The sequence below is a fragment of the Myxocyprinus asiaticus genome, chromosome 13 (assembly GCF_019703515.2).
Source record: "Myxocyprinus asiaticus isolate MX2 ecotype Aquarium Trade chromosome 13, UBuf_Myxa_2, whole genome shotgun sequence".
NCBI classification, from domain to species: Eukaryota; Metazoa; Chordata; class Actinopteri; order Cypriniformes; family Catostomidae; genus Myxocyprinus; species Myxocyprinus asiaticus.
The window spans coordinates 14,820,849-14,955,898 of NC_059356.1; the positions used below are offsets into that span (position 1 = coordinate 14,820,849).

The 135,050-nt window shown below is 39.4% G+C and overlaps 1 protein-coding gene across 1 annotated transcript; it reads left to right on the top strand.

Annotated features, from left to right (window-relative positions):
* The first annotated feature begins 19,012 nt into the window (after positions 1–19,012).
* On the top strand, positions 19,013–121,354 carry LOC127450561 (collagen alpha-1(XI) chain-like). The gene is made up of 67 exons (XM_051714789.1): positions 19,013–19,252; positions 36,668–36,835; positions 39,761–39,974; positions 40,709–40,871; positions 54,328–54,450; positions 57,826–58,305; positions 60,096–60,215; positions 60,320–60,445; positions 60,778–60,828; positions 60,920–60,961; positions 65,287–65,349; positions 66,831–66,905; positions 67,212–67,295; positions 70,704–70,760; positions 70,872–70,925; positions 71,041–71,094; positions 72,549–72,602; positions 73,592–73,645; positions 73,825–73,878; positions 77,891–77,935; positions 79,052–79,105; positions 79,236–79,280; positions 80,645–80,698; positions 80,840–80,884; positions 81,313–81,366; positions 84,456–84,500; positions 85,319–85,372; positions 87,074–87,118; positions 87,356–87,409; positions 88,411–88,518; positions 89,310–89,363; positions 89,646–89,699; positions 89,795–89,839; positions 93,087–93,140; positions 93,520–93,564; positions 93,700–93,753; positions 93,848–93,901; positions 94,363–94,416; positions 94,553–94,660; positions 94,887–94,976; positions 95,182–95,235; positions 99,702–99,809; positions 99,904–100,011; positions 100,102–100,155; positions 100,253–100,306; positions 100,392–100,499; positions 100,840–100,893; positions 103,422–103,475; positions 105,032–105,085; positions 105,273–105,326; positions 105,415–105,522; positions 105,600–105,653; positions 105,769–105,822; positions 105,911–105,964; positions 106,044–106,097; positions 106,179–106,286; positions 106,425–106,478; positions 106,633–106,686; positions 106,974–107,081; positions 107,699–107,752; positions 107,931–107,966; positions 108,260–108,313; positions 108,394–108,703; positions 111,553–111,665; positions 111,785–111,853; positions 118,308–118,541; positions 119,815–121,354. The coding sequence occupies exons 1-67, from the start codon at positions 19,171–19,173 to the stop codon at positions 119,959–119,961; spliced, it is 5,700 nt and encodes a 1,899-aa protein (XP_051570749.1). The 5' UTR covers positions 19,013–19,170; the 3' UTR covers positions 119,962–121,354.
* Positions 121,355–135,050: the final 13,696 nt, after the last annotated feature.

The following is a 135,050-nucleotide window of genomic DNA, read 5'->3' on the forward strand; positions in this document are numbered from 1 at the left end:
TCTGATTTAAGAGGAATTAAGTGTTTTTATGAGGTCAATGCAATTACAGTGAGAAGCTGTGTAACAGTTTTTCCCTCTATGGAACGGTTTATGATTACACTTTCACACTATGAGCCTTGGGTGCTTGAACCATTGGAAAATAAAGCTAATGAAATGAAAGATGTTTAATGGAGCAGTTTCAGCTGTTTTGGGTCTGCAACACATTTAGTATTCTGTCTACTGTGTAGATTTTCCTTTGAGGAATCCTGACCACCTCCTTGTATACACACACACACACACACACACACACACACACATACACACACACCCATCATCCTGAAGATGACCCCTCAATTGCTGTGACATCTTTCTCCACAAACACTTGACAAATGATCGTGAGAAAATCAGTGTGGGAACTTACCCAGAATTTAAGAAGGCCCTTGATTGCTCTCCTAAAGCTGACTACTTCATTATAGATTCGATTTTTCAAATAAGTAAAGGATAATGTACACTCAGCAGGTCTTTATTGCAAAGTAAACTCAGACAGGGTCAGGGGCCCAACACTAAGCAAAGGCTACTTTCTAAATTAAGAAATAAATGGACATGCATATTAATAAATATTGATTTGATTTGAAATTATTTTATTATGTGATAATAAAGAGACAGAAGAGTGATATTAGAAAGATGAAACTAGCACAGCTACACTACTAGTCATATACAGGACTTATTCTTTAATGTAACTATTTTTCACACTTAACAATAATTGGAAAGTCAAACTGTTTCATAACACTAATAATATATGGGAATTATATAGTGTCCAAAAATGTTCAAAGTAGCCAGTTTTGCCTAGGTTACAGCTCTGCTTCTGGACATACTCTCATCCAACTTCATGATTTTTTTAAACATAAATGAATTACCCTGAAATCGACCCGTTCTCCTGAATCACAGACAAGAGCCATTCACATCAAATTTTTTTGCATAAATTCAAACATGTTCACCTTTCCCTGTGAAACTATTGATAGCGTGTGGCATGAATAATCGAGACATGGGTTCTGGTCCCACAGAAACCAGGAAGTAATTGCATTCAAATAAACAATGGTGAGCACGATTCTCATGTTGTATTTTCCCTCTAAAATTACCAGCCTGGTCTCATGAACATTACGAGACTGTGGCAACATTTTTGAAAAACTAAATCACGTGCCTTATTACACATTTCTCTGCAGTTTCCAAGTGAAATATCCAGCAGGGGGTACCAAAAGTGAATGAAATGGTGTCATAATCAGACAAGGCTTCAAAGGTGAATATTAGATTGAGCTTTAATGAGTAAAACGTACCTCCCAAAACCTATAAATTTAACCTAAACCTAACCAAAAGTGATGTGAAATACAAGCGTTAAAATCGTTTTTATATAATATAATAATTATATAATTATATATAATAATATTTGATATAATAATAAAGCAGTGTGTAAGTAATAGTGCAAAAAGAAGTGTTTATTAAGTAATTATCAGCCATTGTGCTCATGATTTGTGTGAAAGTGAATAAAACACAGTTGTTGTAGCCCCAAAACTGCAACAAAACATAGAATTTGCTACGTAAATGTCAGTTTGCAAAAAATTTTGTTATAGTAAAGTGATATAGAGACTAGGTTGAAAATTAAATTTTTACTTGACTAATGGTTAGTTTAGGTTGGGGTTTAGGTTAGGGGGCATGGACATTTCAACTCAACAACACTTACAGCTTTGACCACTTGGGGGTGTGGTTGTAATTTCTGAAAGCACAGACAGAATTCAGCAGTAGAACTTTCGACCTCCTGTTGCCGAATTCACAGTGTGGTCAGTCTAAAAGATCATGAGAAACACAGTACATTCATTCAAGTGTGCCTAAACTTTTGACTGGTTGTGTTTGTAGGAAATTAGATGCCTGGGATAATAGTAATTTATGCTGCGAATGGCATTGTTCATTTGTGACATATGGAGCTTATTGTGGGCATACATCCTTAATCAGGTCTGTTAAATAAATGTCCCACTCTTTGCTCTAACAAGGCACATTAAGAGCAGTTCTGTAAGAGTGGGAGTTCACAGAACATCTGTCATACATCTACACAGTGCTTAATTTGTAAATCAGAAGGTGCCAGAATGCAAAGTGCATATGAGAGTGGAGGGGTGACGAGGCGGGCACAGGTCCCAGAACGCGTACAGAACACGGTGCTGAAAACAACATGTTATGTACTCAAATGCTCACTTACTAAGCTGTGGGACTTACAGGCCTCAATTTCAAATAATTTGCATGATATAATGGCAATAATTTACAATTATTTTAGGCTACTCTACACAACACATGCAAATGCCCACATCACCACATGCTTAATTGTGGGGCTTACAGCACTTGCAGTCAGCAATTTATTTTGCAACAGGTCTAACATATACACAATAATACTTCACATTTCACAATAAAGAATCACACAAAGCTTTCTAAAATATTACTAGACAAATGTATGCTTACCTTATCTAGTTGTCCAAATACCCCACACCACAGCCATGTCCCAATTCTCCTCCTCCCTGTTTCGGGCTTTACTGCGTTTGTTTGTGGCAATTCTATGTCCTTTGGCCACCAAAAGGGGGGTCTCCAACAAGATTCAGAAAGAGTAAACATGATATGGTGGATGTGCGCAGAGAGGCACGGTTCGGGGTGCAAATCAAGTTAATTTGGGAATATCCACGCTCACACTCAGCACTTGATATAGGAATGCTATTGACAGCAGCAGTTTCAAGTTTCAAGTTTTATTGGTCACATACATGTCCATACATAGGACGACATGTAGTGAAATTCTTGTTACGACTTTTCACCCCACAGTTTACAATAAAATTATATATATATAGATAAGAAGCAGAAATAGAAGTAAAAAACACAATTAAAAAACACAATAAAATACACAATAAAATAGGAGAATGAAGAAATATACTGTATGTACAAAGTATGCATATGAATATGAATAGTACATAATGACAGATGTAGAGGTGGTAGCAGCAACAGTTGACTGGCAATATGCACATGTGCAAGGTAAAGTGCAGTTGTGCAGTAATGATGACCTGCAACAGGCTGATGTTATAGAGAACAAATAGCTCCTTCAGTTTATCAGGGATGTCTTTTCCATCGAGTCTCTGTACTCTCTGTAGGCCCGAATGACTGCGCGTGGGCTGTCAGTGTCAAAGCACTGACACAGTGATTCAGCTTCAGTCTCTCCATACATCGCACTAGTGTTCTCGGGCCAGTACTGTGCGTAAAGCACCTTCAGCTCCTCAATAAACATGCTATATCCAGTTTTTTTTTCACTTTTGGTTAAGTGTTTTGTCGCTGGGTTTTCCTCCGTTCAGTGTGACGCCCTGGAAAGAGTTATATTCAGTTCCCCTCTGGGTGAGTTCCCTGGCCGCTCTGACATGGCCTCAAGTACCCTGATTTCCCTACAAATTGCCTTGAATGCCGAAATGATGGTACTTTCTCTTTTTTGAAGCTCGAGTGACATTTTGGATAATTCTTGCAGTGCATCGCACATGATGCCTAGGTTGTTTAAAAATGCATGGGAAGATATGCGCATAGCAAGTCCACTGTATGTTTGCTTCATAATGCCATTGTGGGAGGGATCCTCTGTTTTAAAATGCTTGTAAAATGCTTGGTTGTTATTCCACACTGCTTCTACTGTTCTAAAACTTGATGCCACCCACCTAGTATCTAATATCCAACCGATTTTGCATAGCTGGACATCTAAACTCTCTGCAGACTCTCTCAGCTCCATTCAGTTTTTGTTAGATGTGCTATAAATTGAATATATCTTGTCCATCAGTATTTTAAAATAATTGATAGTGCCCATCTCTTTCACTACGTCGCCTACTGCGAGCTCAAGCCTATGGGCCGAGCAGTGCCAAACAGTAATATTAGGGAAAATAGCCTTGAGTCTACTTACTACTCCGCTTTTGCGCCCTAACATGACAGAAGCGCCATCAAACGTTACTCCAATGAGGGTTTTAGAGAGAAATTCCTGAGTCAAATGTAGGTGCTCCAGAGCAGATAATAGATGACGGACAATTCCTTCAGCAGTTAGATCATCTAGCTCTACGAGTTGAGTGAAATTGTTTGCAGGCTTGTCCGTATCAGGCAACTGAAACTTAAGGTATATTATCAAGGAACTCTTTTTGTTTAAACTGGTAGACTCTAGCATTAAACTGAGTTTGGGTGCACACTACACTATTCTTTCAAACAGTTTTCTTTTAATTTCTGCTGAAATATTTTTCTGTATATTTGCACATGCAACATTGAAATGTAGCATTCTACCCATATCAACTCCATTTAACTCTTGGCAATCAATCTCATGTTCAAAGCCATTTGTGGGCCTGTGGCATTTAGCCTCCTTGTACACTGTGCGAAAAACTCAAAAACAGACAAATCTGTTCAGACTGACTATTAACTATAGCCTGTACTAAGGTGTCTCCTTTCGCCTTATCAAGAATGTTTGCTGCTGCTGCTAAATGAGCCTTGGTCCGGGCATGTTCAAATACTTTTTTTCTGAGTGCACGTTGCTGTTTTTTAATATCCGAAGCAGACAAGGTTACTGTACACATGACCCATTCCTTTGCTAGTTTCATCCCCCATGTCTTTTCTGGCCCCAAAGACCCCACCGCCTTACATGCTGTGCAGCCCAAACTTGATTTTTCCATTACAAGCCAGGGGTAGTAGGTCTGCTTAACCTTGAACTGAGCAAATAGTTGTGAATCCCATCACTGATCTGTCGCTGTCCCAAACTCTTCTTCTCCGCTGAAAGCACTCTCCTCTCCCTCCAAATCCGCTGCTGTGGCAGCCTCCTGTGCCAGTCAGTGAACCTGGTTAGCTACTGCTGCGGTAGCCTCCTGCAGCTGCTCCTGCTCGCTACCACTGCAACCACCCTTGTGTGTCGTTATCGCCATCCAGACTCGTTTAGAAGCATCACGTGACTCTTCTTTTCAAAAAGGATAGCAAATTATCAAAGAATGACATTTTTACTTTGCACACTTCTGATCCTCTCTGCTTCAGGTTTTGACAGGTTTGGCCTTTTTTTTTGTCTGTGTACGTGACGTAGGCCTAATTATCTAGCAAGCTTTTCGCTCCCGACTTAAGATTAAATCTAAACTAATAAAGAACTTGAAATTGCTTGAAAATTGGTCTGTAAATTTATATATATATATATATATATATATATATATATATATATATATATATATATATATATTATTAAAAAAAAATGTATACCACAAGAAGTACCGGATCCACGCAAATAGGTACCGGAACACACGGAGCGCAACTAGAATATTTTCCATTAAATTCGACCCAAATGGACATATATTATTTATTCTAGCCTTGTTTATTCTTTAAGAAGGGAAAAACCTTGGAAACTTTTGTGTGTACCATCTGCCATGTGAAACGCATCGACGTGCCCTGTGTTTGATACCTGTGCCGTATCCTAGCCCCGATGCGGTGTGGTGCTTCTCGTCCAGTGTGTGACTGCCTTAAGGGTCACAGGAGTGTTCTGACAGGGTTGAAACACATCAGATGAAAAGAAAAGCTAAATGTACTGACTGATCTCACAGTGAAATCAGAAACAGTTGGTTGAATTTTCTTTAGCTAAAATCGGTCCATATTAACCAAAAATCGCAACACTGCCCCCAGTGGCCAAAACAGTAAGTGTTTTTGGGGTTATGAGCACGTGTGTGCTCAATTTCTGGGTGTAATGTCCATGGAGGGGCACCAAAAGCAAATTGTGAAGCAAGCTGTTTTCAGCTGTACAGCAGTAATACAGTGAAGAGGAATGCATGTTTAATAAACTGTACTCCCAACCCAAACCTCAACCTAACCATCATTGGAAGAAAATTGTAATGTCAGAGGGAAAAATTCACCCTCTGCATCATGGTCATTACGGATAATGTGGACACAAATACCTCCTGGTTTCAACACGGGATCAAAACCCAGATCTCCTATGCTGCTGAAACAATGCGCTTCCAGTTGTGCCACAGGGAATGGTAAACATGCTGGAGCCAATACAGAAATGTCTGATAGGAGATGACATTTGTCAGTGAGTTGGCATAATGGGTACTGGAACTCTTGGAAACAACTTGCTGACTTGCCAGGTGATCATGTTGAAAAATAAAATATTAAGAAGCATCTAACCATATGATCATTCATAGTTAGGATAGCTAAATACTGTAAATAGGCTCATCAACTTTTAAAATGGAGGAGAAAATGCTTCCCAAATCATTTGTTGTTGATGTCATATGGCATGCATCCAATCAAACTTATTGCTGTAATTTGCCACAAATTCACCTGTCACTTTATAAAATGGCTAATACTACTAAAAATACAATATTTGGTCAGAATGATCTCATGAAAAACTGGTGACAAGCAGTCTAATGTTTTATCTAATTTTAAATCTGTGTATGTTTTCCTAATGTCCTAACTGCCCCAAAGATGGAACTTCAGTTGTGAAACTCTGCACAAATGCAAGAAATGACTTGGAATGGATGTGGCAGGAAAGGCAAAGTGTGTCAGATTTACAGAAACATTTGAGTAGTGATAACATTAATATCGTCCTTACTCTAACCCAAACCCTGACCATAACAGTACTAAGACCAAAACGTCTTTCACTTACATTTTTGCCAATGTAATATACTGGAATGTGACATCAACAGCACAGTGGGGGTGATTTCCAGGGCATGAACATTCGCCTCACTGTGGCACTTGTCTCGCATTCGGGACATTGGGTTTGAATTTCGGTGGTAAAACATTTGGAACTAACACGCCAATTTCCCATGTGATCATATTGGCGTGTTCCATGTGTTAGGGTGTTAAAATCACACTTCTGTTGTTGTCTATGTGTGGTTGGTTTACATATAATGATGGCACCGCGGATGGCCGCCTCGGTGTGGAGCGCTTCTATTGTTTTGTTGTTTTTGTTTGTTTGTCCTGTGTTTAGTAATCTTTTTCCTGTCAGTTTTACCAGAGATGAACTGCTGAACATTTGACAGCATATACCAGTCAATCTTTTCGTGGATTTTGAATATTCAGACATTTTGTCTGGCGCGGCTGTGTTGTTAAACGTGCTATGAGACGCAGGCGAGGGAGACGAACAGACACGCTGGTCAAGCTCCGACGGCGTGGCTTTCGAACAGCCCTGCAGAGCATTCATCTAGCGAATCTCTGCTTTCTCCCTAACAAAACGGACAAACTGCATCTCCTCACCTGCACAAACAAGAACTTTTCAACCTCTGCTGCCTTGTGCTTCACAGAAACCTGGCTGAGTAAAGCTATTCTGGACAGCACGTTACATCTGCCAGGCTTTCAGCTGTTCAGAGCGGATCGCATCGCGGAGTTAACAGGGAAATCGAGAGGCGGTGGAACATGCTTTTACATCAGTGAAAGTTGGTGTACAGATGTAACAGCGTTAAAGAGGATGTGCTGTCCTAATTTGGAAGCGCTCTTTATTAACTGTAAGCCTTTCTACTCGCCACGGGTTTATTCTGGTGAGTGTGTATATCGCACCAAACGCGTGTTTGAATGCCGCGCTGCAACAGCTGGCTGATCAAATCACAGACACGGAACAACAATACCTGGACTCAGTTATTATTATTCTTGGGGATTTTAACAAAGCAAACCTCACACGTGAACTGCCTAAATACAAACAGCACATTACATGCCCAACCAGAGACAGAAATATACTGGATCACTGCTACACAACAATAAAGGATGCTTATCGCTCTGTTCCTAGAGCAGCTTTGGGACTATCTGATCACTGTCTGGTTCATCTTCTTCCAACCTACAGACAAAAATTAAAATCTGCTAAGCCTGTAGTAAGGACTGTAGAGAGATGGACCAACAAAGCAGAGCTGGAACTACAAGCATACTTTGACTACACTGATTAGAGTGTTTTTGAGGCTGCAGCCACAGACCTGGACGAGCTCACAGATACTGTTACATCATACAGTGGTGTGAAAAAGTGTTTGCCCCCTTCCTGATTTCTTATTTTTTTGCATGTTTGTCACACTTAAATGTTTCAGATCATCAAACAAGTTTAAATATTAGTCAAAGATAACACAAGTAAACACAAAATGCAGTTTTTAAATGAAGGTTGTTATTATTAAGGGAAAACAAAATCCAAGCCTACATGGCCCTGTGTGAAAAAGTGTTTGCCCCACCTGTTAAAACATAAATTAACTGTGGTTTATCACACCTGAGTTCAATTTCTCTAGCCACACCCAGGCCTGATTACTGCCACACCTGTTCTCAATCAAGAAATCACTTAAATAGGACCTGCCTGACAAAGTGAATTAGACCAAAAGATCTTCAAAAGCTAGACATCATGCCGAGATCCAAAGAAATTCAGGAACAAATGAGAAAGAAAGTAATTGAGATCTATCAGTCTGGAAAAGGTTATAAAGCCATTTCTAAAGCTTTGGGACTCCAGAGAACCACAGTGAGAGCCATTATCCACAAATGGCGAAAACATGGAACAGTAGTGAACCTTCCCAGGAGTGGCCGGCCGACCAAAATTACCCCAAGAGCGCAGCGACGACTCATCCAAGAGGTCACAAAAGACCCCACAACAACATCCAAAGAACTGCAGGCCTCACTTGCCTCAGTTAAGGTCAGTGTTCATGACTCCACCATAAGAAAGAGACTGGGCAAAAATGGCCTGCATGGCAGAGTTCCAAGACGAAAACCACTGCTGAGCAAAAAGAACATTAAGGCTCATCTCATTTTTGCCAGAAAACATCTTGATGATCCCCAAGACTTTTGGGAAAATACTCTGTGGACTGACAAGACAAAAGCTGAACTTTTTGGAAGGTGTGTGTCCCATTACATCTGGCGTAAAAGTAACACCACATTTCAGAAAAAGAACATCATACCAACAGTAAAATATGGTGGTGGTAGTGTGATGGTCTGGGGCTGTTTTGCTGCTTCAGGACCTGGAAGAATTGCTGTGATAAATGGAACCATGAATTCTGCTGTCTACCAAAAACTCCTGAAGGAGAATGTCCGGCCATCAGTTCGTTTCCTCAAGCTGAAGCGAACTTGGGTTCTGCAGCAGGACAATGATCCAAAACGCACCAGCAAGTCCACCTCTGAATGGCTGAAGAAAAACAAAATGAAGACTTTGGAGTGGCCTAGTCAAAGTCCTGACCTGAATCCTATTGAGATGCTGTGGCATGACCTTAAAAAGGCAGTTCATGCTCGAAAAACCCTCCAATGTGGCTGAATTACAACAATTCTGCAAAGATGAGTGGGCCAAAATTCCTCCACAGCGCTGTAAAAGACTCATTGCAAGTTATCGCAAACGCTTGATTGCAGTTGTTGCTGCTAAAGGTGGCCCAACCAGTTATTAGGTTTAGGGGGCAATCACTTTTTCACACAGGGCCATGTAGGTTTGGATTTTGTTTTCCCTTAATAATAACAACCTTCATTTAAAAACTGCATTTTGTGTTTACTTGTGTTATCTTTGACTAATATTTAAACTTGTTTGATGATCTGAAACATTTAAGTGTGACAAACATGCAAAAAAATAAGAAATCAGGAAGGGGGCAAACACTTTTTCACACCACTGTATATCAGTTTCTGTGAGGATATGTGCGTTCCTACTAGGACTTATTTAACATTTAACAACGACAAACCATGGTTTACAGTAGAACTCAGGCAGCTTCATCTGGCCAAAGAGGATGCTTACAGAGTTGGGAATAAAGTATTGTACAATCAGGCCAGGAACACACTGAATAAGGGAATCAGAGTGGCTAAAAGAAGATACTCTGAGAAGCTGAAAAACAAGTTTTCAGCTAACGACCCTGCATCAGTGTGGAGTGGCATGAAACAACTTACGAATTACAGGACTCCTACCCCCAACCCTGTGGTGGACCAACAACTGGCTGAAGACCTGAATGTGTTCTACTGTAGATTTGAAAGGCCCAATCTCACACCCCACACCCACTCTGACCTTCACTTCACACAAACACCAACAGCTCCTGCAACCCCCCTCCTACCCCCTCCTGCTACTCAACCTGCACTTAAAATCTGTGAAGAAGGGCCACGTCTTTCAAAAACAAAGGATAAGGAAAGCACAGGGCCCAGACTGCGTTTCACCTGCATGTCTTAGATCCTGTGCTAACCAGCTGGCCCCCATCTTCACACAGATCTTCAATAGATCACTGGAGCAGTGTGAAGTCCCATGCTGCTTCAAACATTCCACTATCATCCCCATCCCAAAGAAACCAAAAATCACAGGACTTAATGACTACAGACCTGTTGCCCTGACGTCTGTGGTCATGAAGTCATTTGAGAGACTGGTGTTGGCCCACCTGAAGGACATCACTGTTCCCACTGTCTATCTGTCAGTGGATTACCAGCTTTCTGACAGACAGGCAGCAGCTTGTGAGACAGGGGAAATTCACTTCCAGCACCTGTACAATCACCACTGGTGCTCCCCAGGTATGTGTGCTCTCCCCACTACTCTTCTCCCTCTACACCAACGACTGCATCGGCAAGGACCCCTCTGTCAAGCTCCTGAAGTTTGCAGACGACACCACTGTCATCGGCCTCATCCGAGATGACGATGAGTCTGCATACAGAAGGGAGTTTAAACAGCTGGCTGTCTGGTGCAGTCAAAACAACCTTGAGCTGAACATGCTCAAAACGGTGGAAATGATTGTGGACTTTAGGAGGAACCCCTCCAACACTGTCCCCCCTCACCATTCTAAACAGCACTATGGTAGCAGTGGAGTCATTCAAGTTCCTGGGCACTACCATCTGACAGGACCTGAAGTGGGAGACCCACATTGACTCCATTGCGAAAAAGGCCCAGCAGAGGTTGTACTTTCTTTGCCAGTTGAGGAAGTTCAACCTGCCATAGGCGCTGCTGATACAGTTCTACTCAGTGGTCATTGAGTCTGTCCTCTGCACTTCAATAACTATCTGGTTTGGTTCAGCTAAGAAATCAGACATCAGAAAACTACAAAGGACAGTTCGGACTGCTGAGAAGATTATTGTTTGCGTCCTGCGCCCCTTCAAGAACTATACACTTCCAGAGTGAGGAAAAGTCTGGAAAAATCAATCTGGACCCCACTCATCCTGCCCACTACCTTTTTGAACTCTTGCCTTCCGGCCGACGCTACAGAGCTCTGAGCACCAGAACCGTCAGGCACAGGAACAGTTTTTTCCCCCAGGCTATCCATCTTATGAACAGTTAAAACTGCCCCTTTGAGCAATAATTAATGTGCAATACACAGCTTAATCTTTTTATATTATCCAACACATCCTACCTCTTCTGCCATTACATTCACTTGCACTGTACATAACCGATTTGTATTTAGATTTGCACTACGTATGTATATGTGTGTGTGTATGTGTGTGTGTGTATGTATGTGTGTGTGTATATGTATATATATATATATATATATATATATATGTATGTTTATATGAATGTATATGTGTATGTGTATGTATATATATATATATATATATATTGTCTATTGTGTATTCTATATATACTTTTTTCTTTTCAATATTTATCTATTTTTATTCAATTTTAATTATTTTTTAAAAGTCTTGTTGCTGTTTTGTATTGTTGTGTACTAGAAGCTCCTGTCACCAAGACCAAATTCCTTGTATGTGTAAGCATACTTGGCAATAAAGCTGATTCTGATTCTGATTCTGATTTACAAAATGGTCAGTACTTTTGTATAATATACAGTTCTGTCACTGAGTTGGGTCACCACTTGATGTCCAAACAATAGGTCTTGAAGTAAAACCAATACCAAATATGAAAATTATGCACATCAAATAAACATCAGTAACGTTTAATTGCAAAAAATATTGCCAAGCTGCGATTCATTGATGACGTCTTTGCGAGTGCACCAGTGCATTATTCAAGCGCACCAGTGCAGTAATAAAATTTGCCATGACACTGCATGACATCATGGGCATGTCTATGACGGTTTACACCTGAGTGGAGTGAATTATATAAATAGATTGTGTTCTGTAAGGGATGAAATACTTCCATTGAGAGAAAATTAATATCAAATACTTTTTTTTTTTTTTTCGTCAAAACCCCTCAAATTATGTTTTTGGCAGGAGAGAAGACTCAGTGGCTTCATTACTCTGAAACATCAGATGCATATTTCCCTCTTTTGGACAGATTGCTGTCCTGTCCTGGCATGTTCCATTTTTGTGAAGCTTAAAAGAAAGTAATAGTTTTCCCCCCAAATGTTTGGATTGCCCTGTTGCTCTGTCTGTGATTAATGGTAATTTTAGGTCTTATATTACCATTTCCCATTATGATGCCAGCAGTATCTCACCCCTGTGCCATTCTAAAAGCTCTTATCTGAAGTTCTCTTAAATGACAGTCTCCAATCTGTTCCATCACTAACTCATGGAGACTTTGCAGGAAGAGATGGGTGTAGATGAATGCTGCTGATACGCACAAGCACTTTACTCAAGTGCCCATTAGACCTATGTCACTGATATGACCTCAAAATTAAAAAAACGTGAAGCAGTCAGATTCAAAATGTAATGAAACCAGAATGTAAGATTCTGCACTCTTAGAAATAAAGGTTCATAAAAGCTCTATATACTCCAGAGAATCCTTTATGCCTAAAGGCACAAAAGGCAATAAAATAGGCTTCTTTTGGCTAAAAATAATAATAGAAGAAAAAAGCTATGGTTATTTCTATATGGTAATTTTTTTCTAATGGTTAAAGGTGCAATATGTAACAATTTTCATGTAATATTCGCCTTTTTTTTTTTGACAATGTGTGAACGGCTTGTATCGCAACTTAAAAAATGAGCCCTTAGCGGACTTCCTAGGTTGCCTTTTAAAGCCTGTAGACTGATTTTCATGCAAAGGGAGCGGGTCGGTTTTGCCGGGAAAATCCAAAGGATGTGACGTTTATGCGTGCTCCCGAGAGCCTTGCCTCAGTAATAGCTTCTCTTCCGCATCAACAGACAGTCTGCAACACTAGGTTACGTTATCTTAGAGACGGAATCCAGCAAACGTCTGGCTCCCAGCACAACACCGACTCCTACACAAACTCAAAGTAAGCAAAAAAAAACCCAAAACAAAACAAAACAAAACACATTTATCTACTGAATCCCATCTGGCTAAGCGGGAACGTGATTCTGGTCAAGTGAAAACTAGAGTGAACATCGGCAGGGCATTTGATTCCTGGAGGGACCTTCGTTCGGTTTTGGGGATCAAAACCGACCCTGAATTGGCGTTCTTCTTATTGGACAGGTAAGCTTACATAACTACAAAGCATGTGAAATATAGTGCCATAAGGATTTATCTGTGTAATTTTAGCTAACTTGATCTTGCCTGCTAACTCTGACAAATTGCAAGCTACCTTGCTTCATAACTTTCAAGTAATTTCAACGATCTTCTCTTCATACTAAAAGTCAGGTATACAGGATAAATTTAAGCAAATATGCTGGTTTCTTGATCGTAGTACAACATATGACACACAAAACATACAATAGTGCAACAAAACAGTGCAGTGCAACAGTAAATTGTCTGGTATAGTTTGGTAGTATGTAGCTGTATGTGTGTATCAGTATGCTATGTTAGCTGATAAGTAGTTTTAGTTAAGTCTCAAAGTTTGTAGTAAAACAATCATAACTGTGTAATTTTAAGTATGCATCTGTCAGTATGATGCTGGTGAATCACGTTCAGTCTCTTTGTACATTACGTCATTGTTTTGGATGCTCGCTCGCTCATGTCCCTATGGAGTGTGTGCACGAGCGGGAGCACAAGCAACAGATAGCTGGCTGCAGTTCACTTAATGGTCACAGGTGTCATTAATAACAAGGGTTTCTGAATCTTACATACTGCACCTTTAAGTATCAATTAGTACTTATACATGAAATGTAAAGGCAATTAATCAATCACTAAATTCATAAAATGCTAATATACCATGATTGGAACCCCTATAAGGTTCTACACAGAATCACCTGGTTACAAAAAAACCCTTAAGCGTGCTTTCAATTTAATGTTCAAAAGGGCTCTTTATGGCACATTTTAGCGATTCTGTATACAAAGCAAGTAATAGAACCCTGAAGGTTCTATATAGAACCATTTTGTGTGTGATTCTGTATCACACTCTTTGGGCGGCTGTTGTTCCTCTTCAGTTAAATCTGAAACGGTTTCATTCCCTGCCAGCTCCTATATCTGCTGTACATTTATGTACTGTTACACCAGACTAATTTGTGCCAAATCACAGATGTGCTTTAATGTAATGGTGCAGTGTGCAATATGTTCTGTGAAAGTGCCGGGAAGATAAAGGAGGTCATCATGTCTCAATGATTTATGCAAACAGAGAAAGTGCCAAATGCAACATTAAGGCTAAAAACTAAATATAAATACAGAGCTCTTTATTTGAAATGAGACTAGGACAGGCTTTTTACTGCATGAATTATGTGATGATCGGCACCCTTAAAAACTCTCAGCAAGGTCTTTTCACAATCTAATCTTTAACATATGGCTTCAAGATAAACTGGATTTGATGACATTCAGCTTCCAAACAATTCCTCAAATAATCCTAGAAAACAGACACTTTGGAGCTGAAAGTGTAGACTTTCTCAAAGCAGAAGAAATGTTCATTTGGACAGTGATAGGGATTGATTTGTTAAAGTGATGCTTGTCTAGTGTAACGACTTTAATGTGTGAGCAATTACTGTCAGAATCAAATTCAAGGACCTTTAGGCAGTTTTGTGGATAATATCAATCACTGCTATTGGAGTGAGCCTCATACAGTCAAGAGTGATGCTCATTCCATTGAGTTTTTCAAACCACAAAGAAGAATGACTACAAAATAATATAAATCGGATTCAGTGTTTGGTCTGCTGCTGGTCAAAAGAACATGATATAGAAAGAGAATAAGGGGTGGAGCATTTGAGACAAAAAAGAGTATAAATCTCTGAGAGAATTAGCGAAGTGCATCTCGTTGGTCTGTCTTGAACAGAATAAGTCAGAATACTGTGGATGACTTCTGAAAAAAGTAGTTTCTGACTCACTGAGAGATTTTGGAATTTCTCACTTTCTGCTTAAATAGCCATCTTCATTCTTGGTAACTATCTGCGAAAACCACAAGGAATGCGAATGTAATTTATGAGAGCGAAGACTGAATTGGGGTGCGTGCGTGTGTGTAAGGGTATAGAGTTTTCTCAAAGGATAAGTTAAGATCTGTGAAGATATCTGAATATCTCTGTGGCTCTTATTCCTTCTGTTCTCTTTGTGGATCACTTCAACTAGCCTGTCTGAAAAAGGACTGACTGAATAAACAGTAGCTTTTTCCTTCATATTGCTTGGAGACTTTTCAGTCTGACTGCCACGTAAATTTGTAATAGCTGACAGGTAGATTAGATCCCCTGATTAAAAACAACAGGTTCACAAGGCAACTCGTTATGTTGCCACCAAATGATCTGGTATCCTGGCATCGACCTCATTCTTCCAAGTTACTGAAAACTGCCATGTCCCAACAGACATCTCTGCATCAATTCAAACTTTTCCATGAGTAGCCTCACAGTAGAAACACAAGTTCTAGTCTCATGGGAACTACGAAGTAATAGCGTTCACATAATCAATGATTAGTTTGATTTAGAGGTTGCATTTTTGCTCTAATTACATTTTTACTCTTGGCTAGGTTTAGGATTGGGGTTTTCATTAGGGGGCAGATTTAATAAAATATGCAGTCTTGTTGACTGTGTTACATCATGCGCAATTAAAATCAACTCTCTTTTGGCGCTCCTCTGTGGACATTTCACTTGGAAACTGCAACTCACACTCTTCAAGCTTCAGAGACAGTGGGGGCAGTGGTTCACACACAAGCCACACATCTGTGGATTCATGTTATTTGAAGGGATATTTTCACCCAAAAAATTTAAATTCTGTAATCATTCACTCATTTCAAAATGTTACAAACCCGTATGTCTTTCTTTCTCTTGTGGAACACAAAAGTAGATGTTAGACAGAATGTTAGTCTCAGTCACCATTCATTTTCATTGCATTTTTTTTTTAATACAATGAAAGGAAATGGTGACTGAGTCTGTCATTCTGCCTAACATTTCCTGTTGTCTTCCTCTGAACAAGTCTTGCAGGCTTGGAACAAGAAGAGGGTGAGTGAATCATGACAGATGTTTCATTTTTGGGTGAACTATCCTTTTAACTTTATTAACCTGTATTAATATAAATGTATATTACACTTGAAAGGTGGCCTGACAGTAACAAGCATTTCCTGTGAAAAGACAGATATGTACAGGGCCACACGGTGAGGGCGAAGCAGGAGACACTGGGGAGCAAATTAAGAAATGAAGGATTGTTAGATTTGATTGACTGTCCCACGCTTCCCCCTGTGTTGTTTTCTGTGTTCTTGCTTTTCCCCCAGGGAGGAGACTGTCAGAGGAAGGGCTCGGCATCACTTTTCATGCTTGCTTTTCTTTCTCTTTAAACATTAGAGTGCAAAGACTGCTGCCTCATCCACAAAGGCCTGTCATAGCTTGGGTTATGGTGATGTCAACTCTATCAATTTTTGTCAATTAAAGGAATCTATCTCGCAAAAGCTTGTCATTCTGCGTGTCCAAACCAAAGCTACCCCACAATTTTGACCTAACTTCAGTGGGCCTGCAAACTCTGCGGGACAAGAAGTATTAGCACAATGTCTGTAAAACACACATGCACACCAAAGCAGTGTTTGTAAGGTGCTGATTCCAAAACCATAGCCTCAAATACAAGAAAAAAGGCTAGCATGTTTACTTTCTGCTCCAAAAAATATATTTTTAATAAGAAACGATATTCTTGATAAGTAACTAGGCTGTGTAGTCTCCTGGTTCACACAGGAGCACCTTCGGAGTAATGCTCTGAAGAAGACTCTTGTGTGGGTTGAAACGTTAATCACATGGTTACTTATTAAAAACATTTTTTGAAACAGCAAGAAAGAGTGCAACCCTTTTTTCCTCATAGTCAAAGTATAAGGCCTCAGAGGGCTTTCCGTTTTTTACTATGCAAAGCGTCTCGGCCTTGACATAAAAAAAAAAAAAAAAAAGAAAAAAGAAAAAGAAAAAACACCTCATAAAATGAGTGGATTCCCTTTTTGAACATGTGGTCTGCTGTGAAATTTTGATGTGGCCAAAAAGAAAAAGAGGAATAGATAGATAATCAAAGACGACCAGTCAATATATTCTAATTACACGCCAAATAGTGTAATGTGCATAGACAGGCCTAATTTAGTCCAGCAAGTCCTGGGGCTGCTGTCCACCTTGTGAATGATAATGGTGTCATGCTGCAAGAATTGCAAGAATTGCTGGAGGTACATTGTTAGTCTCAGTAGCGAGAGATCAGGAGATAACCTTTTTCTCATTCTTTTATTACTATGAAGTTCAAGTCTTTGACACCTCCTGAGAGTCTCTTTAAAATGCATTAAAGTAATACAACTTTTTTATTTTACAATTCTTTATAAATGCATAATTAATATAATAACTATGCATATTATGCATTATTATTTATATCATGTGCAGTTGGTTTTAACTGTTTTTAAAAGACATTTTGGTCGATTAATGTGGATATAAAAGATGGATATGTAATGATAGACCGATGTAGTGGTCAGACCGATTAATCGGACGATTATTGCCATCAGCCGATAACCATACTTACTTAGCTGACTAACAGATATCACTCAAAAAAACCTAATGACAGCTTTTTCAATGGACATTAATCAATATCTGCACAATATATGTTCAAATTTTTTAACATTTCTCATTTGACGTCATTATTGCATTATAGGCGAAAACTGGTATTCCACTTCGGGAAAACTGGTATTCCACTTTTAGGACCGACTTAGAGACAGTAAAATCTCATTAAATAATTTCTCTCTTTCTATTTTTTATTTTTTTTGTCTGCTAACAATTTTTTACAGTGTATGTACATGCATCACAGGAGATTCATTTAAAAAAAAAAATCTTAGTTATTTCTGAAAGTTCCCACCACAGTGTAATTTTCACAACATCTCAAATAAGATATTGTATTTAATAGAATTCAGTGGTGGAAATAATGGTGATGTAAATTAAATTTTTAATGTTTTTATAAAAAAAAAAAAAAAAAAAAAAAAAAACAATGGCTGACTGCTTTGTTTAGCTAAGGCTCATTTAACAGTTAACATTTTATGTAACCAAAATGCACAATTAAATAAGATTTCCACATATTTTGCATAATTTGGCAAAATTACAGCTTGATTGGAAATGATGGCCAGAACAAATATTCTCCTCACAAGGGATATTTACCTTGATTTTTCTTTGTTTACTTTAATTTCAAAAGTCTCATAGTTCTCATATTTCAAGCATGCTCTTTCCTGACACTTTTGTCGACTTAACAAGTATACTAACTTTTGAAGGAACATTATTAGGGGCAATGTTTTTTTGGTGTGATGGAAATGACCCCGTAATTAAAAGAAAAAAGAAAGAAACTATTTTCACGTAATAAATATTGAAATGGTTTAAGTTTATTTCACTCTTCATTTTGATTAACATAGTCTTAAACATGTAATAATGTACAGTAATATTTTTATGTAATGTTTATGTAATTATTGGGGCAAGGCTAAAACAATAATATTTATACATAAAAGTAATTTGAAAAGTAACTATATACAGTATATATATATATATATGAGAGCACAAGCACTAATATAATTTAGGCCTATTGGTGCTTGTGCTCTCTCGAAATGTGCAATCAGGCGGAGATATCCATACTGGCCTCGACCATGGCTTAGTGATATTAAACTATTATAATTTAATAAAGGCCATCACATCAATGTCACATCAACCTATTTAGAGCGTCCCGCAATTTGCAACACGTATCCTGTGGAGGCACCGTTATGTGACTCTCGACATAAGCGCATCATGGGAGGGGAGAGGAGTGGACGGGGAGAACGTTTGGAGAGGAAGAAACTAAATGAGAGGGACACAGCTGAGTGGTCTTGGATGATAGGATTCTTAAAGAAATAACCCTCCCCATCTTTGCAAGTGTAGACCGTGACCGGACCATTTTCTGTTATGCTTATGGCTTCTGAGTTTCACCCATCATAACTAATCTTTTGGCTGTAAGATAAAGCACTCAAGCGGAGGTAACGGGTCTTAAACATGAACCGGGTGAAGAGGACTGCGTTGAGCGCGATACTGCCGCTGCTTCTTTTTATTTTGTGCACTACAAAGACGAAAGCAGGTAAAGTACATTAGCTCAAAAATCATTTTTTTTATTTGTTGTTCTTAGTTGAGTAGCGCGTTCATAATCGTTTAATGTCTTAATGTCATGTTTATCGGCTGTGCACTTGTTGCAGACACGTTATTAAGGAATGTGTTGCACAAGTTGGATAAATGGGTCTAGATGAGGATATCTCATAATATTTTACTGTTGTGGGCCCTGTAAAGACTAATTTTACCACCCTTTTCTCTTCAGTGTGCTGTTTTAGGGTACTATTATTGATAAGGTGTATTAAAGGGATAGTTCACCCAAAAATGAAAATTCTCTCATAATTTATTCACCCTCATGCCATCCCAGATGTGTATTACTTGTACCTTAATATGCAGAACACAAACAAATATTTTTAGAAGAATATTTCAGCTCTGTAGGTCCACACAGTGCAAGTGAATAGTGACCAAAATGTTGAAGCTCCAAAAAGGACATAAAGGCAGCAAGAATGTAATCCATACGACTCCAGAGGTTTAATCCATGTCTTCACAAGTAATGTGATAGAGTGGGTGAGAAAAAGATCAATACTTAAGTCCCTGCCCAGTAGGTGAAGATATGCATGAAGAATGCGTATCGCCAAAAACAAAAGAAGAATGTAGAAGTGAAAGTGGAGATTGAAAGGAAAAAATGACTTAAATATTGATCTGTTTCTCCTTCACATCTATCATATCACTTCTGAAGACATAGATTTAACCACTGGAGTCTTATGGATTACTTTTATGCTGCCTTTATTTGCTTTTTGGAGCTTCAAAATTCTGGTACCCATTCACTTACATTGAATGGACCTACAGAGCTGAGATTTTCTTTAAAAATCATAATTTGTGTTCTGTAGAAGAAAGAAAGTCATACACATCTGGGATGGCATGAGGGTGAGCAAATGATGAATTTTAATTTTTGGGCAAATTATTCCTTTAACACAGTTACCAGGCTCATATAGATATAATAATCAGGGGAGGGGAAATTCTCCAGCAGACTGTAATGTCATGATTGAGTTTGCTCGTGACCCATACCGCTTTGCTGTGAAACAGTTTAACATTGGCCTGAGACATAGGTCAATGGGTGCTTACTGACCTACTCCCTTAGATTAAAATTCCTGTTCGGCACTTGGCCAACTGTGCTGCTAAGGTACAATGTAGTATACATGTCAAAGCCATAACCCCAAACCATGCTTGGTAGATTTTGCTTTGCTGTTGTGGCCAAAGCTATTTCAACTGAAACCTCACTGTGAGGGAGGTCAGGATTATTAGTTAGTACAATAAACAAAAAATGGCAATGCTTGTTATATTATAACCTTTGTGTATTGATAATGCAAAACATTGGGGCCTGGGTAGCTCAGCGAGTAAAGAATGAGTAAAGACGCTGACTACCACACTTGGAGTCACAAGTTCGAATCCAGGGCATGCTGAATGACTCCAGTCAGGCTTCCTAAGCAACCAATTGGCCCGGTTGCTAGGGTGGGTAGAGTCACATGGGGTAACCTCCTCATGGTCGCTATAATGTGGTACTCGCTATCGGTGGGGTGCGTGGTGAGTTGTGCCTGGATGCTACGGAGAATAGCATGAAGCCTCCACATGTGCTACATCTCCGCGGTAACGCGCTCAACAAGCCACGTGATAAGATGTGCGGATTGACGGTCTCAGACATGGAGGCAACTGAGATTCGTCCTCCGCCACCTGGATTGAGGCGAGTCACTACGCCACCATGAGGATTTAGAGCGCATTGGGAATTGAGCATTCCAAACTGGGGAGAAAAGGGGAGAAATAAATAAACAAATAAATAAATAATGCAAAACATTTGTGGTGCTTATGAATTGGTATTAATGAGTATGACAATTGTTTTCATGTTTCATAATAAAGGTGGCATGTTTATAGTGAAATGATACACACACATAATAATAATAATAATAATAATAATATTAATAATAATAATAATAATAAATTAGGCTTAATTACTAATATATATAACTTTTATTAATAATTTATGGGGATACTGTCTGTTATATATATTTTAAGAAGCAGGTGGTCTCCTTACAGATCTGTAGATCTGAATCCAACATGTAACTGAGCTAACAGTTAGTTTTTTTTTAATTTTATGTCTGGTGCTGCAATGGATATGTGACAAGGCAGGATGTTGTTAACTGAGTCAGCTGTTGGATATTTGCACTATCGCTCTAAGAACGTCTGGCATGAATTTCATGTGTATAACTGTAGGACTTTGGAATTGCGCTTTGTTGTCATGTTTGACGTAGAGAACAAAGGCATTTTTTTCAGTTTGTGATTCTTCTGTCCCTCTTCATCCCCATATTTATTTCCAATCTATCCATCCCCTCTTCTTCAAAGGCCTTGAGTCTCTTCAAGGCTGTGGAAGGACTAAGTTTGATATTGCATCTCCTCTTTATGGTTATCATGTGTACTTGGTCCATGCCTGCATGCGCCTCCAACTTTGCCTCTGAGGTTCTGAAACTTTACATGGCCTGATGTGGACTCCCACAGAAGAGCCGCCATGCATGTTCCTTTTGATCCCACTTCATGTCAGAGACAAATAAGCAAATGAAAGAGTATGTATGAGAACAGTATGTATGGGAAAAACGACAGGCCAGTGAGGATGGAAGCTTCCACTCAGAGCCTTTTCCCTCTGTAAACAGACGTGCCTCCCTGCTGCTGAGGAACTTTGGCCATCAGTGCTGCTGTGCTCCCCTCTGAAAACTGTCATCCATCCAGCAACAATACAGACATCTGTCTCACAGAAGCAGAGCTTTATCCTCTTTCCAGTATGGCCATATACTGTATTTTAGCATCAGAGGTGTTTTGTTCCTTTAAAAGCAGTGAAGTCCCTATTTACATCATGATACCCATGTAAACTCTCTTTTTTCTACTCTAGTTTTTGTATTTTTACATTCTGAAAATGTATTATTTTGTAACACTTTACAATAAGGTTCCATTTGTTAAAATTAGTTAACAACACTAGTTAACATGAACTAACACTGAAAATTCTTATTAAGCATTTTTAAAATCTTAGTTAATGTTAATTTCAACAGATAATAATACATTTTTTTAAACCAAAAAGTGTATCAAGAAAAGTTGTATAACTAAACATTAGTTAATGCACTATGAATGAACTAGAACTAACAATGAACAGTTGTATTTTTATTAACTAACATTAGCAAAGATTCTGTAAAAACAATATATTGTTAATTGTTTGCTCATAATACCTAAAGCATTAACTAATGTTAATGAATGGAACCTTATTGTAAAGTGTTACCAGTTATTTTAATTAGACGAGCAATGGTAAGAGAACTTATACTTTTATTTTACCATTTTAAATGTTTTATGTAGTTATGATTTAATGGTGTGGTGGCACAAATTTTATGTGGCACCAGCGGTTCCAAACAGAGTAACAAAAATAACAGTTCCAAAAAAGGAGTTATTGGTTGTGCCAATGTTGCTATGTCGGGCTGCTCAAACAAACAGAGCATTGTTGAAACAACATTACCACAAGGGAAGTCGGCATGTTGTTTCTGAGAGTTCCGGTACCTGAGGATTGACCACATTATGCCGACTCACCAACAAGCATCTCATTTCAGACATTTTTGCATCAGCTTTAGTGCTTTTATCTTCACCTGTGGTGTGACCGGAGGCGAGTTTTGCCAGCTGCATGGGTGACCCGGGTTCAGATCCAATTTTGAAACCAGGAAGTAATTGCGTTGGCATAATCAGTTACGAGCATGATTTGGAGGGTGTATTTTTCCCTCTAACGTTATATTTTTACTCCACTGATGGCTAGGTTAGGTTTGGTGTTGGGGGGCTCAGTAAACAAAATATGCATTCTTCAGTGTATTACATCCTGTACAGCTGAAAGCAACTCACTACACAACTCGCTTTTGGCGCCCCTCTGTGGACATTTCACCCAGGAAAATGGCGCTCACACTTGCCTGTACGCCCAACTTCACTTACCACTTTGGCCACTGGGGGCAGTGTTTCAATTTCGGTAAGCACAGACCGATTTCAGCTGAAGAAAAGTCAACATACTGTTTCCGATTTCACTATTAGATCAGTCTGGTTGAAAGCACTACAAAACCATATTAATGACACTTCAGAAATCATCCTATGAAATTATAGTTGTTTCTGTACATTTAGCTGAGATAGGAGAAAGTACATCTAAGTACATTGAAAAAATTACTCAGTTCCTTTAAGGTTTAATGCAGAGTAATGATGATAAATCATAAATAAGTCAGGTCAAGTTGAGAGACCAACTACAGTTACAATACTTGTGTGTTTCTCTGGACTGCAGAATACTACGCTTTTTTTGGTGTGTGGTTGGAAGGGGCAACAGTGTTCAGAGAGGGATGGAGAGATGCAGGTGTTTCCTTAGTGGACAGCTATAGTCGGTCAAACTGTGTGTCTCACAGTGAGCAAATATCAGCAGAACAAACCTTAGAGACACAGGAATGCGAGAGTGCTGTGTAATGATGCTCAGCTCCCTAGCACAATATTGCCGGCCACTCAGCAGTTCCCAGACTGTAAATACACTGGATACAGTTTCCCACATCTGAAAGCCCACATACTGCTCTCAATGCCATAACAAATTTAACAGACTTCCAAATATTTGAGATGGCTTGAAAAAGATCCAGTCTCAAAACTTATTCAAGGATGTGCTCCAAGCTAAAAATGTTGGTTGAACATTTTGTCTGTCAGTTTCATTTACCGTTAACTTAAAGGACGTTCATTTGAGAGATTTCAGTTGATGACTTCCATGTTTAAACAAAACATACAAGAATTTGATGAAAGATTAAATATTTTAAATAGGATCCAACACAAAACCGAGGGATAAGTACATTTTGAGAGTTGATCTGTATTAAACAAACTTTTAATGTAAAATATACTGTAGTGTTAAAGGGATAGTTCAGCCAAAAATGAAAATTCAATCATCATTTGCATTTGTTTCAAACCTTGAATGATAGCCCGAGTCCCCATTCACTTTCATTGTATGGAAAAAAGATGCAATGAAAGTGAATAGTGCAACTAAGACAAATATGCCTGACATTTTCTTTTGTATTCCATAGAAGAAATATAGTCATACGTGTTTAGAATAACTTGATGACTAAATGATGAGACAATTTTTATTTCTTGGTGAACTATCCCTTTAAACAGGATCCAACACAAAACAGAAGGAAATACAACATTTTTAAATCTGATCTGTGTTAAAGTGTTTGTAACTAGAGATTGACCATGGCTGAGGAGTAGTAGGCTGGAAGATCGCTTTTGTGCCTTTGGGTGTGTCTGAGATGTATTGTCCTCTCTATCCTCGCTTCATTGCTTCTGCTGTCTACAAGGTTGGGCTCCAGGCCCCTTGAGGTCAGAGGTTATGGCCAGTGAATTTGATTATATCCAGCCTCAGAAGGGTGTTAAATGTTTGTTTTTTCCCACACAGATTTAGACTCCTACAGATATCTGTCTCCAATAGTACATAAAATTACACAAATGTTAAATTATATTTAAAGGGATAGTTCACCCAAAAAATTAAAATTCTCTCATCATTTACTCACCCTCATGCCATTTCAGATGTGTATGACTTTCTTTCATCTGCTGAACACAAACAAAGATTTTTAGAAGAATATTTCAGCTCTGTAGGCCCATTCAGTGTAAGTGAATAGGTGCCAAAAAATTTACACTCCAAAAAGCACATAAAGGCAGCATAAAAGTAATCTGTACGACTCCAGTGTTTTAATCTATATCTTCAGAAGTGATATGATATGTGTGGGTGAGAAACAGATCAATATTTAACTCAGTTTTCGCCTCCCTGCCAAGTAGAGAATGTGAATCACCAAAAACACAAGAAGAAGAATGTGAAAGTGAAAGTTCAAGTGGAGATTGACTGAGCAGGGAGGAGAATTTATAGTAACAAATGGACTTAAAAATGTATCTGTTTCTTACCCACACCTATCATATCACTTCTGAAGATATGGATTAAAACATTGGAGTCTTATGGATTGCATGGTCCAAAACAGCTTAGAAATTCTTCTAAAAAATTTCATTTGAGTTTAGCAGATAAAGGAAAATCACACACATTTGGGCTGGCATAAGGGTGAGTAAATAATGAGAGAATTTTCATTTTTGGGTGAACTATTCCTTTAAGTTAATTGTTTAGAATAGATTCTGGCTCTGTACATAAGGTTGTGGTATTAAGTTTTCACATGAGTCATTCTCACAGTGGGGTAGTTTTACACTGTGAAAGGATACACACTGATGATGAATACCAAAGGGAGTTCCCTCAAATTATGGTTTATTTGCAGCTAATAATTTAGCAAAGACTCCCGTCCCCAGTGACTCAAGTTCAGTGATACATACATGAGACAATATGAGTACTGTGGACATGTTAGCAAAACATTTGTTGATACTCTAAGGATGTGCGATGAGTGTAGCCAACGTAAACCAAAATGTATCATTTTACATATTTTTGCACTTATTGTAAACACATTAAAACTGTAACATGATGTTGTGCAGAATTTAGCCAAAGCACTTTACTAGTCAATTTAGAGTTTGATTGGATAGAGTGGAATGTTAATCTTATATTGCACTATAAATATTCTTTTTTTTATTTTTGTTTGTTTTATCACTTTTTTCAGAAAATTGGAGAATAAGTTAATGATTCACAGTCTGGAAAGCTGGCAGCATTGCTGACAGGGTTTTGTAATGCATATAGACATTTCTGTCAACATGATTGGGACCTTAACAAGTTTGCTATCGAATGTTCCAGTACCCTGACATTGATCCCATTCTGCAGAGGTAATAACAAGTGCCATCTCCAATCAGACATTTTTGCATCAATTGAAATGTGTTTACCTTTTTTCTGTGATGCTAATGATAGTGTGTTGCACAAGCAGACTCTGAGACTCAGGTTCTGGTCCCATGGAAACCAGGAAGTAATTGTGTTCACCTTATCAATAATGAGGGCACTTAGGGGCCTGGGTAGCTCAGCGATTAAAGACGCTGACTACCACACCTGGAGTCACAAGTTCAAATCCAGGGTGTGCTGAGTGACTCCAGCCAGGTCTCCTAAGCAACCAAATTGTCCCGGTTGCTAGGGAGGGTAGAGTCACATGGGGTAACTTCCTCGTGGTCACTATAATGTGGTTCGGTCTCGGTGGGGCATGTGGTGAGTTGTGCGTGGTTGCCACGGAGAATAGCGTGAAGCCTCCACACACGCTATGTCTCCGCGGTAACGCGCTCAACAAGCCACGTGATAAGATGCATGGATTGATGGTCTCAGATGCGGAGGCAACTGAGATTTGTCCTCCACCACCCAGAATCACTATGTCACCACAAGGACTTAGATCGCATTGGGAATTGGGCATTCCAAATTGGGGAGAAAAAGGGGAGAGTAAATAAATAAATACAAAAATGAGTGGTGGTTGCATTTTCCCTCTGAGATAAAATGTTTACTCCACTGATGCTGAGGTTTAGAATAGAGGTTTGGGTTATAGAGTTAATAAAATATGCATTCCTGTTGACTGTATTACATCATTTACATGACATTTCACTCGGAAATTGGAGCTCACATGTGCTAAGACGTTCAACAGCACTTCCAGCTTCGGCCACTAGGGGCAGTTCAGCGAATTTCAGTAAGCACAGACCAATTTCAGCTGAAAAACCTTCAACCTACTGTTGCCGAATTCACTGTGAGATCAGTCTGTTCCTGTAGTGCAACTGGTAAAGCATGGTACCAAAAATGTGTTTAGGAGTTGAGCAGTTTCACTCATTTTTACACATTCATAGTAATTTGTAATTGCTACAGTTCAATGCAAGAAGAGGAGCAGCAGAATGCTTTGTGTTCAAGTTATATAAATCTTTGATTCGTTTAGTGGTTATTTGAGGTTGGAAAGCAGCCTCTACTGTATAAACCCCACAGATGTGCCAGACAGCCACACCCAGACAGGTATAGGTGACATAGCTACAGGTAGAACTGCGAGAGCAGCACATGGCTGAAGCGTACAGGTGAATAAAACACACAGGTAGCTCTGCCTTGGGTCACACAGTTCCAGATGAATGTGATTTGTAAACTTGGCTCAGATTTGACAGATGGCTGCAGTACAGAGTAAACAGCGCATCAGTATGTTGCTTCTGGACTGGCTCCGGATCTCCAACATGGCGTCCAGCCACCTGCCCCAGGCTCCTTTATGATGCTTGTGGAGGAACATTCCCTAGAGCTGAGAAAAGAGCTCAGTGCAGAGGGACATGTTTTGTAAAGGATTTGTTAACTGGGGAAACAGGGTTTATTTTGGGCATGTGTCACCATTTTTTTACTCTCCTATCCCTGTGCTGATGAAACCCTTGTAATCGCATAGATTTTTTGACCATTTTAGGTTATTTTGGTGGCGTAATTGTCTGTTTTCCCATGCAATATTTCAAACATTGGTATTGTTTCTTCACAGCCGATTGCAGTTAGTTTGGGATGTTATTGGTTTAATGTCACAAATGTTCCTAAGAGGTACCATCGCGGTCTATGTCTTGGATGCTTTGTTTTGAGAGCATTCAAGAAAGTGTTCACACTGAAGTGGTGAGTATCTTGGGAATTTTCTGATAGAATTCTCATTCACTGGAGGCATTTCAGCTCCTGTTCTCAAGCCATCAGGCCACTATTATTACCATCATGTGAACTTCTCTGAGGTCAGAGGGCAGATATTTAACAGTGCAGTGTTTGAGCTATTCCCTCTAGAATTTCATTCTATGTGTTTGGTCAACAAGGTCTATTTTCTCTTATGGATTTCAGCTCAATGTGTGAACTGTAAGTGGGTAGTTGACATGACATGTCAAGCAGTGAAAACAGTGTGCAGTGCTATACTTTATCTAAAACTATTTGAAAAAGCAATTTTCTGATTTTTGTATATTAAACATGCACATTTTGTACTTAATATTAATGACATAGAGAGACTACATTAAGTATTTGTACTTTAAAAAAAATAATTTTTCACACCACAGGACTATTAAATGAGCTGCAAAAGGCTCAAAGGTGATAAAGTGAAAAACTTAAAAGAAATGTGACTAGTTCCAGCTCCTAAGATAAACATGTTCCCATTAATATATACATTCTAACCTAAAATCCTGATACCAATGTTTATACTGTTCTATTCAACTTAGTCTCAAACATTCACTTTAGTCTACCTACATTTTTGCAAAATTATTTTTATGTGTCTTGTTGTACATCCTGTGACAGTTTCCTGGTGAAATGAACACTAGAGTCGCTACAACAATAATGACTTGTATTCCCTTTCACACAAATCACGAGTAAAATGGCTGATTATCTGTTCATAAACACTTACTTTTCACCCTGTTCCTCACACAATGCTTTCTTATGACATTGAAAAGCTCTTATTATCGCGCATTATAATTACATTACATCCATATGCATACGTTACCAACTCCACTTACTAGCTTGTTCGAATGCGATCAAATTGTGTGGTAGCTCAACTGATAGAGTGTTGCACTTGTGACACAAAGGATCAGGATACGAGTCCTAAAGAGCACACGAGTCAACATGTGAGTCAGACTCAGAAGGGTTATAGAAGCACCACAAAATTATGTTGCTTCTTCAGTAATTGCATTTTTCACCTCACATTCTGACATTATTGTTAGGTTTCAGTTAAGTGTAGGGTAGGGAGGTCGGTTTTGTTGATTTAAAACTCGATAGAGCATTAACAGGAAAAACCTCATCTGTTTTTTTCATCTCACATTTGCTTTTTATGATACAATCAGCAAGGAGCAGCAGAATGCTTTGTGTTCAAGTTATATAAATCTTTGATTCGTTTAGTGGTTATTTGAGGTTGGAAAGCAGCCTCTACTGTATAAACCCCACAGATGTGCCAGACAGCCACACCCAGACATGTATAGGTGACATAGCTACAGGTAGAACTGTGAGAGCAGCACTTGGCTGTAGCGTACAGGTGAATAAAACACACAGGTAGCTCTGCCTTGGGTCACACAGTTCCAGATGAATGTGATTTGTAAACTTGGCTCAGATTTGACAGATGGCTGCAGTACAGAGTAAACAGCGCATCAGTATGTTGCTTCTGGACTGGCTCCGGATCTCCAACATGGCGTCCAGCCACCTGCCCCAGGCTCCTTTATGATGCTTGGGGAGGAACATTCCCTAGAGCTGAGAAAAGAGCACACGAGTCAGACTCAGAAGGGTTATAGAAGCACCACAAAAATTTTGTTGCTTCAGCAATTGTGTTTTTAACCTTACATTCTGACACTATTTGTTTGGTTTTCACTTAAGTGTAGGGTAGGGAGGTCAGTTTTGTTGATTTAAAACTTGATAGAGCTTTAACATGAAAAACCTCATCTGTTTTTCATCTCACATTTGCTTTTTATGATACTATCAGCTAGGTTTGGGTTTAGGATTTAGGCTAGGAAGTCAATTTTGTTGATTTAAAACTCAATACAGCATTAAATGTGCACTCAGTAATTTATTTCCCCATTAAAAAAGTTTTACTCCTAAAGAAATTCATTGTAATTTTGAAACATGTATAAAATCATGAGCACTAACATGAGATGAGGACTCTGTTCATATCAGTTACCTTATAAAAGCTGTTTTATTCTCCATGAGGCATGGGTGCCCTCATGGGTGCTTCCATTTTAATATCACATGACCAACTGAATACTACCCTCTTAAAGGGATAGTTCACCCCAAAATGGAAATTATCTCATGATTTACTTACCTTTAAGCCATCCTAGATGTGTATGGCTTTCCCTCTTCAGCAGAAACAAAATGAAGAATTTTACAAGCCCATTTCTGCTGTGTTTGTCCATACAATGCATGTAAATGGCATCAGGCTGCTGGCTGTTTGACATTCCAAAACATCAATCCATTAATGTCTTCTGAAGCAAATCGATAGGTTTGTGTAAGAAACAAATTGATAATTAAAATGTTTTAACTTTAAATTGTTGCTTCTGGCCAGCACTGGATTGCTGTTTGAAATGACCAACTATCCTCTGTGAACGTGCCATTGCGCTTACGTCACGCGATGGTAACGCGATGCGCCAAATGTTGACAGGAATCGATTTTTAAAAGTTAATATAATTTTTATTATCGATTTTGTTTTTTACACAAACATATCGATTCGGTTCAGAAAACATTAATTGATCAACTGGAGTTGTGTGGATTACTTTTATGCTGCCTAAATATGCCTTATGGACCATCAAACAGCCAGCAGCCTAATGGCTCCCGTTGACTTGCATTGTATGAACAAACAGAGCAGATATCTGCTTATAAAATCTTCATTTCGGCTCTGCTGATGAAAGAAAGTCATACACGTCTGGGATGGCTTAAAGGTAAGTATATCATTAGAGAATTTTAATTTTTGGGTGAACTAACCCTTTAATCTCAGTAACCGACTTGTTATTGGACACTTTCACTCTTGGATTAAATTAATCATGGCTGATTGTGAATAGTGAATCTCTACATTGGCATCTGTAACAGAAAACTATTGATTTTGAATGATGCTGCATCCACATAACTATCCTACTGTGTCACTTTCCAAGTTGACATGAACAAAAAGTTACTAAGTGCACTTTTAACCTTAAAAACCTCATCTGTTTGGGATTTTTTTTTTTTTAACTCCACTCAGTGGACATTTCACCGCAATATATGTAAGCAGCCATGTAATATAATTTAGAAATTTTTTTGCCACAGTCATGTCATTTTCATGAAACCAGCTGGTTAAAGTTGTGGTGCACACACTGTAAAAAGTGATAACCTTCTAGGATATTTTTCTGCCTGGTCTAAATCTTAAACATTAGTTTTAATGGCGTAACAGAATGTTTTCAGGTTTATTCAGTGATGTTATATAATATTTTATAAGGTTCCATTTGTTAACATTAGTTAACTACTTTAATTACCATGAACTAACAATGAACAATACTTTTACAGCATTTAATAATCTTAGTTAATGTTAATTTCAACATATACTAACACATTTTTTAAATAAAAATTTGTATAAGTTAACATTAGTTAATTAATTATGTACTAATATGAACTAACAATGAACAATTGCATTCTGATTAACTAACAGAAGTACATATTAATTCATTTCATTCAGTTCATTGTTAGGTCATGATACCTAACTGATTAACTAATGTTAACAACAGAGCCAGTCCTAGCCTTTTGGGGGCCCTAAGCAAAAACTCGTGTGGGGGCCCCCGTCAATATATTCATAACACTACTTATAATGTCTTTGACAGTGTGGGGGCCCCTGGCAGATCAGGGGCTCTAAGCAACTTGCTTAGTTTGCCGATAAGGAGGATCGGCACTGGTTAACAAATGGAACCTTATTGTCAATTGTCACCCACATTTTATATGTGCATGTTATTTGTCAGCTACCCAACCACACACCTTGTATAACAGTCCGTTAGACTGTCATTCTGTGTAACTTCTTGTTTAGATCATATCCTTTCTGATCAAACTACTGCATTTTTCATTGGCTTTGTCAGGGACAAATGCTTGTTTAGTTAGACTTGATGATTGACTAGTTCTGGATTAGAGAGCAGTCTTAAAATATTGTTTTTGGTCACTGAGATATTTTCAGTTTCATAATGTCTGATGTTTGCTGAGTCCTACCAGATTCTTGTGATAATAAGGCCAATTCTGTCACAGATTATTTGGATGCTCAGACATCTAAACACCACTGCCTTACTGACCTGTTTCTGCATGTGCAGTGTGTATGTAAATGCACATTATGTGTTATTTAAAAGAGAGCATAAGAACAGTGTATTTAAAGGGAATTAAACAGACATAGACACACTCGATTTGCTGTATTCTCCCAAACATCCATATGACAGTTACTTTCAGTGATGTATTTGCTTACATAGACACATTTACTGAACTGTCAAATACATTTCACGTCAGATTGATGTGCCTTAAACCAGTGAGCATTAACAGATGTGGCAGCATTTATAGATGTTTGTGTAACAGTGGGCATTGAGCTGAAAACATTATTTATTTACAAGGTCTGTGTAATGTAATATATGGGATTTGAATTGACACAGCCCTGTTTGAGGAATCTTTAAACGAGTACCTGTTGTTTTCAATTGTGTTTGAGTCTCACCGTATTTTAGCAGTGCCTTTTTACAAGTCTGTTACCATGCTTTGAGTCAGCTCAGAATAAAGGCATCTGCTAAACAAATAAATAATGCCATAAAATTCTGTGCTCTTTTTCAACAGGCAGTTGCTTGGCACAGACAAACTCTTCCCACATGTTTAATTAACAAAGGAGAGAAAGGAGGGCCATGGAAACAAGAGGGCAATTGAAATTTAGTATCCTCGTTACATTCGCAAACTGCCACACATGCCAGGGTTGTGGTTAAGCAACCCTCACTGAAAAGACACCCCTCAGGTTGCTACAGCCTCATCAGATAAAACCCTCATTTCCATTCTATGGTATTATAGATTCATTAAACCAGTAATTCAGTGAAACATTAAAACTGCAGTTATTTATAGAACGATTGTCTAAGACTCTTTTTTCATAAAGTGTACTTTCCTGTGAATAAATTTCATGTGATCATAAACATCAGATCAAGGAATGGCACTATAGGAGCCTTTTTTTTTTTTTTTTTTTGGAAGAGGCATTGGCAGGTGTCAGCTGTCAGCTGCGTGTTTAACTGTCTCTGGCTAGACTGTGTTTAACTCAATCCCATAATGACACCCCATCGATAACCACCTGTGGGCTTCATTCTAATACGGCTGCATCTTGGAGCTTCCAAGGAGATAATACTTTGAGCTGGCTTCAAATCAGCTAACTATTGGCAGCCAAACTCTCAGCACTGTGTTCATTCCTGCTCAAACCCGTAGGGGATTGGCTTACAGAATAATACAGCTGCAAGACTATCAGGCTTTAGTCCTTTGGTTTGCATTTATCCCTTCTAGTGTTCCTAACTACTGGTCTTTTAGAAAAGACTCTTAGGGTGAGAATTTCTATATTGCTTCTGGAAAATAGACCCAATGTTATTTGATTCAGCTTTCTGGAAGCAGCAGCATACTTTCTGCCAAGTAATAAGGCTCATTAGTCTAATTGAAAGCTTTTTATGGTTGCCAAACGATGCAACTTGGCGCATTAATACAAATTTAAAATGTACGGTCATAGGTGTGTATTTATTGGCTATTTTATAATGGCTTTAAATGTGGATCATCCAATCAGAGCACATTTTAGCTGAAACTGTCACTTTTATTTAACATGATCAAACAGGAAATTGATATATTGCTGTTCATGTACCCTGAAATCGACCCCATTCTGCTGAATTACTGACAAGTGCACTCCTACCGGAATTCTCCCATCAGACAATTTTTGCTTCAACTTGAATGTGTTTCCCTTTCCCTGTGGTGCTACTGATAGCATGTTGCACATGCAACTCTGAGATATGGGTTCTGGTCCCATGGAAACCAGGAAGTAATTGTGTTCACATAATGAATGAATGAATGAATGTTACATTTATATAGCGCTTTTCTGATACTACACTCTAAGCAATGGATGATGCGACAGCAGCCATAGTCAGGAATCCAGACTAAAAAAATGACTTAGGAGTCATTGGCTCTTAAACTGAAACATTAAGGTTGTTTTTAGTTGCCAAATCACAGAATTGCTCAATTTAGATTGCTGTTCAGAAACAAGATAGAAAGCAGAAGAAAAGGAAGACAGCTGATAACCCATTAATCTGAGGTTTAATAAGCAGTATATACAGTACTGTGCAAATGTTTTAGGCACTTGGGAAACATTTTGCATAGTGAGGATATCTTCAAAGATAATGCTATAAATTGTTTTCATTAATCAATTAACATCATACAAAGTCCAGTAAACATAAAAAAGCTAAATCAATAGATGGTGTAACCACCTTTGCCTTCAAAACAGCAACAATTCTCCTAGGTACACCTGGACAGTTTTTCTTGGTTGTTGGCAGATAGGATGTTCCAAGCTTAATGGAGAATTCACCACAGTTCTTCTATCTATTTCGGCTGTCTCAACTTGTAATCCCAGACTGACTCAATATTCAGTGGGGGGCTCTGTGGGGACCATGCCACATGTTGCAGGGCTCCCTCTTCCTCTATTCTATTCTATTCTATTTGCAAAATAAATGTTTGGGAGTCTAAAATTTATATTTCCTATTGACACACTAAAGCTGAAAATATAAATAACCATCTTAAGACAAATGTTTTTGTGAAGCATCTTATGTGCTTAAGACTTTTGCACAGTACTATATAGTTGAGAAGATAAGTTTGCATTCCCTTTTCTCATAAACATTCACACCCCTTTCATAATTTATATAAATATAAGAGTGTGGCAGCGGGGGTGTGGTCAAGCGTCCGTCCGGAGAGAGAGAAAGTGGTAAGGGCACTTGCACCTGAGCTAGATTATGTTTAACACCTGTTTCTAATTCCAGTGAGCATGGGGAGAGCGGCATATAAGCAGCCACGCCACCAGCAGAGAGAGAGAGAGTCTGGCACAAGGAAGGCCACGGTGCTCCTGAAACTGTTGCGTTCATTCTGTTGTATTTGTTAAGCTGATATGTTTAAGTAACTATGTGCCTGTAAAAGCTAATGTGTTTAAGTGACTACATGCCTGTGAAGCTGATGAGTTTATGAAGTTGGAAAGCACTGAAGTGGCTGATTAAAAGTCTTACCTGTGCCTGGAACAACCCACTTCTCTGTGTTCTCCTTCCCTTCTGCTGTGAAGTTTGGTACAAAGAGATAAAAAAACAAAACAATTTAGTATTGCTCTTCAGAATCTACATTACAGATATTTACATAAAGTATAGTATGCATATAGTAGTGTGTTATCAATGAATGTTTGCACCTTATGTAATAGTCCCTCAATAGACCTTTTTACACTCTGGGTTTTGGAATGCGGAAGTAAAAATTTGCAGGGTAAACTTCGACAGCATATATATATATATATATATACAGTCTATATAAAGGCACACTGATATATTGCTGCACTGATTTAAAAATGTACTCTTAAAAATGTATGTCATGAGCCCAGTTACAGAATCACCCTGAAAATGACCATCATATTACACAGAAAAGCTTGTGTTAGCATTAGAGCCACAACTTACCTCAGCGTGCTGCCTTAAATTGGAGTTGTGATTTTAATCTTGAAATATCCGCTTTCTTGGTGTTAAATGAAGGCATTGCATGACAAAACTATTCTTTTTTCACCATGTGGAGCGAAGAAAGTGTTTCATTTTGAAGAGCATGATGCTGCAGCAGCAGTGATGGAATTGACTTGAGTGACAGTCTGTGGCAGCGTGTGCAGCTGTGAATGTCATAAATGTCCCATTCAGTAATCTCTCAATAAATTACACATTAACTAAAATTAAACCCAGTAATGTAATGACAAGAACGCCACCCATTGTTACGAAGTAAAAGTAAATGTTTTTCATTCGAAATTTACTTGAGTGAGAGTAAAAAGTACCCACTTTTAAACCTACTCTAAAAGTAAATTTTTCAAGTAAATGTAACGGAGTAAATGTAGCACACTACTACCCACCTCTGGACATCACAATGTGGAGGAAGTAGAGAACAAGTCGTTTTGGCAGCTTGGTGTCAACAAATGCCCTTTTTGCAGTGAGGAGGAAGTTTTGAGTTCTGAAATTTAGAGTATGTTTTTATAGTACAATGAACCCTTAAAGGTGCACTCAGTAATTCTAATCCAATGCACTTTTTGTCAAATTCTGCAAATATCTCCTCACAGTCTGCTAGCTGTCTGTTCTGTGGGTGTGCTGAAAAAAAAAATCTAGTATTTGTACACAGCCCTGGCTCTGTAAATGGGACAATAACTAAGTGGATCAGACTAATCTACTCCAGCCAGTCAGCAACAGGGGGTGGTTCTTGCATGTGCACAGAATGGGGTGTGGGGGCAGAGCGAGAGGGAAACTCATTAGAAGAGCGACGGCAAATCTGGCTGATGTAAACTTTCTAAACTCCAAGGAGGACAAATGGCTGAGAAACAGACCAAGAGAAAAAGGTGAGATGAATATAAACTAAAAAAGAAGGATTATGATAAGTCGAGGGCTATGAGCTGCGTCAACATCGGCGAGGCTTTTCAGCGGTGGATAGACCTCAGAGAGGTAAAATAAATGAATTTGCATGCATGAATTTGGGGGGCGGAGCTTCCAAAGGAGGGTGTGTTTGTTTTGGCAGTTGAGTTCGAATATCAACAGTGTTTCTTAGGAATCGCTGAGTGCACCTTTAAATGTGAAAAGATCAAGGGAAATTTGATTCCTTATGCCATGACCCCTTTAATGAACATGCCTGATGATTATATTTGGGCAAAAATAGTGAGTGCGAAGTATTTAGACTTGTGAGTGCCTAAAATGTCTACCATCTCTTTGCTTTGTGCAGCCAATCTGATTGATGTATTACGGGTACTGGAGCTGTCAGAAGACATGGAGGGAGTGTCGATAGAGGCCGGTCTGTGCACTGAGAGAAAGGACATGGCCAAAATCGACAAGGCGTTCAGGATAGACAAAAAGATTCAACTCAGTGCCTCAACTAAACAGCTCTATTCAGGTATGGACACTTTGAAATGTACTTGCACAACTGTTCAAGCAACAATCCTACAAGTTATGTGTTATATGAGTAAATGGCATGACCAGGGCTGCCAACTCTCACGCATTGAGCAATATGTGGGCCCCACAGCTTTTACAAGGGCCCCTCAACAGGGCCCTGTGACTTTGAAGGCCCCCAGCCCTCATATAGGACCCTTTTACCTTCCTGTTTCTAATTAAATTTTTTGAGCCACTCTTTAATCTTATAACACCGCCTGGTGAAAGTTTCCATGCTCTTCTGGAAGTAGAAGATCATGTAAAATAATTTTCAAAATAGCTACCTTCATGTTTTGATGAACTCATCTTTTTTATGTGAAATCTTTGGTGATTTGGATAAAGTAAAATTAACAATAATGTTTATCTTGTTACTGATATTTCAAAATGAGTATTTATTGAATTCAAGCAACATATGCTTAAAAGTTTATTATTTTATAGAAAAATAGGTTTAAACAGGTTTAAAAATATAATTTTCTGACTATTATTTTACATGTTAGGCTTTATATGGTTAAGCTTTTTTGTTTGTATAAAAGGCCTGTCGAACAAAAACGTTTATTATACTATTCATTGCTATAACTGCATGTTTGCCCTACATTACAAAAAATATCTTGGCTTAGATGGTTGGGGAAAAGAAAATATTGATATTTTAATTTATGTGGTTCAAAAGCATTGATTAAACTAGATACATAAAGTTTGTTGAGACACACTATAATGTTGGTCAAAACAAATATTGATTACATATGGAATAAGTTTCCTACATTGAAGTTTTGCACCTAAAGCACCCAATAGAGTCAATGATGCACAAACGCAGATATGTGTGTCTAAAGCATATAAAGAGAATAATAATATAATATAAGAGTAATCCACTGCAAACTTCGACAGTCAGTGTGACCGGCACATTCAATTCTTTTTGAGTCGGACAGTTTGACATGCTGCGTAGCCAGTACAAGTACTTCAGCTGTGCATCTTACGTCATCAACTAAATTTCGATTCATTTCGATTTTGTGAACCGGCTCGACCGGTTACTTGTTGAGAATCGGCTTAAAAGAACGATTTGTTCAAGAGTTGGACATCACTAACAAGTAAATGATATTGCTGCATCACTGCCTTGTATTCCCTTTAAAAAACGCTCTGATCTTATTTGGATTGTCTTCATAGTCTATTCCATATTACTGTATTTATTTGCCTTTGCATTTCATCTTATGTGAGTTCTCTTTTACACCTGATATAATATGTACTGTATATCGTGGCATCTTTGCCTTTGTATCACCTTTTTTAGAAAACATATTTGATCTTAAATGTTTTTCTTCACCATATATTAATAATATGAATACTATTAATACTATTGCTGTGACTGTCAGTGCACTCTATATATGTCTTTGTATTAAAATGCCTTTGTAAACCAAAAATGTGGTGGTGTCTCCACAAAATAATGTTATCATTACTACTGTGCTATCATTTACCTTACATTCATTAACAGATATGTTGTCGTTAAGTTTTAAAGTATCTAATAATGGGTCAGACTGAATATGGGTTTTGTTGGTTAGGAATTTTGTTTTATTGTGTGCTATAGACTCTTAGAGCATTTAAATGTCATCACGTTTAAGGGTTTTGAACAAATGTATAACACAAGTGGATGTACATGGCAATAAGATACAATTCAACATTTGTTTTTAACATCTGTCATTATGAGTGTGCATTACGCAGTGATTTTAAACAAATGTACTTAACACAAGTATACACTGAATGGGTGGCAGTAGCATATATTCAGTATTGTTCCATTTGATAACATATTTTAACCTTTAATATTATTTTTAACACTCAATTCTTTCTAATCACCCCTCAGACTGTGTACACATGATAATACTGCCAGTGAATTTGTCCAGCGGGAGAACTGAAATAGTTTCTGAAGAGTCTCATATGTTTTCTTTCTCATTGAGCAAATCAACAACAAACCCGCATCGCTACTGCAATATATAGAAATCTGTTTTCTTTTTTTCAATGTTCTTTGTAGAGAACTCGTTTTTGGAAACTTGTCGTTCTTCTTCTCATACGTGATGGGCAGAGGGCAGACCAGCTGATATCGTACAGGGTAAAATTGCTTGTCAATAAGCGCCACCTTTTGTAAAGGCGTGAATGTGCTAACAGCAATCATTCGCGTCGCTTCCTTTGTGAAAGGGCCATTCGTCGGTGATTCGCCTCTCATAATCACGTTGCATTTGGTGTGCAAAGGCCTTTAGTCTGGTGAGAGTCTCATTTGCTGCTACTAAGGTTAGATTTAGGGTTATATTTATTGGTAGGGTAAAGGTTAGGGTTAGGTTTAGGTGAACAGGTGGGTGTAGGGTTTCTTAGGACTCCTAATAAACACAGTGTGTAAATGCTGTCACGGGACTTTAGGTAACCTTTTCTTCTTTTGGATTTTCTCCCCTTTTCTCCCCAATTTGGCATACCCAATTCCCAATGCGCTCTAAGTCCTCGTGGTGGCATAGTGATTCGCCTCAATCTGGGTGGCGGAGGACGAATCTCTGTTGCCTCCGCGTCTAAGACCATCAATCCGCGCATCTTATCATGTGGCTTGTTGAGCGCGATACCGCGGAGACCTAGCACATGTGGAGGCTCACGCTATTCCCTGCGGCATCCACGCACAACTCACCACGCGCCCCACCGAAAGCGAGAGCCACATTATAGCAACCACGAGGAGGTTAACCCAATGTGACTCTACCCACCCTAGCAACCGGGCCAATTGGTTGCTTAGGAAGCCTGACTGGAGTCACTCAGCACGCCCTGGATTCAAACTTGCGACTCCAGGTGTGGTAGTCAGCATCTTTACTTGCTGAGCTACCCAGGCCCCGACTTTAGGTAACCTTAATCTTTGCTGTTTTCCTCACAGGCTCTGTGTTTCCTGAGAACTTCTCTCTGATGACCACAGTGAAGGCTAAGAAGAACTCTCAGTTCTTCCTGCTGTCTCTGTATGATGAGCAGGGAGTTCAGCAGCTGGGGCTCGAGGTGGGCCGGTCACCTGTATTCCTCTATGAAGACCACCAAGGCCATCCCTCCCCAGATCTCTACCCCATTTTTAAGAAAATCAACATGGCTGATGGGAAGTGAGTGCTGTCAAGCTGTCCTAGTACTGTAGCTTCAGTACTATGCTTAAATTTAAGCTGGAAGCTACGGTCCCTAGTTTCATTCTAACAAGCATCTATTTTAGAGTCTTTAATTAAGAGTACAGTTATTTGTGTTAATGAGTAATTAATCTCCAATCTGTCTCATCATCATAAAGAATGTTGTGTGACCCCTTCAGAAACACACTAAAACTTAAAGATATGTTTGTTGTTTCTTATGATCATTTGGCTGTGTTGAAACTCAAGAGTTTTAGCTAGAAACTAAAGTAGCTTAACTAGCTAGCTTAGGCAAAATTGTGTTAACACTCAAGTGAGTACCAAACATTTAAAGAGGGGGGAGTTTTTCCATCTCTAATGGTGTGGAAAAATGCATTAATAATTACAGATGATGCACAATGAATTATGCCTTCCATTTCTTATTATTACTTGTAAACACATTGCAAAATGCACAATGGTTTTATGTAGGAAGAGGGTGGTTCTGATATATTGCTCTTGTGAACATACTGTAAAACATTTTGTTGAGTACCAAAACAAGGTTGAGTTCCACAGCCGTGGTGTGTCAAATCATAAAATGTTCCTTCATACCCATAATCCACCTATTTCAACCCATGGCCCTGGATGATGAGTAAATATAATTTTTACCCCTGGGTTTCTAGCTCTGTTAGGAAGCTTTCCCATTGTTGATGCTGGTTAAACCTGCTGTCATCTCTTCTCAGATGGCATCGGATAGCCTACAGTGTGGAGGGCAAGTCTGTTACACTGTACCTGGACTGTAAGAAGGTACAGACACTGGAACTGATGCGTGGAGACAGTCCTGTGGTCAGCACGGAGGGAGTCGTTGTGTTCGGCACTCGATTGCTAGATGAGGAGGTGTTTGAGGTACGAAACCTCAGAAGCTTTCCATAATATCAGGACATTTTCAGATGCATCCATCCAACTAAGAATCAAGTTAGGGTACCTGTTTTATAGTTCATTCAAAGTGTATACTGTATGTACAGTATATTGTCATTCATCTAGCAGAACTCCTGAAATTCTTCTCAGCATAAAGACATGTACTTCGGAGGTCATATTTACACACAGATTTTTACAGGTAAATCTCACAAAGAAATGTCACAAAGAAACAAAAGAAAAAAGAAAGAAAATAAAACCTATTTTAGGAATATTATAATTTTTTTTTCATTGCAATATGACAACAAAGCACCTTAAGTAGCTTTTATCGCCATAAAGTGCCCAGATGTTATCTCTCAATCTCTCTTATAAATAAACCCTATAATTCTCAATAATAATACTTATTACACTCTCATTACTGTAATTCAGTAATTAAAATCATCCTGTCAGGACATGAGGATTTGTTTTTATTAAAATCCATAAAAATTTAAGGCAGTACAACAAATGCTACCATGACGTACTTTACAATTGAAAAAGTATGTTATTATTATTATTATTATTATTATGATTATTATTTGCATTACAAAAGGGGAGTATGGGGGAAGAAGGACTTAATTCTAATGAAATAATCACAACTCCAAAAATCTTAATGGTGAAATAAGACCTGGACATGTTCTGGCGCAGACTTTGTGAAATTGATGACCTAAACACAGTAACAGGTTTTTTATTTTTCTTGTACTGATCCACTTTCTATTTCTCTCACTCTTTAACTTTTTACTCTCTCTCATACCCTTCAAACCATCCATTCTTGAACTTTTGTTATAAATGCAATATTTGCTGGTTTCCACATGCATCCTAATGCTTATACTCCCCTGTGACTTTCAAACATACAGCAAACAAGAAATATCTCTTGAGAGGTCACAGTGGCATATTTTAATGTCATACACAGTTCATATAATGTTTATGCAGCAGCTTCATTTGGATTAAGCTGCCGCAGCTTGTTTAATTGAATAGTTTGAGGCAGAGTGAGTTGGGGTCTTGGCTCCTCAGAGAGGAATAAACAACTGCTGCCCAGGCTTGTTTCCAGAGTATACCTAGAAGTACCACCCTCCTCACCTGTGACTGTTTGGATTAGTGCTGTCTGACTGAACATGCTTCATGAGTATTTGATTTTAAAATGACTCCATTTGTGGATATTGCTGACATAAAATTTACTGTGTTAAAAAGTTGCACGGAAGACAAGGTTTATCCTAGCGTCAACACACCTGAAGACTTCTGTCTCCTTTATCTTTATATCACCGGGTCAAAAGGCAGATATTTGACAATTTCTTGACGTGATATTTGACAGGAGTTTTTGTTAACTCTTGTTTGATACTGTAAAACTTGGGTATTTGTCTCCATTGTGCCTTGAGTTTTGGGTTGTATGTGTATCTGGGGATCTACTGTATGTTACATTCTGATGAAGACGATGATCAGTTTGAACATGCACTGCAACCAGGGATTAGAAACTAAATGTTTCTTATTTTATTTTGTTATGTTCTGACCAGAAACTGCATTTTTACGTTCCTGCTCTGGCATTCCACTGCCTCCTTTTTAAATGATAACCAGTCAGGACGAAATAAAAAAAACAGTTGATGATTTTATTAAAGTGAGAGTAGGTCTACACCATAATGAAATAACAATGAATTCAGAAACAGGTGCAGTTGCAACCTAAACATTGTATTTGTGTATTTTACTTTTTTATTTTTTATTTATCTACAGTACATTTGAATAATAAAGAAAAATTAAGCAACATACTATCAAGTTACTAACATTTAAAAATAAAGTTTTCACTCTAGAACAATTGTATTGGTAACAATTTATAATACGGTTGTATTTGTTAACGTTAGTAAACTACATTAGTTAACATGAACTAAAAAAAATTAAAAATAACTTCAGCATTTATTTATGTTGGTTGATGTTAAATTCTTCATACTAATGCATTTCTTCCATTAAAAGTTGTTTAACATTTGTTAATGCTTTATGAACTATCATGAATAAACAATGAGCCATAGTTTTATGATAAATGAACATTAATTAAGTTTAATAAATGCTGTGAAATGTCATTTGTTCATTTTTAGTGATTTTTTATGATAGCACTTTACATACTGTACCTTTAGGTTCCATTTGTTAACATTAGTTAGCAACATTAGTTAACATGAACTAACAATGAACCATACTTATTAAGCATTAATTAATATTAGTTTGTTAATTTCAATATATACTAATACATTATAAAATCAAACTTGCATTTGTTAACTTTAGTTAATGCACTATGAACTAACATGAACTAACAATGAACAATTATATTTTTATTAACTAACATTAACAATGATTAATAAATGCTGTAAAATGCTGTATTGTTCATTGTTTGTTCATGATACCTAAAGCATTAACTAATGTTAACAAATGGAACCTTTAATATTAAAGTGTTACCGCATTTACTACTGTTAACGAATAGAACCTTATTGTAAAGTGTTACCATTGAATTTTATTCCAGTTTTCTATCACATTCTGCAAAAAAATCGTTCATTTTCAGTTTAAATTTTTCGCTCCCTGAACTGTTTCTAATCCCTAACTGCAACTCCATGTCTAATCTGTTGTTATTGCTTCTGCTATTCTTGTGCTGAAGAAATGGTTCTAGCTAAAAGACAGAAGTGCATTAGATTTGAAGTCCAGTCACTGCTCTCAGCCGTGTCCTCAGGCATATGTCTGCTGGACTTCAGCAGAAAGCACGGGGAGGGGCTGCAGTCCTAAGTACCATAGGACAACCTTCTAGACAGTGATGTTTTACATATTTAAATCAGAAACTCACATAGGGAAGTCTATTGTCAGTTTAATGGACTTTTAAGCCTCCTCTATCCACTTTAACCTTAGAAACCAGATGTTTCTTCAAGTCCAATGTAGTACATGCAACATTTCCTCCAGCGGCCCTCTGCAATAACTTAATAACCCTCCCCGACTCCTCCCATCCAATAATGTGGTCTCCCAAACCTATCCCACCCACAACTGTTATTGTCTAAACCCCACCTTCAGAAACGTTATACCTTAAGTGCCCCATTTCATACTTCCATACTACCCCCAAATCCAACCCATCACAACATGCCATTGTTCACCAAATCCTGTTAAGTGCAAAACAATTTCTCCAGACCTTCCTTCACTATGCATTTCTCACAACCAAGAAGGTCTATAAGGTGTATATACCTGGGTAGGATTATCTCGTTGCATTCCCATTCATCTCAGTGACCGTTGCTCAACTGGTGCGTACGCCCTCATGGAAGTTCGCAACCTGTTTACTACCATCTTTTCTCATGAACAATCAGTTCTGGCCCAATTTTTTTAACCAATCACCTGAGGCATGAATGCCATGTGTCTAATTAATCTGGAGCCAGTCAACCCTAAATGGCTGGTGGCACCACAATGTGCACAGTCCCCTGCCCTTCACTATTGACTATCCTGCAGCTATACAAGCTGTGATATCAAAGACAGCAGACAGGGAAAAATACAAATCTATTTTATGCTTTGAAGAGCCCTTCAAAAAATTATTCTTAAAGGAATACTCCGGAATCAATACAAGTTAAGCTCAATTGAAAGCATTATTGTGGCATAATGTTGATTACCACAAAAAAATATTTTTGACTACTTTTCTTAAAATACCAATAATAATAATAATAATAATAATAATAATAATAATAAACAACTATTGAGGTTCCAGTGAGGTACTTAAAATGGAAGTGAATGGGGCCAATTTTTGGAGGGTTTAAAGGCAGAAATGTGAAGCTTATAATTTTATAAAAGCACTTTAATTAATTATTCTGTAAAAACTCATATATTATTTGAGCTGTAAAGTTGTTTAAATCATCATTTTTGATTTCCGGTCCGGTCTTGTGATGGCAGCACGGTAACAGGGCTCCTTACTTAGCAAGTTAAAACTTGCCCCAGTCATCGATTCAGAATAAAATAAATGGGTTGTTAATATATGCAAATTTGTTTTTGTAACTAAACAGTGAGTTTAAAATGCAAAGTCGAAGAAACCACGAGGAAATCAGTAAAATAACCGATGCCTTCAAGCCTAGTCAAGCAGTTAGCGCAAATGCTAACCAGGATGCTTTCAGTGACTCGCCGACCTCTGAAATACTCAACGAAATGCGAGGCATGAGGAAGAAAATAAATGAGAAGTTTGGGAAATTGGAAGAATCAATTAAGCTAGTAAATGAAGGCATAAAAGGACTCGAAATATGAATGGACGAATCCGAAGAAAGAATTGGCACTACAGAGGACAGATGCGAGCGATCGGACAGGTTGCTGACATATATGCTGAAAAAACAGCTTCAGATGGAGGAGAAGTTAGAGGACTTGGAAAATCGCTCAAGGCATTCAAATGTGAGAATATATGGACTGGAAGAAGGTGCAGAAGGGAACAGAAACATGATTGAATTTGTATCGACAATACTGAAGCAGATTCTTGATCTGCCCGAAGACAAAGACTTGGGTATAGAGCGCCCACACAGATCACTGGGGATGAAACCGACAAATCCAAATGCGGCCCCGCGATCAGTTATGGTGAAGTTTTTGCACTTCCAGACGAAACAACGGATTCTAAAAAAGCCTGGGCAACTAAGGATTTGCAGTTCAATGGGAGTCGCGTAGTGCTGGATCATAACTACTCCAGTACAGTACAATGCAAACGAAGAGAGTATAAAGACATCAAAAAGCAGCTGAAAAAACGCAAGATCAAGTTCAAGTCACCTTACCCAGCGATTCTGAAAGTTCAGCTTGAAGATGGAGAAGTGAGCTACAATTCTGCTTGGGAGGTGGCGGAAGGTCTTCAACATCTGGGGATTCGAGTAAAACTTTCAGAAGCTGAGATGCGAGAAAAAGACTTGTTCAAGCTGGGCTGGTTGTCACGGAAACGTGAGGAGACACAATTTTCAACAGCTCTGGTTGTAGATATTGAATCTCTCTCAAAGTGACTGATAAAATAAACTCAGGCAGGTAAGTTGAATAGACTTTTACACTTAGAAATGCTCTAGAGACTGTCTGGGGTAAACACTGTTTTCTGTACTACACAATTTTCTATATGGATTTATGTTAAAATGTTTGGCTTTGTGTTATATGACAGAATTATGGTAAAATGTTTAGCTACAATTAGGGATAACGGAATAAGCCCAATATGATGCTGACTAAAGGGGTAGGTTGAATGCAAAAGGGCAGACTTTGAAGGGAAATTCGAAGTAGGTAACTGGTAGTTCCAAATAGGCTAATAGAGTACCTGCTTTACTGCCTTTTACATCAGGCAGTGAAGGCCCAAGCACCAATAGGGCTGCTTGGACAAACCTTAAATTTATCATCTCAGTTGGAAATGGCAAAAGGAACCCCATGGTTCTGGGGTGAATGTTGTTGTGGATGTGGTTATGTTCTTTCAGATTCCACTAGGTATTGTTCTTTGTTTTTTTTCTTGTCAATATAGTCTTAATTTATGTTTGGTTTTATGTTTTTTTTAATTTATTGTCAGAGTATTAAAAGAGTGGGGCTTACAACAGTACATCTACTGGTAATACTAATAAGTCATGTTTTAAGAGACAGGTGCAAGAATATTAGGGTGTTAAGTGAGTCAAAACAGGAGTGTAAAGGGCAATCCAATAGGACAAGGTAAATGAAGGGGTTTAAAGTAGTATCTTATAATGTGAAAGGTTTATATAACCCAATTAAATGGCAGAAAATTATGGATCAGCTTAAGCATATGCACTCATTGATATTGTATACCTTCAAGAAACACATTTATCAGATGATGAGCACAAGAAATTAAGTAAGTCTTGGGCTTCACAGGTTTATTATTCTTCTTACAGTTCGGGCCATAAGAGAGGGGTAGCCATTTTATTACACCGATCAGTTCAGTTTTGTTTGGATTCAATATTTAAAGACAAAGAAGGGAGATATATCATAGTGAATGGAACAATAGATGGGCTATGTGTAATGTATATGCACCGAATGACAATAAACCACAATTTATAAAAAACATCTTTAGTGTAGTAGCAGAAAGAACAAAGGGCCTTTTGTTGGTTGGGGGAGATTTTAATTGTTCAGTCTCTTTGTTATTAGATAAATATCCACCTTCATCCTCACCTCAGACATCAATGGCCAAAGCCCTTAAGAATGTTTGTGAGGAGCTAGAGTTTTTAGATATCTGGAGATTTTTACATCCTGAAACAAAGAGATTACACCTTTTACTCGCATCCTCACAGTACATACTCTAGGATAGATTACTTCTTTATGCCAAAAATTGAAGTTTATTGAGCAAGAGAGTGTGAAATTTATAATATCTCTTTATCTGACCATGCTCCTGTGTCGCTGAAATGGGAAGTTGGCCAAAGACCAACATGCAGTAGATGGAAGTTAAATATGTCTTTATTAGGAAAACCAGAGATTAAAACATATATAAGACAAGAATTTGAACAGTACCTAGAAATTAACAATAAACCGTATATTTCACCCATAACATTATGGGAGGCGGCAAAAGTTGTGCTAAGAGGGAAGATTATTTCATGCGCTTCCACATTAAAAAAAGGAGGATAGAAAAGCAAAACAAACTTAATAATTTTGGAAACACAGCATAAACAAAACTTAACAACAGAGAATTTAAAACAGCTCAAGGAGATTACAAGGCAACTAGATGATTTACTTACAGAGAAAGTAGAGAGGAATCTAAGTTTTTCTAAAAAGCAAAAATTTTCTGAAATGGGAGTAGAGCTAACTGTTTGTTAGCCTCTCAGTTGAGGAAAAAAATTTGGTTTAAACATTGTGCAAAAAATTAAGACCAACTCTGCTGATAAACCTTTTTTATATAAACCTACAGAAATGTCGGAGACCTTTGCTGTTTTTTTTTTTATAAAAATCTTTACTCAGATACAGACATATGCTCAGAGGCAGAACAAATAAAATCATATTTAGATAAAACTAACCTCCCCAAGATGGATTTTTTAGCTTCAGAGGTAATTGATAACCCCATAACAAAGGAAGAAATAGCGAAAGCCATTAAAAAAAAAAAATAATAATAAGAGCCCCGGGACAGATGGGTATACAAATTAGTTTTATAAAGCATTTAGTGATGTTGTAATACCTTTATTAGAAAGAACATATGCCCATATTATGGAAACAGGTGAAATGCCCTATTCATGGAAGGAGGTAATAACTTCAGTCATTTATAAAGAGGGGAAGGACCCTACAGACTGTGCCTCATACAGGCCAGTTGCCCTTCTTAACACTGATTGCAAATTGTTAACATCTATACTGGCTAAGCGTATAGAGAGAATAGTTGTGCATCTGATAAATCCAGATCAAACTGGATTTGTGATCGGGCGGCATTTACAGGATAATATCTGCAGGCTACTCAATATTATGACATATAGCTCCTCTTAACAACTCCCCTGTATGGCACAAGCATTAGATGCAGAGAAAGCATTCAATCGCATATCTTGACCTTTTTGTTTAGGGTGTTAGAGAAATTTGAATTTGGCCCTAAATTCATTAAGTGGATCCAAATGTTATACTCAGGCCCGCAGAGTATGGTCAAAGTGAATGGATGCCTGTCTCAGCCATTTCAATTAGGTAGGGGGACAAGACAGGGATGCCCCTTGTCCCCATTATTGTTTGCAATGAGTATAGAGCCCCTGGCTCAGGCTATTAGAGACAATTCACAAATTCAAGGAATTGAGATAGATAATGATGTGCATAAGTTGTCCCTCTACGCAGATGACGTCCTGGTATACGTTTCAGATCCACTAAGTTCAGTCCCAATATTAATGGAGGAAATTAAACAATATGGAAATTTATCAGGATACAAAATTAATGTGAATAAAACTGAAGCCCTAGCTCTAAATGCACACATTTCCCCTCATATTAAAGCATCTTTTCATTTTAGATGGCCAAGAGAAGGCATAACATACTTGGGAACAAAAATCCCCCCAAATTCAGATAAGTTATATGAGGCCAACTACATTAAGCTCGTTAAAAAGATTACAAGTGATCTGGACAGGTGGTCTGTGCTGCCCCTCTCTATGGCTGGAAGAATTGAGCCGATTAGAACGAATATCCTTCCCAGATTGCTATTTCTATTCCAGGTATTACCCCTCACACCTCCAAGGTCCATGTTTTCACTGATGGACAGATTAACTTCCAGATTTATCTGGCAGGGAAGACGCCCCAGAGTTAGATACAAAGTTCTGCAGCTACAAAAATCGCAAGGTGGATGGGCTCTTCCAAATTTGAGATATTACTGGTTAGCATGTCAGTTGAGAGCCATGACAGTGTGGGTATCAGATAGGTCTGATACAAGTTGGCTAGAAATAGAGAAAACCAATTGCTCATGTGTGCCATTGTCGGCTATTCCTTTTTGTGAAGAAAAGGGCTGGAAAAGCAGTTTAGGAAGATGGACAATGACTACTCTTTTAGCGTGGAGAGAAGTTCAGCAAAGTTTTAGTCTTTCAACTGGGGACTCTGCCCTGTCAGATATGTCATATTTAAAGAAATGTATGCCCCTACAGCTAGATTCAGGCTTTCAGAGGTGGAGACTATATAATTTACATTTTATTCATCAACTGCTTACTGGTAATACATTGAAAACCTCTGAACAGCTGGTATTAGAGTTTGGTTTACCAAGAGCTGATTTTTACCGATATCTTCAATAAGAAATGTTCTTCTCAAACACCCAAATTCAAAAGAAATCCTAAACCAATTATCACCAATAGAACAATATTTTAAAAGAATTCAGCTTAATGAGCTTGCAGGTAAACCGTTATCTACTCAATGCTTGGCCTTATCTGACATGAAAAAAGATAATATTGAGCATGTAAGGTACAAATGGGAAAATTAGTTTAATAAGGAAATAAATGAGGAGGCCTGGAGAAATATTTTCATTGACTTGCATAAAATCACAAATTCAGTTAAATGGAGAGAATTCAGCTGGAAATGCTCAATCCGATTTTTTAGAACACCAGTAGTGGTATCCAAGATGAATCTCAACCAGACGGCTTTTTGCTGGAGAGACTGTGGAGAGGCTTTGGCCAATCGCACACATATATTTTGGACTTGCCCTAAACTAGCTGGCTTTTGGAATGAGGTATTTGGTATTGCAGAGAAAATATTGGACATAATTAAATAGAGATCTCATGGTGGCTATTCTTGGGGCCAGTATAAAAGATGTGAAATCTAAGGAGGGAAAATATTTGCTTCAAATACTCTTCGTAGCTGTAAAAAAAGCTATCACCATAAACTGGCTCAAAGAAGAGCCACCAAAATACAATAAATAGTTATCTTTAATTAGAGAAATATATGTCATGGAAAAAATAACATATACTCTTAGATTGCAACAGGCCTCATTTAAAAAAAGATGGGCAGCCTGGTTAGAAGGAATGGTTTTAGACTGGGACTGAAGGCTGTCCAGTTATGGCCAATCTATGAGATATACACTCAGTGATAGGACCTATAATAAAAAATAAATAAATAAATAAACATGATATGGCTCTGGCTTTAACTCCCACTCTCCTTGGTTGGATTCAAGAATTAATTTATTTATATAGTTTTGTTGATTGTTTTTATGGTGTCATTTTTTATTATTATTTTTTTATTTTTATTTATTTTATTTATTTTTCTTTCTTATGTGGATTACTTTTGTATATTGTTTGTTAAATAAGTTTGTTTATTGTTCATGTTTAGTGAACTATGTTGACCCGCAACGAATGTAAGAACAAATATATGTGATGTATGTTTAAGTTTGTTCCTAAAAAGATAAGAATAAATACAATTTAAGTTAAAAAAAAAAAAAAAAAATCATAATTTTTACAGATTTACGGCATTACATCGTCATGGCAACAAAGTTGTAAAATTGGATGTAATATACACAGATAATGTTAGTAAGTGATTTTATCACACTACAATCATGTTAACACGCATTTGTTTATGTCTTGCGGCCATACTTTTGAAACAGTCAGTATTTTAACATTTACGGATTGGCCACCATTCACTTCAATTGTAAGTGTCTCACTGTAACCTCGATTTTTGCATTTTTTTTTTTTTTTATAGAAAAAGAGGGACGAGTCAATATTAATTTTTGTGGTAATCAGCATTATGCCACAAATGCTGTTGATTGAGCTTAACTTGTACCAGAATATTCCTTTAACCTTTTTGACTCAAAGTCCCCACATTGTTCTTCTGTTACTTCCTGCATTTCTATTACTGTAACTGAAACCAGGAGTATCAATTGATTGAAATATATAACCGTGGTTAATTTTGTGATTCCAGAAGAATTTCTAACTGTATGTTGTACAATAACAACAACAGTCGTTAAAAAGAGTTGCTGAATTACCCTAAGAAATAAGATTTTTTTTTTAAAACATTTTTTTTATGGTGTATACCTTTATTTTTAGTGGATTCTAGCATGTTTTTTGTTTTTTTTAGTTAGGTTATAAATATTACTTACAGTATTGTACTGTACTTACTGTCCCTGCCAACCAGCCAAAGTTTGACCCCCTGCTTTCAACACTCCCACACATTTGAAGAGTAACATCTCCATCTGTCCCGTGAACAAAAGTCTCCACCATCTCTTGTGCCCATAAAGAAAAGGCAAAAAATCTCAGCCTTCATCTTTGTGTACTCAAAAGCAACTGCTATGTCTAACTCTTCCCATTTACTGTTCTCTCTGTGTCCACTTTTTCAAGCACATGGTTCTGATTAACCTACATCTGTGTCATGGGTCAGTGTGACCAGGGTGAGGCTGGCAATGGGGGATGTGTAAGTTTGACCTGACCTCAGGCCAGTTCCCAAGCCCTGGATCCAGGGGAATCCACAGAGTTAATGTTCCAATGTTCCCCTCAGCGTGGGAGAGCTGCTGGGGAGTCTGGGGACAATGCTGCAGGACTAATGCGTCTATTGCTTTCAGATTCCTACAGATTGCTAAAGAGCTGGAGAACCCAAACACACACAAACAAAACAAAGAGCAGACTATTCACATCTGAAATTATTTTTTTGCTTTGCTTCTGATAGTTGTTTATGTTTTCTAGCTGACTTAGAACTTCAAGATGCAGATAAAATCCACTAATATCAACTGCAACTCTGGGCAACTGGTCCTAAATGGTTATCTTAAAATATACAGAACTGTGTTGACTAGCTTGTTGAGTCCTTGTGTTGTCAAGCATGTCTTGTAAGGAGACTCCTATTTTAGCTGGCTTAATGTTTGGTTTGGTGGGGTGTAATTAGTTGGCTAGGTAGACTGATTGATTTTCCTTTAAAGATAACATCTGTCAAATTAGTGTAAGAAATGCTGTGGTTTGGCTGTATTATGTTCTGCCTAGTGAGTTTGTGTGGATCTTGGTGATTGCCAGTTCTTGACCTCTTGTGCTTCCACCCATAGGTATGCTGGCAAGATACCAATGATGAATCATAGATTCTCCACTGGCCTTATGATGAAAGCACTTAAGTGCATGTTCTGCACTTAACAAGAACATTAGTTCTGAATAAGGCAAGTCAGAAAGTCTAAACAATTTAGTGGAATTATCGCTGGCTATCAATAGGGGGAATTCCCTCCCATAGAATGTATGTCGTTCCAAACCCCTGTCCTATGACTTTATATATTCTGTGAAACATAAGGAGGTGTTAGGCAGAATGTTAGGGACAGACAGCCTCAGCCACCACTTGATTGCATTTTTTTTAATACAATGAAAATGAATGGTGACTGGGTCTAACATTATGCATCTTTTATTTTCCACAGAAGAAAGAAAGTCATACAGGTTTATAACAACATGAGGGTGTGTAAATAACGACATAATTTTCATGATTAGGTAAACTAACCCTTTAAATAGTATATTGCAACTTACAACTTGGCTTTTTTTACAAGGTCTTTAAATGTGACTTCTGTTAAAGTCTAAAACTAAACGTTTTCTGTGTTCTATACAATTTCAGTCATCTACATTCACTCACTCCAGTCATTTAAAGCCAATTTAACATGCTGATAGAACAGATGCCTTCTTGAATGCAGCTCAGTGAGAGATGTGAAGTCATTATTTACATGTGCTTCATGCATTGTTATGGGACTGGTACTTCATTTCTGCCCATTAAAGGGATAGTTCTCCCAAAAATGAAAATCATCTTGTCATGTACTCACTCTCATGCCATCCCAGATATATGTCTTCTGCTGGACACAAACGAAGATTTTTTAGAAGAATATTTCAGCTCTTTAGGTCCATACAGTGCAAGTCAGCAGGGTCCAGAAATTTTAAGCTCAGAAAAGACAAAGACAGCATAAAAGTAATACATACGACTCCAGTGGTTAAATCCATGTGTTCTGAAGCGATGAGAAACAGATCAATATTTAAGTCCTTTTTTTAAAAAAAAAATTTTTTTTTTACTATAAATCTCCACTTTCAAACAGCCCTCCTGAGATTTAATCTTTTGTTTTTGGTGATTCACATTCTTCGTGCATATCGCCACCTACTGGGGAGGGGGTCAATTTATAGCAAAAAAGGGCTTAAATATTGATCTGTTTCTCAACCACACCTATCATATCGCTTCAGAAGGTATAGATTTAACCACTGGAGTCTTATGGATTATTTTATGCTGCCTTTATGTGATTTTTTTTAAGCTTCAAAGTTCTGGTCACCATTCACTTGCATTGTATGGACCTAGAAATTTTAGAAATTGCCTATAGGAATCCAGTCCTGTTGTTCATAATTGTGAGGAGTTAAGGGAAAGTGAAGTCAAGTGTGGTTGAGAGATTTTCTTTTTTTTTGGCCCAGAAAAACTAAGGGCAAATGTTGAAACGAAAATATATTTTTTTCTGCCTGACACATTAACTCTTCAGGAATAAGATTTAAACCAGTCTGTGTTTACAGAGCAGTTCCAGTTTGCCTTATGCTATATCCAGATAAAACTACAAATAATGTATAATGATTTTCTTTAAAATCTGTTTGTCTGTCTGTCTGTCAGTCGGTTGGTCTACCATCTTCTTTTTGTATATACATCTAATAAACAGCTTAAAAAGAGCAGTACATTCTAAATCATGAACAACAAAAACATCTACTGAATGTTACTCTAACATCCAGCAAGGAACATGCAGTGACATATTGCAGACATATTGCAGATATATTGCAAATTTCAGAGAAATCCCTTTAAAAATCACATAGTCCAGATGAAAATGCGAACATCCAATATGTGTGGTATTAGGGCAATTAATCAATCACACACTCACATATACACTATTGCAAAATTATGTACAAGTATTATGGACAACATATGCACATATACACAAGTCTTATGGATCACATCTGAAACCATCTTCTGAAGATTTATTGTACTCTAGGTTCTGTACATAGGTCTTTTTTATATATGTATAATGTGAGTGATATTTGTGTTACAGGGAGACATCCAGCAGCTACTGCTCGTGGATGATCCTCAGGCTGCGGCAGACTACTGTCAAGACTATATTCCTGATTGTGATAACACTTTGCCCTATAGCACCCAGAGCCTGGACACTGAAGAGGTTAGTGCTTTTTCTATCCTGGGAGTCACCTCACTGATAAGACATGATTTGTATATTTCTGAACAGTTGCACAAATTTCAAAATGGTACTTCATTGTCGTCCTCTCTTCAGCTTTCTCCAGCTGCTTTATTTTACGACTTTTTGTTTTCCTCCTCAGATGTATTCCATTCAGTCCAGTTCCTTCTTTATTATTCTCATCAGACGCTTAGCCAAGAATAAAGTATCATGGGTGTAATAAGAGAAAGAGATGCTTGTATTTCCAATGAACCTTGTACAACCCACTTTAGAGTTTTCTACTAAATTGCAGAACTTTATGGAGACATAATTTGTTCCAGCTTGGCCAAAATTGTTTTCCTCTCTTTTTGGATGAGCACTGTCAAAACTTTCTGTGTGGATGATATGCCTTGGCTTTTCACGTCCACATTTACATTTATCTGTTTGCTCTTCTGGGCTCTGCTCCCAGAGTGCTCATCTCTATAAGACAATGAACAGGATAGTCATGCATACAAATAAATTTGTTCGTGCCAGAGGCCAGAAGCGCTCAATTCTAATGAACGAAAAGCTCGTATAAGTTGGAGCCATGGCGCAGTGGTAGCAGATATGAGCTGCAATGTTCTCACAGGGATGCAGGTTCTAGTCCGGCCAGTGTCTCTTCCCTATCCCATTTCTCCTCTTCCTTCCATAGCTTTTTGTAAGGGGGTTCAGTGGAAAGGAAGAGGCAAGAACCAGCTTGACAACTTAAATAATAGTTCAATAATAAACTTAACCAAAAACCACACAGTACAGCTGCCTGTAATTCTCTCTCTCTCGAACTGTCATCCCCGGCCGCCTTTATCCCTCGTGCGCCCCATCAGGCTGATTGGGGACCGGGCGTGCGTCATTCCAGCCCGGCCCCGCCCTCCTCGGCTCTACACTCCTCCCGGCGTTGCCTCAGGCCGGGTAGCCCCCGGCATGACGTACATCCCCCCCTTCCTCTCCGGGGGGGGCGTGCCAGTCCCGTCCCCACTCGCCTCGCGGACAGCGGCCGTTCCCCGCGTCCGGGTGGTCGGGCTACTCCGTCTCCCGTTGGATGGCAGCGGCGCTCCCCTGGGTGGATGGCAGTGTCGAGGACTCTGCGACGGGAATCCCTCCTCCTTCCCGGGTTTCGGCACCAGTGTAAGGGGGTTCAGTGGAAAGGAGGAGGCGAGAACCGGCTTGACAACTTAAATAATAATTTAATAAACAACTTAACCAAAAAACACACAACCATAAACACACAGTACAGCTGCCTGTAATTCTCTCTCTCTCGAACTGTCGTCCCCGGCTGCCTTTATCCCTTGTGCGCCCCATCAGGCTGATTGGGGACCGGGCGTGCGTCATTCCAGCCCGGCCCTGCCCTCCTCGGCTCTACACTTTTCTATCAAATATAAGCTAAAAGCCGATGAATAAAAAAAGCTAGGGTGAGCTCTTAGATATGTTACTAGCACTAGTCTTTCCTCAGTCATTTCTACAATAAGTGGCTGTTCACACAGGACACATTCTAGCATTAAAAACAGGTACAGTATATGGAGCACAATGGCAACACAAGGTGTGTTTATACAGTAAGTGGGTGAATCTCACGAAAAATGTCAAGAAATGTCCAGGTCACATTCACCAAACCCCCCCCCCCCCCAACTAAAAAATAAATAAAAATAAAAATGATATTTTGTACTTAGATTATGTAGTCTATAAATGTAGTTTACCTATTACAGTAAAAAATACTGCAGTGATTTTTAAAAATAAACTCTTTTTTTTTTTTTTTTTTTGTAATAATAGGCAGTAGAACAAATGCTACCATGATGTATACCTGTAAATATTCTTACATAAATATATTGTATTATGGTCATCTTTTTTTCGCATTACAGTAATGAGAATTGGTGGGTAAAATGAGCTTAATTGCCACAATGCAAAAAAAAAAAAAAAAAAAAAAGGTAGTAACAGTAGACTATATTTTCTGAATGGAAAATATATCTTTTTTTTCTTTTGACCTCTTTGTGAGATTCACCCAGGTGCATCCCATACGCTATTTCTAATGTACATGCTCCCGGACCCAGATTCGTCCAATTGGTCCATTATTATAAAACTGACATTAATACGTCACTCTTTTCAATGTATTTTTTGTTTATTTATTTTTTTCAGGTAAAAGAGCTAATCACCTTTTAGGGACAAAAATCGCTTGTCAGTTAACTTGAGAATTTGCACATGCATTAACTGAACCAGCCTGAAAAATAGCTTTTTTTTTTTCCTTGACTTGAGCTAAAGAAGCAGGATTTATGATACCATTGTTGATTTGAATGCTAATTTGAAATATGTCATTTGATTTTGAAGATTTCGGTCTTTCTCCATTCAAGTAAATAGAAAATAGCTGCCTGGGAGCGTTCCAAAGATGGCCGCCGAGTGGTCTAACTTGCTTTGAAAGGGACTTTGACTGAATGCAAGACTGAGTCTTGTAAGAATGGCCCCTAAATCTATAGCCTTTCAAATCAATAGCCTGACCATGTAGAAAGGTCCCTATTTCTTTCAATATGTGAGAAATTTTGAGTGGACATTTTGAACCTGTTTTTGTGAGTCTGATTATTAGTGTTTGTTGTGAATGTGAGGGTTTATCAGTGCAGTGTGTTACAATGTCAGTGTGTTAGCATTTTTCAGTGGCCTTCTGGGATGAACGTTTAAGGTCATCGGGAACATTCATTTCTCCATGCAGCTCCCACACCCAGTTATGTGCAAGTGTGGTGAATGTGAGTGTCTGTGAGTCTCTCACTTGGCTCCAGAGAAACTGTCTTTCAGCAGCCATTGAAAGGTAGAGCCAATTGGCTTTCACTTCCTACTACAGCTGAGAGAACAGCAACTAATGGCAGGATTCATCAGCATTGCACACATTACTGACCTATTACCATTGCTCACACTGATCTGATTCTATCCTGGTCGACTTGGCATCTCAACACCTCACCTGGTTGTCACATTATTCATATAATCTCCCCTCCGACAGTCCTCATCAAGTCCATTCACTCAGGGCCTCTGATAATAGCTCATAGGCAGCTCAACTCCGGCCACTTGAATTGTGAGCTGAAAATGTACCGCACATCTGAATTGTGAACAACTTGAACTCTGACCTAATTTGCAAAGAGAATAATGCATTTTCTGGTGTAATCAGTCAGCGATATTCATTATACAGTATAACTGCCCCAGATAAATGATGCAGAGATTGCCAGTGTTATATTTGAATGTCAGTACTATTTATGTCTTTCTTTAACAGTTTTGCTTTTCCTGCTGTCAGAATGTCTCAAATGTCTCACAGTTTTTATTCTGTTCACCTATGCCCCACCCAACCTTGGACTCCTCCCCCATCTATAAAAGGCCCCTCCCATCCATAACCTTGATGGTGTCATGAAGGGAGATCAGCCCGAGGAACTAAAGAAACGGGCCAAAAAAGAACGAAAGGGCAAAAAGAACAAAAAAAAGAGGGATAAGTCGTATAAGAAAGGGGGCAAAAAAGAATCCCGGAAGAAGAAAAAGGAGGCAGAAGTTCTTGAAGAAGGTTTTCTGGAGGTGTCTTCTAAGCTCCCGGAGTTTTTCGCCCAAGAACCTCAGCATGGAACTTTACCAGCTACAACAGAGCAACCTGCACCAACTACAACAGAGCAGCCAAAATCACCTGTAGAAACTTCTGTGATAACTGTTGACAAGATGGACTCCATACCTGACATGCCTACTCATGAACCTGATGGTTATCAGGAGGACTCCACTATACTGCCCACTACGGTTCCTGTGTCAAATCTTGACAACCATTTTGTATCGCTCCCTGCACTTCCTGAGTCCCCAAAGATGGAGTTGGAGGTAGATCGTAGCATGCCACTGTGGTTTCCCATACATCCCCCTGCCTCCCCATCATTCTCCTGACCAATCACTGACTCTCCCTCACACATTTTATCCACTGGCATCTTCTCCTCCCAGTCATCCATCGTACTAACCAGCCTGTGCCATTCTAACCTCCCCAATAATAGTGCACTGAAACATAGTGTCACTATGGTCACAAAGGAATTGATAATATAGTAGTAATTTGTAGATGTAGTAAATGCATATGTATTATATCTCATTTCAAAAGTGATACTGCCCTGCTGGAAAAAAACAAAACAAAACAAAGAAACAGGTGATCTTAGCTGGTCTCCCAACTTGGCCAAGCTGATTTTTGACTTTTCTAGCTGGTCCGCCAGCTGGTCTCCCACCCTGACCAGCTTACAAGTGCCTAAAACCCTTAAGCCAGCAAACCAGATGAGCCTGACCAGGCTGGGAGAGCAGCCAAGACCAGTTTGATTTGTGTTACAAGTTGAGTATGAAATATGATGCATATAATTAGCTTGTTTTGGCATAGAGTTAGTGTTCCACCAAACCTTAGATTGTAGTTTTCTCTGTTCACTTGGCATGCTTTATAGATTGAAAGATGTGCTCGAAGACACAATGACGAATAGGGCTGACCCAAGATGAGTCTTACATTAGCATAAATCCATCTTTTTGATGCATTTACCAATGACAGGACTGATAGATGTAGTTTTTACCTTATGAATCACAAATTTTTGCTGAGTTAACTTGAGATGCTTATGTCAGTTTGCCAAGTTTGCTCACCCTTCCCTTCATGCTGTTATGGCTGCCACCAGAACATATGGCTGCTGTGCTGATATCACCCTTTGTTACTTAAACTCCTAAATAGTTACTACCCCACCCACACTCACCACCTCAGCAAGCCATCATCTAATTTATGACTTGAAGCCAGCTTTGGAACCAGAATGTTTCTATAACCCATGCCTGTGAACTCATTACACTAACATTTGTTGTACTCAACAGTGAACTGGAGATCTGGCACACAGTTAGGCCAGACACATAGTCTATTCAAGTACATGATAGCTTCTAGCTATGCAAGCTTGAATTTGTGTATTGTTTAATTTCAAAATGTGTCAGACTGCAATTCATAACATGAGTACAGTCTCAACGCTGCCACAAGGGGCACTATAGTGGACAATACTGTGAACTGTCCACTGAACTGTGAGCATGTTCAGCCAGACAATGCTTTGGCAATGTGCCGGCCAAGCACTTGCATCAGCGTAAACGTACTTGCGTACAGTACTCGACACAACTATGCAAATACAGACCTGAATGCTTGGCCTGCATGTTATAAGCGGAAGTGTTACCTTCAATTGTTTGTGCCATTGTTATTTGTCAGGTAGCTAGCTATAAAAATGTTGACAGTTTAACTTTCACTAACTTGCTCTGCAAGATTTTCTTCAAACTCCGCCATGGCAGAAGTTAACCTGAAAGAGAAAACTGACTGTAGAAGACAGTTTGCTCTAATACTGGCCATAGTAGCCCTAGTGACAATGCTGAGAATGCAGTGCACACACTGCATAATGAATTGCTTTCTGAAACATTTTGGAACTCAGAGACACATAAAGTCCCGCTTATTTAGCTAGAAGCATTCGCGTTTACATAATTACGTACAATATGTCTGGGCCTTAGTGTTTCTAAGGTTCAGATGCCAAACTAGTGCAGAATGGAAGTGATTAACTGTGCTCAGGATCTCCATGGTTGTGGTTTAACTGTGCTGTATATGACTCTGCTGTGCTGGTGTGCAGGAGGAGAGGCCGATTAAAACACTAGAGGACGAAGAGTTTAGTGTAGACCTTTACAGCAATCAGCATGATGAACTTTTGGTCTCCACTGTGACGGTTGGCCCTAATATTACAGAGTACGAGGTAGGTTTATGCTGGTTTATGCCTGGGCTAGGAGTATAAACACTGGGAGTCTTTCTGAGGTGATTACCCTGACTATGCTGTTGATGTGTTTGGTGCATTTATAGCTCACTGAGTATGATGACTTTAAAAATGGCTCGGACATCTTTGAGCAGGTATATGAAGAGTATGATGTTTATGAGGACCACTTTGACCAAGCAGAGAGGGAGAAAGCAGGCACATGGGATGGAGAGGTACACTTTTTGCTCTGTCTACAATCAATTAACTTTAAATGCTCACAAATAAGGAGTAAAAAATGGGTGCAAGGCACACTTTAATGTAAAAAACAAAAAAACAAAAACAAAACAAAACAAAAAAAACTTGTTAAAACCCTTTATTCAAACAGCTGTTTCATACCACAAACTCATACATTAATTCAATAACACAATTTTTTTTAATGTTTTTAAATTATTCTACGAATTTCTGTTATGAAACTGCTATTAATATATATATATATATAGGATTTCACCTGTGTCCCAACCAGTTATGACAGAGAGCTGATATTTATCTGTTCTTCCTCTTTCAGGGCAGGGGATTTGAGAAAGGACAGAAGGGAGAGCCAGCGGTCGTTGAACCAGTAAGTGCTGAAGAGTGAAATTAAACTTATACAGAACATTGATGTATTTTGGCTAATGCTAATGCTTCTTGATGTATTTTATATTCACCAGGGCACATTTTTTGAAGGACTTCCTGGCCCACCAGGACCACCAGTAAGTCTTAATGCTGTTAAGATTGAACAATACTCAGCAGCACCAAAAACAATTGCAACACTTGGGAACAAACTTAAAGATGCTATAAGCCGTTTCAGTTGTTTTGCTAACTTCCGCCAATTGCTAATTTGCTAATTTGCATCACACGCCCTCTTTCCAAAACCCCGTCCTCCAAACACATGTCAGTCACAATGTCAGCAATCTCAAACATGCAAAATGATTTCTGATTTAAATTAGTTTAATGTTTTTACCAAGTTAATTTTTTCTTGCCCCTAAAAAAAATAATGTGGTGCAACCATAATATTAACTTAAAATAATACATGACCCTACCATGCATAATATTTTAAAAGGTTTCTTAGTAGTACAGTGAAGTGTTTTGAAAATTTGTTTGCACTTTGTTTTCTTATATATGCATGTCATACTTTCATATTTATCTTTTCATAGCAGTTTCTCAGATTTTTGTGAAATTTACAGATCTACATTTTTTCTTCTATAAAATCAATAATTTTTTTGGAAAAGGTATAACAACAGGCTCTACTTTATCATATACCCATATTGTATACATACAGTGATTAATATTTCAGACACTGAAATTACATATCTAATTTTGATTTTAATATCTTTACTGCCGTAATTGGTCACACCAAATGATACCAGAACTGCACAAGGTTAAAACACACACACACACACACACACACACATGTTGGTGCATCATTATGAGGACTCTCCATAGACAATGATTTTTATACTGTACGAACTATAGATTCTATCCCCTAACCCTACCCCTAAACCTAACCCTCACAAAAAACTTTCTGCATTTTTACATTTTCAATAAAACATAGTTTAGTATGTTTTTTAAGCAATTTAAATTATGGGGACACTAGAAATGTGCTCATAAACCACATTTATAGCATAATACCCTTGTAATTACCAGTTTGTAATCTAAAAAAGTCCTCGTAAACCACTTAAACCTGCCCACACACACACACACACACACACACACACACACACAACACAATCAATTCCATGAAAGAAACAAAGTACTTTTAATATTTATTGAAAGCCCTATAAACATTTTAAAAACAACTCAATCTTTTATTCTCTTAAAACTTTTATGAAACATTTTATAACAGTTCAGTGGAGGTCATGTATAAGTATTTCATAAAAAACATGTCATGTCATTGATTCTTGTGTTATGATGTCATGACATTTGGTCACGATGTGCAAGAACCAATGTGGTTTGACGTAATTGATGTGTCACCATATTGGATTAGCATTCTGTTTACATGAGTTTACAATAGAGCTGTTTAGCCGTAACGTCAATTTGTAGGCGAACCTGGATGTCAAATTCGCTATGGGTTAACTCAAGATTTTCCAATGGGGTTTTATAATGAGCTTTTTCAACTTATGAATAAAATAAGATCCGTGGTAAACATTACTTGATGATAGGTGGACGTTTTGTTCTACAACATATATTATACACTTTCATACCACAAACGTGAATTTCGAAGCCGCTGTGTGATTTAAAAAAAAGAAAATGCACTTCAATACAGCTTCAAAATTCACGTTTGATGTATGAAAGTGTGTAATATATGTTGTAGAATGAAATGTCCACGTATCGTCAAGTGATGTTTACTACAGACCTTATTTTACTCATAAATCCAAAACTCCCATTATAAAATGGCACAGGAAAATCCAGAGGGAACCCATGGCAAATTCTCTTCCGGGTTTGTGGACTACAAACTGAACAGCTCTATATTTTAATTTGATTTGATTTGATTTGAGAGTGAATAACAACTTAAATTTTGTGTTCATTTATCATACAAAGTGATTGTGTGCCTTTAGAAGACATGGAATATGACACATACGTCACATGGACTACTTTTTTGACACTTTTGGGTGCTTATTTAAGCTTTAAAGTGTGTCACTATCAACTGCTATTGTATGGAAATCAGCAACTGCAAAAAAATTTAAAATGTCGCCTTTTTGTAACAAGCGATAGCGAGACAGAGAGACCCAATTGCAGAGGAACAGTTCAAAGGATTTACTGACAAAATAATAAGTTCAGATTCGTGGAATCCTCTGTAGGAACATAGTGAAGTGCAGAACAACGCTCGGCAGGGTAGGGCAATGTTACTCCTGACACGCGGGCAGATGAAGTATCCTCTGTGGAAGACCTGCTGACACACAGCAAAACTGGAAGGCAACCACACACCCGACACGTGGGCAACCAACAGATACATGAGACAGGACCAACTAGGCAAAGAGAGTGAGGTTAGTACTCAACATCAAACAGCAATGCACAAACACTCAGTCAACACTGAGCAACATTAAACATGAACAAACTAGGAACAGGTGCTGCTCGCCAGCTGAAAGTTGGCATGATCAGCGTTCCCATGGAAACAATCAGGGTTCCCATGGAAATGCTGATTCCGCATGCCAGCGGCACCTGAAACACATGAGGAATTAAACGTCAACACGCTTGGAACAAAACAAACAGAGAACAATGCTGCCACGGTCCTCGTCAGACAAAAACCCCACCTGACAAGGTAACAGGACCTTGACATCACTGGAGAGCGCATGGCGGTCACACAAAGAACATACACGAAACACGAGACAGACAGGGGACGATAATGCCATGGTCCAGCCAGACAGAAACCCAACCTGACAAGGTGACAGGACCATGACACTTTTCTGTTCCACGGAAGAAAGAAAGTCAAATGGCATTGGAATGACTTGAAGATGGGTAAATAATGACAATTTAAATTTTTGGGCAAATTATCCATTTAGGTTGAAGGTTGACCTAAAGATGAACTTGAGATGAGAGTAAGAGGCAATGGAGGCAACTTTTTTTAGACCTGTTGGTTTGGGCTCTCAGATAACAGGGCATGGATTGTGTGGGTCTATTGAATAGGTCATAATTAGAAGTGGAATCAGATGACATGTGAATTATACTTCTAAGCCATACGGTCTAAAAGTTCATGGCAAAAGAAAAGTTGAAATTTGAACCGTTGTTGGTGCTATAAAGTTTGAGTGACACACGTCATACTTCCCTATCAGTCTGCAAATTTTCATTACTTTCCTCCAAACAGTTCTAGGGGCAGCCATAGACTCCCAGCCTTTTAATAATTAATCATAAGAGAAACACTAACAAAAATTAATATTAAATAATAATAGAAAGATAATTAATGAATGAATTAACTAAAATGAATATATATGACTTCTGAGTTAGACTTGGAAGTATTGAAATGTGATAACCAGGACATATTTCCATCATAGACAATGTTCAGCAGTGGTCGCACCACATGATGTTTGTATGATTAAGTCAAATTTACAGGCGAAAGAATTAGCCACCTTGGCACAACAGGCATAATTCCCACACAAGGCCATTATGAACTTTATAATCAAATATAGATTTTTTGATAAACCTATCAACGAAAATATCATATTTTCACTCTTTTTGAGGTCTTTTGGAGGTCATACCACATGATGGTCAATTTTGGCAACAACACACCAGCAGTTTAAAAAGTAATTATTTTCCAAAAAATAAAGAGTGGTAATGACCTTTAACATGTATCCATGGGTCCTTTGCATGTTGCTGTATGATGTAACTTCTGGTCCTTAAACACACACAAACAAAATAAATAAAATAAAAATAAAGCCTCAAAATTTCCTTTTTGTGTCAGTTGCACCACATGATATTTCATAAAACAATCGTCCTATTATTTATATAACTATTTGATATAACTGTTTATTTTGAAATAATATTGAAAATGCATCATGGTTTTGCTCAACAATACAGAACATTTATGGAATTATGGCAAATTTGAAAACATTACTTTCAAAAACTTTTTGTGTGTTTTAAATAGATTTTCAAAAGAGAAGTTATGGATGAATGATCACACTACATGATGTTTTTGACTTATAATAAATATTGAAAAAATTCAAAATAAAAAGATACAGAAGCACAGAATTAGAATCACATCATTGACCTAAATACATGTGTATATGTATTGCATATGTATCAGTAGTCTTATATCAACTGATGAAGATGCAAAGTAAAGTTTATGACTGCTGAGTGTGTTTTTTTTAATATATATATATATATATATATATATATATATATATATATATATATATATATATATATATATATTGTTATGTACAGCATCTTTGGATGTGTTTATTGTAACATTAAGTGTTGCCTTGCAATGTTTTCCTTGACTAAACAAGCCAAATAAATAAATAAGATAATTTTAATATGTAAAAAAAAAAAAGAAAAGTATTTTAATCACATTTTAATGTGTGTGTTTACTTCTTCTCAGGGTCTTCCAGGAATCCCCGGCATCACAGGCCCCCCGGGACCCAGTGGAGGCCCAGGTGATAGGGTGAGTGTTCCTGTTCTCACGTGACCAGTGGGGGGGAGGCGGCTTGGGGGATCTAGGACCCCCCATAAGGTATTAGGGACCCCCCATAAGAGATAATAAAATAGACATTGAGGGGTCCCCAAGTATTTTCATTTTAGTAAAGATAATAATGACAAGTAAAAATGTAAACGCCCCTACATCACAAGACCACTAATCGCATGCCCCCCCACCCCAAACGCTAAGCTCAAGCAACCCCCCAACAACCATGAGGGGTGGGGACCCACCATAAAACTGGAATCAATTTGAGCACTGCACGTGACCCTTGTGACCCAGCCTGAACCTCAAGCGGAGGACAAACAGGACAAATCTACAGAGACAGGAGAGATGACTAGATTTGCATGCGGATGCAACAAACCTCACATATGACTCATATAAGGGACCCCCAACCTCTACTGAGACCTTAGGCATCAGGAAGCCATGACTCATCTCACAGTTTGACCTAATTTGCTCTGGACAGTGTGTCTGTACAGTGTTCCTGTAGATTGACTCACTCCATATACACGTTCCCTTCGTAGGGTGAGACAGACTGCAGACTTCCAACTGCTGTAAAACGCCTGAATTCATAATTTACCCCTGACAGTGGGGATGAAGATAGATTGTTATTTGGTCTCTGCTCAATTTAGTGCCTCTAGCCAGTTGTGCATCAACTTCTCATCTGTGTCAGTTTCACAAAAGAGTGGAGTTTTAGTAAAAACATCAAGCTAGGCTGAGAAAGCACATCCACTTGAGAAAAAAGACTTTCTTGGCCTTGTATGTCTATAGAGGGCTTATAACATTTCCCAGGTTGAAAGGCAGGGTAAAATATTCCAGCCGGAGGTTTTATCTTTTCTTTTGAAGATTGAAAAGCTTTTCAGAGAGGACTGGTGACTGACAGCTTTGATTAGCTGAGCTCTTAAATGTTTTACACAGCATAGTGCACTTTGATACAGGCAATGCGTAAAAAAGGTGTTTTAGCTCATTCAGGAAGCAAGCTAATTGTTACAATATTTTTGTCTTGTTTGCCAGTAAAAATATAGAAACATCCTTCAAACAAGATACATTTATTTGAGAAGCAAAATTTCACAGGATATTCAGACTGGTTTTCAGAAGATATATTTGGAATTAAGTTTTTTTAAAGATATTTTTGCTATCCCATTAGCAAACTGTTTTTATTTATTTATTTATTTTTTTTTTTAAGCATAAAGCTAACCAAATTTAATGAGGTTTATGTTTCAAACAAGAAATTGGCTAAGATATGTTATCTGAAAACAAGTCTTATTATCTTATTTACTTCTCAAGGCAAGCTATCTTGTTTTAGACAAAGAATGACATACATTTTGAAAATGAAGCAGATCTTGCTGCAATAATTTTGTCTTTTAAATATTACTGACACATTACTGCATGAATACACATTTAGAAATACTCTAATAGTAAACTGATCTAATTGATTCTCCTCTTAAAAGGGTCCTGAGGGACGTCCAGGCCTCCCTGGTGCTGATGGGATGCCGGGTCCTCCAGGCACTTTGCTGATGTTACCCGTAAGAGGACGTTATTGCTTCAGTAACACATTTAAACCACTTGCATACTCATTAGCGAGACTTGTTTGCCAGAGGACAATAATTAAAATTTTACATCACAAATCACAGGGGCTAGGTGACAATGACAAATTTTGGCCACATGGTGGAGCTGTGATATAATCATGTAGTTTCAGTAATCAGACTTGCAGAATATGCAGAATAAAGCCTATCTATTCATTTGTGTACTAAACATATTAAAAGCTCCCTGTAATGGAAGGATACTTCATTTAATGAATATTTAGTGAGTAATCTCTCTTTCACTCTCAGTTCCAGTATGGAGGAGACTCTCAGAAGGGACCTGTGGTATCTGCTCAAGAGGCGCAGGCTCAAGCCATTTTACAACAGACCAAAGTAAGATTTAAACTATCTCTGACACTTTAGAGATTTGAACAGCTTGTTTTGTAACTTGTCCCACACCGTTAGTGCTACAGACATGAATATTCCTCAAATCGTCTGACTTGTTGAGGAGAGCTGTTCTATGTAGTTTCAGACTGAAGTAGTCAGACTTAAAAACGGATAATCAAACAGGAAAAATCCCACAGATTTAAATTGGAAGATGTACCCAGCCATATATTGGCACCAAAGTAGGGGTCAGATCTTTTGACTTGGGCCATTAAGAAATTACCTAACAACCATCCAAAATGTCCAAGCAGCCACATAGCAATGCCCTCGCAACCACTCCGAACACCTTAAATATCACAGTAAAAAACACTCAGAACACATAAGAAACCAAAAAGCAACACCCTGGCAACCACTCCGAACACCTTAAAGGTGCTGTAAACGATTTTCATGGAAAAGTATGCCAAAAATGTAAGATATTAATGAAATAAGTGTCCTGAGATATCTTACCGGTCTCTGTGACAGCTGTAGACAGCTGTAGAGCAAACAAAAATGTGTCCACAGACTGCTGACATTGACGCTTTTCACCTGTCCATCATTTTGCTCGTTCTCATAGTGTTGTATTTGAAGCGGATCATTGAGGCTATGATTCATAATGTTTGTCAGTTGAGGGCGCTATTGTGCCACTGTTGAGTTTGACAGTCACAGGAACAAATAATGCTGCTCTTTTGCTCGGTTTTGGTCTCAAAATGATCTTTGGAGGGCGGGGTTTTGGAATGAGGGGGCATGGCTAATTCATCAGCTCAGTCACGTGAAAGCTTCAGAATGCTAAAATCGCTTACGGCACCTTTAAAAACATAAAATACACTTAAAACACCTCAGAAACCAAAAAGCAATGCCCTGGCAACCACTCAGAATTGATTATTGATTATGCTTTATTTGTCCCATCGCTGGAAAATTCTTCTTATACCCTCGTGTTACAAAATAATTTACAAACATCACATTCACATGTAACATATAATTTATATCCCCACTGTGTACAGTTCATTCTCTCTCCCCCACATGTAACACAACACCTAGTGAGTATACCTTTTATTTGTTCAAGATGTTAATAGCCATAGGCAGAAACGAGTGCTTATACTTGTTTAGTCTGCACCAGGGGACCCCAAATCTTCTCCCCGATGGAAGTAGCTGAAATTCATTGTGGAGAATATGAGTAGAATCAGCTACTATCTTATGTGCCTGTCTAAGTAGACACTGTTCATAAATCAACAGGAGAGATGGGTAGATTTGAACACCAACGATCTTCATAGCAGTTTTGACCGAATTAAAAATCTTAAATTTAGTTTATGCTTACAGGTTACAAAACCAGAATGTAATGGTGTACCATATTTGTTATAGTTTTACAGTGTCCCATAATTTATTTTAAGTTCCTGTCAGAAAAGCTTAGTTCAATATTGTCCTTGTATCTCCTCCTGGCCTCCCGGAGCCTATGATTAAGCTAATTTTGTACAGTCCTCAGTTGTGCTTTGTCATGATTTTTACATGCCATTTATTTGTGATTTATACAGTCCTTATCTTCTTTCATTATGTAAGGTTTGTTATTTGGAAATACAGTGACAACCTTTTGTGGAATCACAACATCCATACAGAACTTGATATTTGTCAGTAACAGTCTCTGTAGCATTGTCCACGTCCATCCCATGAAAAATATTCCAGTCAGTACAGATAAAACACCCTTTAATGGACTATTCTGTCCTCAGACCAGATTTTAATAGTCTTGTTATGAGGCTTGCTACTCTTTAGAGCCGTTCTATTAGTTGAAATAAGGTGGATGGTATTGTGATCAGAGTTGCCTAAAGGAGGTTTGGCTCTACAGACATAAGCACTGGCTACATTACCATAGCATTTGTTGAGAATTCTACCATGCCTTGTGTCACATTTTACACACTGGTGAAAACCAGGGAGGGAAAGTTAAAGTTTACAATGATTAAAGTCTCCTAGAATGAAAACAGGGGCTTCAGGAGAGTGTAAAGGTTGTTGATAAACACTGTCACTAATGTGTACTGCTGCACTTGCAGCGTTTCCATCAGGAGGAACATAAATGGAGCAAAGGATAATAGGCCCAAATTCCCTAGGTAAATAGAATGGTCTTAACTTCAAGCATAGCAGTTCAACGTCAGGGATGCACATGATTTCCTTCACCTTGTATTGCCTGCACCATTTGTTGTTGATGAAGATCACGATTACTCCTCCCTTACCTTTGCCTGACAGTTCGTTCCTATCAGCGCGAATAAGGGAAAACCCATCTAGATCCCGATGTAACCATGTCACCATCAGCACCAACACACATGCCCCCAGTACTCATAGGAAAACCTCATATTGATGCGAAGCTCATTCATTTTTTCCAAAGAGATCTCATGTTACTCAGAATCATAGAGGGTAGGGGCGGGTTGTTAACCCTTCACCGGAGTTGTTGTCGAGTACCTCCACGTCTGCCTCTTCTGCGAAGCCGCCTCCAGGGAGCAATGGCCAATTCTCCAGGTTGGTCAGATGGTGGTGGTGATGGTAAATTCCAGACGAAGCGTAGTGATAACAGCGTGTCTCTACTGTATGAGAGCTACTGTTTATCCCCCTCCGTTGTAGATAAAGCATGGCTCATTGTAAGGAATCCCAGGGCAGCAAATACCAACAGAAAAAGTTTCACCATCACTGCCATTGCTTAACGTACATCTTGTGAAGTTGCACCGCTCGTGTAGTGATACACTGTTGGCTACTTACCTTTTTAACACGCAACACATAAAGGAACCCAAAACACATAAACAAACGGACTAACACATTACAACACGAGGAGTCCGGGTTGCTACTGAGCAGCACCACCAAACTGGACAAGAACACCTTGTAAACCAAATAGCAACACCCTTACAACCACTCAGAACACCTCATAAACCAAATAGCAATGCCCTGACAACCACTCAGAACACCTTATAAACCACATAGCAACACCCTGACAACCACTCAGAACACCTTATAAACCAAATAGCAACACCCTGACAACCACTCAGAACACCTTATAAACCAAATAGCAATGCCCTGACAACCACTCAGAACACCTTATAAACCAAATAGCAATGCCCTGGCAATCACCAACAGCACTCTAGAATTGTGGCAGCAAGTTTTGCATGAGCAAGCACCACTCACATTTTCACATTCACACATCGGAAATAGTAATAATGTAGTTACTGTCTAACACTGAACAATGCTATATTAGTACTGCATACAAAGTGGCTGTCTATAATTTATGCTCATTTTGGTCAGGTTTCGGACTTTTGGGATAATAGTTAAGTACAAATGCACACTTAGTACGAGGAGGAATCTGAAAGTGTTTCTTGTCTGTCTCTTTTTTTTCTTTGCTTCTAGCTATCACTGAAGGGCCCTCAAGGTCCATTAGGTCTCACAGGGAGGCCAGGCCCAGTGGTAAGGAAACATTTTCATTTCATTTCAAACTTTTACTTTTTCCCATGTTAAATTCAGAATGTTTTTGGGTTTAATGTCTTTTAAACAGTAAACATTGTATGTTTGTTCCAGGGTCTTCCTGGTCCCAGTGGACTGAAAGGGGACAGTGGAGATAGTGGGCCTCTGGTGAAGACATTTCCTTTTATAATTCCTCTTTACATTCAGAAACCTTTAGAAACCCTCTTAGCCAATGTGCAGTAGACTCACCAACTCTATCACCATTTTATTTCTCTCTTTTAAGGGACCACGTGGGTTGCCAGGTCCTCCGGGTCTTAATGGAAAACCAGGGAAGAGGGTAAGATTGAACATCAAAACCTTTTTACAACCAGTGGGAAATGCTGAATTTTCTTTCAGCACCAATTTTCAGATTTACACTGTATCCTAACCAGACACAATGCGATTTCAGATTCCATCGATGACTGATCTGTCTGTCCACGCAGAACGCGAAACTGCTGAACGACACGTCACAATCAGAGCCTATCAGAACATATTTGATGTTTAATGTACTGTAATGAGAAGCTGGATTTTGGACCATGGGAGTTGACAGTGGGCAGGGTGACCCGGGATGATGCTGCAGAAATAAAAAATGTGAATAACAGAATGTGAATGACAGAATGTAGCATCCTTGTCACTGGTTGCAACCGCAGCCAGTTAGAACACAAATTGTATTACTGTAACATGGAAGACATACCTTATATTGTGTGTCAATTTATCATGTTATGTCTGGTTAGGACACAGTGTTGACACGAGTATAAAGAATCATAATGGAAACTTATTGGTATTGGTCATAATTAAAGGAATTTTCCTTGTTAAATACTGCTTAAAAGCATCTGTGGCATGCTGGTGATTACCACAGACAATAACTTTGATTTGTCTTACAGTTTGCAAAAACAAACAAATAATCATGTTAACAAGTTAATGGGGAAGTCTATAAATGGAAGTGTAAGAGTAGTTCTTGCAGGCTAGACTTGGGATCGTTACGCATTCATTCAGTTCAGGCAACTCATCTAATCACAATCCAACCTTGAGCTTTATAAGCTCTGCACAGTCTTTCAACGCTCATATGCCTCTGTTGTTTACACCCCCCTGCATACCATCACAGCTACTTTAGGTCCCGTCCTGCCATAAGCATCAGCTCCTCTCCCCTGTCATCCTTGGCTTCTGGCAGGATCTGACGGTCCAGCAAATATCTGAGCGCCGAACCGTAGGACGGGGCTTATGCCAAATGAATGAAATATCTCTACATTCGTATGAATTCCAATCATTACGAGCCTTTCTGGTAGAACTATATTGCCCTTGATTCCATAGTAAGTGCATAACTGTCAACAGGTTGTTTTGTTTGTTGCTACAAAGTGTTGGATGAGTCAAAATGATTTTCTCTGGTAATCAACAGCATACCACATAAGCTGTATTTAACCTAGAATATTCCTTAAAGTTTTTATTGCAAATGTTGACTGTACAATTTAGTTTGTACACATTTTGTTTACTTTTATGAAAATATTTATAAGCTTGTCAGAAAATACTACTCATTTAGCCAGGTATTTGTGACGACATTGTAATCAGAGGTCAAGTTGTCCATTTATCTTAAATAAATTAACATCGTCATGAATGTGAAATGAATTGGCTGATATACAAACAGGTTCTGTATCTATGTGCGGTGTTGTTTTCTGTTCATGAATATTGCACAAGTAGTGCACAGCGGTGCATATAATATGATGACAGAGTTGTGTTCTTTGTTTAAACTTGCAGGGCCAGTCAGGAGCAGATGGAGGTCAAGGGGTTCCTGGAGAGACAGGGGCAAAGGTGAGTCACTATATAAGTCCCATAACTAAGACCAGCACCAGTATTACTATTGCTCATAGTTAGAGTGAGAGATCTGAACAAATCCCAAACCCTAAATATTAAACGTAACTCATCCTGCGCCATTTGTGCTATGGATATGAGTGATAGCAAGCAAACAGACTTTCAATTTTGGCCTGGAGGATGATAAAAGAGTGGAACAAAATCACTAGCAATGCTTTAAAAATCACTTAGAGTGCCTTAGCAACCATACAGCATTGCCCTGGCAACCACAAATAATGCAAGGATAGTTCACCCAAAAATTAAAATTCTGTCATCATTTACTTACTCAGGTGATTCTAAACATGTATGACTTTCTTTCTACTGTGAAGCACAAAGGGAGTTCTGGCAGAATCTCACCTTTTTTTTCTCCATACAATGAAAATGAACAGTGACTGAGGCTTTATTTCAAGGAAGGAAGGAAGAAAGGAAGGAAGGAAGGGTGGAAGGATGGAAGGAAGGAAGGATATTTTGGGTGAACTATCCCCTTAAATCGAAAAACAGTGAATTTGAACCTATGGTTTCAGTCATTGAAAGAATTGTTTGCTATTGCATGTCATGTAGCATTGTGTGCACTGAAAACAGTGAGCTTTCAGTCCTGTCCAGCTGTGGGACCTGTCAGTAAATAAATCATGCAGATATATTTAGCACAACAGGAGTGTGTTAGATGAGGAATTGAGAGGTCCTCCAGTGTCTTTCAGAGTCCCAGCACCGGATGCGGGCTGAGACTCGGAGCATATGGGAAGGTTCCTCTGAGGCGGCCTGTCAAACCTTTCTACATGCCACACACACCTCTGCCACAAATCACTGCTTGTGCTGTGTGTTTGAAGCAAAGCAAATGACTTTGAGGAAGGGCCTGAGTTATGCTTAGTTAGTGAAGTGTGCTGGGGGAGCGTGTGTTTGAAAAGGGTGTTTTGTCGATCTTGGATCATGGATCTCTGTCTCTTTTGCAGGGTGACAGGGGCTTTGATGGACTACCTGGTCTTCCAGGGAACAAAGGATACAGAGTGCGTAGAGAGCACAGAATTGCTCAATCAAATCACGCATTCTGTTTACTGCTGAGTCTGTAGTAGCTTTTTGATGTGTCTAAATGCTCTGCTTTGACTATAATAGGCCCTCTGATCTAATTTAGACTTTATATTATGTGCTGTATCTCATACACAATCCTCTTCTGAACATTTTTCAGGGAGACAGAGGAAAACCGGGACCCCATGGTCCAGCTGGCGAGCCCGGCCACAAGGTAATTCAGACCCTGCTGAAAAAGACCAGCATAAGTAGTGACAAGCAAATCTTGTGTTTTGGATGTTGGTGTTCCTATCAGCCCTCTTGACCAATTTAACCAGCAAGACAATCTTGGTCAACCAGCTTCAAAAGAGAGACCATGCTGGTTGACCAGCGTCACCACCATATTTTGGCATTGCTTTGCTGGTCCACAAGCTATACCAGCTCTAAGCCAGCGCTAACATCAAGGAAATTCACCCTGGTCTAAACTGGTCTTTTCAGCAGGGGATTCTCCTTTTCTTCTTCTTTGTTGTTCTGAGCTTGGTGCAACCCCCTAAATGAGTCTTTTATCAGATTACTAATAATCCCTTTAAAGATCCCCTGCACTGCCCCAGGTGTGTACTCACAAATTGCATGAAAGAGACAAGCCGCACACTGATTGGGATGTTAAAATTATGCAGAGTTGAAAAATGTATGCAGCAGTGATTCACATTGATCACAGCTTTCAAGAATGAGAGCGAATGGGAATATTTTTGCATATATAACTCTTCTGACACCTCTCGGACTAAAGACTGACTAGTCTGTGAATTTGACCATTTCTAACAACTTGCAAGGCACTATAACGTCATCTCTAATTTGCTAGAGCAAATTCAAGTGAGCTTTAGACATAATCAAGCAAATATTTAATGACTACAATGCTTATTTGACAGTAAAAATGGAATCAGACATTGGAAAAATTGGACCCTTTTCACAGACTATGATTACGCTTTTCCGCCTTATTTTGCAAAGTAAATCTAGGAAACTTTCTTTTAGACGTTTTATATTTTCTAATATATATTTTTAAAGTATTTAATATAAATGTATAATATTATGTTTTGAGTTACATTACCCTGCCATTAATTAATAAAAAAAATGTCAACAAAGCTGCGAAGGGGTTTCAAATAAAGCTGCTGAGAGTGTGACAGTAAATTTGGCATCTTTCTTTATTTCTTGACTTTTCAATAGTTTATATACAGTATATTCTAGACATGTAATGCTGCACAAATTTCACGATACTATACGGTGCAAAGTCTCACGATATGATGCGTACGATACAATATGATTTTTTTTTTTAAAACAGCGCCCAAATTTTTTTCGCTCAAACTTATTCAAGGTTTCAACATAAATGCCTTTTAAATCATACATGACACAACAGTGTCTGACATTGGCAATAAAACATAGAGCTGTAAAATAAAGTAACGTAAACACTGTGACTGCATTTATTTAGTTTGATTTTCTTGTTTTTTTGAGAAAAAATATTTTGTCAATGCTCAAGTCATTTATTTTTGTATAGTACTTTTCATAATACACATAGTTTCAAAGCAGCTTTATAGAAAATCATGCCTTAATGTCTCAAAGCCCCTAGAGAGCAAGCTGAAGTGACTGTAGCAAGGAAAAAACTACTTTCAGTGTTATTTAGAGGAACTCAAGAGAGAAAGGAACGTGACCTCTGGTTTTATGATATACAGGTACATCTCAATAAATTAGAATGTCGTGGAAAAGTTCATTTATTTGAGTAATTCAACTCAAATTGTGAAACTCGTGTATTAAATAAATTCAGTGCACACAGACTGAAGTAGTTTAAGTCTTTGATTCTTTTAATTGTGATGATTTTGGCTCACATTTAACAAAAACCCACCAATTCATTATCTCAAAAAATTAGAATATGGTGACATGCCAATCAGCTAATCAACTCAAAACACCTGCAAAGGTTTCCTGAGCCTTCAAAATGGTCTCTCAGTTTGGTTCACTAGGCTACACAATCATGGGGAAGACTGCTGAACTGACAGTTGTCCAGAAGACAATCATTGACACCCTTCACAAGGAGGGTAAGCCACAAACATTCATTGCCAAAGAAGCTGGCTGTTCACAGAGTGCTGTATCCAAGCATGTTAACAGAAAGTTGAGTGGAAGGAAAAAGTGTGGAAGAAAAAGATGCACAACAAACCGAGAGAACCGCAGCCTTATGAGGATTGTCAAGCGAAATCGATTCAAGAATTTGGGTGAACTTCACAAGGAATGGACTGAGGCTGGGGTCAAGGCATCAAGAGCCACCACACACAGACGTGTCAAGGAATTTGGCTACAGTTGTCGTATTCCTCTTGTTAAGCCACTCCTGAACCACAGACAACATCAGAGGTGTCTTACCTGGGCTAAGGAGAAGAAGAACTGGACTGTTGCCCAGTGGTCCAAAGTCCTCTTTTCAGATGAGAGCAAGTTTTGTATTTCATTTGGAAACCAAGGTCCTAGAGTCTGGAGGAAGGGTGGAGAAGCTCATAGCCCAAGTTGCTTGAAGTCCAGTGTTAAGTTTCCACAGTCTGTGATGATTTGGGGTGCAATGTCATCTGCTGGTGTTGGTCCATTGTGTTTTTTGAAAACCAAAGTCACTGCACCTGTTTACCAAGAAATTTTGGAGCACTTCATGCTTCCTTCTGCTGACCAGCTTTTTAAAGATGCTGATTTCATTTTCCAGCAGGATTTGGCACCTGCCCACACTGCCAAAAGCACCAAAAGTTGGTTAAATGACCATGGTGTTGGTGTGCTTGACTGGCCAGCAAACTCACCAGACCTGAACCCCATAGAGAATCTATGGGGTATTGTCAATAGGAAAATGAGAAAAAAGAGACCAAAAAATGCAGATGAGCTGAAGGCCACTGTCAAAGAAACCTGGGCTTCCATACCACCTCAGCAGTGCCACAAACTGATCACCTCCATGCCACGCCGAATTGAGGCAGTAATTAAAGCAAAAGGAGCCCCTACCAAGTATTGAGTACATGTATAGTAAATGAGCATACTTTCCAGAAGGCCAACAATTCACTAAAAATGTTTTTTTTATTGGTCTTATGATGTATTCTAATTTTTTGAGATAGTGAATTGGTGGGTTTTTGTTAAATGTGAGCCAAAATCATCACAATTAAAAGAACCAAAGACTTAAACTACTTCAGTCTGTGTGCATTGAATTTATTTAATACACAAGTTTCACAATTTGAGTTGAATTACTGAAATAAATGAACTTTTCCACGACATTCTGATTTATTGAGATGCACCTGTATATACATAATCCAATATTATTTAGCTGCTTGAGCAAAAAACGATCTGCAAATGTAATTTTTTTGGCCTCTTCCTCCGGTTTCTCATTGCATGTAAACTTTACCGGCGTTATTACCGTATAACATGTGTGCAGGTGTTGCACTCATACCTGTTTACATTTCGATGACAAAACCAGAAAATAATAAGTCTCATGTAATTGCGGGTTTCTTAAATTTTTTTGAATAAGCTTGTTATTTGTATATGTCTTGCTCAGTGTTATGCTCTGTGTCATCTGGAAGAGGCTGGCTTTTAAATGCAACTGTGCTCCTGCTGTGTTTCTGCATTGCAAATCCACCGATTTGGGCGGTGATGTTGGTGTAAATAAAACAACATGACACTGTTGTTTGGTAAATTCGACAAGCTGTAATGCTACAATGTACTTGCCGTTTGCATCGGTCTTCTCGCATATGTACTGTAGATCTGTTGCTCTGTTGTCCTATGAGCGTTCAGCACCACCTCTCCGTGGAGGAGACTGTTTCTCAGCTCTCAGTGTTGTGCTGCTTGGTTTTAATTAAACTATAATATGTTTGCTCATGTATAGTACGATACATATGGTATTGAATCATGTACGTCGTATCGTAGGATACAATACGATAATTTTTTTATGCCCCTAGTATATACTGTATACAGTATATACAGAATATATATATAATTTAAATATATTTATATTTTTTACTTTTGAAAATCGTGGAAACGTAATAGTGCTTTTTTTTTTCTTTTGGTATTGGAGCACAAATGAATGGAAAAATAATATTTGCTGTGTTATCCCATTCACCGTTATAGTTCCTACCTCTTTTATCAGGTTTCGAACACAGTCAAAGACTTTATTTTGCTCAATTTAAATGATCATACGGTGCCACTGGTCCAAGATCTGTGATGCTGATTAATGTTTTCTATTCCAGGGTTCGGATGGACCTGTTGGACCAAGTGGACAACCAGGAGAACCTGTGAGTGACATGACCCAACACACACAGACAGACAGACACACACAAACAAACACATACAGACACATACACACATACAAGTCTTTGACACCCCAGGGGCAGCCCCATGTCCCTGCTTGGCACAGCCTGATTAACGGCAGCTCAAGCTCCATTTAAGTCTCGGCAGGTGAGTTGTGATCCATTGGGGCACCGGCTATTTAAATGGATCACCCAGAGCAGTGAGAGACTTAGGACAGAGTGAGCACTATTACAGAGTGCTGAGAGGAAAGAGAGAGATAAATGTGGGAATGGAGATAGATGAGCTGAGAGATTGGTGAAGGAAAGAGATGAAATCCTGGCCTGCATGATTATATTTCCATATCAATCTCTTCCCTGGAGATCACAGATGTGGCTCTGGAACAGGTGGCTTGGCTGATGTACAAAGACCTAGGCTTACAAAAACAAAACACACATGGCAACCGTGCATACATACACACATACTAGAGCAGTAGTTCTCAACTGGTGGGCTGTAACCTAAAAATGGGTTCTGATAAAATTGCGGATGGAAGGGAATAAACAATGGTAAATAAATGTAAACAGCTACGTAACTAACCATTCTGTATTCTTGCATTGTTTGGATAGTTTCATAAATAGGCTTATCATCTTTTGAAAGGTAGGGTAAAAACACTTTCATATCTTTTGGGCTTATCATCTTTTGAAATGTAGGATAAAAACACTTTTCATATCTTTTGTTGTTGCTGTCAAAGGCTGTGCATCCTGTCTACAGTATTTTGTGACAAATTCATCTGTCATTTGGTAGAAGCTAGCCAAATTAGACAATTTTAGTACTGGGGTGGGTCACCACTTGAAAATCTGGGTCCTAAAGCAAAATCAGTTGACAACAACTGTACTAGAGGGAAATGGATGTATACACACCTATATACATCAGGGCATAATAATACATGTGTATTAGATGAACAAATATACCCTTATACATATTCCAACACCAACAAATGTCCATACCTCTCATAACACCTGTAATGTACCACCAGTGTACTGCTATTCAATTATTATCACACTTGACCTTAATTACCTTAATGGGAGTTTATGATTAGTTTGTGATTTTTTTTTTCTTTACAGGGGCCAAGAGGACTTGTGGGGCCGAGAGGGCCACATGGTCCACCCGGGCAGCAGGTAAGACAATTGCCCATCAATCACATTTACATAATGGGTAGTTTGCATGCACAACATTCATAGAGGTGCCATGATATTAATGAAATTGTTGGGAACATTGTCAAGCAGGACCTTTTTTTTTTGCTTCTAGGGAATTCGAGGAGTGGATGGTGTTCAAGGGGCAAAAGGCAACTTGGTGGGTCGACTATGAGGTTTTCCATCCACGTTACACAATGTCTGCCAACAGATATACTCCAGAAAAAAGCATAGGGGGGTTTAGTGAGGTCATTCAAAACAACATGTCAGATGTTATTAACCACTGAGATATAACCCATAGAGCATCTGTAGCACTGGCAGACAGGGTAACAAAACTGTTGAGAACTGTAGAGTTACCTCAAGCACATGAAGTCTGCATCTATTATAACTGATATACTGCCTTCTCGTCATGTCGGAATGATCGTATTTACAAGATGAGCGCACAAGAACAGCACCATAATTTCGTAATTACCAGTGGAAAACTCAGGAGTTAACGAGTTGGGAGCATGTCAATTACGTAATAAAAAGGAAAGCTAATTTGTATCGGTCATAATTAAAAGAATATTCCGGGTTCAATACAAGTTAAGCTCCATCAACAGCATTTGTGGCATAATAATTACCAGCATCCAAAACACAAGATTCGCTTGTCACTACCTATGCTGGTCTTTTTTAGCAGGATCTGAATCACCTTGTGACCGGGCTCGCCAGCTGGACCATGGGGTCCCGGTCTCCCTGAGAAATGTTCAGAAGAGAATTTCGTATGAGATACAGTACAAAATACAAAGTCTAAATTAGATCAGAGGACTTATTATAGTAAAAGCAGAGCATTTAAACACATCTAAAACATGTTGAACGTTAAAATACTCACTGTTTTAAAAGTATAGCCACAAGACGTAAACAGTATACTTGTAAACATGATTTTAGTGTGATAACATCGCTTACTAACCTTTTCTGTGTAAAGTTATAGCCAATTTTACAACTTTGTTGCCATGATGTTGTAATGTCAACAAACCTTTAAACGTCCGTAAAAATGATAGCTTAACTTGTATTGAACCCGGAATATTCCTTTAAAGAAATAATCTGGGTTAAATGCAACTTCAGCTTTATCGACAACACCACAGAATCGACCATTATCACAGAAAATAATTTAGACTCCTGAAATTTGTAAAAACTTGTTCACAGAAATCCACTTATAGTAGAAGTCTATGGGGCAAGACAATGGGAATGTTGCCCTTTAGACTTCCATTGAGCTGAAATGATTGTCTGTGGTAATTTAGTTTGTCGCATTTTGTGTACTCTTGACAAATAGCTATTAAGCTTGCCAGAAAATACTACTTATTTAGCAGGTATACAGTACATAGTACATAGATACAGCATCAATTACACACATAATGCTGATCTTTTGCTCTGTTTTTGTCTGGAAAAAGAGAAAAGGGGAAATTAAATTGCCCAATAAAAAACCTTTACAAAATAATGATTATCATCAAGCAAAAGCAATGACTCTCATTCTTCACAATTTCATAGGGGCCGCCGGGTGAACCTGGCCCTCTGGGTCAACAGGGGAACCCAGGCATGCAGGTACATTCATTCTTCTTCACTCCAATACTGCCTAATGAAGCCATACCAGCAAAACAAATGTACTGTACACCACCACATTCTCTATACCTAACATACATTTATCACACACCCTTTATAACATTTTTGTTCTTTTATTTCAAGGGCTTCCCTGGTCCGCAGGGGCCTATAGGCCTGCCAGGAGAGAAGGTAAGCCATTTCTATTTAAGCATTAAAGTACTGACATGTGACCCTTTAGTAGATGAGCATTTGAAAAAAGTGTTGAGTGTAGTTGAGTAAGCATCCTACTCTGTGCTTTTATTCAGATTTCTATAAGAAACTAGACAGATAATCAATAGTAAAACTCCACACATACATGCGCGCGCACACGCACACGCACACACACACACACACACACACACACACACACACACACACTGATATAGACAGATACACATGTCTTCTCTCAAATGTGCCTAAGCATGTTAAAGATTATGGATATTTATTGCAGTTAACAAGCTGAACATGCTGGGTCTAAAGGAGGGTTTGGTTTGTGTCTTGGATCAGTAGGAATTCACGATTGAACTGATGATGTGTCTGTGTTTGTGTTTATGTGTGTGTTTTCTGTTCCCAAACAGGGCCCTCAGGGGAAATCTGGAATGCAAGGACTTTCTGGGATTGATGGTCCTCCAGTATGTATTGTTCTCCAAAACCATAGCTTTATTCAGAATACCATACTACACTTATAGCAAACACCATTATAAAACCTATAGGACATTCCCAAGGGAGCCTATGGCGAATTAGCCTTTTGAGTTTGCCTACAAATTGACGTCATGGCTGAACAGCTCTATTAAACATGTCATGTCATGTGACAAACCTAATATGGTCATTTGACGAAAATGTTGCATGCTAGTGTTTGAAATGTTTATAGTTTTATAATGGATAGTATTTTAATATACTATTTAAAAAACAACAACAATTAGGCAGTATTCAGTGTATACTGCACAGTACTGTCAGAAATTAGCTTTTCCATAAAGGTGCAATAATTGCCCCCTCAATTAGATTTTCACAGGCATTTTTCTTTTATGTTTATAAGGGCATTTTTTTCTAAACCTATAAGAATTATAGTGTAATTTAATCAAATTGATTGAGAATATATTACGTGATAATGTGCAAAACTAGGTTAGAATAGAATGTTAAGAACTAAATCAATTATAAATGAAAATAATAGAACAATTCATTACGGGGCTGTAACAAGCTTCACAGCACAAGGGAAAGGAGGAAGCGAGAACCGGCTTGACAATATAAATAATAATTTAATGATCAACTTAAAGCAAAAGACATACAACACAAACACATACAGGGCAGCTTCCTGTAGCTCTCTCTTTCCCGAACTGCCACCTCCGGCTGCCTTAATCCCTCTCATCGGCTTGATTAGCCTGATTAGGGTCCGGGCGTGCATCATCACGGCCCGGCCCCGCCCCACCCTCCTACTTGCCACACTCCTCACTGCTTTGCTTCAGGCCGGGGAGCCCCTGGAATGATGTACATCACCCCCCCCCCCTTCCGTGGGGGGTGTGCCCTTCTGGCCCTGCCTGCCGGCAGGCCTTCCCCTCCTTCTTGGACATGGGAGGAGACAAGGGGAGGGAAAAAACACAACAAAAAAAAAAGAGAGAGAAAGGCCAACACGGAGCAACAGCGGGAGAGAGAGAGGATAGAGAGAAAAAAAACGTACTCGCTGGTTCTCTGACATGCCGTCGTCCGATCCTCGACCACTCCTCCACCCTCTGCCGGATGACAGCCGCTCCTCCCTGGGTGGACCGGAGCGAGTCCTCCGACCCCTGGCGGATGGAACGCCCCACCGCGTTTTGGTGGCCGGTAGGGAACTCCTCCGCCCCTGGCAGTGGCTCCACCACTCCAGGCAGCCAGCAGTGAGCCCCTCCTCCCCTCGCGGACAGCAGCCGTTCCTCCATGTCCAGGTGGTCGGCAGCAACTCCTCCATCCCCCGGCGGATGGCCGCGGCTGCTCCTTTAGGCGGGTGGCAGTGGCGAGGACTCCGCGACAGCACATCCCTTCTCCTTCCCGGGCTTCGGCACCAATGTAACAAGCTTCACAGCACAAGGGAAAGGAGGAGGCGAGAACCGGCTTGACAATATAAATAATAATTGAATGATCAACTTAAAGCAAAAGACATACAACACAAACGCATACAGGGCAGCTGCCTGTAACTCTCTCTCTCCCAAACATGCCACCTCCGGTCACCTTTATCCCTCTCCTTGGCTTGATTAGCATGATTAGAGGCCGGGCGTGCATCATCATGGCCTGGCCCCGCCCTCCTCCTTGCCACAGGGGCATTTTTTTGGCCCCTACATTTTGAATTCCTGGGGCATTTTTTTTTTTTGTGCTTTTTGTGGGATTTTTGCCCGGAGCCCTCATTAAAGGATTTGTTCACCCAAAAATGAATATTCTCACATAACTGACTCACTCTCATGCCATCCCAGATGTGTAAGATTTTCTTTCTTCTTCAGAACAAAAATGAAGATTTTTGGAAGAATATTTCAGCTCTGTTGGTCAATAAAATGCAAATGAATGGGTGCCAAGTTTTTGAATCTCCAAAAAGTACATATAACCATCATAAAAATAATCCATAAGATTCCAGTGGATTAATTAAAGTCTTCTGAAGGGAAACGCTCAGTGTGTGTACAAAATAGATCAATATTTAAAACTTTTTTTTACAAAAAAATTCACGAGGGTCGAGGTCAAGCGTTGGCAAGTTCATGCGAGATCTGATGCGTGAAATATGAATTAATTCGGAAGAGCAGTTTTGTTTACAACAGAGGAGCTTAGATAGTCATACATAGATGCCTCATTCGGCTGGTTTGGATCTGTCAACTGTGGAGCCACCTTGGAACGGTCAACAAGGAGAGCTGTTTGAATCGGTTTGATTGCAAGTGAGTGAGTGGAGGAGATGCCTCAGACCGAGCTCCTTACTCAGACTGCTGCATAAACATCTTTTGTGTCGAAACAGTATCACGGTCCATAGAAACAGCTGCTAATAAGAGATCTACGTATGAATCTCTATGCAGAGAAGGCTTTCGTGCTTACGTCACGTGAGAGGCAGTCTGAAATCCACCACCCTCAATGAGCTGGCCGGAAGCTTGCATTTTTAGTAAGACATTAATTAGACATCTGGAACCATTATTCTACATAATATATTATTTTTATGGTGGTTATATGTACTTTTTGGAGCTTCAAAAAGTTGGCACCCATTCACTTGCATTTTATGGACCTACAGAGCTGAAATATTCTTCTAAAAATCTTCATTTTTGTTCTGCAGAAGAAAGAAAGTCATACACATCTGGGATGGCATGAGGGTGAGTAAATTATGTGAGAATTTTAATTTTTGGGTGAAATATTATTTTAATTTCTAACCCTGTGTACTGGAAGCATTAAGCCATTTTCAGCGTTCTGGTCTATCATAGGACTGAAATCTTAATATCTCTACCATCCAGCAGGGTATACTATGGAGCATGTGAACACTGACATATTGGCCAAATTGCATTCGTGACTCATGCTAAAACCACAAACGTCCCCAATAATTGTTTTTTACAGCATAATTTTCTGTCCAGCTCATGCACAGATTGCCGAAAAAGCAATGTTGCTGAGTCCTTAGACCAGACCTGGCCTTTCGTGCTGGCTCATTAGCTCGCTCACAGAAACAGGATATCTCCTAATCAGCCTGCTGTCATGCTAACACCTGCTTATTCTGTTCAAATCACAGGGTCATCCTGGAAGAGAGGGACCCCCTGGGGAGAAGGGACACCAGGTGGGTTACAATCACTCACACATGTGCACGGCTGCTCCACTGACCTGAATAAGCTGTGAAAATTTGAAGAGGAAATACAGAGTGCCAAGAGTCTAAATGCGACAGGGCACAGAAAAGCAGCGCCCTGTTCGCAGTCCCCTCTCGCTACAGCCTTCTGTTATAGCCGCTCTAGCTGCAGTAGCTGAGCTATCACTGTTCACAAAGCATAACGGCAATCTTTTATGCGTGCAAGCTATCGCGGTAATTGCCCACTTGAAGCAAACCATCGGCATTGTGTGGTCATTGTTTAATATTCCCCGCAAACGCACACGTTACGTGATTATCACTAAGCATTCATGAAAACGGATTGTCGTCTGCACACATGGACTGTAAAATTTCAATTGTAGACGAATGGCAGAGCATTGTTATGCTTTTTCCTTCACTGTTTGAACACTTAAGTGACATTGAGTGCGTTCACATGCATGATCTTACTCCAGTTATGCATAGTAATCTGACACTGTGTAAGGTCATGTAAGGTCAGGGAAAAGTCATAAATAGTTTAATAGATTTTTGTCTTTACCCAGATTTCACTTTGCATGTAAACACCTTTACTGGCATTCTGGTAGTGTAATCAATGTGTAATTGCTTACAGTATGCCTTCAAAATCAGAAAAAATAGAAGGAAAAAAAATCAATAACTTTAAATCTTGTGTACACATTTTTTTGTGTTTTTTTTTTTTTTTGTTGCATTGTCTATTTTTAGAAAGAGCAGATTTTTGAGCTGATTCAGTGAATTGTTGGATGTAAACACACTTATTGCCTTGTTTTCCTTTTATTCAGGGTTTATCGGGAGCACAGGGGCCGGCTGGATATCCCGGGCCTCGTGGAGTGAAGGTGAGAGTGACTTAAGATCACAGACTGTCTGGTTAGCTATAAAGACACTCAAAGACATTTGGTGTGATGCAGCAGACTTTTGGATTGACAGTCTGACTGTGAGTAAATGGCAGTAGACTGGCTCAGGTAAACCACTTTAATTCTCCCTGGAAAATAACGTGACAGGGTGAATAGCTCATGATGGCCAGTAGAAAACGAATCCTGTGTGGGCTTGTTTGTGTAAAGGTGTGTGGTGCGTTACAGCAAGTGGTCAAAAAATATAAAAATTACTTTTTGGTTTTTGATCTTGGCAAACCTACTAGCTCATAAATTTACTATGATGGTGTCATCCAAATTATTATCATCTACAGTATGTCTACATTCTGTCCAGTACAAGGAAAGTTACTTTGAAACTATAGCTACCCAATCTACCAGCGACTCATAATTCAAATAGTTATGTTACAATCAAGCTACAATCAAGGGGATAAAGCTTTTTAACTGTATTATGCAATAAAATCCATAATCATTTTACAATCAGAGCAGTATTTATCTATTTATTCCATATTTATGAGAATCTCAATTAAGCTGACAGCATTGAATTTGAACAGATACATTTATAATTTATAGTTACAACTAATAATACAAAAACAGACAGCACCTTAATTTAAATGTAAAACATTGCAAATTAGCAGACGTAAAATGTACAAAAACATTTTTAAATGGTTCATTTGCGTGAGCCATCTGAATAAATCTATTGAAAATTAATGAACAAACCAAAATGATTCGGGCTTCCCAACAATGCATATGAAAGAGAATTTGATTAGATGCAAAGCTGCATGTGCAATAAAACACGAAAAACTAGGATGTAGCACAATTTTGTAAACAGCGGTGGCACTGTCATGCTACTGAAAAAATTTAGTTCAGTCATGAAAACTCTCAGAAAGATTGAGCATATTAGTATGGGTATGACATATTGATAGGATATTGGTCTTTGCGAACTAGATCTGCTATGCTTCTGTCGCTGCAGAGCAAAACTTGCTACTGCTAGAACGTACACCTACATTCTGAGTAAAGCATATGGAAATACTGCTGCTGCTGCTGCACAATTAGAAAAACACAAGACATGCTGCATCAAGCATGTAGGACATACTGCTACACAATTAGACATAAATACAATCCCCATGTAGCAGATCTAGACCTTTGCAGCTGGGGTGGAGGTGGGTTTCAGAGACAAGTTTCGAAGCACACTGCAGTGAAACCGGCTTACCTGCAATCTGAGCAAATTTATATGTTAGGCAAAGAGAGAGTACTCAACTTGATTGGCTACCCGGTTACATGTCGAAGGACCTATCAGCTTACACTATGCAAGCCGAATGGCTTGACATATTACATTACAGATAACCAGTTCAAAGAACCTATCAGCTTGCACTATTCAGAGTTTCATTCCTGAACTAGGTCATTGCATTTAGTTGTGTTGTTACTTTTAGTTACTCCCCAACACTGATTCTGTCATACTGTTGTTTATATTTATTGCTATGTGTCTTTCCTCCAGCATTTTTCAAGCCGTGACTTTTATTACTTTTTACAGTCAGTGCTAGAGCTCAATGCAAGTCATCAATATCTAAGAGTCTGTCTTTCAGGTTAACTTTCTTTCCCTGAGATATAGAGATTGTGCGGAGATCCCCGCGGCACACGCTGATACATTTTGTTCTTTTCTAACAGGGCGCAGATGGGGTGAGGGGACTGAAGGGTAGCAAAGGCGAAAAGGTGAGAAAAAATATTATCCCCCTGTTTTCTTCCAAGGGAAGAGAAGTCAACACATTCACTTGTCAGTGTGTAGATCAGGCATGGTGTTTACTGATAGTGGCATCACAAAATATATGATTTTCTATAATTTTTCTAGATTGTATTTATGTTTGCAGCCATAGACTGCTTCACATCTGTGTGAAGCAATTGGAAAGAGAGTGTTTTTCTGTCTTATTGAATCCCCTTTGTCTGTAACAGGGTGAAGATGGTTTCCCAGGTGGCAAGGGTGACATGGGCATCAAAGGAGACAGAGTGAGTCTTTATTGGCCCATCCAGCCTGAATAAGCTATTATTACTGGTGCTTGCTGAGGCAAAGTTTTAGTATTGCTCTTACTTTTTCAAAACCTCTAACCCTGAGTATTAAACTTTGATGTGTAACTCATGTACCATTTGTGCTACTGGCACAAATTATTCTTCAATTTGTGCAGCTTGTTGAGGACAGTGCTATTATTTTTTCAAAGTGATCAGATTTACTATTTATGACTTATTGACAATAAAAGGGGCAATAAAACCCATTGAATGAGGGAACCCAAACTAAATCTAGGGACACCATAGATACTTTTTTGGTTTTTGATTTAAGGCAATAAGTAAACTGCTATTAACCACCTAGAACACCCTAACAATGATCTAGAAACCGCATAGTTACACCCTAGCAACACCCAGAACATCCTAACAAAACTAGCAACTGCATAGCAACTGTCAACCACACAGAAAACACCCTAGAAACACCAACAACACCTTGTCATTGTGGCAGTGAATTTTGCACGTGCAAGCATGATTTACTTTTTCTTTAGAAACTGTAAAAACCTAGTTTTATAGATGCCGTAACAAAGGTTCAGATTGGGCAGATAAAGGAGGAAGCGGGAACCGGTTTCCACAGTTCACATGAGTCCATTTTATTCACAAATAACCAGCAATCGCTGTACAGCTTCACTCAAAACATAAGACGGCTTTTCAGCGTCACTCAAATAAACAGTCCGCTTTTCAGCTTCACACAACACAAGACTCTCCCTCAGGGAACAGACACAAAGACTCTGGTCTGCCTGTCTTTCTCCTCTCTCTGTGAACTGGCCGTATTTTTATCTCCCCTGACTCTCACTGTGAACATAGAGATGGTAATTAGTCACAATTCATCCCAGGTGGATGTCCTTACCGCTTTCTCTCTCCCCAGACGGGCACTCGACCACGCCCTCACCTCCACGATGCAGCATAGATTTAATAGTAAATTTGTCTTTGTGTGTGTATGTGCTCAGGGTGATAACGGGGCTCCTGGAAATTGTGGTGAAGATGGTCCAGAGGGCCCGAAGGGTCAGTCAGGCCCCTTGGGAGAGCATGGACCCACGGGCATTGCTGGAGAAAAGGTAATTGCTTTTTTCTGTACCAAAAGTCCACTGGGTTTTCTTTGCATTTCAATAATTTTTGTTTACCTTAAAGGGATAGTTCACCCAAAAATTAAAATTCTCTCATCATTTGCTCACCCTCATGCCATACCAGATGTGTATGACTTTCTTTCTTCTGCAGAACACAAACAAAGATTTTTAGAAGAATATCTCAGTTCTGTTGGTCCATACATTACAAGAGAATGGTGATCAGACTTTTGTAGTTCCAAAAATCACATAAAGGAAATATAGAAGTAATCCTTAAGACTCCAGTGGTTAAATCCATGTCATCTGAAGTGATATGACAGGTGTGGGTGAGAAAAAGATCAAAATGTATGTCCTTTTTTACTCTAAATCTCCACTTTCACTTTCACTAGTACATCTAAAAGTCACATGTGGTGTCTGTTTAGTTTCACTTTCACATGTAAAAGTGAAAGTTAAAGTGAAGGTTTAGAGTAAAAAATGACTTAAATATTGCTCTGTTTCTCACCCACACCTATTATATCACTTCTGAAGATATGGATTTAAACACCGGAGTCATATGTATTACTTTTAAGTTTCCTTTATGTGAATTTTGGAGCTTCAAACTTTTGGCACCCATTCACTTGCATTGTATGGGCCTACAGAGCTGAAATATTTTTCTTAAAATCTTTGTTTGTGTTCAGCAGAAGAAAGTCATACACATCTGGGATGACATAAGGGTGAGTAACTTATGAGAGAATTAAAATTTTTGGGTGAACTATTCTATTAATGTCTCCTCATTTCATTTTCAGGGCAAACTTGGTGTTCCGGGATTGCCTGGATATCCAGGCAGGCAAGGCTCCAAGGTAAAAAGCTTAATCAAAATAACAATAAGATGATTTTTACTTGAAAATCTGAGATCTGTGGGTCTCAGTCATGGAGCATTAATATTTGAAAATTAAATTTTAACTGAGGATGATTAATGACCATTTAGCGGCTGTTTTATTAATATCTTATCTGAGGCTACAATTAATATTTGGCTTATTTATGGTAACGGGACTTCAGAGGTTAATTTGTGGTTAATTAAATGTAGAGGTTGATTAATGAATTTTATGTGGTAATTGATTAACCTTCGTGTTGCTCCACAGGGATCAGTGGGCTTTTCTGGAACAGCTGGGGTGGCAGGAGAGAAAGGGAAGAGGGTGAGAGGCCTGTGCCCAGTACACTGTTTGAGGGATTAAACATACCCTGCTGCATGAGTGTGTGTGTGCTCAAGTTTTATATTCTTTCTTTGCAGGGGCCTGCTGGACAACCTGGTCCAGATGGTGAACGTGGTCCAAATGTAAGTGTTCAAGACCCCTCAAAAAGTAAATTCTGACATCACTTACTCACCCCCATGTTGTTCCAAACCCATTTGATATTCTTCTGTGAACATAAAAGGAGATGATAGCCTAAGTCACTATTTACTTATATGTTAAAATATATATGAAAAAACTTATATGAAAAAATATAAAAGTGAATGATGACAGAGGCTAACATTTTGTTTAAAGGGTTTGTTCACTCAAAAATGAATTATTTTTAATCTTTTACTCACACTCATGCCATCCTGGATGTGTATGACTTTCTTTCTTCAGCAGAACATAAATGAAGATTTTTAGAAGAACATCTCAGCTCTGAAGTCCATACAATCCAAGTGAATGGTGATGTGAACGTTGAATCTCCAGAAATCACAAAGTCAGCATGAAAATACTTCATATGGCTCCAGTGAGTAAATGCATGATTTAGAAGTAATATGATCGGTGTGAGTGAGAAACATGTCAATTTAAGTCCTTTTTTTTTTTTTTTTTTTTTACCATAAATCTCCACCTTCGACCAGCAGGTGGCGATATGCATGAAGACTTCTAATAGCCAAAAAACAAAAGAGGAGAAATGTGGAAGTAAAAGTGGACATTTATGGGGAAACAAGGACTTAAATATTTATCTGTTTCTCACTCACACCTATCATATCACTTCTGATGGTGTGGATTCAAACACTGGAGTTGTATGGATTACTTTTATGCTGCCTTTATGTGCTTTTTGCAGATTCAAAGTTCTGGTCACCATTCACTTACACTGTATGGACCTACAGAGCTGAAATATTCTTCTAAAAATATTAATTGGTGTTAAGCAGAAGAAAGAAAGTCATACACATCTGGGATGGCCTGAGGAAGAGTAAAGGATGAGTGTAGCGAAGACGCCGGGGCAGTTGTGTTAAGATCCGTGTGTAGTTTAATAAATGTATGAACAGTACAACAAAGTAGCAAATAAAAGGATAAGTGACAAAACAGGCAAGGGTCCAGTACACAGGATACTGTCCAAGAAATGCAAACCAAGTAAATCTGAGAGACAGAGGTGTAAACCAATAAACAAGCAAAAGGTCCAAAAACTCACAAGCAGGCAAGGAAATACAGGTGCTGGTCATATGATTAGAATATCATCAAAAAGTTGATTTATTTCACTAATTCCATTCAAAAAGTGAAACTTGTATATTATATTCATTCATTACACACAGACTGATATATTTCAAATGTTTATTTCTTTTAATTTTGATGATTATAACTGACAACTAAGGAAAATCCCAAATTAGAAAATTAGAATATTGTGAAAAGGTTCAATATTGAAGACACCTGGTGCCACACTCTAATCAGCTAATTAACTCAAAACACCTGCAAAGGCCTTTAAATGGTCATAGTTCTGTACACTACACAATCATGGGGAAGACTGCTGACTTGACAGTTGTCCAAAAGACGACCATTGACACGTTGCACAAGGAGGGCAAGACACAAAAGGTCATTGCAAAAGAGGCTGGCTGTTCACAGAGCTCTGTGTCCAAGCACATTAATAGAGAGGCGAAGGGAAGGAAAAGATGTGGTAGAAAAAAAGTGTACAAGCAATAGGGATAACCGCACCCTGGAGAGGATTGTGAAACAAAACCCATTCAAAAATGTGGGGGAGATTCACAAAGAGTGGACTGCAGCTGGAGTCAGTGCTTCAAGAACCACTACGCACAGACGTATGCAAGACATGGGTTTCAGCTGTCGCATTCCTTGTGTCAAGTCACTCTTGAACAACAGACAGCATCTGAAGCGTCTCGCCTGGGCTAAAGACAAAAAGGACTGGACTGCTGCTGAGTGGTCCAAGGTTATGTTCTCTGATGAAAGTAAATTTTGCATTTCCTTTGGAAATCAGGGTCCCAGAGTCTGGAGGAAGAGAGGAGAGGCACACAATCCATGTTGCTTGAGGTCCAGTGTAAAGTTTCCACAGTCAGTGATGGTTTGGGGTGCCATGTCATCTGCTGGTGTTGGTCCACTGTGTTTTCTGAGGTCCAAGGTCAACGCAGCCATATACCAGGAAGTTTTAGAGCACTTCATGCTTCCTGCTGCTGACCAACTTTATGGAGATGCAGATTTCATTTTCCAACAGGACTTGGCACCTGCACACAGTGCCAAAGCGACCAGTATCTGGTTTAAGGACCATGGTATCCCTGTTCTTAATTGGCCAGCAAACTCGCCTGACCTTAACCCCATAGAAAATCTATGGGGTATTGTGAAGAGGAAGATGCGATATGCCAGACCCAACAATGCAGAAGAGCTGAAGGCCACTATCAGAGCAACCTGGGCTCTCATAACACCTGAGCAGTGCCACAGACTGATCGACTCCATGCCACGCCGCATTGCTGCAGTAATTCAGGCAAAAGGAGCCCCAACTAAGTATTGAGTGCTGTACATGCTCATACTTTTCATGTTCATACTTCTCAGTTGGCCAAGATTTCTAAAAATCCTTTCTTTGTATTGGTCTTAAGTAATATTCTAATTTTCTGAGATACTGAATTTGGGATTTTCCTTAGTTGTCAGTTATAATCATCAAAATTAAAAGAAATAAACATTTGAAATATATCAGTCTGTGTGTAATGAATGAATATAATATACAAGTTTCACTTTTTGAATGGAATTAGTGAAATAAATCAACTTTTTGATGATATTCTAATTATATGACCAGCACCTGTACAATAAACAGGCAGGAGTCAAAAACACAGGAAACAGGAATGGTAATAACACTCAGAATTGCAGACTAGGCAGAACAAGACTTATGCAGGTAAACAGAGAACTTAAATAGTCTGGGATAATATGAAACAGGTGAGTGAGCAATCAGTCTGAGCGGGGAATTATGGGAAATGTAGTTCATGAAGGGAAAGCTAGAATTCAGGAGATGGAGACCTCTGGCGGTGTTCTGGAGAGATAGCAGACTCTGCAGGTGTAACAATGAGAGAATTTTCATTTTTGGGTGAACTATTCCTTTAACCTCTCCTTATGTATTTCATAGAAGAAAGAAAATCAAATGACTTTGGAACAACATGAGCATGAATAAACTTAATAAAAAAAATGATTTACATTCTAGTGGGATGTGAGGCTAATTTGTTTTAATGCATGCATACATGATTAATGGGGGGACAGCCAATAATAATTTATGAACAATAATTTTTCTTACACATTCCTTGCACAATTGTGCTGCAAATAGTAAGAATGAGGGTCCTGTTGTTCTACCTGCAGGGTTCACGTGGAGGAAGAGGAGCACGAGGGCCGACAGGGAAGCCCGGAGCCAAGGTGAGATATCTGTCCTTTTAAAGTGTACTTAGTAATGTGTTCTTGCCATTCCAGTTAGAAAGAAAAAATTATCTGAGCTACTGTATGCAATCCATATTAATTTTAAAGTGCTATACTCTTACAGTATGTCACCAATTGTCTTATTTGCGTCCATTTTTAAATCTCCTAAGGAATTTTAGAAGATGCATCTGAGACAAGTTGATACTTCAATGAAACATTCTCCTGAGTTCTGAAAGAGTAACCTCTGAGCAATATAATTTCCTACTGATTTATTAGTAATGTGGTCAAAATGTCTTGGCTATAGGATCACTGAGATTAGGAATGTGTTTAAAATGTGTTTAATATCTATCTAATGTCCATTTCTCTGTATTACGTTCAGGGCTCTGCTGGTCATGATGGCCCTCAAGGTGCCACAGGAGACTTAGTATGTGTTATCTATTACAATCCCTTTCATATTACATGGCCAATCTACTAGACTAATGTGAGATTTCACATTGCGATTCATTGTTGGAGAAAGTGAATAACAGTGTATCTTTCTTGTCTTTCTGTTGTGTTTCAGGGCCCTCAAGGGCCACAGGGACAAAATGGAGAGCCCGGACCAAAGGGACCCAATGTACATGACCCGTAATTCCAAAAGAAAACTCTTTGTGAGACTGAGAAAGAAGAACAATGTCTTATTATATATATTTTTTGTTCTTTCTTTTCAGGGCCCTGCAGGAAAGGATGGGTTGCCAGGTCATCCAGGCCAGCGGGGGGAGCCGGTTAGTCTGTTTTCTCAATAAAAAATCAGTTGAGAGAAACTCACTGTAAAGCTTAAAATATCACTAAAATGTATCATAGAAGTGGTCAGTGCATTATAATGCAGAGGTTTTGGTGAGAAACAACACAAAATGTATGTGATTTGTCAGCTAAAATCTTGACCTATGTTGCGCGTTCATGAGCTCCATGAGAGAAGCTTGTTCACAGTGGATTGCGTGTTCACTTGAAAACTGGCATCTGCTTTTATGCCAAACAATGCAAGATCTTGCCTGAACATGTGAGCCATTGTGAACGAGCTTCTAGAATTTCCATTACTAGATGCATTGAGTAGTAATCATGAGCATTATCATTGTTTTGTAAGCAGCTAAAGGCAATTAAACAGCCCTGGAAGCTACTGAATCATTTAGTTTTGCTTCAGAAAGGTATTTTTGTTAGGCATTCACGATCATGCTTTCTCATGCAGGGATTTCAAGGAAAGACTGGTCCCCCCGGGCCTGCTGGAGTGGTTGGACCACAGGTGAGTCAATTATAAAGGCTTGAATGAGCAATGCCTTCCTGCTTCACAGTGTTTGTTCAATTCCATGAAACAATGCTAAATTTATGCAAGTGTTTGATTTGATCCAGTAAAGCCGTTTTGACGTTTCCCATCTCAGGGAAAAACTGGGGAGACTGGTCCAATGGGTGACCGAGGACATCCAGGTGCCCCAGGACCCCCTGGAGAGCAAGGTCTGCCAGGCGTTGCAGGCAAAGAGGGAACCAAGGTTGGATATCAGCAGTAGAATCACCATCATAATCTTTATCACCAAGAAACACACCAAATCCATTCATTTAGTTACACTGCTCATTACGCTCCATATGTTTCCGCTCATTCAATATGAATAGAGCGCCCAGCATGGCTCAGTGCCTACAAAGGGTGATGGATGACTCCTAATGAGTGAGCGAGTTGTGGAAACAGAGATCCATCTTTCTTTGTTCTCTCGTCTCCAGGGAGATCCAGGCCCAGCTGGACTGGCTGGCAAGAGTGGCCCTGTTGGTCGTCGTGGATTCAGAGGAGAAAGAGGCTTGCCTGGCACTCCGGTAACTTCACTTCACTTCAGCGCATCTGACTCAGTGTTCAGAGCGAATATGTGCTTATTTTCCCCACTGTGATGACTGCTGTCTTTACATAGCTAACTGTTTCAGTATGAAAGCAAACTTTGTAAAAACAGGCAGATGCCAGTTGCTGTAGAGTTTTGACATCCATGTGTTCTCATGCCCCTTTTGAATGTTTGTGGTTTAATAGGGGGCTGCTGGCCTAAAGGGTGGAGAGGGCCCCCCTGGAGTTGCAGGACCAGTTGTAAGCACTTTTTACAATAATATTTCATTAAAGACAGCACATTTGTAAATCACATTGTTTTATTTTTAATTTTTAAATAGACATTAGGCATTTTTTGTTGAAACACAAGCAGAAAAAAAAAAATATGTGTTAATTATTAGTAAAACTGTTTCTACATAAATTGTTGGTACGTAAAGTAAGAATGGTCTCATGAAAGATTTACGCACAAATTCTTTCTGCTCGTGTTTCATAAGGCCCAATGTTATTATTTCATTCACACACTGAACATGTTAACAGTAAGTTTAACACCTCACCCACACATACACACCGAGAAAGAAATCGTTAAAAATAGATTAAGAATGTGAATGAATAAATTGAACATATACAGTAATATATACTGTATATATATATATATATATATATATATATATATATATATATATATATATATATATATATACTCTGATCAGCCACAACATTAAAACCACTGACAAGTGAAGTGAATAACATTTATTATCTCGTTACAATGGCACCTGTCAAGGGGTGGGATATATTAGGCAGCAAGTGAACAGTCAGTTCTTGAATTTCATGTGTTGGAAGCAGGAAAAACGGCCAAGCGCAAGGATCTGAGTGACACTGACAAAGGCCAAATTGTGATGGCTAGATGACTGGGTCAGAGCATCTCCAAAACGGCAGGTCTTTTGGGGTATTCCCGGTATGCAGTGGTTAGTACCTACCAAAATTGGTCCAAGGAAGGACAACCGGTGAACCGGCGACAGGGTCAAGGGTGCCCAAGGCTCATTGATGTGCGTGTGGAGCGAATGCTAGCCTGTCTGATCCGATCCCACAGAAGAGCTACTGTAGCACAAATTGCTGAAAAATGCAGAAAGGTGTCAGAACACACATTGCATCGCAGCTTGCTGCATATGGGGCTGCGTAGCCGCAGAGTGCCCATGCTGACCCCTGTCCACCGCCGAAAGCGCCTACAATGGGCATGTAAGCATCAGAACTGGACCATGGAGCAATGGAGGAAGGTGGCCTGGTCTGATGAATCACGTTTTCTTGTAGATCATGTGGACGGCCGGGTGTGTGTGCGTCATTTACCTGGGGAAGAGATGGCAGCAGGATGCACTATGGGAAGAAGCATGCCAGCGGAGGCAGTGTGATGCTCTGGGCAATGTTCTGCTGGGAAACCTTGGGTCCTGGCATTCATGTGCATGTTACTTTGACACATACCACCTACCTAAAGATTGTTGCAGACCATGTACACCCCTTCATGGAAATGATATTCCCTGATGGCAGTGGTCTCTTTCAGCAGGATGATGTGCCCTGACACACCGCAAAAATTGTTTAGGAATGGTTTGAGGAACATAACAAAGAGTTCAAGGTGTTGACTTGGCCTCCAAATTCCCCAGACCTCAATCTGCTTGAGCATCTGTGGGATGTGCTGGACCAACAAATCCAATCCATGGAGGCCCCACCTTGCCACTTACAGGACTTAAAGGATCTGCTGCTAACGTCTTGGTGCCAGATACCACAGGACACCTTCAGAGGTCTTGTGGAGTCCATGCCTCGATGGGTCAGAGCTGTTTTTGGCGGCACAAGGGTGACCTACACGGTATTAGGCAGGTGGTTTTAATGTTGTGATTATCGGTGTGTGTGTATATATATATATATATATATATATACACTGTATGTACAGTTGAAGTCAGAAGTTTACATACACTATAATATATTTAAACTCAGATTTTCACAATTCCTGACATTTCATCTTAGAAAACATTCCCTGTCTGAGGTCAGTTAGGATCACTACTTTATTTTAAGAATGTGAAATGTCAGAATAATTGTAGAGAGAATTATTTCTTTCAGCTTTTATTTCTTTCATCACTTCCCCAGTGGGTCAGAAGTTTACATACACTTTGTTAGTATTTGGTAGCATTGCCTTTAAATTGTTTAACTTGGGTCAAATGTTTTGGGCAGCCTTCCACAAGCTTTCCACAAGTTGCTGGAATTTTGACCCATTCATCCAGACAGAACTGGTGTAACTGAGTCAGGTTTGAAGGCCTCCTTGCTCGCACATGCTTTTTCAGTTCTGCCCACAGATTTTCTATCGGATTGAGGTCAGGGCTTTGTGTTGGCCACTCAATACCTTGACTTTGTTGTCCTTAAGCCATTTTGCTACAAATTGGAGGTATGCTTGGGGTCATTGTCCATTTGGAAGACCCATTTATGACCGAGCTTTAACTTCCTGGCTGATATCTTGAGATGTTGCTTCAATATATACACAAAATGTTTTTCCTCATGATGCCATCTGTTTTGTGAATTTCAACAGTCCCTCCTGCAGCAAAGCACCCCAGAACATGATGCTGCCACCCCCATGCTTCACGGTTGGGATGGTGTTCTTTGGCTTGCAAGCCTCACCCTTTTCCTCCAAACATAATGATGGTCATTATGGCCAAACAGTTAAATTTAGTTTCATCAGACCAGAGGACATTTCTCCAAAAAGTAAGATCTTTGTCCTCATGTGCACTTGCAAACTGTAGTCTGGCTTTTTTATGCCGGTTTTGGAACAGCTGAGCAGCCTTTCAGGCTATATCGATGTAGGACTCGTTTTTACTGTGGATATAGATACTTGTCTACCTGTTTCCTCCAGCATCTGCACAAAGTCCTATGCTGTTGTTCTGGGATTGATTTGCACTTTTCGCACCAAACTATGTTCATCTCTAGGAGGCAGAATGCGTCTCCTTCCTGAGTCATATGATGGCTGCATGGTCCCATGGTGTTAATACTTGTGTACTATTATTTGTACAGATGAACGTGGTACCTTCAGGTGTTTGGAAATTGCTTCCAAGGATGAACCAGACTTGTGGAGGTCCACATTTTTTTTCTGAGGTCTTGGCTGATTTCTTTTGATTTTCCCATGATGCCAAGCAAAGAGGCACTGAGTTTGAAGGTAGGCCTTAAAATAAATCCACAGATACTCCTCCAATTGACTCCAATTAGCCTATCAGAAGCTAATTGGCTAATTGCCTGAAGGCTTGACATCATTTTATGGAATTTTCTAAGCTGCTTAAAGGCACAGTTAACTTGTGTATGTAGACTTCTGAACCATTGCAATTGTGATATATTCAATTAAAAGTGAAACAATCTGTCTGTAAACAATTGTTGGAAAAATGACTTGTGTCATGCACAAAGCAGATGTCCTAAACGACATGCCAAAACTATAGTTTGCTAATATGATATCTGTGGAGTGGTTAAAAAATTAGTTTTAATGATATCAACCTAAGTGTACGTAAACTTCTGACTTCAACTGTGTGTGTGTGTGTGTGTGTGTGTGTGTGTGTGTATATATATATATATATATATACACACACTAATATCTAACTAATATACTGTATATTTGTTATCATAAGTTAATACAATAGTAAACATGAACTAACAATGAAAACAATTTTAACATTTTATATGAAAAGTTTTCATTTCATTTATTTTTATTTCGGCATCTATACATTTCAATTTTTTAATCAGCCCAGCATCATCTTTTTTTTTTTTTTTTGTGGCTCAAAAGGAATAGGCTGAAGCCAAAGCAAATTAAAAGAAATAAGAAATAAAAAAATAAAAAACAAAGAAATTAAATATAATTTGAAAAAATAAATGAAAAAATAACAATAGCAAGGCTATGTAACATTTGTAAATTTAACTTCACCCTAAAAAATAAATCATTTGATTCAAACTACTGTTTGCTGTAACTGCTTAATTTCTATATACATGACACATATACATTTATACAAATGTATGTACATACAGTATACGTAATACAATGTTCCTATCAAACCAATCTTTCATAATTTTTAAACACCTCAATTTTAAACATTCTCTTAAATTTATAAATTTTTTTTCACAATTTTCATTCATTTTTAAGCTTGTTCCATAATTCCGCTCCTTTTATTGTACTTATATTAAAAATATACACATTCCTTTCAAATTATAATGACTCTCTCCCATGCCAAACATATTTAGTAAATTTTTGGTAATAAATGTTTGTATGCTTTATTGAACGATATTGAAATCCACCAAAAGTTGTATAAGTTAACATTAGTTATTGTAACATAAACTTACATGAACAAACAATGAACAGTATTGTTTTGATAAATTAACATGAAGATTAATAAATTCTGAAAAAATCATTAAACATTGTTAGTTTGTGATACGAAATGCATTAACTAATGTTAACGAATAGAACCTTATTGTAAAATGTTTACATAAAAAATAAATAAATTAAAAATTAAAATACTTTATATGTTGATGAGTAACTGTTTTAAAAAAAAATAAAGAATTACAGGTCTCCCCTGCACAAATGTAGGAGATTTTTTTATTACCTTACACCTGCCACTGTCTCCACCTTTTTATTATCCACAAATGCAGCAAATTGGAATCACATAATATAGCTCACCTAACTAAAACATTGCATTTGTCCATCTGCACAGGGTGCCACAGGAGAGAGAGGGCCTCCTGGAACTGCAGGTGCCATTGGTCAGCCTGGTCGTGCAGGAGGCGTCGGCCCTGCTGGCCCAATAGGAGAGAAGGGCGAGCCGGTGAGAGATGATAAAATATTGTACTCTGAAATGAGAAGCTGTGCTGCTGTGCTGGCTTCTGGAGTAATTACCAATTACCTATGTTCCTCTTCAGGGTGATAAAGGTCCTATTGGCCCTGCCGGGCAAGATGGAGAACAAGGGCCTGTGGGATTACCTGGGCATGCAGGGTCACCTGGTCCACCTGGAGAGGATGGAGATAAGGTACCGGTGCACTCTCGGTTTCTTTATCAGCAGTTCTGATAGTGCACATGCTCATGTTAGGTGTTATTTATGGGTGTGAATATTTTTAAGGGTGAGACAGGAGGACCAGGGCAGAAAGGCAGCAAAGGAGGCAAGGGAGAGGCGGTGAGTATGTCTTCACATCTTTTCATAAGCACTGAATATTGCATGAACTTTCATTAGACGTCTATAACAACATCTCTCTCTGTGTCTTATCTCGCAGGGGCCCTCAGGGCCACCCGGGAGCCAAGGACCAGCCGGACAGCCAGGATTACCGGTACGGCCTGTGTGAACAAAGTTGCTTGGAATTGTGTGTGTGTAATGTTTATGTGTTTACAGTCTGTCACTGATGTCTCTTTCAGGGTCTGGACGGAGAGCCTGGGCCCCGGGGACAGCAGGGAATGTTTGGGCCAAAAGGAGATGAAGGAGCACAAGGTTTTAAGGGGGCGACTGGACCAACAGGGTTGCAGGTACACAGACACACCACATATATACCTTTTTAGACTATCTTCCCATATTGTGGCTTTACCATTAAGGGTCAAAGAATGACCCAATAATGAATAACAGAAGGTTGTTTGATATACTAGACATTTATAACTAGACTGCAATTCAAAACGTTAAGTTGCCATGTCATAGTGAGCAATCTGTCTGATCCAAATATTCTATGTACTGCATGCATGAATACACCGTGTTTGTAAAATCTCAGTTCATCTTCATCCAGATGTTGCATAGTTTTTGCAGTTCAGTGGAGGGGAAAATCCACTCTAATTCTGTAACTGTAAGAATCTAAATTTAAACGGGTATTTTCAGGGAATGCCAGGACCTCCTGGAGAGAAAGGGGAGAGTGGCCATGTTGGATCTATGGTAAGATTGTCATATCAACAGCAATGCTGTTTGTCTCCAATAAATACAATAAATGTAGCAAAATATGTGCAATGTTTGCTAATTCAAGCATCACTATTACTAATGCTAATACTCAGGCTTAAGGATTTAAACAAACTCATAACCCTACAGTAAGTATTAATAACATTTTGGCAGGCACCTGAATGATACCTCAAATCATGCAGCTTGTAAAGGAAAGGTGTGCTAGTCGTTTTCTATGCTATCAGACTTTGCATTTTTGCCTGGTGCAAAATAAAACAGAAAAATTCAAATAGACTTACACTGAAGTCTATAGATCTCTCATGAGTTGGAAGTGGCTTTTTTGACTGGGACCAGTAAGCAACCACTTAGTAACCACTCGGAGTACCCTAGCAACCACATAACAATGCCCTGGCAACCCCCCAAACACATTAGCATTATAGTGGGCTAATGGCAATGGGCAAGCAGGGTAGTAATAATCTAGGTCTGTATTACAAATCATTCACTCGCACAGAACACTAATTCAGTCCAGCATTCAAAAGGTGCACAGCATTTCTTTCAAGGACTCAGAGTGTGTGTAGAAGGAGGGTCAGCAGAGATAACTGTAATACATTAGGATTAGGAAGAATGTTGGAGAGGTTGTGTAATACCGGGTCATCATTTATGTGAAGTGAATGGTCTGTGTGAGTAGAGAGTGACAGGAGTGAGAGAGAGTGGTTCTGATTCTGAAATGGAAGGCAGCGTGACAGCTGCTAATCAGATTACTGTGAGCCTGAGCTGTCTAATGAGCATGCTCCTTTGTGAGTCTTCTCACAGCTCCGTCAACCATGAAGGAATGCAAAACATGATTCTCAACAGTTCCACACACTAGCAAGATTAGATGAAGTGCATCAAAACTGAGCAAAAACAAAGACCTTGCGAGGAGCATCTCATCCATGTGTGAATGCCATGGATCATGGGATTTCCAGGCCCTAATGCATAGCCAGCGAATTTCCCTTTTTTTCATATACCAGTGTGTGCCAAGCTTCTGTGATGGATTTTTTGTGATGGTTTCCCAACACTGCACTTTTACATGTCGGCCTCTATCACACCTGATTCAATTCATCAGGTCATAAGTAGCATCATGACAATAATTAAAAATTTTAACTAAAACACAATGCAATATTTTAAACAGTCTTTAAAACACACACAAAAAAATGATACAGTCTCTAAAGCATGAGTAACACATTTACTAAACTGTTTGGGGGTCAGTGGTGGCTGGGGCTTTTCAAAAGTGGGGAAGCAAGGACTATTGTTTTTGGTATCTGCAATGTTGCTCCCAAAAGCTGCTCAAACTACTTCTCCAACAGTGACATTTTTTAATGAAAATAATTACCTAAGCTCAAAACAAAATATCTGATTATGAAAGCTGAAACTAAACACAACCAAACACTGTGCACTCAAGAGCGATACTTACATTTCACACACTGTCAATCATGTACATTAACATTTCAGTAATTGGCTGTTTGTTGCAAAGTCACACCCTTTTGAGAGCTTGACCAGTAATTATAGAGAGAAGCCAGGCATCCAGCCAAGAAAAAAAAATACATTGATTGAAATGTTTTCAATGCAAATAGTGCTCACTAAGCTCCCACAGACTCCCAGAAAAGCGTAGCATCCAGGTGGGACCCAAAATGACGTATTTAGAGCCTTTCGTCCACTCATTGTGGTCATTGATATTTACTCTCCTGAAATCTAATGATGCAGGTACAGTATCTGCCATAGACTCCCATTGAAACACAGCACCGATAGCACTCAATGGGCCATGCGTGCACTGAGCTCTATGGATATAGTCATGTAAAAAAATATAGATTGCGTGATATTTTACACTTTTATTCGCTAAAATATTGAAATGCACAAAGAATAATATGTAATTTATATAGATTATTGGTATATATTAAACTCATCATTGCTGCATTTCTTAGGAAAATTCAAGGGAAGCCTTGCTTCCTATGTAGTCTTAAAGTAGTCACCACTATTTGGGGTACTTTAGGGCCAGGAATGGGAAACACTTTTCTGGAGTGTGGGGTATTTATGTTTTCAAGACTGCAGACTCAGCCTTGGTGTTGATCATCACTGTAGTCTATCTAGCTGGATGCCTCACAAAGCACTGATGTCTCTCAGTGGATACTGCGTGAAGCACCCTACCTCTGCTAGCATCGAGTTTGGCCAGTTTGATTAATGGCTCATGTTACACCCTGCACAGCCATAAGAGGGATGCCTCAGGAGTTGAGAATTCATGCAGTGTAACAGGAGAATGGAGAAGTGAGATGATACTCATTAAAACTCAAACACAGCACATAGAAAGGAAATCAGCTTGCTCGTAATAGCCTGTCACCACCTTGCCAGAGATGTACTGAAAAATATCTCTCCGACACTGAGAAAGGTGCTGATTGTGCAAAAAAAGGGAGAGAGAGCGAAAGAGAGAGATAGACTGTGAGTATATGTCTAATGGTTTGTGGAAAATTCTTTATCTTTCTCCATTTCATCAGGGCCCTCCAGGACAACATGGTCCACGTGGCCCTCAGGGACCCATTGGGGGAGAGGTAAGTCTCATTGTGGTTTCCCTTCTGTCTGTCAGTCTGCGCTGCTGTAGGGTTCAAGCACAGGACAGTAGATTAGCACTGATTAGGGACTGTGCTGTGCTGGTTAAACTCAGCACTGCTGACTCATAATGAGGCGTCTCTTTCCTACATCTGAATATGCAACCAGTGGACACTATACTATCCCATACAGTATGTGGTACCCTATATACCTGCATACCTACAGAATGCACCTCATCCATGGTCGAGAAATTCTTCATCGAAATTAAGCACACAACCATGAAAGTACTGGAATTCGGATTCAGCCTTTGTTTCTCGACTCCAAAGCCAACAAAAATTCTGTGTATCAATGCTTGGCAGTACCGTGGCTCATACACAGAAGATGAAAACCCCTCAGGCTACTATGAGGTCGCATAAACACCTAATTTCTCTTTCCTCAGTCTTTCATACTCCCCATATCTCTTTCTGCCCACCCTCTGCTGATTCTGAGCTTTAAATTATTAACAAGTAGTGGGATGTGATCCCTCCACAAGAGTTATATTTACTTCTCTATGAATGATTAAGGAATATTAGACTATCATCCCTGAGAGAGAGTTATATTTACCTCTATTAATGGGCACCTTTAAACATCTCCCATGTGTTAATAATTGAAAAGTGAAAGTTACGGAGACAGGCATAGAAGTGACCCGCATGCCAGCACACAGAGCTGGAGAGGAGAAGAGATGTGCACTGTGCCATTTAGCTATGTGAATGCAGCGGATGTAGTCAAGACAGGAGATGGGGAAAAGCGGCAGGTAGACATATGCTGGTCATCCATTTTTGCGTACTCCTCACTTAAAGGCACTCAGCACAAAGACTCCAGAGACCCACTTCAGTTTAGACTCAAACAAGAGAGTCGTACACAGACACAGCAGCCAAAAATGCCTCAGCCAGGAGAAGCAGAGCAATATGGCGTTTTAGCTTAATAAAATGTGAATATACATTACTGTGCAAAAGTTTTAGGCACTTAGGCACAAAAACATTTGTCTTAAGATGGTTATTTATATCTTCAGCTTTAGTTTGTCAACATTACTTTTGCAAATAGAAAAGATTAGAATAGAAGAACAGGGTGCTCTGCAAGAGATGGCATTGCCCCAAGTAAGAGTCAGTCAGGGATTACATGAAGAGACAGAAGCAATTGAGACAGCCTAAATAGATAGAAGAACTGTGGTGAATTCTCCAAGAACCAGGTAAAACTGTGTCCAGGTGTACCTAGGAGAATTGGTGCTGATTTGAAGGCAAAGGTGGTCACACCATCTATGATTTAGCTTTTTTATGTTTACTGGACTTTGTATGATGTTAATTGATAAATGAAAACTACTTATGGCATTATTTTTGAAGACATCCTCACTATGTAAAATTTTTCACAAGTGCCTAAAACGTTTGCACAGTACTGTATATACAGAGACCGTGCTCAGTAGTCTATAATTTCATCACTGTAATGTCAACAGTCTTCAAGTAGAGGAGACAGCTAACATGCATTATGTATGAAACTGACTGAGTTTTTCCTGTGTTGCTAGGGTCCTCAGGGCATGCCTGGTGGAGTGGGCCAGCCTGGAGTGGTGGGAGAAAAGGTAGACCTCTCTCTCGCTGTGTATAAGTACAAGTGTTTTTGTTATTTATGGGAGAGGTTGTGATTATTTGTTGGAGGGTGCTGCCTCTGTAACTACTAAAACATCTAAGTCTAAGTATGATGGATGATCGCTTCTTTTGCTCTTCCTTTTTCAGTCTCTTTTGCTATTTATCTTGTGCTTTGTGTAGGGTGAAGACGGAGAGGCAGGAAGTCCAGGAAATCCAGGGGAAACTGGCCCATATGTATGTACTTCCTACTTTCTCCCCTTTATTTATTCCCAGTCTTTCATTCACCATGTATCACTAAATGCCCCGATGTCTTGATTTCAAGGGAGGGAAGGGTGAGGTGGGTGAGAAGGGTGATACTGGCCCCCCTGGTGCCGCAGGACCCCCAGGAATCAGAGGCATACCTGGAGCGGATGGGCCAAAAGGAAATCTAGTGAGTGCTACTATTTCCCCTTAGTTAAGGCAGTGGTAATGTGAAGAAAATTGAATCTCAACCTTTTTCTTCAATAGGGTCTCCTTGGTTTATCTGGAGACGTGGGCCCCCCTGGAGAGCCAGGTGCCAATGTAAGTGCACCAGCTTTGACCTGCATGAATTCAAGCTTCAAGATTCAAAAATTTTGATGGGAAATTCACATGAAACCTTGCATGAATTATATTTGTAAATTATTGCTGTTTAAAGGGTATTGATGGTGGACCAGGAGCGAAAGGGGATAATGGAGATCCTGGTAAAGCTGTAAGTTGCATTGTACAACACTTGAGAACTCAGTGATGTCAATGTAACAAGATATATGGAAAGCTTATTTATATTCTATACTCCACAGGGGCCCCAAGGAGCCTCAGGGGAGCCTGGCCCTCCAGGGCCACCTGGACGGAGGGTGGGTTTCACCACATTTCGGCAATGTTTCCAGTCTTATAAAACTGTGACCACTGCTAATCTCTTTTGCTTCCACACAGGGTCATGTAGGTCCTGAAGGAAAAGAAGGGAAACAGGGGAAGAAGGGGGCAAAGGTGAGTCCTTTAAAACAATGCTTCATCTAAACTTGCAACATGTTGTTGCATATGGGCAACTATCAACACTCTCTTCTCCAGGGTTCTGCTGGTGCTGAGGGTTCGACGGGGAAGACAGGGCCTGTGGGGCCTCAGGGACAACCTGGAAAGCCTGGTCCAGAGGGACTACGTGGCATTCCAGGCTCTGCTGTGAGTTTCAGGATATCAATCCACAGTGTCTGCTGTAGATAACTGATATCTAACCATGTGACCCACCCGCACTTGTTACCGACCTCTCTGACCGCTTAATCTGTCTTGAACTGATCACTCTGTCTGCTTTTTCTCCAGGGGGAACAAGGGTTAAATGGGCCCCCGGGACAAACTGGACCCCCTGGCCCTATGGTAGGATTTCCACCACTTCTCTCTCTCCAATATTGATCTACAATTGTATAAAATAAAGCTTTAAGAGAAAAAGACAAATGATTTTGGGCTTGCTTCACATTCTGCCGCACAATGAAATTGAAGTGCCTATTTGACCAGCTTTGCTTTTATATAGGGGCCAGCTGGATTACCCGGACTGAAAGGAGATCATGGCATTAAGGGAGATAAGGTATGAGAACATCCTAAATACTTGACAGTGTGAGGTATGATTACTTGACTGCATCATGGTTGTGTTCCCTACACATGAGACCCAAACAATACAGCTTGAAAGAGAGCAGACAGCTTGAAAACTGCTTGTAAACATCTCAATAAATCCCAACTCTGAAAGCATAACTTCCCAGCACTGTGATCACAGTGATATAGTGTCAAGTCTTTGTGCTTGCAAAATTATGGCATGTGGTAATTGTTATGGCTCTGGCCATATATCTTAGCTCCATTATTCTCTGTGCTGTCCAGGGTCATGCTGGGCTTATTGGACTGATTGGACCTCCAGGAGAGATGGGGGAGAAAGGAGATCGAGGCCTGCCAGGAAATCAAGGATTTCAAGGCCCCAAAGGAGATGGTGTATGTGTACATCTTTGTTATATACATAAGAAACAATATATATTACATATTAGCATTACATTGCTGGGATGAGCCATGCTTTTAGATTGTATACAGTATGTATATGTAATGAAGTGTGGTAAGGGAACTGTATACTTGCAATTGTAAACATACATACAAGACTGATGACACTCAGGGCCCTTAACATGAATGACACATACTAACGCTGTCGTCAGTTGCCATAGAAGATTTCATCTTCAATTGTAACAGTATTTATAAGATAAAAATTGGAGGAACTTATTGAACGATCCAATCTTTAAACTATGTATATGAATAATAACATTATATCATTAAATTATCTAGTTAAAGAATTTCTTGAATGCTTTTGACATAACAGTGACTCAGCAATATTCTGACTTTTTTTATGCAATTCAATATTATTATAGTCTTTCTCAAAGTAAATATTTTAATCGTACTATTACCATTAGAACATATTTATGTTTCCTTTACCACAAGATAACAGATAGATTTGTAATCTGTGAGTGGTGAAGATAATGTAAACATGTTACATTGGCCTCCTATCTATCCTATTTAATTATGTTCTTTGTGAAAATATCCATTTGATATCTTGATATTAGGGTGTTGCTGGTCTCCCCGGCCCAACTGGCCCACCTGGACTCCCTGGGTTGTCTGTGAGTTGTTCTTTTTCGTATCACTTTTCTTCACTCCTTTTTTACCATTTAACTTTAACTTTGTTGTGGAATAACAACTGCTTGTAAAGGTACTAAGCTACTATTTTTCAGATGCAGCATCTTTGTGGCATCATAATACCTGTTTTTTTATTATTGTTATTTTATCTCGCACTGGTAGGGGGTCATTGGTGAGAAAGGATCTAAAGGAGATGAGGTTGGTAGATTTTTTTTCCCCCTAGAACCTTGAGCTCGGTGGTATATCTATATTTCTATGGTATTTGTTTCCTCTGATCTGTATTAGAGCTATTATTTTGCCAGTGAGCTCTTGCTGCTGGAATGAAACCTTTGAGAGACATTGGCAGTGCCTGAATTCTATCCTGCTGCTCTTACTTGGATAATCTCTCTGAACGAATCATCATATGAAGTGCTGAGTTGGCAGGGGCCTTTGAGAGAAGTGCCAATTTTAGATATGCCTGACCGAAGTGTTTCTATTTCTCTTGCTCATAGGGAGCAGTCGGTCCAAGAGGAGATCCAGGATCTGCTGGCCCACCTGGCCCACCTGTGAGCAATCATGATATCTCTTTCCTTTTGCTTCTTTTATCCTCTCCCCCATTACGTCTCCTCGTGTTCTATTCTTCTAGGGCCCATCAGCCACCATGATCGAGCCACTGCCAATCAGAGAGGGGCGTAAAAAGCGAAGGAGACACTCAAACCGACAAGGAGCTGGAGCTAGGGCAGAGTCTGAGGAGGAGGAAGTAATTCAACTGAACATGGAGGGCTTCCTACAGGCAGACCAGCCACTGAATGACCCAGAAGGCATGGAGGAGGTTTTTGCATCACTCAACTCAATGAAAACAGAGGTGGAGCTAATGAGAAAGCCACTTGGGACCTTTGAGAGTCCCGCTCGCACTTGCAAGGAGCTGATGTTGTGTCACCCAGAATACAAAGACGGTGAGGAGATCCACACACATGAAAACAAATACCACCATTCCTTGTAACAAAACATAATATTCCCAAAACTAATTAATATCACATGAGCAGAAGAGCTATTGCATTATTTTAAATGTGATTTATTTTATAGAATAGTACTAGAAACAAGAAATTAATATCGATTTACTTAAAGGAATATTCCGGGTTCAATACAAGTTAAGCTCAATCAACAGCATTTGTGGCATAATGATGATTACCACAAAAAATTATTTTGACTCGTCCCTCCTTTTCTTTAAAAAAAACCAAAAATCAGTGTTACAGTGAGGCACTTACAATGGAAGTGAAAGGGGGCCAATTTTTGAATGTTGGAATATTCACTGTTTCAAAAGTATAGCCACAAAACATAAAGGATATGTGTAAAAATTATGTTTGTGTGATAAAATCACTTACTAACCTTTTCTGTGTAAAGTTATAGCCAATTTTACAACTTCGTTATCATAATGATGTAATGTCAACAAACCCTAAAAGGACTGTAAAAATGACAATTGAAACAAATTTACAGCTCAAATAATACATGAGTTTTAACAGAAGAATTAATGTAAGTGCTTTATAAAATTATAGGCTTCACATTTCTGTGTTTAAACCCTCCAAAAATGGTCCCCATTCACTTCCATTGTAAGTGCCTCACTGTAACTCAATTTTTACTTTTTTAAAGAAAAGGAGGGAAAAGTCAAAATAAATTTTTGTGGTAATCAATATTATACCACAAATGCTGTCAACTGAGTTTAACTTGTATTGAACCCGGAATATTCCTTTAAGTTTTAGACATAATATGGGTAGTTATTAGTAGTGTTTGCTGTTGTATAATTGTTACTTTTGCTCATTGGAATTGGGAATTGAACAAAACCCTAACCCTAAGCATCAATACTAACACCCTATGTCCTGTACCATTTGTGCTGTAGACATAAATGATGCCAAATCAGTGGTTCTCAGCCTTTTTTTGATGAATGCCCTCCTACTTCATTCCCTTACCCCAGCTGCCCCCCAATTATGTGGAGCGGAGACTTTGTTGTACCAAAAAAAAAAAAAATAAATAAAAAAGAAAGAAAAAAAGAAAAGAAAAAAACACAAAACTCAATATTTGTGTTATGTGCTTAATTTGCTCAATGCAACTTCGATGCATTGCATAATTTTAAAATGTTGTTAATAACTTCAGCAGGCTTACATGTCATGAATGTGAAACCAAACCTTGCACTTCTTAAATTTATGCAGATAAGGGCTATATCTGGGGCCTATAAAATGAAAATGAGAAGACAGAAACTAATAATAAAAGTGATATTGTTAATATATTTTACATTTGCCTTTTTAAAATGTTTAATTTATTCATTAATTATTTATTTTAATAGTTTTAACAGTGGTATTTGTATCAAGACCATTGTAAGCACATGGAAGCTTGGATCTTCTTCACTACCATGGTTAGATGTAACATGATTTCTATAAAATAAACTATGGCATTTTTGTAATTATAAACAGTAGAACTACTCTAAACACATGTAAAAACAATAAATACAAAATATAAATATTTATAAGTTGTAACAAAAATTAATTATATTCCCTCACTCCCCTAATGTAGCCTATGACAAATTTAATAGAGCTGAAGAAGTGATATGATAATATTTATTATGAATCTATTTCTGCCTAAAGTACAGTTAGTGTTACTATAGTAAATTCAAGGGTGGTAGAATTCTGTGCTGAATTCAAATGGTTTCTGCTTCTCGCGCCGTGCTTCTCACTGATTCTCTCAAAGCTGCGAGTTTAAGAGCTCGAGCTATAAGAACTTTGCGCTTGCACTGTCCATGGACACTCTGTATCCATCTACAGAGCCATACAGGTGCATTAGCGGAGGTTGTGCCTCCGCCTGTGTATTTAACGCTGGTAAAGCAGATACTTCAGATGCGTCACTAGACTTCAAAATCAGATGAACCGTGGTACAAATGCATATCAACCCATATAATTGAGAACCAACTGATATAAGTCTAGATAAACGTTTTAATGCAAAGAGGAACTTGACGATAGATTTGATTATTATGACTGCTAATCGCCCCCCATTTGTAACTTAATGCCACCCTCTCTACTAATTTGCTCTCAGCGCCCCCTGGCATCCTTTGAATGCCCCCTGGGGGGGTGGTACCGCCCCGTTGAAAACCCTGTTTTAATGCAAAGAGGAACTTGACAATAGATTTGATTATTATGACTGATAAAAGCCCCCCATTTGTAACCTAATGCCCCCCTCTCTACTAATTTGCTCTCAGTGCCCCCTGGCATCCTTTGAATGCCCCCGTTGAGAACCCCTGCATCAAATCATGCGACGGAGAGGTGTGCTAAGATTTAAGATTTTCACCTGGCAGACAATAAAATGGGCAAATATCTATCATAGAGCCTTTGGGATGGACCGTTTTAATTTGGGAGTGTAAGCAACCACATGAGAACTGCCCAGAATACCCAAGCAACCACCTTGTAGTGGCCTGGCAACCACCCAAAACACCCTAGCATATTGTTGCAGTGAGTTTGTATGGGTAAGCGGCACACATTTTCCTCACAAAATGTAAAAATCTAGTGTTTTTGCTCCGCCAACAAAAATGGTTCCATAATAACTATTAAAAATAGCATGGAACACTGCAAACACCGATAAGCAGAGTTATACAAACAATGAAATGTCCCAGTGCTGTTATACTAAATATAAGCACACTTGGCCACTTCTTCAATCAGATTCGAGGACAAGAGCCAGTTATTGTTTAAGTACACTAATATATAATCCTAATTGAGTATTTAAAGCATTTTTAAAGACACCCTGCAATCCACCCCCTCAGGTGAATATTGGATTGATCCAAACCAAGGCTGCCACAAAGACTCCATCAAGGTGTTGTGCAATTTTAGCGCAGAGGGGGAGACCTGTCTGCACCCTGATAAACGATTTGAAATGGTAAATCGTACACCACACTCACATACACCACACACGTCTTACTGCAGTCTCCAGTTCAACAGGCCCTTTAGAGTCTGGAGAAAAACGTGTCTGATCTGTCTCCTCATCTCTCAATACAGGTGAAGCTGGCCGCCTGGAACAAAGAGAAACCGGGCAGTTGGTACAGCCAGTACAGAAAGGGCAAGCAGGTGCAGACCTCTTCAAATGTTTCCATCTCATCTTTTAACTGTCTGACTGTCAAAATATCTGGAGTGCTAAGTTTAGATCTAGAGGCTTTTTCTTATTGCAGTTCTTCTCGAAACTGTTTATTGCAGAAAAAGGACACATTTTTGTTAGAAACATTATGTCTGCAATATGCCTGGAGTAATAAGTTGACTAGTTGTTGTGGAGACTTTTTACTCTCTAATTAATGGTGAAACATGGTAAAAGAGGTTTTCTAAACTGTCAAACAATCAGCTGAGACGAATAACTCAATGGATGTGTGTCTTTGATGAAAATAAAATAATAAATTATATGTCTGGTCTAGATAAGGGGATAAGATGGAATTTATATGTGGCTCTATCTGAAATGCCTTGGGCCAAACTTTCTTGAGTGCATACTAGCTCCATCCATCTTGACTCATTAAATGATGGTTGAGACTAACAGCTAAGGCCTGTTTCACTCTGAGCTCATCTGTAAGATATGACATCTGACCTTGTTATGGAGATTCAGTGAGTCAGATGTCATTCTCTCATGCCTTCGTTATAAATAAAAATCTAGGAGGAGTTTGCAAATTTGGATGGGTGTTGAGCAGTAAAAGTGTCTACAGAATTAATTTGATTAAAGGCATGTCTGCTGCATATTTACCTGACACCAGGAGCATGGTGCTTCATTGATGTGCTGTCTACACCGACAGGAATTACGTCGATGACAACTAACTAGAAGTTCTTCTGTCGATTTAGTCGATTTAGACAACTTTACAGGTCAAATAATACACATTTTATTTATGGATAAATATAAATTTTTTTTTTAACAAAAGTATGCGCAGGGGCCTGGTTAGCTCAGTGGTAAAAGATGCTGACTACCACCCCTGGAGTTCACTAGTTTGCTAGTTCGAATCCCAGGGCGTGCTGAGTGACTCCAGCCAGGTCTCCTAAGCAAACAAATTGGCCCGGTTGTTAGGGAGGGTAGAGTCACATGGGGTAACCTCCTCGTGGTTGCTATAATGTGGTATGTTCTCGGTGAGGCGTGTGGTAAGTTGGGTGCGGATGCTGCGGTGGATGGCGTGAAGCCTCCACACACGCTATGTCTCCGTGGCAACGCGCTCAACAAGCCACGTGATAAGATGCGTGGGTTGATGGTCTCAGACGCGGAGGCAACTGGGATTCATCCTCTGCCACCTGGATTGAGGCGAATCACTACACGACCACGAGGACTTAAAAAAGCGCACTGGGACTTGGGCATTCCAAATTGGGTGAAAAAAATAAATAAAAAAAATATGCGCAAACATATTTTGGCCCAACTAGAGGTCGACCTATAGTGTATTTTGCACATACCATTAACTAAGGTGGTGGAAAAGGCCGATAACTGATTAATCGGCCGATAGTTTTTTTTTTTTAAATTGATTTATTAAATGTTAAACATGTTTCTTAGTCATTCCTTACTGTGACAGGCACTGACATAAAGACTACAAGAGTCCAAAATGAGTAAAATCCCAGTTGCATGTTTGTTGTGCAAACAAAATCCCAATAATAACCAGAAAAAAAATTACGATTTGGTGCATAACGCAGGACTTTTCATTAACAAGCCTGGAATACATTGGGCACTCTTATTTTGAAATGTCTGTGCTTCCAGCTCACTGAAACAAAACGTCATGGTTACTTGTGTAACCTCTGTTCCCTGATGGAGGGAACGAGATGTTGTGTCGATGTAGTGACACTAGGGGTCACTCTTGGGAGCCCGAGACACCTCTGGTCTTTGATAAAAGGCCAATGAAAATTGGCGAGTGGTATTTGAATGCCACTCCCCCGGACATACGGGTATAAAAGGAGCTGGTATGCAACCACTCATTCAGGTTTACATTTACATTTATACATTTGGCAGATGCTTTTATCCAAAGTGACTTACAGTGCACTTATTACAGGGACAGTCCCCCTGGAGCAACCTGGAGTTAAGTGTCTTGTTCAAGGACACAATGGTGGTGGCTGTGGGGATTGAACCATCAACCTTCTGATTGCCAGTTATGTGCTTTAGCCCATTATGCCACCATCACTCAGGTTTTATGCTGAGGAGCCGAGACAAGGTCTGGCCATTTCAGCGGGTAGTTCAGCGTTGTGGCAGGAGGGACACAACGTCTCGTTCCCTCCATCAGGGAACGGAGGTTACACAAGTAACCATGACGTTCCCTATCTGTCACTCACTCGACATTGTGTCGATGTAGTGACACTAGGGGTCCCTATACGAAACGCCACAACTGGCTGAACTGTGTTACGTGAACTGGCGTGTGTGGCGGGCAGACCACTGTGTGCCTCGTAGCCAGCACACCAGGTCGACATGTAACCTTCCCCAACATAGTGATGAGTGTCGAACGGCCCTTTGGGGACAAGTCGACAACCCAAAAGATAGAGACAGGCTAACCCAGTCGTGGCCTCTTTTCTCCTTCTTTTTTCCACTCCCTAAAAAAGAAGGGGGATTATCCGACTGGGCCGCCAGGTCTAGTCGGGGGGTGTCCCTTCCAAGGGGAAGACACTGCGGAGACCACACCTCGCCCAAAGAGAGGGGGGATATTTAAGCGGAAAAAATACGTCACATGGTCTTTCCAACCATGTGGAGAGTCTTCAAGGTAGATCCTACCCAACGAGGGAGGAGTTACTACAAACATGGAGACTGGGGCAGAGGGGTTCTGCTGTAGTATTGAGTGTATTGGATGTGAGTGGCTCGCAGCAACTTGAAGTGCTGCTGACTCCAGAGGAGGAGACAGCGGGCGAGTTGTGACATACAACGAGAGCGCAGACCACCTTGGCGGCTGACATATGCTACTGTTGCCGTGTTGTCTGTCTGAACTAACGTGCTTGCCCTGGATCAATGTATGAAACCTCCGCAGGGTGAGCAGAATTGCCAACAACTCGAGGCAGTTGATGTGCCAATGTAGTTGTGGGCCCGTCCACAGGCTGGCGGCTGCGTGCCCGTTGCAAACAGTGATCCAGCCCATTTTGGAGGCGCCCGTCGTGTCCACGACGTGCCTGGAGACCAGTTCTAGGGGAACACCTGCCTGTAGAAACAAGAGGTCGGTCCAAGGGCTGAAAAGACGATGACAGACCGGCGTGATGACCACGTGATGTGTCCCGTGGCGCCATGCCCATCTCGGGACACGAGTCTGAAGCCAGTGCTGAAGCGGTCTCATATGCATCAACCCGAGCAGGGTGGCTACCACTGAGGATGCCATATGCCCCAGGAGCCTCTGAAAAAGTTTCAGTGGAACCGCTGTTTTCTGTTTGAATGCCTTCAAACAGGCCAGCACCGACTGGGTGTGCTCGTTCGTAAGGTGCACTATCAAAGAGACTGCGTCCAGCTCCAAACCGAGAAAAGAGATGCTCTGAACCAGGAGGAGCTTGCTCTTTTCCCAGTTGACCCAAAGCACTAGTCGGCTGAGGTGTGAGAGCACCAAGTCCCTGTGTGCGCACAACATGTCCCGAGAGTGAGCTAGGATTAGCCAGTCGTCGAGATAGTTGAGAATGCGAAATGAGGGCAGCAAGAAACCGTGTCTTGTCGGCCTCACCCATCTCGAACAGGTTGAGCCAAAGGTGGCGCTCCTGGACCACTAATGTGGCCATCGTCTGCCCGAGAGACTGCGCCGTGACCTTCGTTGCTCGGGGAGTGAGGTCGGTCGCCGAGCGCAGTTCCTGCATCAAATCTGGGGCAGAACTACCCTCGTGCAGTTCTTTCAACGCCTTGGCTTGGTGGACCTGCAGGAGAGCCATGGCGTGCAGGGCAGAGGCGGCTTGTCCAGCAGCGCTGTAGGCTTTAGCTGTCAGGGACGACGTGAACCTACAGGGCCTGGACGGGAGCTTAGGGCGTCTGCGCCAGGTTGCGGCGCTCTGCGGGCATAGGTGCACCGCGAGCGTCTTATCCACCGGGGGAATCGCCGTATAGCCCCTGGCCCCGCCATCGAGGGTAGTGAGGGCGGGGGAACTGCAGAATCGGGCAGGGCAGTAAAACGTGCATCCCATGATTTCGTCAGCTCCTCGTGCACTTCCGGGAAGAAAGGCACTGGAGCGGGGCGTGGCTGCTTTGAGCAGCACCGCGAGCCCAGGAACCAGTCATCGAGCCACGAAGGTTCAGGGGAGAGCGGAGGGTTCCACTCTAACCCGACGCTCGCGGCCACCCGGGAAAGCATGTCCATCATTTCTGCATCAGCCTGTGACTGGGCAATCGTTCCCGAGGGGGGGAGCCCAGCTGAGGCTTCTGCGTCTGACTGGACAAGCCCGCTGTCCGATGCTGCGCTCGAGAGCTCATCATCTTCGCGGGCTCCGAACAAGAGGCCAGACTCGCCGTGAGACTCATCCGGAAGCCCGATCGGGGCAGACGAGCGTGCTGGGGAATGGGAGGTCCGCGGGGGGATACCCGGTGGAGGCGATCCCTTTGGAGTCCCCAAATCGCCCTCAGTGCTAGCCGCGCTGGCCTCATACCCGTAGGTAGAAGGACCCAGGCGGGAAGCTGCTGGGGTGGCTTGCTATCTTATAAAAGCAAGCCGCGACCGCAACGTTGCCATGGACATGTTCTCGCAGTGAGAACATGAACCATCCACAAACGCTGCCTCCATGTGGGTCGCGCCCAGACATGAAAGACAGTGATCATGACCATCCGAAGTTGAGAGATAACGACCGCAACCAGGAATAATACACAATCGGAAAGGCATCTTTGAAAAGACGCATCTTTAAAAAGATGTTCCGTGTGTGCCGCTCTTTTAGAGAAATATACTCTTTTAGAGGAAAAAGCTCTTTCAGAAAATATACTCTCTTTTTTTTCTGCCGAAGCGCCCAGGGGCATTCTCTGCAGTGCACCAGTGCAGAGGAGGGAGAAGCCGCTGAAATGCACCGTCAGATCCAGCAGAAGTGAATGAACAGTAGAAATTCAGCTCAGTGAGCATGACCGTTCGGCTCCGAAGAGAAAATCTGAATGAGTGGTTGCATACCAGCTCCTTTTATACCCGTATGTCCGGGGGAGTGGCATGCAAATACCACTCGCCAATTTTCATTGGTGAAAGACCAGAGGTGTCTCGGGCTCCCAAGAGTGACCCCTAGTGTCACTACATCGACACAATGTCGAGTGAGTGACAGATAGGGAACATGCACTCTTACAGTGAACTAAAATGTATTACAATAGAGTCACTATAAAGTGAACTTTGTCAAATGGGTTGATAATTAATCAGCAGTAGATCAACAATCGCTTGTCAATTGTCATATGTGTCTTTTTTTTTTACATTTCACATTAATAATCATGAATTAGTCCATAAACAGTGATGGTGACAGAGACTTGGCTCTGTTACAGTGCTTTATATGTTAACATTCACCATTAAGTATATTCAAATATTAAGCATTTTCATAGCCTATATATTCACAGATGAAGGGTTTTAGCCACAGAGGAACATGGAGGAATAAAACAAACAACAACTATCTGCATCTATTGGTGTCGATTTTTGTAGATAACAGATAGTTCCAAAGTAGTCAGTCGACCTCTACTTTGAACCCTCTGGATGTTGATACTGTTTTCCTATATTGTTAGTGCTTTCTTTGAACCCTCATTTCTGCTTTAAAAAAATGAAAAGAGGATTAATGCAGCTGTTTTTTTGTGCAAATCATCATTAATACAACAAATGCTGTTGATTGAGCTCAACTTGTATTGAACCCAGAACATTCCTTTAAACCCATTACTAGTTGTCTCAATCAATTGGTTAACCATAGTTTGGAAGAAGATTAAAAGTGACAAATCACTATGAATCAGGCCCAGATCTGATAGACCTTATTCACGCTAGTGCCAAAATTGATTTTTAATGGGAATGAAAACGAGGCTGTGAGGGATAGACTTACAGTCTCTTCAATGGGCTGTTCTCAGTTTATAGAGTTTTTGGATCGTTCCGCAGACAAAACCTTCATAAAAATATCAGTCCAAGAACATTCAGTATACAAAGAACTCCAGACAACATCAGTTGTGGAAAATCAGATGTGATTTAGGAGTTTTATACAGCTTTATACGGTGCGTGCCATTGAAGCGATGGTAAATCTATCCCTCACAGCCTTGTTGTCATTCCCATTAAAAATCAAAGATGGCGCTAGCGTGAATAAGGTCTATTAGCTCATTTTCTGCCCCATGATAATCAAATCCCCACCCTCAGTGTCATAAAAAGCATGAAACCATCTTGCTAGGGTTATTTGATCTTCTATATTATACTGTGCAGTACTTTTATATTACACAGAACACAACACATTTAAAATGATTGATTAAGGTCAATAACTTTTTTCATTAAAGTCAGAATTTCACTTTTATTTCACTCACTAGGTTTTTTTTTCTAAAGAAAAAAAAATGTCCCCTTTAGTATTTCTAATAGTGACACTTAAATGGCTAAGTTGAGTGGTTGTAACCAATAATTCCCCACTTCTGCAGTTCTCCTACATTGACGTTGATGGTAACCCAGTGCCTGTGGTGCAGCTGACCTTCCTGAAGCTCCTTAGTGCCACAGGCAAGCAGAACTTCACCTACACCTGCCAGAACTCCATCGGCTGGTACGACTTGACCAGCCACAGCCACCAGCATGCCGTGATGTTCCGCGGAGGCAATGACGAGGAGATGACACAAGCCAAATCATCCTTTATCACGGCATTGTATGATGGTTGTCAGGTGAGGTGACTTCTAAGAGGAAACTATACTTTATGGCCATAAAATGTGGATACCAGTTCTGATTAAGGAGTTTCGATAGCCCCATTATTCCAGTGAAGACAAATCTCAATGCTACAGCATACAATGAAATCTAGATAACATAGATAATTATGTGCTTCCAACTTTGTGGTGACAGTTTGGGGAGAGCCCTTTTCTGTTCCAGCATGAGAATGCCCCTGTGCTCAAAGAGAGTCTGGTATGTAAAAAGCCCAGGCCTGAACCCCACTGAACACCTTGGGGATAAATTGGTATGCTGACTCTGAGCCAGGTCTCATCGTTAAACATCAATACCTGACTGCACTGATGATCTTGGTCCGAATCCCTGCAGTCTTGTTCCAAAATCTGTTGGATAGCCTTCAAAGAAGTGTGGAAGCTGTTAGGGAGGACTAGTTGGGGGGGGGGGGTGGTTCTCCACTTTTCTCCCCAAATTCGCATGCCCAATTCCCAATGCGCGCTAAGTCCTCGTGGTGGCGTAGTGACTCGCCTCAATCTAGGTGGCAGAGGACGAATCTCAGTTGCTTCCGCGTCTGAGACAGTCAATCCGTGCATCTTATCATGTGGCTTGTTGAGCGTGTTACCGTGGAGACGTTGTGCATGTGGAGGCTCACACTATTCTCCGCTGCATCCACGCACAACTCACCACGTGCCCCACCGAGAGCGAGAACACATTATAGCGACCATGAGGAGGTTAACCCAATGTGACTCTATCCACCCAAGCAACCGGGCCAATTAGTTGCTTAGGAAGACTGACTGGAGTCACTCAGCACGCCCTGGATTCGAACTTGTGACTCCAGGTATGGTAGTCAGCGTCTTTACTTGCTGAGCTTCCCAGGCCCCCAAGGAGGACTAGTTTGTGCTCAGAATGCATAAATGGGTGTGGTGTTTGGGTGTCCACTTAATTTGGCCATATAGTGTATTAGTTCAGTATTTCTTGACTTAAAAGCGAAGAAATGCCCACACTTAGTTTGTTGCCGTTTTAATGACTAACTCAGTTAGCCTTCCGTCTGAAGAGCTAAAAACAATCAGAACACGCTAATTCTAAAATAGCACCAAAACAAGCCTATTTCAGCTGGAGTTTAACGCATTATCCAATTCCCTGAGAAAAGCCTCACAGGGATACATTCAGCAATTCATCCTAGAGCAAATCTACACTGTAAAACCCTTTACTCTCAAAGTACTGTAGGTACTCAAACCCAGTAACCTTTAAAACTCATATGTAATTTCCTTCCCACAGACACGTAAGGGTCAAGAGAGGACAGTGCTTCAGATTGACTCTCCTCGATCAGAGCTGCTTCCAATCATAGATATAGCAGTATCAGACTTTGGAAATAACAACCAGAAGTTTGGATTCCACGTTGGACCAGTCTGTTTTCATGGTTAACGCCAAGCACCTCATGGCAAGACTTAGAAACTAAAGAATCAAAGCCAAAAGCAGTTTTTATTGTTTATGTAATATGTAAGTGTGGGTTTGTGGCAGTTTTTAAATGACTTTTGAACATCTGAATGGTTAATGAAAACCCACAATTTCCATGGTGGCTATTCAAGTATGCCAGCGAGGAAGAACCAAGCACATTTATCAAAGGGAAGTCTTTCATTTTTTATCTCATTTTCTTTCTTTTTTGTACTCACCTGTGGATTCAAAAATTAGGCATGACCCTTCGGCATTTCAAGAACTGCGCCAGCTGAATTTGACATTGACAAAAAAATACATCATTTGAGTTTTGTATGTCATCTGTGCTATAGACCATTTTCGCCCACAGCATATTTGTTGAATTTACCGCCCATGTCGTGGATTATTTGTTTGTTTGTCTTATTCGATAGCAATGATTTTAAATTAATTTACCACTTGAGGGATTGGCTTTCACATTGAAGAGTAAATATTTCAAAAAAAAAAAAAAACATTTTCCTGCCTTGACTGCAATGTGATGCAAACTGAGGTAAATTTATACCTCTTTACTAACTTTGACAAGAACCACCCCAATCTGTTTGTAATTCTCCACTTGAATATTCCCTGTCACATCAAACTTGCAGTGTTACTCATCTTTAATCAGTGTACGCTCATACATAAACAATGTTAAATAAGGCCTGAGCTTTTAAAAATGCAAAGCAGTGTGCATGACTCAAATGGAGCCCAGATGCTTATTAATATGTAAAGTAGTCCGCTCACTTAAGCTGCTTGTCTTGTTAGCGGGCCGCCTAGTATGTTTTCCTGTCAGTGATCCATGTTTCCATGGTGCTAGAGCGTATCAACCTTTGCTCCACACAGCTCAGTTGGTTCATATGTACTGTATGTGGTCGTGAATGAGAATGATGTTGTTGCTTTGAGAGAGGAGTTTCATACAAGCATTACACTGAAGACTGACTAAATTATGCTTCCTTTCTGTGTAAACCCAATCCATATGCATTTATGATTAGTTCAAGTGCCTGACCATCAACCTTTAGAGTGTTTTTATTTTTTTGTTTTTCTTTGTATATGTGTTGATATGTTGTGTTGATTGTTGTGTTCAAAATGTGTGACAATACTGTGATGCTATCTGTTTTGCTATGTGTGAATTGTTGTCTCGGGCAGAGGCAGGAAAAGGGAAGAAGACATCTGTGGTGCTTCATACTAATAGACACTGGGAGATAAATTCTCTTAGAAAAAAAAACTAATGCTGTAATATATAGCCAATATGGTGCAAATCTAGTGGTCGAGCGATATGGGTTTTTCAATGGCCGCTACGATGCCTAAAGAGCAGGTTGGCCTATTAAATGCTGACATACACAAATATATATATATACAGGTGCATCTCAATAAATTAGAATGTCGTGGAAAAGTTCATTTATTTCAGTAATTCAACTCAAATTGTGAAACTCGTGTATTAAATAAATTCAATGCACACAGACTGAAGTAGTTTAAGTCTTTGGTTCTTTTAATTGTGATGATTTTGGCTCACATTTAACAAAAACCCACCAATTCACTATCTCAAAAAATTAGAATACATCATAAGACCAATAAAAAAAACATTTTTAGTGAATTGTTGGCCTTCTGGAAAGTATGTTCATTTACTGTATATGTCCTCAATACTTGGTAGTGGCTCCTTTTGCTTTAATTACTGCCTCAATTCGGCGTGGCATGGAGGTGATCAGTTTGTGGCACTGCTGAGGTGGTATGGAAGCCCAGGTTTCTTTGACAGTGGCCTTCAGCTCATCTGCATTTTTTGGTCTCTTGTTTCTCATTTTCCTCTTGACAATACCCCATAGATTCTCTATGGGGTTCAGGTCTGGTGAGTTTGCTGGCCAGTCAAGCACACCAACACCATGGTCATTTAACCAACTTTTTGGTGCTTTTGGCAGTGTGGGCAGGTGCCAAATCCTGCTGGAAAATGAAATCAGCATCTTTAAAAAGCTGGTCAGCAGAAGGAAGCCTGAAGTGCTCCAAAATGTCTTGGTAAACGGGTGCAGTGACTTTGGTTTTCAAAAAACACAATGGACCAACACCAGCAGATGACATTGCACCCCAAATCATCACAGACTGTGGAAACGTCAACTGGACTTCAAGCAACTTGGGCTATGAGCTTCTCCACCCTTCCTCCAGACTCTAGGAGCTTGGTTTCCAAATGAAATACAAAACTTGCTCTCATCTGAAAAGAGGACTTTGGACCACTGGGCAACAGTCCAGTTCTTCTCCTTAGCCCAGGTAAGACGCCTCTGACGTTGTCTGTGGTTCAGGAGTGGCTTAACAAGAGGAATATGACAACTGTAGCCAAATTCCTTTACATGTCTGTGTGTGGTGGCTCTTGATGCCTTGACCCCAGCCTCAGTCCATTCCTTGTGAAGTTCACCCAAATTCTTGAATCGATTTCGCTTGACAATCCTCATAAGGCTGCGGTTCTCTCGGTTGGTTGTGCATCTTTTTCTTCCACACGTTTTCCTTCCACTCAACTTTCTGTTAACATGCTTGGATACAGCACTCTGTGAACAGTCAGCTTCTTTGGCAATGAATGTTTGTGGCTTACCCTCCTTGTGAAGAGTGTCAATGATTGTCTTCTGGACAACTGTCAGATCAGCAGTCTTCCCCATGATTGTGTAGCCTAGTGAACCAAACTGAGAGACCATTTTGAAGGCTCAGGAAACCTTTGCAGGTGTTTTGAGTTGATTAGCTGATTGGCATGTCACCATATTCTAATTTTTTGAGATAGTGAATTGGTGGGTTTTTGATAAATGTGAGCCAAAATCATCACAATTAAAAGAACCAAAGACTTAAACTACTTCAGTCTGTGTGCATTGAATTGATTTAATACACGAGTTTCACAATTTGAGTTGAATTACTGAAATAAATGAACTTTTCCACGACATTCTAATTTATTGAGATGCACCTGTATATATATATATATATATATATATATATATATATATATATATATATATATATATATATATATATATATATAGAATGCTTTATCAAAGTGACTCAAAGTGCATTCAAGGTATACATTTAAGCAGTTTGTACGTCACTTGGGAAACAAACCCGTGTCATTGGCATTGCTGTGCTCTAGTAGTTGAGTTACAGGAAATCTTTCCTCATACAAGGACAAATGAGATGGACACAAAACAGCTGAAATAAAATTTTACATGTTCACATTTTGTACAATATTTACTCAAAATTTGCAACAGCAAAAATGTGAAACAGAATTTGTTTTATTATTAATTTATTAATTTTACTATACATTGACAAGGCTGTACAAACAAACTACCAAATCTGTTTATCTGCTTATCGTGTCCGGTTATCTTCAGGAGCGGAGCTAGGGGGTGGCCAGGCCTCAGTCTATGGTGGCTACGGCCACCCCCTATCTCCATTGGCCACCCTACTCGCAGCTGCCATTTTGGTCATTTTTTGTCTTGGGTACAATTTAGTTAGTCTTTCTTCATCAAAAGCCATCATGTGCCACCACAGACTGATCGCTGGACCCTGCCTGGCCACCCCTGTGAAAAACTCCTGGCTCCGCCCCTGGTTATCTTTAACCCTATTTGGATGGGATTAGTTTTCTAAATGACGTTTGAGTTACAATTATTATCAAAAGATAACTGTGATTTCAGGTTCTGATTTGGACGGAACTAAGAACCCCGTTTTTATTAAGAAGGTGGTCTACTGTCAGATTTCTTAATGTGGGCGTTACAGAAGGTTGTCAAAAGGTGTTAAAATTAACGTATCTTTTAAACGTTATATGTTTAAATTTACTTTATTAATTATGGATTACAAATTGCTTATTTTAAAAGCCTATTAAAATAAACTTCACATGAGTTGAAGTGGCTGCTTATAATAAAGTCACTGAAATAAGACTCATCAGTAAATTATATAATTATAACATTACATTACTGATCTGAGAAATTAAGATGAGTATCTTGCCTGACGCTGAATTTACAGTGGCCATTCTGATCAATTTTTGCAATTTGGCTCTCCTTGTTGATTTGATTTTCTTATTTTTTCATTGGATGGCAAACAAATCTACATCCATATTGAAAGGCGTGCTGCAGGCAGAAGATTGTGGCACATAAGTATGATCTTAATGGTAGTTCATGCAGGTCAATACACAGGATGAGATGCATTGTGGAAAATTCAATATCAGCAATCATAGACATTTGCATTCGGACAGGATTAGATTTCTCAGAGGACCAGTAGGTAATTTGCTCTTTAATTTTTACAGAGGTTGTGAAAAAAAAAAAAAAAAACACAGACTTGTGAAACACAAATTTCCTTGACCTGCTCTGGGAAATCTAGTGCTGTCTGAATAGTCCTGGCTTTTATTTTTATTTTTTTATTTTTTGTGAGTGCATTTACACACATAATAATTAGATTAGATTCAACTTTATTGTCATTATGCAGAGTACAGGTACAGAGCCAATGAAATGCAGTAGTTTTCACATATCCCAGCTAAGCTGGGGTCAGAGCACAAGGTCAGCCATGATATGGTGCCCCTAGAGCAGACAGGGTCAAGGGCCTTGCTCAAGGGCCCAACAGTGGCATCATGGCAGTGTTGGGGCATGAACACCTGACCTTCTGGTTAGTAACCCAGAGCCTTAACCACCAAGCCACCACTGCCCCAGTAACTCTGGTAACTACCAAAAATAAGCTTAAAAAATTCTTCTCTAGATGTCAAAATGTAAACATGGATGTATGAGCACAACACTTATGCACATTGGATAAGCTGGAAAGAACGGTAGTAAAGGTGTTTACGTGTAACGTGAAAATGTGGTAATCTGCACAAATCTATGCGTGCCGATTGGTTTTAGGTTAATGGTAAAATGTTTAAGGCATTTACATGACCATAAATGTTGTCATCTTATAAAGATTTTGCATGTGACCGTGCTCAGTGATTTGGGTACCAATGGTGATAATCTCAAAATGGCCAAATATTGGACTGTCACTAGTCCTATCCTCACACTAATTTCAATCCCGTCCATCCTGACCTCTGACCTCTCCTGTGTATAGTGTCTGTGCTACTAATTTTACATAGTGAACAGTTATTCTAAAGTATGAATGATAATAACAATCTGTTGCTTGACAGTTGTATTTATGACAAAAATTATGAGCGAATTAAAAAAACTCTTTAAAGAAGACCTGCTCATTGTCCTCCGAGTGCAAGCAATTTCTCGGTTCTGAGGAGAACGTCCTTTTTGGCGAGGATCAGAGGGACTGTGATGTCTTCTCTGAAGGTAACAGACAAGCATGCCTCTTCATTAGCGCAGCTACATTCTCTCGCTCTTTCTGCAATTGTAATCAACATCACTTCCTACCTCGCAGATGTAATCAACTCTGATTCACTCCCCAGTTCATTTATTTCAATTAACTTTTGTTTTCGTCCTCAGGAGATGAAGCCAGAAGAGAAGGGGAAGCAGACAGCTCTTTTGTGTGTACGTGTGAGCGCGTGTGTGCGTAAATAATGAAATTACTCTGGATTGGAAAGTGAGCCAAGGAGAATTAAGCATATCTGTGGAGGGGCACAATGAAATAGGGAAGGGAATTGGCAGCACACCCCTCTTCACCTCCTCTTCGCCTGTCCCTGCCTGTGGTGTGTTTTGCTAATGCGTCGTTTCTTTATTCCGCTCAACATTTACAATTATTTATAAGCACACAAACGAGGCATTCTGAACCGAGGGAAAGATACCCGCTCACCTCTTGAAAGTGAATAAATTGCCTTCATGCTGTTGGCACAACAAACACTTTTCCTAGAAGCATCTTAATATCATGTTTGAACTACAACAGTTATTCAAAAGTGAAATGCAATCTTTCAACTATGATTTCAAGTAGCAGGTGTGAGATGCTTTTTCTATTAAAATATCTTAAACAGATTTCTGTGTCAGGTCATACTCTGGCACAATGCTATTTGGCCAAAAGCATGTGGACACCACCTTGCAATTAACGGGTATGGCTATTTCAGCTACACCCATTAGTAACAGGTGCATTAAATCAAGAAAACTCCTTAGACAACCATTTTTTTGTAGAATGGGGTGTGATATGTAAGCGTAAGCATAGCAGGAAGATCTTGGGATTCATTCTATCAGGCATCTCATCCAGTCACAATAAAGCCCCTGCTTTATAAGCCTGCTAAGCTGCCTCTCATTGTTCACATACTCCCGTGTTTTCACCCCACCCCATCACCACCAGTGTAGGTTCCATCCTGGGTGGGGGTAAGCTCTGCTTTCTTGCCGTCATCGCATCTGGCAGGATCTGACGGTTCAAGCAACCATCGGAACGCTGAACTGTAGGACGGGGTTTATGCCAAATTATATAAGTGTCCTTTCGTTTGTATTAAAGGACTAGTTCACCCAAAAATTTAAATTCTCTCATAATTTACTCACCCTCCTGGCATCCAAGATGTGTATGACTTTCTTTATTCTGCAGATCACAAATAAAGATTTTTAGAAGAATATTTCAGCTCTGTAGGTCTATTCAATGCAAGTGAATACAATCCAATATGTATTTTAAAGCTCCAAAATCTTCCATCATAAAAGTAATCCATATGACTCCAGTGGTTAAATCCATGTGTTTAGACACGATATGGTAGGTGTGGGTGAGAAACAGATCAATATTTATGTCATTTTTTATCTTAAATTATCCTCTCTGCCCATTAGGGGGCGATATGCACGAAGAATGTGAATCACCAAAAAAAGAAGGAGAAAGTGCAAGTGAAGGAAGAAGGACTTAAATATTGATCTGTTTCTCATCCACACTTATCATATCGCTTAAGAAGATATGGATTTAACCACCAGAGTCGTCTGGAGTACTTTTAACCCTTATGTGGATTTTGGAGCTTAAAAATTTTGGCACCCATTCATTTGCATTGCATGGACCTACAGAGTTGAAATATTATGAAAAATAAAAGTATGATAAAATGAATAAAGATAAAAATCTTAATTTGTGTTCTGCAGAAGAAAGAAAGTCATACACATCTGGGATGGCATGAGGGTGAGTAAATGATGAGAGAATTTTCATTTTTGGGTGAACTAACCCTTTAATTCCAATAATCTCAAGTCTTTCTGATAGAACTTTCTGTTCCAGCATGACAAAGCAAGATCCGTAAAGAAATGGTCCATTGAGTTTAGTGTGGAAGAACTTGGCTGGCCTGCACAAAGTCCAGACCTGTCCCTCATTGAATACCTTTGGGATAAATGGTCTCTCAGACCCTAAAAAGAACATAAGGGTTAAATGTTTAACAAGCACTTATTTTTGCTTATGTAGTGTATTTATTAAATGCTGCACGGTGTGCATGTATACTGTACACTAACTAAAAATTAATTGGCATATACTGTAAATCGTTCACATGCAGTAAAATGACTTCACTACCCTTGCTCTCCCTCTCTTCTTTCCCCTCTCCTCATCTCTTAGGGAAATAGGCCTCATTGGGACACTCTTCAAGGTTAGCATCAATGAAAGAAAAAAGGTCTATTTTCTCCTCTTTTAGGTTCCCTCTATCAAATCAAATTTTAACCATCTTAACTCTCTGCCTGGAAAGGTCACTCCCCATGGCTGCCGGAGAATAGCGATGAAGTGGAGGTGCCTCTCCGCATGCAGCTTATTCCAGCTCCGCATTTTCCCTCCTGAGAACTAGCAGTACTGTGTTTCAGCACAGCCTGATAACTGGCCAGTCCCTTACATTGATCTCTTATCAGTAGGAGGCATAGAATGTCTGCATTGCTGATGTTCAAAGAGCTCTGGCTCAGAGGCATTGGGATATTCAGGCTTGTCATTTACATTTATCTCTACAGCTAAGCTGTGCTGTTATCCTCTGGCCACTTAGTGATGTATTGCGATCTGATAGATGAGCTGTGTTGGGGAGCGTTACTTTTAAAAGTAATGTGTTTCAATATTGAGACACTCATTATAAAAAGGAACTAATTATACTACATAGTTTCTTTTACAGTTAGTTAAAAGTAACTATGTGTTACTTTTTGTGTTACTTTATTTCTCACCATCCAATGTCATGAGGTCAACACTAGTGGTCAACCGATATGTTTTTTTTTAATGGTGATGCCGATATCCAGAGAGCAGGATGGCTGATAGGCTGATATAATGCTGATAAATTACACAATTTATTATAGTAAATGATCTTTAAATAAAATTGATGGAATGAACACTTTTATTTAGCATTATATTTACTAAACATTTCACACAAAACTTTAATTCAGTCATGACCATTTCCGTCAAATGAATACTTGACTTGAATATTTAAATGAATACTTTTATTCACTAATAGACAATTAAAGCAGTCTGTTGGTGTTGGTGGTATGGTTCTGTTCTGGAATAAACTATCCATCCAGCCATGCATGGACAGAGCAGGGAGTACTGGGAGAAAGAAAAAACCCAGGGGTGACAGAACAGATCCAGCAGAATTATATAACAACATTGTGCCATTTTTAAACATTCTGACAGTGCAACATGGTACAATCCTTCATTGCATTATAGATTAAACGGACACTTAATAAAACTCAAATACTGAATATCAAGTTGGTAAAGCAAGAACAAGGTGCAATAACACATTGAAGATAGGAATTCCAAACTAGCAATCAATTGTAGTCTTGGGACAGGGTTGGGAGGGTTACTTTTGAAATGTATTCCACTAAAGATTACAGAATACATGCTGTAAAATGTAATTTGTAATGTATTCCGTTAGATTACTCAAGGTCAGTAACGTATTCTAAATACTTTGGATTACTTCTTCAGCACTAGTAGATTTTTTCACTTGTTTTGACTATAAAAACTCTGCCAGTACAGTTAAAAATTAATTCTCTGAAAAACCGAAATATCTTATGCAGTGTTGTTTCTAAAACAAGATAAATCAAATTGATCTTAAGGATTTTTAAAAATATTTTTACAGGAAAACAATAAAAAATTATTATCAATAATATGATTTTTGCCCTAATATCAAAGGTCTTACTAGAAAAAAATTAATTGTAATCCAGCGTGAATTTTCTTGATAAAAAAATTTAATAATTTTATTTATCACACATTATACATATACAGTGAAATTCTTTTTTTCACATATCCCAGCTAAGCTGGGGTCAGAGTGCAGGGTAGCCATGATATAGCACTCCTGGAGCAGATTGGGTCAAGGGCTTTGCTCAAGGGCCCAACAGTGGCATTTTGGCAGTACTGGGGCTTGAACCCCTGACCTTCTAATCAGTAACCCAAAGCCTTAACTGCTGAGCCACCACTGCCCCCAAATTTTTGCATATCCCAGCCAAGCTGGGGTTAGAGCACCTGTAACATGTGCATGTAAAATGGCTAGAAATAGCATTTTAGCTTAGCGTAAAGCTGACAATTTACACAAAATTTATTTCTATTTCTTCTGCTCCAAACTTACTTCAAACTTACTTCTCTGTCTGCTCGTATGAATGTAACACATCATAAGAAAGTGTTTCACCGCTGTTCAAATGCACTTTGGAATGCATCATTTATATGTTTAAATGTTTTCCATCTGAAAGGACTAAATATTAAATGAAACAAATGAAAAATAAAATGCAAAGTAATCTCTTCAGTAATCAAAATACTTTTTGAATGTAACTGTATTCTAATTACCAATGATTTAAATTGTAACTGTAGTGGAATACAGTTACTTATATTTTGTATTTTAAATACGTAATCCCGTTACATGTATTCTGTTACTCCCCAACCCTGGTCTTAGAGCACAGAACAACAAGACCGAGCTGGGGATGGAAGAGGGTGTGAAGTGCAGCTTGCATTGATGCAATGGAAAGGCAGCTAAGGCAATGAAAAAACTGAGGCCTTAAATACAGTAGAACCATTCTGATAAGTGTCTGAATTGTATTGGTAGACATCATGATCAGCTGAGCATCAGCTGATTGCAGCTTGACTAACGTGAGCTAACTGAGCTAATGCTATGCTTGATCTTTGTAAAAAAAAAAAAAAATAGATATATACACTACCGGTCAAAAGTTTTTAAACACTTACTCATTCTTTATTATAATTTTTTTTTTCACATTTTAGAATAATAGTAAAGTCATCAAAACTATGGAATAACATAAATGGAACTATGGGAATTATGCTGTGACTAAACAAAATCCAAAATAATTCAAAACTGTGTTATATTTTAGCATCTTCAAAGTAGCCACCCTTTGCCTAGAATTTTCAGACTTGTACTCTTGACATTTTCTCAACCAACTTTTTGAGGTATCACCCTGGGATGCTTTTTAAACAGTATTGAAGGAGTTCCCATCTATGTTGGGAACGTAGTGGCTGCTTTTCTTTATTATTTGGTCCAAGTCATCAATTTCAAAAACTTTTTTTTTAAATTAAATTTTAGTTTTATAATGAAATAAATTAATATGGTGGCACAATTATATTTTTGTCTACAAAATTAATTTCAAACATTTAAGCATACGCCTTCAGATCAAAAGATTTTTAAGATCATGAGAAACATTTCAGTCAAGTGTTTCAAAACTTTTGACCGGTAGTGTATATATACTGATCAGCCACAACATTAAAACCACAGGTAAAGTGAATAACAATGACAATGAGACCTATCAAGGGGTGGGATATATTAGGCAGCAAGTGAACAGTCAGTTCTTGAATTTCATGTGTTGGTAGCAGGAAAAATGGGCAAGCGCAAGGATCTGAGCGACTTTGACAAGGGCCAAATTTTGATGGCTAGACAACAGGGTCAGAGCATTTCCAAAACGGCAGGTCTTGTGGGGTGTTCCCGGTATGCAGTGGTTAGTACCTACCAAAAGTGGTCCAATAAAGGATATCCGGTGAACCGGCGACAGGGTCATGGGCGCCCAAGGCTCATTGATGCACGTGGGGAGCGAAGGCTAGCCCATCTGGTCTGATCTCACAGAAGAGCTACTGTAGAACAAATTACTGAAAAACTTAATGCTGGTCATGATAGAAAGGTGTCAGAACACACAGTGCATCGCAGCTTGCTGTGTATGGGGCTGCATAGCCGCAGAACGGTCAGAGTGCCCATGCTGACCCCTGTCCACCACCAAAAGCACCTACAATGGGCACGTGAGCATCAGAACTGGACCATGGAGCAATGGAGGAAGGTGGCCTGGTCTGATGAATCACGTTTTCTTGTAGATCATGTGGACGGCCGGGTGCATGTGCGTCATTTACCTGGGGAAGAGATGGTAGCAGGATGCACTATGGGTAGAAGGCAGGCTGGCAGAGGTAGTGTGATGCTCTGGGCAATGTTCTGCTGAGAAACCTTGGGTCCTGGCATTCATGTGCATGTTACTTTGACACATACCACCTACCTAAAGATTGTTACAGACCACATACACCCCTTCATGGCAACGGTATTCCCTGATGGCAGTGGCCTATTTCAGCAGGATAATGCACCCTGCCACACTGCAAAAATTGTTCAGGAATGGTTTGAGGAACATGACAAAGAGTTCAAGGTGTTGACTTGGCCTCCAAATTCCCAGATCCCATAGAGCATCTATGGACTTGCTTGACCAACAAGTCCAATCCATGGAGGCCCCACCTCGCAACTTAAAGAACCTGCTGCTAACGTCTTGGTGTCAGATACCACAGGACACCACAGAGGTCTTGTGGAGTCCATTCCTTGACGGGTCAGAGCTGTTTTGGTGGCACGAGGGGGACCTTCACGATATTAGGCAGGTAGATTTAATGTTGTGGCTGATCGTGTATATAAATACATTTTAAAAAGATATTGTGTGTTTTAAATGGTAGATAGCAGTTTCTGATGGTTTCTATTTAGTCACTGCATTTTAATTATATGTTTGCACATAAATAAATTGTTAATATACTGTGAAGAAGGAAATACAACAGTACACAAAGTAGTCCAGCAACCACAGACGTTATGTATGCATTAGCAATTGCATTTTCCCACAAAAAGAGAGAATCAAACTAATTGGACATTTACGTAAAGTGCATGTGAAGCACTTTTACTTTGAAGTTGCTCTCTCGCACTTGTACAAATCCTGCTCGAGCAGCATTCCTCTGACCGCTTTCAGTTTACACAACATGAATCACCTTCTTGGATTTACAGACTGACCGTCATTCAACATTTGTGAGTCAAAGGAACAAGATATATATGCAATTCGTTTTGTGAGGTTCGTGAATTACTTCTGTTTAAATGAGACTTCCACATATTTTCAGATGGTGATAAAAGTTTTATTCATATTTGCCTTTTTATCATTGGACAAGACTGTTAAAAGTTACAGGGAACTGTTGAAGAAAGAGAGAAAATTAAACACCAAAGCACTTTAAGGGGCGTGGCCAGAAGAGTGGCATGGGGTGGCAGCTGCCACCCTAAAAATGAGCGTTGCCACCCCACTTGCCACCCCAACTTGGACCCAGCTCCCATATGCTCCGCCTTCATCACACCCCTGACTTTAAACTTCATGAGCTCATACTCATCTGTCCCTGCTCTGACATGCGGGACAGTATACATGAGACGTTGTTGCAGGGCAGTCTATTATTATAGTAACACCATGGTGTGTAAAAACAAAACAAATTGTGAATGGTCATTTACATGTCTCAGACGGCTCCTCAGGTGATTCTCGTTGCCCGTGGCTTGAGAAACTAATCAGCTAAACAGGAAAATACACTATATTGCCAAAAGTATTCGCTCATCTGCCTTTAGACGCATATGAACTTAAGTGACATCCCATTCTTAATCCATAGGGTTTAATATGACGTCGACCCACCCTTTGCAGCTATAACAGCTTCAACTCTTCTGGGAAGGCTTTCCACAAGGTTTAGGAGTGTGTTTATGGGAATTTTTGACCATTCTTCCAGAAGCGCATTTGTGAGATCAGACACTGATGCTGGACGAGAAGGCCTGGCTCGCAGTCTTCGCTCTAATTCATCCCAAAGGTGCTCTATTGGGTTGAGGTCAGGACTGTGCAGGCCAGTCAAGTTCTTCCACACCAAACTCGCTCATCCATGTCTTTATGGACCTTGCTTTGTGCACTGGTGCGCAGTCATGTTGGAACAGGAAGGGGCCATCCCCAAACTGTTCCCACAAAGTTGGGAGCATGGAATTGTCCAAAATCTCTTGGTATGCTGAAGCATTCAGAGTTCCTTTCACTGGAACTAAGGGGCCAAGCCCAGCTCCTGAAAAACAACCCCACACCATAATCCCCCCTCCACCAAACTTCACAGTTGGCACAATGTAGTCAGACAAGTACCATTCTCCTGGCAACCGCCAAACCCAGTCTCGTCCATCAGATTGCCAGATGGAGAAGTGTGATTCGTCACTGCAGAGAACGCGTCTCCACTGCTCTACAGTCCAGTGGCAGCGTGCTTTACACCACTGCATCCGATGCTTTGCATTGCACTTGGTGATGTATGGCTTGGATGCAGCTGCTCGGCCATGGAAACCCATTCCATGAAGCTCTCTACGCACTGTTCCTGAGCTAATCTGAAGGCCACATGAACTTTGGAGGTCTGTAGCGATTGACTCTGCAGAAAGTTGGCGACCTCTGTGCACTATGCGCCTCAGCATCCGCCGACCCCACTCTGTCATTTTACGTGGCCTACCACTTCGTGGCTGAGTTGCTGTCATTCCCAATCGCTTCCACTTTGTTATAATACCACTGACAGTTGACTGTGGAATATTTAGTAGCGAGGAAATTTCACGACTGGACTTGTTGCACAGGTGGCATCCTATCACAGTACCACGCTGGAATTCACTGAGCTCCTGAAAGCGGCCCATTCTTTCACAAATGTTTGTAGAAGCAGTCTGCATGCCTAGGTGCTTCATTTTATACACCTGTGGCCATGGAAGTGATTGGAACACCTGAATTCAATTATTTGGATGGGTGAGCGAATACTTTTGGCAATATAGTGTATATTGGCTGATGCAGATTATTTAAAAATACCAAATGTCGGCCGATAAATTGGCCTCAACGGTATATTGGTCGACCATTAGTCAACACTGATTGTCATGACAATGCCAATGCAGGGCAGAGCAGAGTAAGAGTGAAAGGAGATTCCTCTAGTATAAGCTCAGCTAATGTGTTTCAGTTTCCGCACGCAGCTCTTCTGGAGCTGAGACTCTCCTCGTTCATTTATTCTCTGTCAACCTCTTTACAACCTCACATGCATTCTACATCTTCCCTCGCTTTATGCTCTTAATTTCTCTGCCCCCTGCTTTTACATTTCAGTGTGACATTGATTCTAATCAGGCTGAACGTGTCGTCATGAGAAATGCATGAATTAAACAGGCATTCAGATTAATGAGAAAGAGAGAGAGAGAGAGAGAGAGAGAGAGAGAGAGGAATGTGGGTGGGGTGAGAGAAGACTTCTGCATTTGTTATGTGAGAGACCCCACAGAACTTTGTCTCAAACATCACGACCCAGAACCACAGGCTCCCATGTCACCATCAGTAATGGAAAATTTAGCTTTTATTCCACACAACTGTGTGGAGGTCTATATAAATTCCTGACACTAAAGAGCAATTCTTATTTATATTCAGAGCTGGTACTGCTGTGGAAGGTCTCAATCCATCTGTCAAAACAGCGTAATGATTTTAAGATGACAGAGAACAGAGAACAAAACCCTGAATGTTACACTAAATGAAAACGTGATTTTCCGGGTTAAATCTGACATGTGAGATTTCTGTGAAACTTTTAAGATGTATGGCTTGTGTGTGGAATTTTCCCAGTCAAGTGTGCAAAATATGTACTCATCTGGACACTTTGCACAGAGATTTTTGGGCATAGGAAATTCCCGAACACACACACTACAGTGTTAAAAGTGGTAACTTGCAATTGTTACTTTAACCTCCTGAGACCCCAGTGTGTCTGCTGTGTGTATTTTCCATTTCCCTTTTTTGATTTGTAACTAGTATCACCTAATAAACAAGCAAAAAAATAAATAAATAAAATACTACTAATATCAAACATTTCTAGAGCAAACAGAGCAAACCTAAAAATGTATGTCCACATATGTGGACAGTGGGTCTAAGCTGTGAAATTTTAAGTATTACCTAATTTCT

What these genes read in the sequence shown, in the direction of transcription:
- LOC127450561 (XM_051714789.1), top strand. Translation starts at nt 19,171, where the DNA reads ATGAACCGGGTGAAGAGGACTGCGTTGAGCGCGATACTGCCGCTGCTT. An exon ending in TAGATGAGGAGGTGTTTGAG is followed by an intron (nt 40,872 to 54,327) that starts GTACGAAACCTC and finishes TTTGTGTTACAG; the next exon opens with GGAGACATCCAGCAGCTACT. An exon ending in AGGGACCCATTGGGGGAGAG is followed by an intron (nt 103,476 to 105,031) that starts GTAAGTCTCATT and finishes CTGTGTTGCTAG; the next exon opens with GGTCCTCAGGGCATGCCTGG.